This window comes from Petromyzon marinus, chromosome 75 (genome assembly GCF_048934315.1).
Source record: "Petromyzon marinus isolate PM22_M1 ecotype Great Lakes invasive population chromosome 75, UKy_Petmar_22M1.pri1.0, whole genome shotgun sequence".
Lineage (NCBI taxonomy): Eukaryota > Metazoa > Chordata > Hyperoartia > Petromyzontiformes > Petromyzontidae > Petromyzon > Petromyzon marinus.
Genome location: NC_133741.1, coordinates 2,615,979 through 2,740,766, shown reverse-complemented (window position 1 = coordinate 2,740,766; position 124,788 = coordinate 2,615,979). Strand labels below are relative to the sequence as shown.

General features: G+C 47.0%; 2 protein-coding genes and 2 long non-coding RNA genes across 10 annotated transcripts; 1 reads left to right on the top strand and 3 right to left on the bottom strand.

Annotated features, from left to right (window-relative positions):
- Positions 1 to 16,676: 16,676 nt before the first annotated feature.
- On the bottom strand, positions 16,677 to 24,571 carry LOC142907134 (uncharacterized). Its single transcript, XR_012930825.1, has 3 exons — positions 24,454 to 24,571; positions 18,928 to 19,155; positions 16,677 to 17,993 (listed from the first exon to the last, which is right to left on the bottom strand). It is a non-coding gene; the product is annotated as an uncharacterized LOC142907134 (long non-coding RNA).
- A 360-nt stretch (positions 24,572 to 24,931) lies between these two features.
- Positions 24,932 to 41,654, bottom strand: LOC142907133 (uncharacterized). Of its 2 annotated transcripts, none has more exons than XR_012930824.1 (4): positions 41,466 to 41,654; positions 31,860 to 31,973; positions 26,263 to 26,490; positions 24,932 to 25,315 (listed from the first exon to the last, which is right to left on the bottom strand). It is a non-coding gene; the product is annotated as an uncharacterized LOC142907133 (long non-coding RNA). The 2 variants fall into 2 exon arrangements; XR_012930823.1 differs by lacking the exon at positions 41,466 to 41,654 and adding an exon at positions 39,300 to 39,504.
- Positions 41,655 to 61,944: 20,290 nt separating this feature from the next.
- On the bottom strand, positions 61,945 to 77,756 carry TTC33 (tetratricopeptide repeat domain 33). 5 transcript variants are annotated; one of them, XR_012930822.1, is made up of 6 exons: positions 77,488 to 77,756; positions 72,759 to 72,909; positions 70,646 to 70,753; positions 67,615 to 67,696; positions 66,075 to 66,206; positions 61,945 to 62,560 (listed from the first exon to the last, which is right to left on the bottom strand). XR_012930822.1 is itself a non-coding variant. In XM_032979646.2 (6 exons), exons 2-6 carry the CDS (start codon positions 72,899 to 72,901, stop codon positions 62,411 to 62,413), a joined length of 615 nt encoding a protein of 204 aa, XP_032835537.2. In that variant the 5' UTR covers positions 72,902 to 72,909; positions 77,504 to 77,756; the 3' UTR covers positions 61,945 to 62,410. The 5 variants fall into 5 exon arrangements, 4 of the variants coding, with proteins under 4 accessions (XP_032835537.2, XP_032835539.2, XP_075912380.1 ...); XM_032979646.2 differs by having other exon boundaries at positions 77,504 to 77,756; XM_032979648.2 differs by having other exon boundaries at positions 77,561 to 77,756.
- A 6,128-nt stretch (positions 77,757 to 83,884) lies between these two features.
- Positions 83,885 to 107,701, top strand: LOC116957493 (uncharacterized). 2 transcript variants are annotated; one of them, XM_032979673.2, is made up of 7 exons: positions 83,885 to 84,674; positions 85,640 to 85,717; positions 94,199 to 94,275; positions 98,193 to 98,475; positions 99,578 to 99,738; positions 101,586 to 101,865; positions 104,094 to 107,701. In XM_032979673.2, coding segments are annotated over exons 2-7 (975 nt in total). In that variant the 5' UTR covers positions 83,885 to 84,674; positions 85,640 to 85,715; the 3' UTR covers positions 104,266 to 107,701. The 2 variants fall into 2 exon arrangements, with proteins under 2 accessions (XP_032835564.2, XP_032835565.2); XM_032979674.2 differs by lacking the exons at positions 83,885 to 84,674; positions 85,640 to 85,717 and adding an exon at positions 89,619 to 89,930.
- Positions 107,702 to 124,788: the final 17,087 nt, after the last annotated feature.

Sequence of the window (124,788 nt, the reverse complement as noted above, 5' to 3'; positions counted from 1 at the left end):
ACTATCTCACCTGGTATGCAGGAGGTCGTGATTTCGATCCCGGCTCCTGCTCTATATTTGGAGTTTGCGTCTCTCTTCTCTCATCATCGCAGAGGCTACAGTGAGGGAAAAAAGTATTTGATTCCCTGCTGATTTTGTACGTTTTCCCACTGACAAAGAAATTATCAGTCTATAATTTTAATGGTAGGATTATTTGAAGAGTGAGAGACAGAATAACAACAAAAAATCCAGAAAAACGTATGTCAAAAATGCTATGAATTGATTTGCATTTGAATGAGGGAAATAAGTATTTGACCCTTCTGCAAAACATGACTTAGTACTTGGTGGCAAAACCCTTATTGACAATCACAGAGGTCAGACGTTTCTTGTAGTTGGCCACCAGGTTTGCACACATCTCAGGAGGGATTTTGTCCCACTCCTCTTTGCAGATCTTCTCCAAGTCATTAAGGTTTCGAGGCTGACGTTTGGCAACTCGAACCTTCAGCTCCCTCCATAGATTTTCTATGGGATTAAGGTCTGGAGACTTGCTAGGCCACTCCAGTACCTTAATGTGCTTCTTCTTGAGCCACTCCTTTGTTGCCTTGGCCGTGTGTTTTGGGTCATTGTCATGCTGGAATACCCATCCACGACCCATTTTCAATGCCCTGGCTGAGGGAAGTAGGTTCTCACCCAAGATTTGACGGTACATGGCCCCGTCTATCGTCCCTTTGATGCGGTGAAGTTGTCCTGTCCCCTTAGCAGAAAAACACCCCCAAAGCATAATGTTTCCACCTCCATGTTTGACGGTGGGGATGGTGTTCTTGGGGTCATAGGCAGCATTCCTCCTCCAAACACGACGAGTTGAGTTGATGCTAAAGAGCTCCATTTTGGTCTCATCTGACCACAACACTTTCACCCAGTTTTCCTCTGAATCATTCAGATGTTCATTGGCAAACTTCAGACGGGCATGTATATGTGCTTTCTTGAGCAGGGAGACCTTGCGGGCGCTGCAAGATTTCAGTCCTTCACGGCGTAGTGTGTTACCAATTGTTTTCTTGGTGACTATGGCCCCAGCTGCCTTGAGATCATTGACAAGATCCTCCCGTGCAGTTCTGGGCTGATTCCTCACCGTTCTCATGATAATTGCAACTCCACGAGGTGAGATCTTGCATGGAGCCCCAGGCCGAGGGATATTGACAGTTATTTTGTGTTTCTTCCATTTGCGAATAATCGCACCAACTGTTGTCACCTTCTCACTAAGCTGCTTGGCAATGGTCTTATAGCCCATTCCAGCCTTGTGTAGGTCTACAATCTTGTCCCTGACATCCTTGGAGAGCTCTTTGGTCTTGGCCATGGTGGAGAGTTTGGAATCTGATTGATTGATTGATTCTGTGGACAGGTGTCTTCTATACAGGTAACAAGCTGAGATTAGGAGCACTTCCTTTAAGAGTGTGCTCCTAATCTCAGCTCATTACCTGTATTAAAGACACCTGGGAGCCAGAAATCCTTCTGATTGAGAGGGGATCAAATACTTATTTCCCTCATTAAAATGCAAATCAATTTATAACATTTTTGACATGCGTTTTTCTGGATTTTTTTGTTATTCTCTCTCACTGTTCAAATAAACCTACCATTAAAATTATAGGCTGATCATTTCTTTGTCAGTGGGCAAACGTACAAAATCAGCAGGGGATCAAATACTTTTTTTCCCTCACTGTAGGTGATGTTGACTACCTCGCCTGGTATTGCAGGAGGTCGTGGGTTCGATCCCGACCCCGATGGCTGTTGTATATTTGGAGTCTGCGTCTCTCTTCTGTCATCATCACAGTGGCTAGGTGATGTTGACTACCTCGCCTGATATTGCAGGAGGTAGTGGATTCGATCCCGACCCTGACCCCTGCTGTATATTTGGAGTTTGCTTGTCTCTCGCCATGGTCGCGTGGATTTCTCTCGGGGCCCTCTGGGTTTTCCCTCCACGTTTCGAATCAACGTGACGCGTTTAGAGTATTCGGCTGCTATCAATGTCCACGTGATGAGAGGCCACTTCGTTGAGCTATCATTTGTGATGGCCAGGTCGCTTCTGAAAACGTAGCTAATAGCTTAGTGCGCCTTACCTGGCAATATAAAATAAAATAGAAATTAAAAATGAAAGCAAAAAATATCCACGACGTTTCGATCGCAATGCAAGTGGTCTTCATCAGGCAGAGAGAAAAGAGGGGGCAAACCTCTAAATCCAACTGCTTATAAGGGCTTTCAAAGTGAGCAAAGTTGTGCTTTGTAAACAGCATGGGTGGGGCAGCCAGTGCCAATGTAGGAGCAAAGCACCACAAAAACAAGGAGTGCGTTAGACAATGGGGGGAGGAAGGGGGCAGAGACAGGGAGGAGATAGAGGGTGGGGTAGAAATAGAGGTGGAGCTGAAGGCGAGGGCGCAGTCCAATGTGTTAGACAATGGGGGGAAGAAGAGGGTAGATATGGGGGGTAGAGATAGGTTGGAGAGAGGGGGGTAGAGATGGGGGGGGGGGGGGGCATTGCACCTCGATACACCCATCCACACTGCTGACGGTAGAGCTTGACAAGAAAACACAAATCAAGTCATGACCCAAAGTGGTTGATGACATCTTTCCAATGATTGCTGAGTTTAAAACCGTCGTCTCAGTTGAAATTGTGTTTTTGGGTCTGTATATATGGATGGCTTCGTGAACGAATCTTTGTTGATAGCCAGTCGGATTGCAAAGTTCCATCGTCTTCAAGAAATCTATTTCATGTGACTCAGCCGCATTTAAATAATAATCAGCCACGCAGAAGTATTGGCCCTGCTGTGTTTCAGATCTGCCTTATGTTCATGAAGACGGTCCGAGACATGTTTAGTTTCCCCAATGTTACTGCTGTCACAGATACAGCTTAGTTTGTAGACGCCGGGATATTGCATGTCAGGAATCTTGTCCTTCACAGATTGGATCAGATCATGAATTTTTGCAGTGTTAAATCGGACCTAGGTCTTGTGTTTGTTCAAGATATTGGAAATATTTTTGGTTATCCCTGCTATGTAAGGCAAGGTGATGGTTTTGATTGGATCTTCAGATGGCTCTTTCCTCATGGTTGGGGTGATGGCTTTTCAGATTGTGTAGTCAGAATATACATTCGCCTTGAGAGCTTGGTGTACGTGTTTGAGTTCACTGGTTAGGTGTTCATGGTCGGAGATACATTGAGAGGGAAGATATCATCATCCTCTCAGCCGACAAGGGCAATGCCACGGTCATCATGGATAAAAACGTGTAAAATAACAAAATTCAGGACCTACTTAATGATGGTAGCTACACTAAAATTACAAGAGATCTCCCCAAAAACTGCCTCGTTACAAAAACGAACAGCATCATCACTGATTTAAAGCTTTCATGACTGCAGTGATTCATATTCTTGGTTCTTTCGGTAAAGTCACGTTGAAGGGAAACAATAAAATAATCAAATATATATAAAACAATACAATTCTCACGACGTTTCGATTGCAACACAAGCAGTCATCATCAGGTGATGACTGCTTGTGTTGCAGTCGAAACGTCGTGAGAATTTTATTGTTTTATATATATATTTTATTGTTTCCCTTCAACGTGACTTTACCGAAAGAACCAAGAATATATAAGTATCATCACTGGTTCAGCTTCATTAATTGAACAGATCAAACGGTTTTCCTTAACACCCTCTGCTGCAAGACCACCCAGACTATATGGCTTACCAAAAATCCATAAAGAAGGTTCACCCCATCGTCTCTACCATTGGCTCACCCACCTACAAACTGGCCCGATATCTGTCGAAGACCTTGCAGCCATTCACTGGTAAGACCACCTCTTCTGTTCTCAACTCAGCTCACCTGGTAGCATCAATTAAAGACATCTCACTTTCCCCAGGTGATTTGCTCCTTAGTCACGATGTAGTTTCTCTGTTCACCAAAGTTCATGTGCCCGCAACCATTGCAATAATGGAAGATTTGGTCGAACAAGGATTGAATGGTAGTGTACCAGCCCTGGTGAGACACTGCCTCACCAATATGAGATGGCGGCGGCGTGTGAGTGAGCTGTGTGAGTGTTAGCTGTGCGTGAGAATGAGTGAGAATGAGCTGCGTGTTAGCTGCATGTGAGTGAGCTGTGTGTGTGAGTGAGCTGTGCGTGTGCTTAAATTAAGATTGGCGGGTGCAGGCGGATTTAATCGTTTAGTCTGGTTTAATCGTGTGTTCTTTCTCCATCTCTCCGTCCTCATCACTTTACTTCAGCTCTCTCGTGAGTGTAAATATATATTTACGTGTCTGGATTCATTACAGTATTCATTACAATACAATTGTACATTTATTTATTCTAATTTAAGGTTTATTAACTTCGTTTATTGAGTTGTATTGAGTTTAAATGTGATTAAGGCCTAGTCTGTTAGCGCCTTGCCTAAAGCCCATGGCTTTTTATAAATTATTTTAAAGATTGCAACACAAGCAATCATCATCAGGTGTGAAAACTACATCAAGAAAATTTTAGCTGAAGCAGAAGAGATGCTGTGGTAAGGGGTTATATAAGTTAGAGAGGGGGAAGGAGCAAGGGAGGGGGAGGGAGTAGGGGGAGGGTAGCGTTGCGTGGAATGCTACTGGACGGGGGGAAAGTGGGCGGAGCTATAAAGGTGCAGAAAACCAATGCCACTGCAGCAAAGCCAATGAAAGACACGAAAGCAACAGTAACAGACGTTGGAGTAGTGCAAAAAAGCCAACACCACTACAGCAACGCTACCCCCCCTCCCTTGCTCCTCCCCCCTCTCTAACTTATATAACCCCTTACCACAGCATCTCTCCCACTTCAGGTAAAATTTTCTTGCTGTAGTTTTCACACCTGATGATGATTGCTTATGTTGCAATCGAAACATCGTGATAATTTTATTATTTTATTATTTTCCTTCTACGTGACTTTACCGAAAGAACCAAGAATATGAATCCCTTTAGTCACAAAAGCTTTAAATCGACATTAATTTTAAAGAGTTTGTTAATTTGTGTAAATTTATGCACTTTCAGATATAAGTGTACGTGTCTGCATTTATTACAAATACATCAAACTCTGGTCACCAGGTTCATAATGCAACAAGATACAAATACACGTATATTTATTCTAATTTAAGATTTATTCACTTTGTTTATTGAGTTTAAATGTGATAAAGGCCTAGTCCATCACCACCTCGCCTAAAGTCCTCAGCTTTTTGTATTTTTTTATTTTCTGTTAATTTGTGTACATTTATGCACTTTCAAATATAAATGTACGTGTCTATATTTATTATAATACAAATGCACGGATATTTATTCAAATTTAAGGTTTATTTACTTTGTTTATTGAGTTAGAATGTATCAAGGCCTAGTTCGCCAGCACCTGGTCTAAAGCTCTAGGCTTCAGGCTTTTCGTATTGTGTATTTATTATTCTTTAAGGTTTATAAATGAATATGAGGAAGCCACTGGGGCAGATTAAAACCTCCTTTTTTTAGAACAGTTTTTTTGCGTGCTTAGTTTGTTGTCCTTCCCCCGCACCTCCGATTATCGCGGTCGGCTGTGTACGGTGCAAAAGAAGTTCAACGTAGGTCTGTGAGCTGCTCACACGAGACGGCCTGGTGACACCCAGGAGGGGTCATAGACAGGACTCCCGGGACATTTAAAACCGTGCAGATATTACAACTCAACACTCACAAACACCCACACACAAACACACAAACGGTGACAACAACAACAACCGCAATTTGCCGCTAAGTGGCGGTGACGTCACCACGACGCTTGTGCCTTGCTATGTGCATGACCCAGGTGCCACGGGTCGACTGACACACAAACACACTCAGACGAAGACCCACATTTAGCCTTAACGTGCTTTTGGGGCATGTGCTGTTCCCGAGCAGCATAAATGGAGGCCGGCATGGCGCATGAGGAGGTGTGTGGGTAGCACCAGGCCCGGCCGCCTTTGTCTCCCGAAGTCACAGGGAGCAGCACCCAGGGCCCTGCGGACCGCTGTGGTCGTGGTGGTGAGGAGTGACGCGTCGCTCATGTTCGTGTGAAGTGCTCGGAGAGTCTGTGGCGGAGTGCTTGAGCAGACCGAGAGAGCCACGGCAGAAGAACTACGAAGCCATGGCAGAGGTAACGGTGGTGAAGGAGGGCTGGCTCTATGAGGGTGCTGCAAGAATATGACTCAGACGATAGGAAATCAGGCGCACAGGCCGACAAGAAGGAACTGCAGACCACGCTCCGCTCGCTGTCCTACAAACTCGAGGATATGAGCACATGCAACGATCTGATCGGCAAGCACAGAGCCACCCTCCAGCGCTCGCTCAACAACCTGGAAACCCTTAAGCTGCCGCCCGAGTGCAACGAGAAGCTAAAGGCCGTCAATGAGCGCGCCACCCACTTCCGCTTCACCTCCAATGCTGTGACCAATAGTGATCTCTTGCTCCGATGTCACATTGAGGGCGGTGCTCATCTCCAAAAACTCAAGCACACGGGCGAGAAGCCGTGCATGTGTGACGAGTGTGGCAAGACGTTTCTCGCGCTCGGCCTACAAGTATTTTTTCGCTTGTGTGTTAAACTGTGTGTACCCTTGATATTTTAAAGATGGCAGTTCTCATGCCGTCTATCCTACTGCTGTCCCTCCCGGCCATATCTAGTGCCACACTCAACTCTACAAACGGCAACCCTCGTTATTTCTCATCCATACTTGTTGCTCAATTTGCCACTGCATCTGCTAATGAAACAGCTTATAGATACTTCTACACTCCATCATTGTATCCTTTTAAACCCTATCTCTGTCCCATTATTTCACCAGCACTCCTTCCAAACTTAATTCTGCTCTTAGAAATGTCGCCATCTGTGAGCTGCTGCTATTCGTCCAAGGTTCTTCATCCTTTCACAGAAAATACCTGTGCAAACTATTAATTCTACTTTTCTTATTTCTGGGAGGTATTGAGCTTAATCCTGGCCCAAATGTAAAAAAAACTCATGTAATTCTGTAGATTTTTCTGGCAGAAAAGGTGTTGGTGTTCTACATATCAACATCAGAGGGCTTGTGATTAAATTAAGTCAACAAAAACTAGAAGTGGCAAATCTGGGACCAGACATTCTTTGCTTTACAGAAACATTTCTCACTCCTGCCGTAAATGACTTGCAGATTATGATTGACAACTGCAACCTTTTTCGGCTTGACCGAGGGTCTAAAGGTGGTGGAATTGCCATCTATGTTCGTAATGCTATTGCATATTCACCAGCTCATTCCTTGTAAAAAATGTTGCTTTGAAGGTCTGGCTCTCAGAATAACTCTCCCAAATAATCAACAGATATTGGTAGTGTGCTGCTATAGACCGCCTAGTGGTAAGGATGTTGAAGCTGTGTATTGCACTGAGAGAGCTTCTTTGGGGCCTCCCTAAAGGTGAAATAGTTTTAGTGGGTGATCTGAATTGGAATTGGCTAAACCCGCCAGCCGTGGCCACGAATTATGCAGATTAATTTAACCTATTTCAATTAATAAATGTCCCCACAAGACCCAACCTAAAAAATCTGGGACAGTCATCTCTGCTTGACGTCCTATTGACTAATGCTCCTCACAATTTAACACTTACTGGTGTTCTAGGTAACAACCTTAGTGATCACTCCTTTATATTTGGGGTGAGATCATCAGCCAGACCCAAAGCCCCCCCTAAATTGATTGATAAGCACTCCATGAGACACTTCAGCATACAGGCATTTACTAATGATGTACTTCACTCGGATATTGACAAGGTCTGTGATATCCCCAACCTCACTAAGGCTTGGGAGACCGTCAGGGACACGTTTCTCCAAATTCTTAACAAACATGCTCGATTGGTTAGATTTAAAATCAAAGGCAACCGCCCACCATGGTTTGATCCTTTGATTTCTAAGCTCATGAAAACTAGGGACAAGGCTTAGGCATGTGCTCAGAAAAGTTATTTGGTCAATGACTGGCTAGAATACAGGATTTTAAGGACTATATGCGTCAAAAAAATACATCATGCAAAAAATGCTTACTTTTCCTCCACTCTCCTGGAATCACATGGCAATGCCAGGATCTTCTGGAAAACAATGAAATGTATCGAAAAGGCATCTAACACAGACAATCTGCCCGTTGCGCTTAATTGAAATGTGGTCTATTTTTCAGAGCCCCAAATAATAGTCCACAATTTTAACCTCCATTTTCCTGAAGCTGGTGACCTTTTTGATAATGAATTGGGAGTCACCCCTGGTCATGCAATTTCCTACACCACTGTCCAAACATTAAACGAATTTAGTTTCCAGCCTATCCACGAAAGTAATGTTCTGAAACAACTGTCCTACCTCAAAGGGTCCTCCTCTACTGGAGTGGATAGTATTCCCGTCTTTGCTCTGCTAACTGTTGGTCACCTAATATACAAACCTATAGCCCATATTTTCAACCTGTCCATCAAAGAAGCATCAGTACCTCTAGAATGGAAACATTCCTATATTCGTCCACTTCGCAAAGGGGGCCCTAAAGATGATCCAAATAACTGCCGATCTATCTCAATTTTGTCCCCGTTGATGAAAATTTTAGAAAAATGATTGAACTACCAAATTAGCAGTTTCCTGTCCGACAACAATCTATTACATCGAAACCAATCTGGGTTCATAAAAAATACAACACCACATCTGCTGCATTAGACTCTCTGATATCATATTTACAGTAGCCTTGATAATAAGCAGTACTGCGCCAGTCTTTTGCTTGACTTGTCCAAAGCATGTGATAGTCGACCACAACACCCTGCTTAGTAAACTAAGTTGTCTCGGTTTCTCCAAACACGCAGTAGAATGGTTAAAAATGTACCTCTCTTCTCGCACCCAAACTGTATTCATAGATGGTTGGAGGTCAAACAGTGTTAAGATAACAAAAGGGGTTCCACAGGGTTCCATCCTCGGCCCCCTCTTGTTCTCTCTTTATGTTAATGACTTGGGCACTGACCTGGATCATTCCAGGGTAAATCTGTTTGCAGATGACACGATACTGATTACTGCTGGCCGCTCCCCAGATGACGCGATTGCTAAGCTCCAGGGTGATTTCTACAAACTACAACATCAGCTAGTTGCTCTTAAACTAGTCCCAAATACCTTCAAAACCAAGGTGCTATGCTTCTCACCAGGATTAAAGCAGGAAGTTATTTTTCCCCAATTATATTCCTTAAATTATCATAAAATAGAGCATGTCAAGATCTATAAGTATCTTGGGGTCATCTTTGATTCAAAACTGAATTTTCAACATCACATTGATTGCATTTGCAAAAAGACAATTAAAAATTGGGTTTCTGTATCGACACAAGCCTGTTTCCCCCTTATGTTCCGTTTGGAATTGAATACCGCTACCATACTGCCTCTACTTGATTACTGTGACATCGTATATAAATCAGCCCCCAGTCCTATACTGAAGAAGCTTGACTCAAGTTATCACTCGACCTTAAGATTTGCATTGAACTGCCCATATAGGACCCACCACTGCAATCTTTACATTGGGTCAAACTTTACTTCTCTTAATGATCGACGGCTTGTGCATCAGATCTTATTTATTCACGATGTACTTACAAAAAAATAAGCAGACTAACCTGCTGGATCTCCTCAGTGTTTCAAAGAAAAAATGTGACCTAAGGTCTTCGCTCATTTACCAGCTTCACATTCCTTATTGCTGTACAAATACTGGAGGAAGGGCCTTTTCTATTGATGCCCCCAGGGTCTGGAATGCTATCGCCAATAAACTGCAATTTGGATCACTACCTGTGAGATCTTCACTCAAAACTGCTCTAGAGGAGTTGTACACCCATAGCTGCCACTGCTATTCAGAATGGCCTAAAATCAAATGTATCGTTCCGGATGACCGCTGCAAAGTATGATCTTGAGTTTTTATTATAGAGTGCTGATCTTTAAATGTGTATTGGAAATTTTAGATACTGCTACTGAAACTCCTGCTGTTATGGAATGACTCATGCAGCCAGCTATGGCTTAAAAGTTTGTTCGTACATGTTATGTATATCGTTTATTGTTAAATTTTATTCACAGTTCCTATGATCACTGCGACATTGTTTTATAGCTTATTTTGGTGATTTTGAAAACGTTTTGGTTTAGCCATGTTTGTTTTTTTTGTAGTACAGAGTTAGCCTGATAACTTTAATCTAAATTGTCTTATGGTTGTTATTGTTTGACTTGCATCCCACTGGGATTTTTGCATACAGCGTTGAAATACGGTGTTTTTTCTAGAAGACTTTGCTGTTTTTTCCTGGATTTTTCTGTTGTGCGTAGTCACTTTAAGATGTTTCTTGTTTATGTTTTTATTTGTTGCGGTTGCATCCGAGTCAAGAGCCGCATGGCTTACAGGGTTATACCTAGTAAATAAAACTGAAATGAAACTGAAATACATACTTCATCTTGGGTGGAACATTCTACAAACAAACTGAAGGCACCCCAATGGGTTCTCCCTTATCTCCGGTTGTGGCCAACATTTTAATGGAAAATTTTGAGACGGACGCCATCCAGGCATCCACTCTATGCTCGTCCTTGTGGAAGAGGTACGTGGATGGCACGTTTGTCATCTGGCCACATGGCCGACCGGCTCTGAAACAATTTCTCAACCACATAAATTCCATTCACCCAGCAATCAAATTCACCAAGGAGGTAGAAAAGGTAGGCATGCTACCTTTGTTGGATGTCTTAATCAAAAAGAGACCAGATGGCTCAATGAGCCACTCTGTCTACAGGAAAGTAACCCATAGTGACGCCTACCTAAAACCTGATTCCCACCACCATCCATCCCAGAATAATTCCCTCATCAAAACCCTACACCATAGAGCTCAATGTATCTCCGACCATGAACACTTAACCAGTGAACTCAAACACGTACACCAAGCTCTCAAGGCGAATGGATATTCTGACTACACAATCTGCAAAGCCATCACCCTAACCGTGAGGAAGGAGCCATCTGAAGATCCAATCAAAACCATCACCTTGCCTTACATAGCAGGGATAACCAAAAAGATTTCCAAAAACTTGAACAAACACAAGATCCAGGTCCGAATTAACACTGCATAAAATTAATGATCTTATCCCATCTGTGAAGGACAAGATTCCTAACATTCAATATCCCGGCGTTTACAAACTAAGCTGTATTTGCGTCAGCAGTTACATTGGGGAAACTAAACGACATGTCTCGGACCGTGTTCGTGAACATAAGGCACCCTCGCCTTCAGCTCCACCTCTATCTCTACCCCCCCCTCTCTCCCCCTGTCTTTGCCCCCTCCCTCCTCCCATTGTCTAACGCACTACTTGTAGACATCTCTCTCCCCCTATCTCTACCCCTCCCTCTCCCTCCCCCCTATCTCTACTCTCTTCCTTCCCCCATTGTCTAACACACTTGGACTGCGCCCTCACCTTCAGCTCCACCTCTACCCCCCCTCTCTCCCGCTGTCTCTGCCCCCTCACTCCCCCCATTGTCTAACGCACTCCTTGTTCTTGTGGTGCTTTGCTCCTACATTGGCGCTGGCTGCCCCGCCCATGCTGTTTACGCCACACAGCTTTGGTCACTTTGAAAGCCCTTATAAGCAGTTGCATTTAGAGGCTTGCCCCCTCTTTTCTCGCCACCTGATGAAGACTGCTTGTGTTGCGATCAAAACGTCGTGTTTTTTTTGCTTTTATTTAGTATTTATTTTATTTATTTTTATTTTCTACCTACGTGACTTTACCGAAAGAACCAAGAATATGAATTCCTGCGATCACGAAAGTTTTAAGTCAAAATTTAGATTTTTTTACAGTTTGTAAAGGCGGTATGGAAAAGTACAACTTCAGCTTATTTAGTTAGGAAAGGCAACACGGGTGACGATATTGTGACACCAGTCTTCGAACCTCCCCCCTGGGTCAACTCAGCCTCAAATGAGTACATGGTGCGGTGTAAACGTCGCCACTGGAGAGACAAAGGCGGCCGGGCGTGGTGCTCGCTAACGGCACTTGCCCTACACAAGTCCGTTAAGGCTGAAGGCAGCGATGGGACTGCGACTAAAACATCGGGCCCAGGCATTTGTAAACACCCGCCCAAATTCGGCCTATGGGCAATTGCTTTATTTTTGTATTGTTTAAACGATTCTAGATTTAAAGCTTTCGTGACTAAACGAGTTGCTGTGCGATGACAAACTGTGTTAGTACTAGTAGTAGCTAGTGATGTTGCGATTTATTTAGCGAATTGCTATTTCACGCGACTTCCCGCAGTAAAAACACCAGATACATTTACAACATGGAGATGAATAAATAAATGCATGCTCTTTGAGTGGACGTCAGCCCACATTGCCACAGAGCCACTTTGCAGCCTTCTCCTCCATTACTTGCAGGGCAATAAACGACCCCAGGTCCGCCCGTGAACGCCCTGACGGGACTTCAACAGCCGAAGACGATGTGAGCGCCGTGGTTTCCTGCGAAGTGATGAAGTCTTCTTAAGCGTGATTTTTCAGTGCAATCCTCATTGCTACCATGTGCGGTTGGGTCCAAAAACACAAATGGGGAGCCGGTGAAGGAAGAATCTGGGGAAGTCGAATTTAGGACTTAATGCCAAACTGGGAGCGTATATAATGAACGAAGCATACACATTCGAGGTAATAAAATAACTATTTTCATAATAAAAAAACATATACAAAAAACATATATGAATGCAGAGTATGGTGTGTGTGTCAGTGGTAAGTCTGAGTATTGAGTGTGCGTTAGTGGTGAATCTGGTGAGTGTGTGCTAGTGGTGAGTCAGTGGTTAGTGGTGAGTCTGTATGAATGAAGAGTATGGTGAGTGTGTGTTAGTGGTATCAGTTTAACACATAGGATTTATAAATGTGTCGTTAAACCCACCACCACCCAACACAGCTAATTGGTAAGATTTGTCACGTAAACAGAACATGCCAATTCGTTCCAAGTACAGCACACCAGTGTGTTGGAGAGCAAATCCACACCATTTACAATGAGTACGAAGTTTCGCCAGTAATTTCAATTTGTGGAGAAATCCTCCTTTTTCGATCCTTAAATAGAGGGATAGATGTGATGACGTCACTTGTGAGCCCGTCACGTGCGCTGGGGGGCGGGGCGTATTATTAATGAATGCGTATAAATGTCAAAAGGTAATCCATTACCGGATGGGTTATTTATATGGTTAATCAATGTACATTATGCATGCACATTGTTCTTGTACCTGCAGTCGTTTGCGTGCATTAAAATAGCAGTACAGTACCTGTTATTGTTTGCCTACAGGTAATCCCCATTGACGTATGGTGAACCTGGAAAGGCATGCGTTTAAACAATGTATTACTTGATGATTCGCTTCCATACAGCACTAAGCCTGTAGCTGTCTGAACGGTTACAAATATTTAGTTTTTTTCTCCAGGATATTTCCATAAATCTAGCTGTCCGCCTGGTGATGCTAGTTGTAATACTGGCGAAATGTCGTACTCAAGATTATAAATGTTGTGGATTTGCTCTCCAACACACCGATGTGCTGTACTAGTAATGAATTGACATGTTCTGTTTACGTGACAAACCGTACTAATTGGCTGTGTCGGGTGGTGGCAGGTTTAACAATACATCTATAACACATCCATAGATATGCGCTCTAACCCAAAAAACCTGTATTATGGATGTTGAGTGTGTGTTCGTGGTGAGTCTGTATGAATGAAGAGTATGGTGAGTGTGTGTCGGTGGTGTGTGTTAATGGCGAGTTTGGTGAGTGTGTGCTCGTGATGAGTGTGTTAGTGGTGAGTGTTTGTGTTAGTGGTGCATTTGGTGAGTGTGTGCTAGTGGTGAGCCTGGTAAATATGTGCTAGTGGTGTGTGCAATGGTGTGTATGTGTTGGTGGTGAGTGTGATCAGTGAGTGTGTATTCGTGGCGAATGTGTGAGTGATGAGTAAAGCGAAGGGAAAATGAAAAAAATACAATTATCACAAGATGCCAGAATTAAATCAGAAGGCTAAATGCGATTAATACTAAACTTTTTAAGCTTTGATTTAGCATCACACTCTCAGTGCAGAATCATGAAAAATACCGAGTTTTAAAACAAATATTACGTCAAAATTGGATTCAAATTCCTTCAGAATCCCCAATTTTCACAAATATCGCAAAGAATCAGTGATATTCGTGCTAATTATCATCTATAGCCCTCCAAAATTATAAACGCATTTTCATTGTATATCTCTCATAGTTTTTCACTTGAATGCACTGCATACTTGTATTCTTCCTCACTAAAAGTACACATGTTCTTCATATTGTAAATTGTTTTAATTATGCCACGTGCTTTGAAGAACTAAACCCAGGCAAAATTACGTTATCGCTTAACTTTGCCCTTTAGAAAGAATGGGATGGGGGCTTAGGGGGATTTGGGTCGTCCTCCGCAAAAGGCCAACAACTGACGGGGTGAACTCGAGGGAGTGTCAGACGGACGCACACATTGACAGGGGGGGGAACTAAAGGGAGTGTCAGACGGACGCAGAAGCTGACAGGGAGAGAACTAGAGGGAGTGTTAGATGGATGCACACATTTACAAGGGGGAACTAAAGGGAGTGTCAGACGGACGCACACATTGACAGGGGGGGCTATAAGGAATATCAGACGGACGCACACACTGAGGGGGGGGGGGGGGCATAGGGACTGTCAGACGGACGCACACACTGACAGGGGGAGTATGAAAGGGAATTTCCGTGAAAAGCACTTGACGCAATTTTATCCCACTCACCAGAAATTCGCCTGATCTCGTTAGACTCTGGAATCTAAGCAGGGTGAGCCTGGATAGCGCTTGCATTATCCATAAGAGGTTTTTGTTGTGTTATAGCGCATACATATAAATGTGTCGTTAAACCCGCCACCACCAGACACAGCCAATTAGTAAGGTTTGTCATGTAAACAAAACATGCAAAACAATCACAACCTATTATTGGCTATACTCTTTGGTTCTTTCGGTAAAGTCACGTAGGTATAAAATAAAATAAATCACGTTTTGGGCGCAACACAAGCGTCCATCATCAGGTGGGACAACCACAGCAAGAAACAATTGCTAAAGTGGGCAAAAGGGCTGCTGTGACAAGAGGCTATATGGGTAAGAGAGGGGGGAGGAGCCAGGGAGGAGAGATAGAGAGGGGGGTGTGGGGTAGGGGGAGTGGAGCGCTGCTAGAGGGATTAGGAAACGAGCAAGGCAAAAGTGAGAGGGGGGAGGAGCCAGGGAGGAGAGATAGAGAGGGGGGTGTGGGGTAGGGGGAGTGGGAGTGGAGTGCTGCTAGAGGGATTAGGAAACAGGCAAGGCAAAAGTGAGAGGGGGGGAGGAGCCAGGGAGAGATAGAGAGGGGGGTGTGGGGTAGGGGGAGTGGAGCGCTGCTAAAGGGATTAGGAAATGGGCAAGGCAAAAGTGAGAGGGGGGAGGAGCCAGGGAGGAGAGATAGAGAGGGGGGTGTGGGGTAGGGGGAGTGGGAGTGGAGTGCTGCTAGAGGGATTAGGAAACGGGCAAGGCAAAAGTGAGCGGGGCTGGGAGTGGGAGGCTGAAGAAACTGGAGAGGCGGATATAAAGGCAACACCATAAAGCAGTTAAGGTTTTACCTGGTTAATAACACCCTTCCAATGATTGCTAAATTTGTATCCATCTTCTCGGTTGAAGTTATTCCTATGTTTATATATCTGGATGGCTTCATGAACAAACCTTTGATAGTAGCCCGAAGGTTTGCAGAGTACCTTGGTCTCAGACAAAACAATATCATGAGAGCCCCCAGCATTATAGCAATGGTCAGCCACGGCTGAGGTATTGGTTCTGCCGTGTTTCAGATCTGACTTGTGCTTGCGAACACGGTCTGAGATATGTCATTTCGTTTCCCAAATGTAACACCCACCACAGGTGCAACTTAGTTTGTAGACAGCAGGATATTGCATGTCAGGCATGACATTCTTCACAGATGGGATTAGATCACAGATTTTGTGTACTGTACTGAATCGGACCTGGATCTTGTGTTTGTTTGAGATTTTGAAATCTTTTTGGTAACGTGATCGTTTTAATCGGCGTCTCAGGGGGTTGTTTCTCCATGGTTGGAGAAACAGCTTTGCGAATAATGCGGTCCGAGTACCCATTCATCTTGGGGGCCTGGTGTAAATGTACCAGTTCACTGGCTAGGTGGTGTTGGTCAGAAATTCAGTGGGCCCTATGGTGTAGTGTCTTGATGAGGGAATTCTTCTGTGCCAGATGGTGGTGGGAATCAGGTTTCAGATAGGGATCTGTGTGGGTGGCTTTCCTGTAGACAGTGTCCCAACGAGCCATCTGGTCTCTTCTCAAACAAAACATCCAAGAATGGTAGCTTACCATCCTTCTCCACTTCCATGGTGAATTTGATGGATGGGTGTATGGAATTAATGTGGTTGAGAAATTGGTTCAATGCTGGCAGGCCATGTGGACAAATGACGAAAGTGTCATCTACATATCTCTTCTACATAGAAGCACGTAGGGTGGATGTCTGCATGGCATGTCTCAATAAATGATGGCACGCGATTTTTGACGATTTTTGACCCCCCCCGTCATCACACGGCATCACAAAAAGTCAGCCCCCCCTCAAATATGACATCACAAAGCTCTGCCCCCCCCCTCCAAAATAAAACATGCTTCAAATCGCTTTAAACTATTGTCATTGTAGTGCGTATGTAATGTGGCGCTGCACTTTGATGTTGTAGGAGAAAACATTGATTAAAAAGTATATTTAATTAAGTAGAACGTATTCTTAGTTCTTTCGGTAAAGTCACGTTGAAGGTAAACAATAAAATAATAAAATATATATAAAACAATACAAATTCTCACGACGTTTCGACCATAACACAAACGGTCGTCTTCAGGTGTGTCGGTTTGCATAAATTTATTTATTTTTAAACGGTGTATTTATTTATTTAAAAAAAAATTCGTCTCCCCCCTCCTCTTTTCAGAACATAGATGGACTAGTCCTAAATAAACTGTCAAATCGCTGCGCGTGGCGCTAACGTTTTTTTTTAGAAATAAAGACACTGTTTAAAAATAAATACATTTATTTAAACCAACACACCTGAAGACGACCGTTTGTGTTATGGTCGAAACGTCGTGAGAATTTTTATTGTTTTATATATATTTTATTATTTTATTGTTTCCCTTCAACGTGACTTTACCGAAAGAACTAAGAATATGAATTACTGCAGTCACGAAAGCTTTACATCAAAATTTAAGTAGAACGTGTTGTCTATATTTATTTCAAGTTGCGCATTTTGATGTGACGTCACATTTCTCAAACACCCCCCCCCCTCGTCACGCATCGTCACAAATGTCTGACCCCCCCTAGGTGCGTGACGTCATTTATGGACGGCCTCAAAGACTAACAGCAGCGTTCAATCTGCTCTCTCTTAAGAGACACTTTGGCTTGTGTTGTCTTGTTTTCGAGTGACGTTGACCTTAGCTCAGTGCCTCAGTGTGACCAGTCATGTATGTTTGTGAAATACCGTACGCATTAGAAATTGCATTTGTATTATGAAACCACACCAAACATTAAATATCACACAGCCTCATTAAACCCCTTTTGTTTCAACAAATCATCCATGCGATCACATTCCATATTATCAACAGATTTATTGATGAATCATGATTAATTTTTTTTGGAGATTAGGTCACCTAATGATCTGACTAAATCTGTGCCATTATGAACTCTCCCTCTCCACCACCCGACACAGCCACAGAATTGAAGCTCTGCTGTGCCCGGCCCCCATCCTAGTTCTGCACGAGGTTGGTCATGGCCGCCAGCAGAGGTTGGTCATGGCCGCCAGCAGAGGTAGGCTCAGTCCCGTGAGGAGGAGGTGAGGAGCGGCTCTAACGCCACCGTTACCGAAGCTGGCTTTGTTGCACAGCTCTCCCTTGCAGCAGGAGCTCCTGTAGAAGTCAGAGGACACCTCGTAGCACGTATTGAGGCAGCCCAGGTTGACGTAAACACTATCAACTAAGGAAGGGGGTTGAGGGAGGAAGGATTAAGACAATGGTGGGGAGGCAATGATGTATTAATCATAGCAGCAGTAAGTAGCACCGTTAAACTTATGACATTGAGTTATGTAATTTGTTTAGTCTAGATTTTGGACAGGGTATTGGCATAGTGGTCTCACAGGAAGGACGTCCTGGGTTTGATTTCCCAGGACGTCCAGACATTTATCAAACGTGGCAATGCTGGCATATTACACGAAGACTACCTAATTGAGATTACACAGCGCCATCGCCCCCTGCTGTAATACACGCGGCAGGACCCTCCTGAATAAGAGTTGAGACTCAGACAGGCCTTTCTGGGTACACAAGTCCAAAAATAATTAAAATAATAAAGATAGCCTCTACAGCATAATGGCAAAATACTTTTAAAAAATCAAATCTTAGCCACTGGTGTGGAGAAATAATCGAATCATTGAGGGATATAATAGTTGCATTACTGACGTGTTAACTTTTTTTAAGTGCCTCCTTTACCCAGAGACTTTCTAAGCGCTTTACACACCATACACGGCTTCATCACACGTCATCGTAAATACCTAAAAGAGCAAACACCATTGGCAGCTGTTCCTCTGTGGCACAAGGTTACTCAGTACCTGGCCCGTGATCAGCCATTTGGGGGGGCGATGGTTGCTGCTGTGCGTAATTTCCCATTGGGTAATTTGCAGTGTAATTTATCAAATAAGGGTAAATGTTGACTGTGACACTGGCACACAATGGTATATTCATTTTGAATAGCATCAGAGCAAAATTTTAACATCCACTGTAAAACAGACGGCGCAAATTTTACATGACAATATTAAACGGTGCGACCTGGCAGAAGTGAATCGTGGACCTTTGAGAGAAGATGTAAACAGTGCACTACCGGGTTACGTGCACGGCTCTTTCTCCATAGACCTTACCACTTTGCTGCACAACCTTGAAGCAGTACGGATCGTTGTAGTTGCAATAGGACTCGATCGGTGTCTGGCAAAGATTATCGTGGATTGCACACGTGTAGCACTTGAGTGACGGGGCCTCTTTGTTGCAGCCGTTCACTGAGCAGCAGGCAGTGGTTATTCCTTCTTCTCTTCCTGCTCCGCCTCCCCCTCCGTAACAGTCAGTGCGGCAGCCTCTCCCTAACACCACGCCTGAATGCAGTCACGGGAATGCATTACGCATACTTGGTGGATTGTGTAGAAATCATCGTTAATCAACGTCTAGCCATTTCGGCTTCATTATTATGCATATTAATCCAGGAGAGCCTCACCATGTTTTGTGATTGTTGTTCAGGAGGATCCTGCCAAGTTTTCGTGTTTAAGGGGGTAACGTATTATGTGTATATGTCAGTTGAGCAATTTGCAGTGTCATCATCATCACGATCTATGGGAAGATAGTCCGTCGGTGTCCACTGTACATTTCGTAATTTATTTTAACTTTCTGTTTTATGCGAATATGTTCAAGTAGTGTGCATCTTCCTGGCAGCATTCTCTTATGTCGTCAAGCCATTGTGGTGTAATTGTTCCAATTTGGCAAATTTGGACCATGACACCAATACAACACGGCCAACTGTCCTTGCTAACGACGTCACAGATTCTTTAACGTACACTGTGAGTGAAGCATATGGTGCTTTTTTCGGTAACGCACACCGCAGTATTAACCAAGGTAGCCTGCAGGGTCGGAACCGTGAACTTCTGCAACAGCCAGTGAACGCTTGGCAATTTCAGCACTAATTTTGATTCCAAAGTAATATTTCGAGAATAGACTACATCATGATCTGACCAAATGTATGCAATTACGAACCCTCTACCACCCGACACAAACGAACAAATTAGTGGCTACGTGTACAAGTGTTTAACGTGGCAATTATCACGGTCACTGTATCGCGTGCTTTGAGATGCGCTTCTGTAGCCGTCTGGAATGCTCTTCCGATATCAGAAAGCCACTGGGGCTTGCACTTTTAAATCTACATTGAAAACGTATTTCTTTAGAACTGATGTGTTTAGTTTATTGTTCTTCCCCTGCAGCTCCGATTAGCACGTTTGACTACGTGTGGTGCAAAATAAGGAAAATATCAACATATATTATGTATTTTTTTAGCTCACCAGTAAGTTGAAGAAGAATCCACACAACCAAATATAACGTTTCACTTCAGACTACACGAAACATCGTCAGGACAAAGATCTCTAAACTGAAAAGCATAGAAGGCAGAGTCACTGTGTCACACTTGCTTTAAGTAGGTTATGTGTTAAGTTAAAATCACCATCGTTGCTTGGATGATGGTTCATTCCTGATTCAGCCTTCTCTGGTTAAGCGCTGTGCATTTACACCTTGGTTGGAGGGCGTAGTAATTCAGACACAGACTCTACTCCTTCCCTACAGAACTGCCCTGGCTATTGGTTGGCTACACTAATTCCGCACTCAAAATTGAGCCAAGAAAACTTCTACTCAAAGTTTCGACGATTGTTTTTTTGTTAGCAGAAGTTCCAGCACACGGCACTGTTCCACAACAGTGTGAAACCAACCACAAAGTTCCATGCATTAGGATAGACACCGATCCAGAATTTTGCGCAATTAAATAATGTATTACAGCGATTCCCTTGCCAACCGTGAATTTACCAAACGCGAGATTTGAGTATGCGCGGATCTACTTCTGTATACATGTGTAGTGAGCGACTCCCGAGACAAGTCGAGTAGAAGGTTTCTTACTTATTAAGAGCACACTGGGCGATACATTGTTTAACGCAGCTACACATAGGCGATCCTAACACGTATCCCCATCTCTGGCTTCGCTACGCAAGCTGTCCGACTAGCGCAGCGATGGCGACAGAGAGGGTCTTGCAGATGATCAGCCACGTGGTCAGAGACGAAGATATGACGACGAGCAGCAACGCAGCCAGGACCCAGGACCCGCAACATCACCAAACCTCTGGTTCGGTCCTCCTCATATCTGCCCCGGCGCGGCCAAGCTCCACTTATGGCCACGCCTCCTTTCCAGAACCCTCGAGCCGGTTCCCGGAGATTCTCGACTGACGCCGCCTTTGACCTTTACCCCAGATACGCCCGCCCCCCCCCCTCCCTAATAAGGCATTACGTAATGCACCCATAACCGCAATTACCACTCCAGGCCGACAGGTGTCACCCTGTCATTACACGTATATGGGACTGTGAAGAGAAATTGTTAAAAGTGTACATGTTGAGATAATTTTAAGACATCTCCCACAGTTGGGGTGGAGGGCACTGTCCAATTAGCGGCGGAGCCGAGAGGGTATAGATGGTACTTCAAAACAATGTTAACTTCTGAGAATTTGCAACAATACCATGAGAAATGTGGCTCTGGAGACCGCCGGGAGAAGATTCCGGCACGTGTTGACAATGATGGCGAACAAGTGGAGACGCTTTGACTTTTTGAAGCTATTAACATACATTTGTTATCACGTTATTTTTCCAATAAAAACGATAGTCCCATAGAAGTAAAAAAAAAACAATTTGAAGCACCCTGTATAAGCAGAGCGCGCAGTCGGGACACTTGCCCGGGGACCAACAAGCTACAAGGTGGACACCATCGTGGCTGACATGAAGCTAGTTGTAATTACTGGCGAAAAGTCGTACTCAGATTGTAATTGTCGTGGCTTTGCTCTCCAACACACCGGTGTGCTGTACTAGTGTAGTGTTGTAAGGACGAGCAGACTTCTTTAGGAGGCACACTCTGTTTATTGTATTATTTCCTTATACAACGCTTAACACACACAGAGGGATATTCGGTCCCCTCACCCGATACCCTAGGGAGGTACAGCCTCCGGACCTGGCGGGACTCACACGTCTACCGCTAACCTCCTTGATACCTAAGGAGGTACAACCTCCGGACTTGGCGGGACTCACACGGCTACCGCTATCCTAGTCCTCCGGCTAGGACCTAGGGGAGGCTATCTGACCCACCGCTGGCCCGGTGGGTCCTGACAACTGAGTATGCCGAGCCTTAGCCCTTAGAAGGGCTGAAAGGCTGGTCCAGGGTCCTAGCTAGGCTTCAGCCCAGTCTTCTATCTTCGTGCAGGGAGAGAACTCCCCGAGGTCCGTTGGGTCACCCATCTTATACCCCTTCGTGGCCAGGTAGAACCAATCATACATTCCCACGTGGAACCGTCTGATTGGTTCGCACCAAACCCTGGCCACGATCCGTTTCACCTCGACTGACCCCAACCGTTGTACCCATGGATAATACTGCACTGCCCTGGTGGCAATGCAGGTTACGCAACAGCGCGTAGTTAACACCTCTACATCAGTAACGAATTGGCAAGTTCTGTTTACATGACAAACCTCACTAATTGGCTGTGTTCGGTGGTGGCGGGCCTAACAACACATTTATATATTTACGAGATCCAACCCAAAAAAACCCTTTCTCATGGAGGAAATAAAGACTTCAACCATTTTGTAATGGACGTCTCCAGGGAGATTCTTTACACCTATTTACCAACCACGAGCATCTCGGTTCCAGTGATACGGCAAGTCATCGCGAATTCGCCGAGTCGTGTTATTTACGTAGTTTATTGTAAAATAATTCGGTCACAGTCCCTGTGATCATTGTTACTTTGCAATTATGGCTTTATTTTTTTATTTCGAAAAAGTTGTTTGGTTTGGACATGTTTGTTTTGTTGTAGTACGGAGTTCGGCTGATGGCCTTAATCTAAATTTTTGTGGTTGTTGTTTGATTGCATCCCACTGGGATTTTTTTGCACACAGCGTTGGTGTACGGTGCTTTTTTCAGGAATATTTTGCTGTTTTTTCATGGATTTTCTGTTTGCATAGTCACACAAAGTCACTTTAAGATGTTTTTCTTGTTCGTGTTTTTTTGTTTGTTGTGGTTGCACCTGATTCAAGAGCCGAATGGCTCATAGGGCTATACAAAAAAAATCAACTGAAACTGATATCAAAATTGGGCTTCCGTCGCATTGTCTCGCAGACTTCTGCGAGACGCGAGGCAACCACTTGGGGTCTGCAGGCTACCCAACAGAGCCTCTCGCTTCACGTTGCTTTACCTCCGCCCCTGATCGGTCACTAGATCTGTGCTCCGTCTCACGAAATAATTGGCACGTTATTCGCGGGTGTGAGCAACGGTCTCAAGGAAATCACGTGACGTGTGTTATTACATCATTTTATTACAGCACGACGTCATTGTAATTTCGTGACGTCATTGTTACAAATGTCGCGGGGCCGTGGTGCTGCTTAGCTTAATCAGCTTCCCGTTTGTATTGTTGTACATTCGCATACCTGTCAACAACTAATTATATATATTTTTTATTTAAAGCTTTCGTGACTGCAGTGATTCATATTATTGGTTCTTTCGGTAAAGTGACGTTGAAGGGAAACAATAAAGTAATAAAATATATATAAAAAATAAAATTCTCACGACGTTTCTAATTAACTAATGATATTATCAGTGCCTCCCTTATTATAGACCAGTTCAGATATAATTGGTCACCCCGTGCCCTTTAAATCTCAACGTTCATCCAACAAAATCCCATCACAAGGGAGAAACACAAAGACAAATTATGTTACTTTAACAAAAACTGTTTTATCACGCGCCTGCCTGTGATCTTGCATGCATGATGCTGCTTGCTTGATATGTGGATGCACACTCATGTTGTAAATTCACAGCAATAAACGGGGATCGCTACTCTCCAGAGTAAAAACGACTTTGTTTTATTTGGCCGTATGATTTTTGCGCCCGTATTGAAACGGCTGTATGCCATATGGACCTGAAAACGAATTTTCCCTGTACAAGAATACGGGGTGTCTCGTATGGGTTGACAGTTATACATACTGTACAGTGCACATTAATTTTGCCCTTTAATCGTAGACCCGAAGCGAGTGGTGAAGGTGAGAGTGTCTTGCATCTGTGGCCCGGAGGAAGGTGGCCTGAGCCCCTACTCCTTCTAACCAGCCCTTTCCCCATCATTTCATTGCCATCGGCACCATCGTCGTGACTACTCAAGGCATTTAAAAGTTAACGTAATGTTTATTTATCATGTTATTGTGTAATGTACTCTATTTTATTAGGAACTACGACTGCAGTTCACCTAACCCCCTATTTCCTATAGGCCCCTGTACTTTACCAACCGTGGATTTTCGAACCCCGAGGGTTTTCGGGAACCGAACCCTCGCGGATGGCAAGGGGTTACAGTATTATCATTAATATCACGGCATGTAAAATTCCGTAGTACTGGTCCGTGCACTAGTTCGCATGTTTTGGCCAATACCAGTTACATACAGACCCACACAGGTGCCAATCGGGAATCAAAACTAGGCTCTTCTTGCTTTGAGAAAAGTGTTACCGTGGCACGATGCATTCACCCTTAGTCGAGATTCTGGAATACATCGGTATATGAGCAGATTGAGCTTGGTAAGACAGACCCTTGTTTTATTGCTTCTTTCACGTGTAATGTACTTACTTTTATTTGTGATCGTCATGTAGCACGCGTTCAACCCAGTGCCGCAGTCAATAGGATCTGTTGGTTGTTTGCACGCCTGAACACTGGCACACTTGTGGCAGTGTTCACATCAAAATGCGCAAGTTGCGCATTTTGATGTGACGTCACATTTCTCAAACACCCCCCCCCCCTCGTCACACATCGTCACAAATGTCTGACGCCCCCCCCCCGCCAGGTGCGTGACGTCATTTACGGACGGCCTCAAAGACTAACAGAAGCGTTCAATCTGCTCTCTCTTAAGAGACACTTTGGCTTGTGTTGTCTTGTTTTCGAGTGACGTTGACCTTAGCTCAGTGCCTCAGTGTGACCGGTCATGTATGTTTGTGAAATACCGTACGCATTAGAAATTGCATTTGTATTATGAAACCACACCAAACATTAAATATCACACAGCCTCATTAAACCCCTTTTGTTTCAACAAATCATCCATGCGATCACATTCCATATTATCAACAGATTTATTGATGAATCATGATTTATTTTTTTTGGAGATTAGGTCACCTAATGATTTGACTAAATCTGTGTCATTATGAACTCTCTCTCTCCACCACCCGACACAGCCACAGAATTGAAGCTCTGCTGTGCCCGGCCCCCATCCTAGTTCTGCACGAGGTTGGTCATGGCCGCCAGCAGAGGTTGGTCATGGCCGCCAGCAGAGGTAGGCTCAGTCCCGTGAGGAGGAGGTGAGGAGCTCCTCTAACGCCACCGTTACCGAAGCTGGCTTTGTTGCACAGCTCTCCCTTGCAGCAGGAGCTCCTGTAGAAGTCAGAGGACACCTCGTAGCACGTATTGAGGCAGCCCAGGTTGACGTAAACACTATCAACTAAGGAAGGGGGTTGAGGGAGGAAGGATTAAGACAATGGTGGGGAGGCAATGATGTATTAATCATAGCAGCAGTAAGTGGCACCGTTAAACTTATGACATTGAGTTATGTAATTTGTTTAGTCTAGATTTTGGACAGGGTATTGGCATAGTGGTCTCACAGGAAGGACGTCCTGGGTTTGATTTCCCAGGACGTCCAGACATTTATCAAACGTGGCAATGCTGGCATATTACACGCCGAGTACCTAATTGAGATTATACAGCGCCATCGCCCCCTGCTGTAATACACGCGGCACGACCCTCCTGAATAAGAGTCTTTGAGACTCAAGAGAGACCTTTCTGGGTACACAAGTCAAAAAAAAATTAAAATAATAAAGATAGCCTCTACAGTCTACAGCATAATGGCAAAATACTTTAAAAAAATCAAATCTTAGCCACTGGTGTGGAGAAATAATCGAACCATTGAGGGATATAATAGTTGCATCACTGACGTGTTAACTTTTTTTAAGTGCCTCCTTTACCCAGGGACTTTCTAAGCGCTTTACACACCATACACAACTTCATCACACGTCATCGTAAATACCTAAAAGAGCAAACACCATTGGCAGCTGTTCCTCTGTGGCACAAGGTTACTCAGTACCTAGCCCGTGATCAGCCATTTGGGGGGGGGCGATGGTTGCTGCTGTGCGTAATTTCCCATTGAGTAATTTGCAGTGTAATTTATCAAATAAGGGTAAATGTTGACTGTGACACTGGCACACAATGGTATATTCATTTTGAATAGCATCAGAGCAAAATTTTAACATCCACTGTAAAACAGACGGCGCAAAATTTACATCACAATATTAAACGGTGCGGCCTGGCAGAAGTGAATCGTGGACCTTTGAGAGAAGATGTAAACAGTGCGCTACCGGGTTACGTGCACGGCTCTTTCTCCATAGACCTTACCACTTTGCTGCACAACCTTGAAGCAGTACGGATCGTTGTAGTTGCAATAGGACTCGATCGGTGTCTGGCAAAGATTATCGTGGATTGCACACGTGTAGCACTTGAGTGACGGGGCCTCTTTGTTGCAGCCGTTCACTGAGCAGCAGGCAGTGGTTATTCCTTCTTCTCTTCCTGCTCCGCCTCCCCCTCCGTAACAGTCAGTGCGGCAGCCTCTCCCTAACACCACGCCTGAATGCAGTCACGGGAATGCATTACGCATACTTGGTGGATTGTGTAGAAATCATCGTTAATCAACGTCTAGCCATTTCGGCTTCATTATTATGCATATTAATCCAGGAGAGCCTCACCATGTTTTGTGATTGTTGTTCAGGAGGATCCTGCCAAGTTTTCGTGTTTAAGGGGGAAACGTATTATGTGTATATGTCAGTTGAGCAATTTGCAGTGTCATCATCATCACGATCTATGGGAAGATAGTCCGTCGGTGTCCACTGTACATTTCGTAATTTATTTTAACTTTCTGTTTTATGCGAATATGTTCAAGTAGTGTGCATCTTCCTGGCAGCATTCTCTTATGTCGTCAAGCCATTGTGGTGTAATTGTTCCAATTTGGCAAATTTGGACCATGACACCAATACAACACGGCCAACTGTCCTTGCTAACGACGTCACAGATTCTTTAACGTACACTGTGAGTGAAGCATATGGTGCTTTTTTCGGTAACGCACACCGCAGTATTAACCAAGGTAGCCTGCAGGGTCGGAACCGTGAACTTCTGCAACAGCCAGTGAACGCTTGGCAATTTCAGCACTAATTTTGATTCCAAAGTAATATTTCGAGAATAGACTACATCATGATCTGACCAAATGTATGCAATTACGAACCCTCTACCACCCGACACAAACGAACAAATTAGTGGCTACGTGTACAAGTGTTTAACGTGGCAATTATCACGGTCACTGTATCGCGTGCTTTGAGATGCGCTTCTGTAGCCGTCTGGAATGCTCTTCCTTCCGATATCAGAAAGCCACTGGGGCTTGCACTTTTAAATCTACATTGAAAACGTATTTCTTTAGAACTGATGTGTTTAGTTTATTGTTCTTCCCCTGCAGCTCCGATTAGCACGTTTGACTACGTGTGGTGCAAAATAAGGAAAATATCAACATATATTATGTATTTTTTTAGCTCACCAGTAAGTTGAAGAAGAATCCACACAACCAAATATAACGTTTCACTTCAGACTACACGAAACATCGTCAGGACAAAGATCTCTAAACTGAAAAGCATAGAAGGCAGAGTCACTGTGTCACACTTGCTTTAAGTAGGTTATGTGTTAAGTTAAAATCACCATCGTTGCTTGGATGATGGTTCATTCCTGATTCAGCCTTCTCTGGTTAAGCGCTGTGCATTTACACCTTGGTTGGAGGGCGTAGTAATTCAGACACAGACTCTACTCCTTCCCTACAGAACTGCCCTGGCTATTGGTTGGCTACACTAATTCCGCACTCAAAATTGAGCCAAGAAAACTTCTACTCAAAGTTTCGACGATTGTTTTTTTGTTAGCAGAAGTTCCAGCACACGGCACTGTTCCACAACAGTGTGAAACCAACCACAAAGTTCCATGCATTAGGATAGACACCGATCCAGAATTTTGCGCAATTAAATAATGTATTACAGCGATTCCCTTGCCAACCGTGAATTTACCAAACGCGAGATTTGAGTATGCGCGGATCTACTTCTGTATACATGTGTAGTGAGCGACTCCCGAGACAAGTCGAGTAGAAGGTTTCTTACTTATTAAGAGCACACTGGGCGATACATTGTTTAACGCAGCTACACATAGGCGATCCTAACACGTATATCCCCATCTCTGGCTTCGCTACGCAAGCTGTCCGACTAGCGCAGCGATGGCGACAGAGAGGGTCTTGCAGATGATCAGCCACGTGGTCAGAGACGAAGATATGACGACGAGCAGCAACGCAGCCAGGACCCAGGACCCGCAACATCACCGAACCTCTGGTTCGGTCCTCCTCATATCTGCCCCGGCGCGGCCAAGCTCCACTTCTGGCCACGCCTCCTTTCCAGAACCCTCGAGCCGGTTCCCGGAGATTCTCGACTGACGCCGCCTTTGACCTTTACCCCAGATACGCCCGCCCCCCCCCCCTCCCTAATAAGGCATTACGTAATGCACCCATAACCGCAATTACCACTCCAGGCCGACAGGTGTCACCCTGTCATTACACGTATATGGGACTGTGAAGAGAAATTGTTAAAAGTGTACATGTTGAGATAATTTTAAGACATCTCCCACAGTTGGGGTGGAGGGCACTGTCCAATTAGCGGCGGAGCCGAGAGGGTATAGATGGTACTTCAAAACAATGTTAACTTCTGAGAATTTGCAACAATACCATGAGAAATGTGGCTCTGGAGACCGCCGGGAGAAGATTCCGGCACGTGTTGACAATGATGGCGAACAAGTGGAGACGCTTTGACTTTTTGAAGCTATTAACATACATTTGTTATCACGTTATTTTTCCAATAAAAACGATAGTCCCATAGAAGTAAAAAAAAACAATTTGAAGCACCCTGTATAAGCAGAGCGCGCAGTCGGGACACTTGCCCGGGGACCAACAAGCTACAAGGTGGACACCATCGTGGCTGACATGAAGCTAGTTGTAATTACTGGCGAAAAGTCGTACTCAGATTGTAATTGTCGTGGCTTTGCTCTCCAACACACCGGTGTGCTGTACTAGTGTAGTGTTGTAAGGACGAGCAGACTTCTTTAGGAGGCACACTCTGTTTATTGTATTATTTCCTTATACAACGCTTAACACACACAGAGGGATATTCGGTCCCCTCACCCGATACCCTAGGGAGGTACAGCCTCCGGACCTGGCGGGACTCACACGTCTACCGCTAACCTCCTTGATACCTAAGGAGGTACAGCCTACGGACCTGGCGGGACTCACACATCTACCGCTAACCTCCTTGATACCTAAGGAGGTACAACCTCCGGACTTGGCGGGACTCACACGTCTACCGCTATCCTAGTCCTCCGGCTAGGACCTAGGGGAGGCTATCTGACCCACCGCTGGCCCGGTGGGTCCTGACAACTGAGTATGCCGAGCCTTAGCCCTTAGAAGGGCTGAAAGGCTGGTCCAGGGTCCTAGCTAGGCTTCAGCCCAGTCTTCTATCTTCGTGCAGGGAGAGAACTCCCCGAGGTCCGTTGGGTCACCCATCTTATACCCCTTCGTGGCCAGGTAGAACCAATCATACATTCCCACGTGGAACCGTCTGATTGGTTCGCACCAAACCCTGGCCACGATCCGTTTCACCTCGACTGACCCCAACCGTTGTACCCAGGGGTAATGCTGCACTGCCCTGGTGGCAATGCAGGTTACGCAACAGCGCGTAGTTAACACCTCTACATCAGTAACGAATTGGCAAGTTCTGTTTACATGACAAACCTCACTAATTGGCTGTGTTCGGTGGTGGCGGGCCTAACAACACATTTATATATTTACGAGATCCAACCCAAAAAAACCCTTTCTCATGGAGGAAATAAAGACTTCAACCATTTTGTAATGGACATCTCCAGGGAGATTCTTTACACCTATTTACCAACCACGAGCATCTCGGTTCCAGTGATACGGCAAGTCATCGCGAATTCGCCGAGTCGTGTTATTTACGTAGTTTATTGTAAAATAATTCGGTCACAGTCCCTGTGATCATTGTTACTTTGCAATTATGGCTTTATTTTTTTATTTCGAAAAAGTTGTTTGGTTTGGACATGTTTGTTTTGTTGTAGTACGGAGTTCGGCTGATGGCCTTAATCTAAATTTTTGTGGTTGTTGTTTGATTGCATCCCACTGGGATTTTTTTGCACACAGCGTTGGTGTACGGTGCTTTTTTCAGGAATATTTTGCTGTTTTTTCATGGATTTTCTGTTTGCATAGTCACACAAAGTCACTTTAAGATGTTTTTCTTGTTCGTGTTTTTTTGTTTGTTGTGGTTGCACCTGATTCAAGAGCCGAATGGCTCATAGGGCTATACAAAAAAAATCAACTGAAACTGATATCAAAATTGGGCTTCCGTCGCATTGTCTCGCAGACTTCTGCGAGACGCGAGGCAACCACTTGGGGTCTGCAGGCTACCCAACAGAGCCTCTCGCTTCACGTTGCTTTACCTCCGCCCCTGATCGGTCACTAGATCTGTGCTCCGTCTCACGAAATAATTGGCACGTTATTCGCGGGTGTGAGCAACGGTCTCAAGGAAATCACGTGACGTGTGTTATTACATCATTTTATTACAGCACGACGTCATTGTAATTTCGTGACGGCATTGTTACAAATGTCGCGGGGCCGTGGTGCTGCTTAGCTTAATCAGCTTCCCGTTTGTATTGTTGTACATTCGCATACCTGTCAACAACTAATTATATATATTTTTTTTATTTAAAGCTTTCGTGACTGCAGTGATTCATATTATTGGTTCTTTCGGTAAAGTCACGTTGAAGGGAAACAATAAAGTAATAAAATATATATAAAAATAAAATTCTCACGACGTTTCTAATTAACTAATGATATTATCAGTGCCTCCCTTATTATAGACCAGTTCAGATATAATTGGTCACCCCGTGCCCTTTAAATCTCAACGTTCATCCAACAAAATCCCATCACAAGGGAGAAACACAAAGACAAATTATGTTACTTTAACAAAAACTGTTTTATCACGCGCCTGCCTGTGATCTTGCATGCATGATGCTGCTTGCTTGATATGTGGATGCACACACTCATGTTGTAAATTCACAGCAATAAACGGGGATCGCTACTCTCCAGAGTAAAAACGACTTTGTTTTATTTGGCCGTATGATTTTTGCGCCCGTATTGAAACGGCTGTATGCCATATGGACCTGAAAACGAATTTTCCCTGTACAAGAATACGGGGTGTCTCGTATGGGTTGACAGTTATACATACTGTACAGTGCACATTAATTTTGCCCTTTAATCGTAGACCCGAAGCGAGTGGTGAAGGTGAGAGTGTCTTGCATCTGTGGCCCGGAGGAAGAAGGTGGCCTGAGCTCCTACTCCTTCTAACCAGCCCTTTCCCCATCATTTCATTGCCATCGGCACCATCGTCGTGACTACTCAAGGCATTTAAAAGTTAACGTAATGTTTATTTATCATGTTATTGTGTAATGTACTCTATTTTATTAGGAACTACGACTGCAGTTCACCTAACCCCCTATTTCCTATAGGCCCCTGTACTTTACCAACCGTGGATTTTCGAACCCCGAGGGTTTTCGGGAACCGAACCCTCGCGGATGGCAAGGGGTTACAGTATTATCATTAATATCACGGCATGTAAAATTCCGTAGTACTGGTCCGTGCACTAGTTCGCATGTTTTGGCCAATACCAGTTACAGACCCACACAGGTGCCAATCGGGAATCAAAACTAGGCTCTTCTTGCTTTGAGAAAAGTGTTACCGTGGCACGATGCATTCACCCTTAGTCGAGATTCTGGAATACATCGGTATATGAGCAGATTGAGCTTGGTAAGACAGACCCTTGTTTTATTGCTTCTTTCACGTGTAATGTACTTACTTTTATTTGTGATCGTCATGTAGCACGCGTTCAACCCAGTGCCGCAGTCAATAGGATCTGTTGGTTGTTTGCACGCCTGAACACTGGCACACTTGTGGCACTGCAAGGCATGGCCTAAAGAAAACAAATATCGTTACATTCACCACGAGCTCTTATTATTACAAGTGACCTTTTTTTTTTCCAAAGCAGTATTTTATTAAAGATTGAAATGCACATCACAATTTACGGGCACAATCGGAGAAAGATGCAAATTCCAAAAACATTAATTCAAATTGGGTCAGTTTTAAAAGTAAGATAAAAATAGAGGTTGTGTGTGTACGTGTGGTTGGTATTTGTGTGATAATGGAAGCATGACCATTGTAAATTATATGAATAAAATTGAGCAAATTTATGAAAGAAAAATAGCATAACCCTTTATAAAACATTGTACCCATTTATCCACTTATTAAATAAGCCGGGGAAAGGTGTGTGGGGGGGGGGGGTTAGACGGGGAGGTTCCAGCAATCTTGACAAAAATATCCTTCTTCCCTCTTAGTTTAGCACTCAGATGTGCTAAGGTGGCCTGCTTTTCCAACAAATGGGTCCATGACTGTAACCTGTTGGACAAAGGAATGAACGCTTTCTTGGCTGTTGCGTTAAACTTGATATACACAATTTACGTATTTGAGTAGGACGGGGGGTTAGTCCTATTAAAAACATAGCAGGGTTGATTACCAGTGTGTGGATGCAATGTCACATGATCATTTGGTAGAAGCAGTGAATGTCCAAACAATAAGCGGACACGTGTTTGTATGCCTGCAGTGCATCCAGAGGACATCTCGGACAGTTAGCCGTTGCAGATACGTTTAATTTAGTCAGTGAACTGTTAAATCATATCCGTGAAGAAATTTGTACCTCGTCTCTCTCAACATGGCTGTATGAAGAGTTTTGAGAGGATTTTTCCACATCTTTTCTGTCCCTTCCTCTTCTGGAGAATGCTTTAAGAAGGAGAACCAGATATGTTCTGTCTTCTTCTGAGGGGTAACGGTTAATGCTAACAGATGTTGATAAAAATCAGATAATATGTTATGTAAAGGTGGACAGAGTTGCCACTTAATAATAATGTTAGGATGAGGGGAGATAGAAGGCACTTTTTAGTTACGATGGCTCTAAGCTAAGAAAATCTCATCAATTAGGAGGTAGGGAGCCAAAATATGAGTTTTAATTTGCATAAGGTAAGCAGGAATCTTTTGTGGCCAAGCGGATCCATAATGATGTAAATAATTTTTCCTGCCAATCTGGCCAGGAAAGTGGTTTGACTTTAAGCCAAATGCCTCTTTGAATATCGCCTCCGTCTTCCAACCTGAACAACAGCCAAGCGAGACGAACACATTAAATGTCAACTTCTATGGAACACCACCCCTAGTACCTAGGAGTTACTCTTGACCCGACGCTTACAGACCGCCACCACCTCGAAAAGCCAAAAGGAAAACAAAAACACGAGTGAACATTCAGAAACTTGATTCAAGCTCTCGTCCACTCCACCGCAGAGCAATACTTAACTAAAAGAAGTTTTTATTTATTTATTTTACCAGATAAGGCCCACTGAGCTATATAGTTATTTTTCAGAAGCAACTTAGCCACAAATGGTAGGTCAACGAAGTGGCTTATCTCGTGCAAATTTATAGCAACCAATATTCTAAATGCATGTTTGTAAATGTGGAGGGAAAAACCGTAGGACCCAGAGAAAAATACACACGACCACTTGGAGATAGAGACATGCAAACTCCAAATATACTACAGACGCCAGGGTCTGGGATCCAACCCACGAACTTCTGTATACCAGGCGAGGTAGTTGACATCTAGCAATCGTGGCGCACTCCAGTGTGGAGCACCAGCTAACACATAAACCTGGTCGATACCGAAATTAACGCCACGTGGCATCCTGCACCTACTCCACTCCCGTGGCTTCCTGTGCTGGCGAACTTTTGCACCAGATAACATCCGATGGGACGCCACGATGGCCCGGAAGTTCCGCAATATTATGTACAAATTCAACAAGACATAAAATAACCCACACGCCATAGGTTTAAACGCAGGAATACTTTTCAAGTGCCTCTGCTCTAGCAGATTAAAAATAAAAACATTGGCACTCACTGGATGGAGTCGTGCGTGGCTATGGGTGTGGCAATAAACACGAACCTTATTGAGGACCCAACTGTGGAAGCACCGGGCTTCTCTCTCCCACGCAACAACCTTGAACCTCGCTAAACCATGCTCGAAAGCAACATGGGATATGCTTTGGCACCTTAACACAAATTAAAATGATCGTCCAGCTGCCAACTGTCGTGAAGTCCAAACCATCAAACAAATCGCCAACGAAAGCACCATCCATGCACATCCTGGGGGTACCGCTGCAGTCCACACAGCATCTACTTCCTCCTTAGATCGGTTGAAAAAACTCAGCATTCAACTGTAACATGTTTCAAAACAGTAGCTTTTTCCCCTTAAACCCATATACGAAAAAGATAGTGGTTTATTATCTATCAGAAGAGATGGAGTGCCCCATAATGGGGATGATAGACACAGCCTTGGTAAAGGTGGGCATACTCACATTTGCCCGGCCAAATGTTGGTGATTTGAAAAACATGCTCATTGCCAGTGGCGATTTATGGATTCAAAATACAGTACGCTGATTATTGCACCACTAGCGGCAGCATTAGATCATCAAAATGTAACGTTCAGGGTGCCATTTATCCATATGGCTATGGGAAAAGTGGTGTTGAATTTTTCTATGTTCACACCCTCTCAATTTGTCACGTAATTTGTAAAAGTCATCTGGCGAAAATCTCATTCTAATCTCTTCATATTTACAAGTCCTCAGGACCCCTTCTCGTCTTCTCTGCGTCTATGCCTTTACTATTGTAAGGGTTGCGTGGAGACACGCTGAGGTTATGTTGGGGGACACGAGACCACACCCAATGTGATGTACGGATCACTCGAGGAACGCGGGACCATAGGCAAGAGAAATAAACAGTGGCGGTAACGAATCCGCGAAAAATTAAATAGGGGATTGGAGGAACCCTGAAAAGGGAAATTCGGTGGAATAGAAGAAGAAGAATGGGGTTTGGGGGTGAGAGAAACTTCTTGGCCGTCCGTGAGAGTTTGCGGAGAGAAGGCTTACTATAGGAGTGCATGGTGTCGTGGTTTATGTGGATGTGAATGCGAGAGTAAAAGCTTTGCCAGAGGCCTTCCGTCGTTTTGGCTCCCTCTCATTACGACTTTCAACTAACCTCCTCACTCACCTCACCCACCTATTCACCTCCTCTTCTTATCTGCGTCTATGCTGATACTCTGACTCTTATGTCCATTGACTGTGATCCACGACTCAACTGCATCGAGCAGCCGGTAAATACTTGTATTACCTCTAAAGTCATGGTGGCTTCAGCTTAACACAGGGGTCGGGAACCTTTTTGACTAAGAGAGCCATGAAAGCAAAAAATTTGGAAATTTATTTCAGTGAGAGCCATATAATATATTTTAAAAGTGAATTCAACTAAATGTCAGTATAATAAGCCTCTGAATGTATTCTTTTAAATAATGTTGTTATAACACTCACCATTAATGCGACTTCTGGTGCTGCATGGATTTGCTGATGTCTTTGTAGTCGGGTTGGTACTTGGTGAGGTTAAGCTTCATGCAAGCGTTGAGGCTTTCATCCGTTAAACGTGATCGTAGGTTGGACTTGATGTTTTTAAGATGTGAGAATGACTGCTCACATGCATACGTAGATCCAAACATGGTCAATACAGCAATACTCACACGCTGCAGTGTGTGGTATGTGACAGGAAGCGCGTTCCAAGTTTTGAGAATCAGCTGGTCTTCGGGTTGGAGTTTTTTTCATTTCTGTCCACATGTGCTTGCTCGCCAACTCCGCTTTCTGTCGTGTGATTCTTTCCAAATCTTCATTCAGTGACTTGAACTTATTCACCCACATGTCTGAGGCCTTCAGGTCAGCCACTTCTGCTTCAAAATCTCTGACGGAGACACCAGGGATGTAATTCAGGTCGGCTGTGTTCAGTGAACACTCGTTTGGATGGGTGATGAACTTAAAAAGACGAGTGTGCTCACGAAATTCTCCAAAGCGTGCTTTGAAGGACTGTAGGAGACTGGATGTGCAGCCAGCTAGCTGGTGGAGATCAAGGTTTTGAATGGGCTCACTTGCTGTGCATGCATCTTTAAATTGGCTCAGTTTTTCAAAATGTAGTAAACGACCTGTTTCAAGATCCGTGATGAAAAGCTCCAGCTTGTTTTCAAAAGCAAATACAGCTTGTTGAAGGGATAACACTGTATTTCCAATGCCTTGCATTTTCACGTTGAGCTGGTTCAGATGTTCAGTCAGATCTACGAGATAGTAAAACTTGAGGAGCCACTCGGTGTCAGCTAGCTCAGGATGCCCGACGCCTTTCATTTCAAGGAAAGTCCGGATTTCGTTCAGGCAAGCCGCAAAACGGCTAAGCACCTTCCCTCTTGACAACCAACGCACATTGCTGTGCAAAAGCAGACCAGGATAGTTATTTACAACTTCATCCAGCAGTGTTTTAAACTGGCGATAATTTAAGGCTCGGGCAACAATAAAGTTGATCACACGAATGACCAGCGACATCACTTCGCCAAACTGCCTGTCACACATCTGAGCACAAAGTGCCTCCTGGTGTATAATGCAATGGAAACTTAGGATGGGTCTATTTTCATGTTCACGGAGAAGCGCCACAAATGCTTTGTTTTTCCCCACCATACACGGAGCACCATCAGTACACACTGAGAGAAGTTTATCCATAGGTAGACTTTTTTCTTGAGCAAACTCCATGAAAGACTTGAATAAATCCTCACCTCTTGTGGACCCTTTTAATGGCAGAACAGCAAGACTTTCTTCGCGCAGTGTGTCACCAACAGCATATCTTGCAATCACGCTGAACTGCGACAAATGGCTCACGTCTGTTGACTCATCCAAAGCCAGAGAAAAGAACGGCGCTGCATTTATGTCCTTCACTTGCGTTTCCTCCACTTTGTTTGCCATCACGATGGTACGATCATGAACAGTTCTTGCCGACAGAGGCATGTCTTGTATCCGTTTGATTATCTTGTCTTTGTTCGGAAGATCATCAAAAAGTTCATTGGCTACATCCAGCATGAACGTTTTAGCATACTCGCCATCTGTGAATGGTTTTCCGTTCCTCACTATTGCTAAAGAACCAGCAAAGCTAGCCGAATTATAGTCACCTTGCCGGGTCCATACGCGGAGTTGCTGCTGGCTAGCTTGCACCCTGCTCAGAAGCTCTTGGCACGCTTTCTTTCTGCTGTCTCCCTCAGGGTATTTTGATGCAAAGGTAGCGTGGCGCGTGTCGAAGTGCCGCTTTACATTCGACCGTTTCAACGATGTAATTTTGTCATTGCAAATTAGACACACCGCAGAACCCGCTCTCTCCACAAAGGCGAATTCTTCGGTCCATTCGTCCTGAAATGTACGATACTCGTCGTCTTTTTTTCTTTTCGCCATCTTCTTCGTCGAAGGGTTAGCTTTGAGCTAATGACCGAGCAGACGCAGTCTCAGACTGATTCAAAAGGGGGCGTTTACCTGTTTTACCCAGCAACGGCAAACGTAGGCCAGTATCATCCAATTAAAATAATGGACAATTGCTCCTGCAGCCCTGAACAGGACATGCGCAGTGAAAAATCGATGGATGGATTAAAACAAGTGAGAATATTTTGTTTTATCTGCGAGCCATATGCAATCATCAAAAGAGCCACATCTGGCTCGCGAGCCATAGGTTCCCGACCCCTGGCTTAACAGGTAAACGATTACAAGCAGGAATGACCTGCACCCTCATTATTGATTATTACGTGATGTTGATTTTGTATGTTAAACAGCATCTGTTAAATACAATAGCTGGAATATGAATATCTTCTCAAAATAAAACTGTTTTCAGTCAATTTGAATTCCCGCGTTGGAGTTGTGGACAACAGTTCAGTAAACAAAATGTGTACACAGCTTGAGAGGTTTAGTTTTCACCGTTGCGGGGCACAGCATTTTCTAAACAAGTCACCTATGTAACTGAGCTGAAATCCGCAAAAAAAACGGAGGAACCCGAGAAAAAGCCACACGACCACGGAGAGAACATGAAAATTCTGCATATACAGCAGTCTCCAGGGATGAGATCGAACCCATGTCCTCCTGTATACCAGGCTAGGAAGTTAACGTCTCGCCACCGCCGTGCCAAACTTGGAGATGCCGATGGGGTAGTGTTCTCTGAGTAAATTGTTATTTAAAGCATCTACCACGGCAATATTGATCATCATCCAACTTGCAACAACAAAAATGGCATAATTTCATAGCACTAGATAAGATCTTGGTGGTGAGATGTTATTTCCCACGCCTGGTATGCAGGATGTCGTGTGTTCAATCCCGACCTGAGGCTTGTATATTTGGAATTTGAATGCTCTCTCCGGGTCTCTCCACATTTAGAAACACGCGTTTAGATGATATTGTTGCAATAAATTACCACATGATAAGCCACTACTTTGAGACATAATTTGTGGCCAGGTCGCTTCTGAAAAAGAGCTAATAACTCAGTGGTCCTAAAAAGGTAAAATACAATATTTTGGTTAGTTTATTTCCAGAATCCAAGCACAGACAATGAAGTTGAGATGCGTGGACCACTTCAAATCACAGGAAGAAAGGTGAATAAGTTCCAGAGCGTCCAGTCTCTCCAGCAAACATTCAACCAGCTTATGTCACAAAGAAGAATCCAAATCCACCTGGATCCCAAACCTCAATTTTGTCTATGCAATGTACTAGGTTACGAAGATCATATCATATGAATGGCTTGAGAAAGTGCACACCACTGAGAATGTGGATGATGCTCTAAGTATATCGTGGTCAGCTCACCATGCATATTAAAATATATGCCAGAAATGTTAATTCAGCATCGTATCAATATTGCCTTTCTTCCGAAATAAGGCACGTCCTCTTGTCACCATAAAGCACGTTTTTATCCAGTGGCATTGGGCTCAGTGCTATGGTGATGACAAGTTTGTCCTCTTGTGTGGAAGATTACATATGGAGATGGCTGCGCTGCAGTCAATTGGAACTCTGGTTCAAGACAGTGTATGGACAAGTGTCCTTTTTGAGACAGTAGTAGCCTCATCTGGTACTGAAGATTCTTCCTGTCAGCTTCAAGCATCACAGGAACACGCCAATCTCATCAAATAACAAGATGCAGTCTCCCGTGGTGCTGGCCATTCACCCCCACATGTGCCGTGCCGACCTTCATAGGTGCTTGCTAACAACACTTGCCTCCACAGTCTGTTAAAGGCTATTTGCAATATATTTGTCCGTGTATATGTGTGATTTTCTATGTGTCCGTTTCTCTCTATGAAATAAATACACATCACACTCACCTTTAGTCACAAAGGATGCCACCAGACAGGTGAGGATGAGCAGGTGAACTGCGACCTCCATTACAGAGATGGAGAGAGGTAATGATGTGAAGGAGAAGGGAGAAGATGAGTGAGGAAAATCGACGAGGAGGGGAGATGTAGACCAGAGTCTCAGAAAATCCGTTGGTGTCTGTAAATCTAGGGAGACCATATATATAGTGTATCCTAGAACAAAGGTCTGCTTGGTGTTGGGATTAATTAAACCCCTCGGTGTGACCTGATATCAGTGCTTATCTACTCGACCTTTACCACTTACAGTGAGGTATGTGGCCGTAACTTTAGTTTTGCAAAACATATTTTCAAGGTTGGTTTTCGTTCAGACTGTACAGGAAATGTCAGAGGTATCAGTAATGTATTATTGCATGTGACCAATTTATCGAGCTCCTGGCGAGTTTGGTGGTAGCACCTGCCGGAGTGGACATTTTTGCTGCCTTTGGCATTTTTGCTGCATTGATCACCATGTCCGCCTGTCGACATATTTGAACTGAGTGGTGGTGAAACCGAATGTGACTGATGGCTATGCCGATATTAGAAAAACGAGGCGAATCAGGAATTGAGTGGGACATAACACAATGATTATTAGCGAGAGTGTCAGAGGCGACAGACTGAGGACCAGATGCAGCATGTTTGAAGGGTTTCTGAGTGCATGGTTGGTCATTGCAAATATCCGACTTGGCAACCAGCGTCACAGTCCTGCCATGGCCCGACTCATGGTGATGGCGTGGAGGAGGCCGCGATGGCGTGGAGGAGGCAGCGATGGCGGGGAGGATGCCGTGATACATTCACTCATCTTACACTGACTCACTCACACATCATACACTGGCTCACTCACACATCATACACTACGAGTGTCATGTTGCCAGCTGTGGCTGCAAGTTTGGTCGTACATGTTATGTATATCATTTATTGTTAAATTTTAATCACACGTCCTATGATTACTGTTGTTACATTGTTTTTATAGCTTTATTTTGGTGATTTCAAAAACGTATGGTTAATCCATGTTGGCCTGATAACTTGAATCTAAATTGTCTTATGGTTGTTATTGTTTGACTTGCATCACACTGGGATTTTTGCACACAGCGTTGTAATACGGTGTTTTTTTTTTCTGGAAGATTTGCTGGTTTATCCAGGATGCTTCTGTTGCGCATCGTCGCTTTAAGATGTTTTATGTTGATATTTTGCTTGTTGCGTTGCACCCAACTCGAGAGCCGCATGGCTCACAGGGCTATAACTAATAAATGAAACTTGAAACACAATGGTGCCTGGGCGAGGATGTCAAGGTGCTGACATAAAATCTGAACATTTCCATCTAAGCGTTGGAAAACAGAGTGCAAACCCAGCATGGTGATACGAGGTAGGTAGATGACGGACTCGGCCGGCTACCCAGGGGACCCTACAGGGGCAGCAGGAGGCCTACATGGGCGGTGGGATTCTATTGGGGTTATTGATGGTGTGATGCTAGTGATTATAGTCATTCTAGTGTGTTGGAAGTGATGTTGGTGATACTATTGATGGTAATGATGGTAGATATCCTAGTGATGATAGTGATTTTAAAGATGGTAGAGATGGAGGTGGTCGAGAGGCCAGCAAGTCGGTAGGGGAAACGAATCAACGGCTGGGTGGGCACAGGACCAGGCAACACGCGCATCAGAGAACACACAAACGGTAAACGGAAACAGAAAGGAAAGCAAATATCAATAAATCAAGCTTTTAAAGACCAGAAAATATGAAAGGCAAGATAGATCAAAATAAAAGTTAATTAGATAGATACAAAAAACATAATTGCTGTAAGGTTGGAGCGGCAAAACGTCAGCATTCCCTGCCGATACCATTTGCACTGGGTGTGTGGTTTAGCTATGGGACCAAACTAGAGACATCGGAAAAAAGCTCTCACGGAGCAGAGGAAAATCATACAAACTTCACTCACTCTACAGAACAGGGAGAGATCATACAAACTCCACTTAATCTCACTCGACAGAACAGGAGGAGAACATACAAACGCCATTCACTTTCACTCTACAGAAAAGGGGGATAAAATAAAACTCCACTCACTTAATAGAACAGGGAGAGAACATAAAACTCGACTCAATCTGCAGAACAGAGAAAGAACATACAAACTACACTCACCTCATTCGATAGAACAAGTGGAGAACATACTGTACTAACACACCAGGATGGTTCTCATATTCAACAGCGATTATCATTCATATGGAGTTGAAAAAACGACTACCATATAATGGTGGTTGTCCCCTCGATCGACTCGTCCACCATAGGAATGTGGAATTTTCACCACTGCCTCTGTAGGGTTGTAAACAGGATATAAGCACCAATGTCTCAACTCTATTTTAAGCAGGAAACCACCTTTGACTTCTTCTTTGGTTATTTCGGTAAAGTCACGTAGAATGAGAATAAAGAATAAATTGATAAAATAAAATAAAGCAATAATTTTTTTTAAAGCTTGGCTTTGAATTGGTAGTTTGTGATATGTTCAATAGGAGGGGGTTTAGCACTGTACACTGCAAATGATGATGTACTGTAGTTGATACTGGTAATTATTTAACCTTAATACTCTTTATTCTATAACCATGCCCATGCACCCAGAGTATGACTATTTGTAACGATATTAAGAATAGAACACCTGTACAGTAGAAGGATATACAATGGTGACAAGTACATTACGTATACATTACATATACAGTACAGATAATTGGTGTAAGATATCAATATAAGTGGATGGTATAGATAGACATACAGCTTAGGATTAAAGTAATATTCTAATAGTAAAGTGTAAAGGTTATGATTAAAGTCAAAGATGGTTTATCAGTAGTGGAATTGGGTTTAAGGGAAAAAGTTAATGAGTAACCTGACCAGTACCCCAGTCACGTGGTTAATGGCGACTCGATTGAAAATTGCTGTGTGTGACATACGTGCTGTTGCATTTTACAGATTACCACATTAAATGTGTTTGCCCTCGATTTGGAGCACCTGCCCACGTCCTTCATTTCGAGTGTGCAACAGTTACTACAGTCAGCAACCTTTACCTGATTAAAAATCCATTAAATGCAAAGTTTGATCTATACCCACCTAAGTTACAGCAGCCTCCTCATCTTTAATTGATTATAGGCAACAATATATTACTCATGCCTCAGACATTTCCTCTTTGGTCTTAGGGAAAACAGCCCTTGTGCAGACCCTATGCAAAACTAAAGGTACGGCCACATAACTCACTCTAGGTGGTATAGGCTGAGTAGATAAGCACCACTATCAGGACCCACGGAGGCGGTATATTGATCCTGACATTGAGCAGACGTTTCCTTTAAAGAGGTGAAGTGATCTAGCACTTATTCCGAATGGATCGCAAAGTGCAGGACCTGAAAGATAGGTTCGACAGGCGTGAGGTCGTAATGGACATACTCTCTTGTTCTTTCGGTAAAGTCACGTAGGTATAAAATAAAATAAAGAACCAGAGAGTATGGATTCTTGCAGTCATGAAAGCTTCAAATCTAGGTCATAATGGACAGTTCCTCTTTGCAGGCATTTAGTAGCGTGTTCCGAAATATATCAAGGAGAGGTTTTCATCGGCAGTGCTTTGATGATTTTCCGGACCTATTGCTCTCACAAACAGCAACGTTGCCTCCTGAAAACGAATCTCGAGACTTGGTGGGACTTTCCTGGTCAAAGAAGCCCAATAATTACGATTACAATTTCTCCCAGAACAAAGTCTCCGGACTGAGAGTCCAAAACGAGGCATTCAGAGACTAAGCTGTTTAATCCGGTGAGTATGTTTACCATCACTGTCGTTCTCACCCTGCAGCCCATAGAGCCAGCCCTTATCTTGACACCAACTCACTAGGCGTTCTCACCCTTGTTAAACACATTCCTGCGGAGGGAGCTGATAGGAACGTTGGGTTGCTTGGTCAATGGCCAGGGTCAACGGCGGCGTGGTGTATTGCGCAAATATGCCCGACTGTGAGGGCGGGTACAAGCCGGCGTGAGTAGATTAAACGTTGAGTTTTACCACGGGGTGACCAGTCCCTCCCCACCCCGCCCCACCCCTCCCACCCCCCACCCAACCCCACCCTCCCCACCCAGCCCCTCCCCACCCTCCCCACCCAGATCCTCCCCACCCTCCCCACCTCACCCACTAGGCGTTCTCTTTCATAGAGAACGCCTAGTGAGTTGGTGTCAAGATAAGGGCTGGCTCTATGGGCTGCAGGGTGAGAACGACAGTGACGGTAAACATACTCACCGGGTTAAACAGCTTAGTCTCTGAATGCCTCGTTTTGGACTCTCAGTCCGGAGACTTTGTTCTGGGAGAAATTGTAATCGTAATTATTGGGCTTCTTTGACCAGGAAAGTCCCACCAAGTCTCGAGATTCGTTTTCAGGAGGCAACGTTGCTGTTTGTGAGAGCAATAGGTCCGGAAAATCATCAAAGCACTGCCGTTGAAAACCTCTCCTTGATATATTTCCGAACACGCTACTAAATGCCTGCAAAGAGGAACTGTCCATTATGACCTGGATTTGAAGCTTTCATGACTGCAAGAATCCATACTCTCTGGTTCTTTATTTTATTTTATACCTACGTGACTTTACCGAAAGAACCAGAGAGTATGTCCATTACGACCTCACACCTGTCGAAGCTATCTTTCAGGTCCTGCACTTTGCGATCCATTCGGAAGAAGTGCCAGATCACTTCACCTCTTTAAAGGAAACGTCTGCTCAATGTCAGGGTCAATATAACGCCTCCGTGGGGCCTGATAGTGGTGCTTATCTACCCAGCCTATACGACCTAGAGTGAGTTATGTGGCCGTAACTTTAGTTTTGCATATGGTCTGCACAAGGGCTGTTTTCCCTAAGACCAAAGAGGAAATGTCTGAGGCATGAGTAATATATAGTTGCCTATAATCAATTAAAGATGAGGAGGCTGCTGTAACTTAGGTGGGTATAGATCAAACTTTGCATTTAATGGATTTTTAATCAGGTAAAGGTTGCTGACTGTAGTAACTGTTGCACACTCGAAATGAAGGACGTGGGCAGGTGCTCCAAATCAAGGGCAAACACATTTACTGTGGTAATCTGTAAAATGCAACAGCACGTATGTCACACACATCAATTTTCAATCGAGTCGCCATTAACCACGTGACTGGGGTACTGGTCAGGTTACTCATTAACTTTTTCCCTTAAACCCAATTCCACTACTGATAAACCATCTTTGACTTTAATCATAACCTTTACACTTCACTATTCGAATATTACTTTAATCCTAAGCTGTATGTCTATCTATACCATCCACTTATATTGATATCTTACACCAATTATCTGTACTGTATATGTAATGTATACGTAATGTACTTGTCACCATTGTATATCCTTCTACTGTACAGGTGTTCTATTCTTAATATCATTACAAATAGTCATACTCTGGGTGCATGGGCATGGTTATAGAATAAAGAGTATTAAAGTTAAATAATTACCAGTATCAACTACAGTACATCATCATTTGCAGTGTACAGTGCTAAACCCCCTCCTTTTGAACATATCACAAACTACCAATTCAAAGCCAAGCTTAAAAACTATAACATTTCTATGACTATCAAAAATAACTTTTTGGTCCTTTACCTGTTTAGTGGGTTGTACAGAGGCACACACTTGAACTTGGAGGCAACACGTTAATTCTCACACCCCAACTGGGTAACTACTAAATCTCACTAGAAGGTTATCGGCCCCTCATTACATGTCCCTCAAGCCCCCATTGGGCCCCCTCGCTACCCTGTCCTGGTCACGTGCCCTCTCGGGTTCACCCAGACTATCATGGCCTTACTTGTCCTCTCTCTGACCGTCACCAGAATCATGGCCCCTAGGGCCCGCTTCCATGCCATACCTACTCTGGTGCCAGATAGAGGCTCAAGATGCACAGTTTCACTCTTGTGACAGCAGCTGGCACTAAACGCCATAATGACTCCATTTATGTCACTACATCACCCACTCTCCCTTTATAAACCACAGCTATCCCGGCTGATCACTATCCCTCTATTAACAAGAACAGCAGCAATAACTAACAAAAATAATACCTCTCCGAAAAATGTTCAGTGCAACAATAAACCCAACAACAACCATCGACCAAACAATATATACAGTTACTGTTCTGCCCCACAGCAGATATGGGGGAGTGTTTACACAGGAACTTCCTGCTTTGGTGTTGAGTTTAGTCACGTGACCAGGAAATTACGATTTAAGGTTCTCTAAGCCACAAGGCAGGGGTGTCAGCCATTACACAGAGAACAAAATGGAGGCACAATTAGAGTCTCAGTGAAGGCAAGTGCATCTGTTCATTGTGGGACTATTGTTGAGATTCATGTTATCTAGCACAATGTTATGATGCTCCAGTGTTCATTCATTGTATTGATATTGCAAGTATTAACAGATGCTGTATTTTGTGATGTGTTTTTTTCATTAGTTTTACCTCGTTCTATTCATTAAATACATTGGAGTCGGATGTTCATCCTGGCTCTGAAGGTTTATTGAGTGCGAGGTTAACTACTCGGATAGTGGTGCAATGCAGCGCACAGCGAGGCTGAGACAGTTACAGAAAATGACCTCCGAGAAAAAAAACAACCAACAACAACAAAGCAAGAAGCAACCATCGCCCAGACAATATGTACATCAACCGAGGAGCACTAAAAAAAAAGTATTTTCCGCGGACAAATGACCAACACAACCCCCAGACAATGTAAATGACCCAACACCCGTAAACATGTCACGACCCATGATCACATGAAGGACCAAGTCCAACCGGCAGCACAATCCGGCTCGTGTGTGCGATCTCCAACGGCGTACGGTTTAAATAATATGGTGGGGAAGGGTAATTTCAACGGGCGGACTTGAAGAAGGCCGAACGGGTGCGGCCCCTGCCGGGAAGAAGGACGTGAGAAGAAGTGGGTGACGGCTGCTCCACTCTCCCCAATCCACATCCAACCGGTGCAACCTGCAACTCCAAGGGTGCCAGGGGCTGCGATCCTGTGGGCAAAAAAAACAAAAACTCATGAGGCACGACCTCCGCGGACACACGCCCCAGCTCGTCGGACGCGACAGCCACCCGGCCCTTGGGTGGTGGAGATGAAGGGATCCCGCCCGGCGGGAAAAAAAAACGGTTTCAGTCATGACGGATGCACAACAAACGGCGGCGATCATACTGGATACGCACACACCGCTCGACACAACATGGACATCAGGGTCCCCTGCCACCGTGCAACCATCCCATCAAATCACACACCTCTTAAGTACAATTTGGATGTCTTCCGACATCCCTGGTCAAATAAGTCGTGATTCAAGGTCGACTCATGTCCCGGGTCAAGGAAGTTGCGCTTCAAGGTTGACTCAGTATGCTGCACCCTGAATTTGGCGGGAATCCCGTCCTGCTCGTGCACAAAATGGCGGCCGCGCGTGCGGACTGCATCCCAGCGGTTTCCCACGCCTGTAAAAAAATGGCGGCCACATGCATGGACCGCATCTCAGTGGTTTCCTGCGCTCTTGAACAAAATTATGGCCCCGCATGCGGACCGCATCTCAGCGGTTACCCCCGCGCGAGGGTAGCAGCCGCTAGCACGAAGCCCGTACAACTTTGCCCCACAGAACAGTGGGCACCACAAAGTCCCAGCGTTGCAATTTTCCCATCCCACGCATCAGCAGCCCTCCTTTGAGGAGCACTAGGTACATTTCTTGTCACAATTTACTACCCCCCGCATTTCCGACACGGCGTCTTTGCACCCGTCGGCCATATCGTGGGGTTGTTTTCAACTTTCACCCTCACCAAGGCTCACATTGCCGCGTTGAACTACACACAATCGAATGGAGAGAACAAAACGCAATTTGACAGCCAGATGACAGCCCAACGCACCCTCGATCCACCAAGATCTTAAGGGGAATTCTCGCACGAAAAAAAATAAATTCGTGCAACAACAGACAGGATGTAGCCAGTGACTTTGAACAACACTGACCTGCCATTTGGATATCCCCATTAACATCAAAACATTTTTGACATTCGTTTTTCTGGATTTTGTTGTTGCTATTCTGTCTCTCACTGTTCAAATAAACCTATTATAAAAATTATAGACTGATAATTTCATTGTCAGTGGGCAAACGAACAAAGTCAGCAGGGGATTATATACTTTTTTCCCTCACTGTATTGTTTTCAATTGCTTTATGTGACCAATAGCAGTGAATAATGGCAAGCAATTAGCGCTCATGAGAAATGTAAATACATCGGTCAGGACTAACGTTTCCCTATCATTAGGTTGTACCCATTTCTGCCATGATCCGTGTACTAATGGGAAAGTTTTGGGAAATACCAGTTACATTGTGTATATTATATTAGCTATGGGAAGAAATCAAAGAACCCTGGAGACAAACATTCAGACCAGGGGGACAAGATACATACTCCAGACAAAAAGGTGCTAGTCGGGGATCAAATCTAGGGCCTTCCTGCTTGAGGCAAGTGTTATTGTGAACCACCCATCTCTGTAAGACATTGACTACTTTAATGAGCCAAGAATGTCTGTGTCCCGCGCGTGACGTCACTCCACGTCGGCCAGCCCCCCTCATGAATACTCATGAACAGGTGACTTCCTCCACATGGACCACCCCCTCATTCATAATCATGAGCGGGGACGTCACTCCACATGTAGCACCCCCCCTCATTAATACTCATGAGCAGGTTACGTCACTCCACATCGAACATCCCCCCACATAATCATGAAGAGGTGACGTCTTCCAAATTGACACCCTTCGGGTGACGTCACTCCACAGGAGGGGGCGAGGCGCCTCCTCCCCCCTCCTCAGCATCAACTTACAACCCTCACTACAAAGGCAGAATTTTTACTTAAAACTTTCATGATGGCAGGAATTCATATTCTTAGTCCTTTCGGTAAAGTCACGTAAATAGATAAATAATAATAAAAATTAAGTGAATAAAAATAAAAGTAATAAAAATAAAATAAAAAATAAAAACCTAAACCGATTTGTATTACTTTTATATTTATTCACTTTATTCTTTATTATTTTTTTCCCATCTCCGTGACTTTACCTAAAGAACCAAAGAATTTGTCACGCCATCTCCGTAACGCTATTGAGACATAGAAGTAAAAAGGACGTCCTAATGAACAAGGGATTATGACCTTTAAATGAAATAAGTCTGTGTCACCGCGGCCTTACATATGTAGGGGTGCTATGGGGAATAAACACATGGCACGGGAAGGTGTGGTTCACCCACACCTTGGTGGCTACAACAACGTCCGCTAAGGCTCCAGTGGGTATAAAGTGCGGGGAGCCAGGGAGCTCGGGGCAAAGTGTGGGGCCCGAGGCTGAAGCAACCAGTGAAGAAAGAAGGCTAGCTAGGTGAGACCCTGGAACTCCTGTGACCGCTGCCCTTTTCAGGGCCGGCACAGCAAGCCAGTGGTGCGGCCCCAGAGCCCCAGAGTCAGAGTCCTTCTAAGGGCCGGTCTGGTCGGCGGGGTGCCGAGATCTGTGCCTAACCAGGGCCAGATCTGATAGCCTCCCTTAAAGCCCTACCAGGAGGAACTGGGAGCCTAGAGCTTAGGCTAGAGAGCCTGGGGTGTGTTCCTGAGTTATACGGGTGGAGGGGCCGCTACCACTTCTAGTGTAACCCTTGTTAAAGTTTAAATAAATAGTGCTGCTTCTATTCTGCCGTCTCCGTGTCCTGGAACCCACTACAACTGGTGTCAGAAGTGGTCTTAAAATGGACACAAGGAGTACTAACCGATCACAGGAACCCCAGGAGGAGGACGGCTCGCCTGGGATTGCGCCAGAGGCCGCGGCCGACGATCCTGGGATGCCCCCGACGCCCCAACAGCAGCCGCCGCTGGAGGAGTGGCCGCGGATGGAGGACGGGTTGCAGGCGGCTCACTCTCGACTGGCTGAGCTGCTGTATGCCGCGGCTTCCACGCTGGAGGAAATCAACCGCGCGGGGCTGCGGGTGCAAAGGCGGCAGAGAGACGAACGCCGTTCAACGGCCATTCCCGCCGAAACACAGCCACCAGATTTCGGATTTGCCGCCATGACAGTGTCCACCACGGCAATTGGAGGGTCGCAGCCCCATGTGGACGCTGTGGGCCAATCAGCGGTGGTGACGTCATCACCAACGGACGCCTGCTGTCAGGACCAATCGGCGGGCGCTTCGTCATCACCTGCGCGACCGCCGATGGGTGTCCCCAGCCCCTCCAACACTGGCGGAGAGGCCGGAAATGGCGCGCGGCACCTCTCAGAGACGAAGACATCGTTTCAACAACGCCTGCCGGTGTTGAAGGAGTTCGTTTCAGACGGCGGCGACTGGGGGGCCTTTCAACGCCCCTTTCTCGCTCATCAAGAGATGGCCGGCTGGACGGACAACGAGGTGTTGAGTGCGCTACCGGCCATGCTGGACGATGACGCCCTTGCTACGCTCATCACAGCTCCCAGATCAACGCAATCTACGCTACAGTCGGCGCTCCAGGTCCTCACCATAGTCTACGGGCCATCGTCGGACTGCCGCAAACTCTTCCACGAGCGGTGCAGGGGCCAGAAGGAGCCACCGCTGGCGTATCGCACGGCTCTCCTGGCCCTCGCAAAAGCGGCTTTCCCGCGGATGGACGGCGAAGGGGTGGACGCGATGGTGACGGAGAAGCTCCTGGCGTTGGCCCAGGAGCTACAGATCGTCATCGTCGCAGAGGATGACGCGGACATGTGCTCCTTGCGGGCAGCAAGACACATCCACGCGCACCTGATAGCGCAGCTTCGATCACCTCTCGTCCCCAAGGGCGCAGCTGCGGTGTGCGCTGGGACGCCGACCATCCCCCCCTCCGAGGAGGTCTTCGCGGCGGGTCGCCCGGTGGAGTGGAGATCCGGAGGGAGGCCGGCTCGGACAACACTGGATCGCCAGGAGCACCCCAAGGCGCTCATCACGTGCTACAACTGTGGCCGCAAGGGCCACGTGGCTGCGGAATGCCGGGCGCCTCGTCAACGACAGCCGGGACGGTCGGACAGCGCTCCAGCCTACAGGCCTCCGCATCGCAACCCGGCAAGTCGCGGCACCCCACATGCTCGGCCTGTGCACACACCTGTCCCCACCTCGCGCGTTTCGGTGTACGGGCCTCGGGGTACGCCCATTGGTTTGTTGGGTGGCGGCGGGGTCGAGAGGGTGCTCGGGCCGGGGCAGTGGACGGAATTGGCCCACCGCATTGTTGCTGCGTCGGCAGGCTCGTCCGTGGTCGCGGGTCGCATTGACGGGGTCGAGGTGCGTATCCTCGTCGATACGGGAGCTTCGGCGACCATTGTGTCAGACTTGATTTATAATATTCTTCCCGTTCAAAGCCGCCCCTTGCTCCCAGTCACCGTTCCGTGTTACGCAGCGAACGGGGGTTCGCTGGGTATCATAGGCCAAATTCGAGCACAAATTTGCATTGGCGATATCAAACTCTCCGGGCTGATATTAGTCTCGTCCTCGCTGGCGGTTCCGTGCTTGTTGGGGACGGACTTTTTGGGCAAAATGCCGATTAAAATTCTAATTGATCAGGGTTGCATCGAGCTTCCCTCGGGCCGACGGGTAACATTCCTGCCTTCCCCTGTCACCTCAAGGGCAGCGTGCGCGTCGATACAAGCGTTCGTCACTCGGACGGTGCGTGTACCTCCCGGGGCGCAAATGCTCGTGCCCCTTCGCTTGCGTCGGCCTTTCGTGCCCGGTGTTCTGGACCAGGGAATTCTGTTAGGGCCCTCGAGGGCTGGGGAAAACGGGCTGGATCTGGTGGCCGCTCACATGCTCGTTAAGGGGAGCGATGATCCGTTTATCCTCGTCCTTAACGTTGGCGTACAGACGGCCGTCGTTCCTCAGGAAACTGTGCTCGCGCACGCGACGCCAGTCCCCGTGGTAGACACGGTTATGGGTAATGTGGGGACCGATCCTCTGGCTCAACCGCATTCTGAGGGGGACGATAGTTGGGTGGACGCACTATGTTCGGGCACAAGTGATCTGTCCGACTCCCAGCGTGCCGGCCTACGCACCCTTCTGACGGAATTTTCCGATGTCTTTAGTAAACACAAATATGACATTGGGTGCACGAAATTGTTGCATCACCACATTGACATGGGTGACAATGCCCCGGTACGCCAGAATCCTTTTCGGTTAAGTCCGGCCGAAAAAGATCATGTCAAATCGGCAGTGGATGACATGCTGGCTGCAGACATTATAGCCCCTTCCACCAGTCCATGGGGAGCACCCATAGTGCTTGTCAAAAAGCACGATGGGTCCTTGCGATTCTGTGTGGATTTTCGCCGCCTTAATAAGATCTCCGTGGCCGACACGTATCCACTTCCCCAGATGGACGAATCTCTGGATGCTCTGGCTGGCGCACGTTTTTTTTCTACGTTGGACTTGTTATCCGGATTCTGGCAACTCCCATTGGATGATGAGTCCAAGCCAAAGACTGCGTTTCGCACACCACACGGCCTATTCCAATTTAACCGGTTACCTATGGGATTACACTCCGCTCCGGCGACATTTCAGCGCCTTATGGAACTGGTTTTGGCTGGCTTACAGTGGAACGTCTGTTTGATCTATCTGGATGACGTCATCGTGTTCAGCAAGACATTTGACGAACACCTTTTGCGCTTGCGCGCCGTGTTCCTCAAAATGTGTGCTGCGAATTTGAAATTTAAGCCGCAAAAGTGCCACCTGCTACGGGAATCCGTACGCTATTTGGGGCACATCGTCAGTCGCTCGGGCATATCCACCGATCCCGCAAAGACGCAGTGTGTCAGCTCCTGGCCAACCCCCACCTCGGTGGCTGAGGTCAGGAGTTTCATTGGATTTGCGTCTTATTACCGGCGGTTCGTCACGGATTTCGCGACCATTGCTAAGCCCTTACACGCTCTGACGGCGAAGGGAGTGAAATTTCACTGGGGCCAGGAGGAGGAGGTCGCTTTTTGTTCCCTTCGCGACGCTCTCGTGCGGGCCCCTCCATTGAGCTACCCCGATTTTTCGGAACCCTTCCTGCTCGATACAGATGCCAGCAATACGGGCATTGGGGGTGTGCTCTCACAGGTGATCTGTGGTGTGGAATGCGTCGTGGCTTATGGCAGTAGGGTTTTGTCTCCGGCGGAACAGAGATACTGCGTCACGCGTCGGGAACTCTTGGCTATTGTATTTTTTATGCTACAGTATCGCCCATACCTGTACGGTCGGCATTTCACTGTCCGTACGGACCATGCGGCATTACAATATGCCTTGCGGGTGACGCAGCCTTCGGGGCAATTGTCCCGATGGCTCGAAATCCTTCAGGATTATGATTTCACGACCACATATCGGAAGGGTGCTCGGCACACTAATGCGGATGCGCTGTCTCGCCTGCCGCCCGCCTCAGATTGCGCTTGTCTCAGGGGATCGGGGCGTTGTAAGCCGCCAGAGGATAGCCCCCCCTTAGATATCCCGGTTCTCGCTGCTGCCACTGAGAACCCCTTGCCTGAGGGTCCTGTCGGGGAGGGAGGTGCGGACTCCTTGCTGGGGTTGTCCATTGCGGAATGGGGGCGCCTCCAGATGGAGGATGCATCCCTCCTCGCGTTGCGTCGTCGCGCAGGGGGTTCCGTGCGGGGGGTCGCGGGGATTGATTCGTACGGGCTGCTCCAGGGGCTCCTAATGCATTGGGATGGGAGGGCCTGTTGTCACAGGCTTGTGGTGCCATCCGCTTTGCGGGGTAAGGCCGTTTGGGCCGCACACGAGCGGCTTTTGCACCTGGGGACCCACAAGACCCTTGCCGTGCTCCAGCTGGATATCTTCTGGCCGGGTATGGCAAGGGATGTGGATGACCTCCTGGGTGCATGCACTCAGTGCGCCCAACGAAAACCACCAGCGAAAGGCGCCTGCCCACCGCTACAATCTATCACGGTCTCTCGGGTTAACGAACTCGTCGCACTCGATATATTGGGGCCCTTCCCTGCGACCCCTAGGGGTAACAAGTACCTGCTGGTTGGCGTGGAATATTTCACCCGATGGCCTATGGCATGGCCTCTCGCTAACCAGTCAGCAGCAGCCGTTGCCGAGGCCTTTGTCCAGGGCTATGTCCTCGACAAGGGTGCTCCCGAACGGCTGCTGACTGACCAAGGGAATAACTTCTCTGGCGTCCTTCTGCACGAGGTGTGTGCGCTTCTTGGTACAAAAAAGATTCGCACTTCCCCCTATCACCCACAAACCGATGGCATGGTGGAGCGGCTGCATAGGACGCTCACATCTATGTTGTGTCACCAGGTGTGTGACTCCCAGACCGATTGGGACCTTCACATTCCGGGGGTTTTGGCCGCCTATAGAATGGCTCCTCACGCGGCAACCGGCTTCTCGCCGTTCTTTTTGATGTACGGTCGTGACGTTGATCCACCAATTGCGACTCAGCTCCGCGTCTCGGAAACCAGCAGAAAATCGAAATTGGCCGACGACGTTAAATTTAATATCCTGAGGTTGACCGAGGCGTGGGAGGCAGCGACCCAAAACTCTTCCTCTCGGCAGAAGGCCAACGAGAGGTTGTGATCGCGCCAATCACGCACACATGCGTGGAAGCCAGGCGACCAAGCCTGGCTGCACTGCCCTCAGGTGCCGTTGGCGACCTCGGCGAAATTGTTGTGGCCTTGGAGGGGCCCTGTAGTTATTGTGAAGGTCATGCGGCCGCAGTGCGTTCGTATCCAGTGGGGGAAACGCTGCTGGTACGTACACCCCTCGCGTCTGAAGCCGTTTGTGGCACCGCGCGTCCCTCCACCACATTACACGGGCCGAGCATGTGATGTGTCCGCTGACTCCCGGACGGCGTCTTCGTCACCTGCCCTTGATGCTTCGCTAACGGTTCCACCTTCAGGCGCCTCAAGAATGACGGCTTCCAGCGCGCCTGCGCCACCCGGTGGGGACAGAGTTTGCCCTTCCGGGGTGACGGAAGACGGTGCACCTGCACAGCCGGTGCCCACTGCCGGGCCGACCGGACCCTCCCCCTACGATGGACCCGCAAAACGGACTCGCGCCAAAACGCGCCACTTGTTGTAATAATGGTTCTTGTTACTCTTGTTGTTCACCGTTAAGTTTTATTTCTGCGTTGATGGGGGGGGGTACAATGTATATGTGTATATAGTGTAATTTTGTATAGGTGGGTTGGGTTATTTATTGGGGTGTTCGTTCTTATGAGGCACGCACGGGTGGGGGTTTGTTGTGTTTATTGTTCGAGTATTGTTGTAGCCGGGACGGCTGCGGGTTACACGGGAGGGGGTGATGTAGGGGTGCTATGGGGAATAAACACATGGCACGGGAAGGTGTGGTTCACCCACACCTTGGTGGCTACAACAACGTCCGCTAAGGCTCCAGTGGGTATAAAGTGCGGGGAGCCAGGGAGCTCGGGGCAGAGTGTGGGGCCCGAGGCTGAAGCAACCAGTGAAGAAAGAAGGCCAGCTAGGTGAGACCCTGGAACTCCTGTGACCGCTGCCCTTTTCAGGGCCGGCACAGCAAGCCAGTGGTGCGGCCCCAGAGCCCCAGAGTCAGAGTCCTTCTAAGGGCCGGTCTGGTCGGCGGGGTGCCAAGATCTGTGCCTAACCAGGGCCAGATCTGATAGTCTCCCTTAGAGCCCTACCAGGAGGAACTGGGAGCCTAGAGCTTAGGCTAGAGAGCCTGGGGTGTGTTCCTGAGTTATACGGGTGGAGGGGCCGCTACCCCTTCTAGTGTAACCCTTGTTAAGGTTTAAATAAATAGTGCTGCTTCTATTCTGCCGTCTCCGTGTCCTGGAACCCACTACACATATTTCACACGAATTGATGCAATGAATATCACTACCATTCCTGGATGTTTTGATTTGAGAAGAGACCTAATGGCTCATTGGAACACTGTCTACAGGAAAGCCACCCATACTGATTCCTATCTAAAGCCTGATTCCCACCACCATCCAGCCCAGAAGAATTCCCTCATCAAAACACTACATCATAGACCCCGTTGCATCTCCGACCAGCACCACCTAGCCAGTGAGCTTGATCACGTACACCAAGCCCTAAAGATGAATGGATATTCAGACCGCACAATCTGCAAAGCTATATCCCCAACCATAGGGAGAGAACCATCTGAAGACCCATTCAAAACCATCACCTTCTCATACATAGCAGGGGTTACCAAAAAGATTTTCAAAATCTTGAGCAGGCACAATATCCGGGTTAGGTTCAACATAGTACACAAAATCTGTGATTTGATCCCATCTGTGAAGGATGTCATTCCTGACATACAATACCCTGGTGTCTTCAAATTAAGTTGTATCTGCGGCAGCAGTTACATTGGGGAAACGAAACGACATGTCTCGGACCGTGTTCACAAACAAAAGGCAGACTTAAAACACGGCAGAACCAATACCTCTGCCGTAGCTAATCACTCTTTTAACGCGGTGGGCTCACACGATATTGTGCAAACCTTTGGGTTACCATCGAAGATTTGTACATGAAACCATCCACATATATAAACACAGACACAATTTCCACCGAGAAGATGGGTACATACTGAGCAATCTTTGGAAGGACGTTATTAACCAGGTAAAGTCTTAACGGGCTGTGATGTTTCCTTCCGACCTGCCAGTTTTTGCAGTTATATCCGACTCTCTGAGTTGCATTGCCAGGTTGAATGTCTTTGCATTGGCGGGCTGGATGTCTCACCGGCTTTGCCACCGCTGCTCCTTTCCCTCGATGTGGCGATGACGCTCGTGTTGTGACGGACTGTGACTTGCTGTGGTATTTCTGTGTGTGCCTCTCACGATCACTTGTGTTGCGGTCAGTGCACTTCTCTCGCTTCCGTGCTTTTAGGGGCCGTCCATAAATGACGTCACGCGATTTTGGACGATTTTTTTACCCCCCCCCCCCCTCGTCACACGGCGTCACAAAAAGTCAGACCCCCCTCAAATATTACGTCACAAAGCTCTGCCCCCCACTCAAAAAAAATAAAACATGCTTCAAAATCTCTTTAAACTATTGTCATTGCAGTGCGTATTTAATGTGGCGCTGCACTCTGATGTTGTAGGAGAAAACATTTATGAAAAAGTATATTTAATTAAGTAGAACGTGTTGTCTATTTTTATTTAACGTTGCGCATTTTGATGTGACATCACATTTCTCAAACCCCCCCCCCCCCCCCGCTCGTCACACATCGTCACAAATGTCTGACCACCTCCCCCCCCCCAGGTGCGTGACGTCATTTTTGGACGGCCCCTTATGTGGGTCTCTGGCCCCCACCCTCTTGCCCGGTGCGGCGGCTCCCCCCCCCCACCCCTCGCGGGTCTATATAATGCCGTGTCTCGCAGCCGGTTTTCTCTCTCACCTGAAGATGGTCGCTTGTGTTGTGATCGAACCGTCGTGGGTTTTTATTATTTTTCTATCTCCACGACTTTACCGAAAGCCCCAAAGAGTATGAATTCCTGCAGTCACGAAAGCTTTTTGTCTAGATTTTATCACAGGATCGGTGAAAACAGTTCCAGAGCTTCCAGACTCTCCAGCAAACATTCAACCAGCTTACGTCACGAAGAATACTCCAAATCCACCTCCATCCCAAACCTCATTTTTACATATGAAATGTAATGGGTTACGAAAACCACATATTACACTGGATTATGAATGGCACTTGCCTCCACAGTCTGGTAAATACTATATAGGCGATTGTTGTTTGCGTCTATGTGATTGTCTATGTCTGTTTGTATCTCTATGGAGTAAATATGCACGACACTCACCTGGAGTGATGAAGGATGCCGCCATACAGTTGAAGATGAGCAGGTGAGCTATAGCCTCCATTACAGTGGCCGGGAGAGACAATGATGCGAAGGAAAACAGGGGGAGGTAGAGTGAGGATAGGAGACGAGCAGGAAAGATGTAGACCAGGAGACTCGGGTCTTGGAAAGCCAGTAACGTTGTGAGTCCAGGGAGACTCAATATAGAGGTGCCTCCGGAAATAAATGTCTGCTCAATGTCAGGTTCAATTTATCGCCTCCGTGTCACTGGATAGCGGCACTTATCTACCCTCCAATAACACCTATAATGCGTAACGTGGCCATAACTTAAGTTTTGTCTAAAGTCTGTACAGGGGATGTTTTCCCAGCGACTGAAGAGGAAATGTGTCCGTAACATATTACTAGCTATGACTCTGCGACCGTGCAACACTATAAACGTAGCAGCCTGATAGCCACACATCCTCTGATTCCACAACTGTGAGCCACCTGGGCAGATGCACCCCCCCCCCCCACCCACCGTCCCCCACATTTCATACAACCTTAGACCACTTCACTCACAAAATGATATCTGCATGCAAAAGCCGAGTTGGGTGCCTCCCATATTCCATGCCTGATATCGTGCATTTATTATATAAACAGCTGGATGATGTCGAACCGTCTGAAGCTGAACACTGACAAGACTAACTTCGTCACTTAGAACCTGCCACCAGTTTGCTAGTCAACTGTAAGTCAATTCTTCTGAATGGCTGTGACATCTCAGTATCCAATGACGTAGCGCGTATCGGTGCCTATGTCGACACCGAGCTGACGTTCACCGCTAACGCAAGGTGTTTGGCTGGACAGTGCTTCTGTAGTGGAGTACTAAGGTGCGTGGTGGAGGCGGTGTGATTGCATGATCACACAGACAGTACGGGTTATCTTGGGTCAGCCTGTAGGGAAGGCAAAAACAGTATGGGTCATGTTAGGACAGCCAGGTGCAAGGGCTGGGATGATGAGGTAACGGTTGGGCCAATTAAGCCAGAGGACCAGCAACGGCGGTGATTGGCTGGGGCTGTTGTCAAGGGCGAGGAGGCGTCGAGATGTCTGGAGAAAGACAGGTGTTTTAGGACGCGAAGCGTGGGGAGGCACGCGGGCCAATTAATTAGCGATAATGAGAATGGGGATAAATTGGGGGGAGACACACAGAGAGCGGGGAGTTGGAATTGGGAGCTAGACGAGGCAAGACGTGGAGTTGGGAGAGCTTGGAGTCTACAGGGGGAATTGAAGTGTGGAGAGTTGAGAGACAGAGTTGGAGAGACAGAGTTGGAAGGAGAGAGCATAGCGATAGCGAAGCTGAACAAAGACGAAGTAGTTAGCAGTGGAGTGAGCGTTGCGATAGCGAAGCTAAACAAAGACGAAGTAGTTAGCAGTGGAGTGAGCATAGCGATAGCGCAGCTGAAGAAGAGAATAGCCAGCAGTGGAGTGAGCATAGCGATAGTGGAGCTGAAGAGAATAGCCAGCAGTGGAGTGAGCGTAGTGATAGCGGAGCTGAAGTCGCTGCGTGCGAAGACGCTGTGTGCGGAGTTGCTGAGTGCGGAGTTGCTGAGTGCGGAGTTGCTGAGCGCGGAGTCGCTGAGTACGGAGTCGCTGAGTGCGAAGCAAGCAAAGTAATCGTGGGGAGTGGAGAGACAAAGGTGGCGAGCGAGTCGAGTGAAGCACGGCGAGCGAGCCGTGGCGACCTGGATATTGTGGAATGTGGAGGACATAATGAGAATTGTAAATAAAGCGGCGTTCGAAGAAAGACTGAAGTTGTCTGAGTGAAATCGAACACTACACTTCTATAAGTTGACAATTGTGCACCATCCTTCGTGCCCGGACTGTCGAGTCAGCTCCTATTATGTGTCTTGAACTTCTTTCACACTGTACACAGCCAACCATTCTGATCGGAGGTGCAGGGGAAGGACAACAAACGAAATACAAAAAGCAGTTCTTAAGACATTAGTTTTCAATTTAGATTTAAAAGTGCATAGCTCCAGTGGCTTACTAATATCGGACGAGTGTTCCAGACAGCCACAGAAGTGGCATCTGAAGTGCACGATGCGGCGACCATCTTTGTTTGATGGTTAGCCAAAAGCCACTGTCAGGATGACCGGAGTTTGTGTGCTGGTATATGCTCCTTGACGAGATCAGCAAGGTATAATAATACTTTTATTTTATACAGCGTAATTCATGCTGATAGCATCCCATAATGCTGTACATTAATTATATATGAAGGCCAAATCTCATTTACATCCATTTCCAAGCGAATGAAATGGTACCAGTTCTTAATTGGTGGCAAGCACTTTGTGTGTAGTGAGCGCGACCTTCTAATGTATTCGTTCAGTAACCGGAAGCCAATGCAGCTCAGCGAGCACTGGACGAACATGGTTGGATCTTTCAGTACCCGTCACGACACGTGCCAAATAATGTTTTTTCACGCTGCAGCTTGCTAATGTTTTTGCCAGATGTCCCATCGAGTAGTGATTTGCAATAATTGAGCCTTGTCGATACTACGCTACAGGTATGGAAATTGCAGGATCTGACTATTTTGCACGTGGTGGTCAAACGACATATTTTGGTCTTGTATGGTGCCGAGTAGAACACTTAATCTTGGGAGTCTGCGATCGCCACACCTGAACCTCTGACGTTTTTTTTCGCCTGAGTCCGAGTGCCAACTAACCTCCGATTTTCCTGGACTAAGCAGCATTTCGTTTCGTGCAAACCAAATGAGCATTGCTCGCGTGCAATTTTCGAGTTTACTGAGGGTCTCCATATCAAACTTTGACTTCACTGCATGTATAATTGTTGTATCATCAGCATTTTGATGGAACTTTATATCATGCGATGAGAATGACATTGGGGATCGGAGAGATGTAAGTTGAAAATAGGAAGGGCCTGAGGACGGTACAGAAATTAGGCACGGCACAGGCAATGACTATTCATCACCCAACTTGATGAACTGTGATCGACCAAGTCGGTATGAGCTAATCCACCCCAGTGCCATACCCGATACACCAAACCTTGATCTTAGCCACCCAATGATGGTCGATGGTGTCGAAGGAGGCTGAGAGATCACAGCCAACCACTGCTGTGGCACACCGGTGATCCATGATCTTGTAGGTCATCCCTGGCTCCTCTCCTCTCTTACCTATATAGCCTCTTGTTACAGCAGCCCTTTTGGCCACTTGAGCAATTGTTTCTTGCTGTGGTTGTCCCACCTGATGACGGATGCTTGTGTTGCGCCCGAAACGTCGCGATTTAATTTATTTTATTTTATACCTACGTGACTTTACAGAAAGAACCAAAGAGTATGTCATCAATTATCTTTTGTAGAGCCGTCTCAGTGCAATGGGTTGAATCTACCCATTGCAGCAACGTGGAAAACAACTTCCTCAAAAGGTGAAATTTTAAATCGTACTCAAGATTGAGATCGGCCATACCAAGATGTTATCGGTTAGCCGCCTGGGTTAAATGACAGAGAGTGGCACCACTTATGTTTCTAACCATTTTTTCTTGCTGTTAGCCATCTGGTGCTATTGTTGCTGATGAGTTGCTGCTGCTGCTTCCAGTCGCCCAGGAGAGGGTTTCATTTCCTCCCATACCACGAGAACCAGTCGTGAACGAGTCCACTCAGCTCCAGATTCTCGTATTAGCGCATCAGGCCAGCTCTTCTGTAACTCCTGCTGCATCGGTTTAGCCCGCTCTATCTGGTCAAACCGAAGCTGCTTGAGAAAGCGGTGGCTGAGCATGAGGGCTACATGACTCGCCCAATGCAGTGTCGTTTTCTTAAGCTCACCGATATCCAGTATTTTCCAAGGATGTGCGAGTTCCTGACACTTGAATCCAAAACCCAGGATGGATCGTATGCAGGCCAGCCTGTATCTATTATAAATGCCTGGCAGGTCCGTGTCTGTTTGCCCGTCAACAAAATTATAAGAGCCTTTCAGAAGGCCTGATGAAAAAGAGTTATAGAAAGTGGACCCCCCCCACCCATATGTGGGGGTATAAAGTTGATCCAACATCTCCAAAAGTTAAGTTCCCCCTCACCTGCCAAAAAAATTCACCCACCCTGCAAAAAAAGTATTTTGTAGGCATATGTGCCTACACACCCTCCATACAATAGAGTCCAGATTTATTTTGTGGGCAGGAGAGAGAATAAGGCGGCTACGGGCCACCGACATTCTAGTGTTTCAAACCGGTGCAGATGTTTCTTCAGAGGGGTCCACGTGTTGCAAGTATAGAGGGCACAACTGTGGCCTTCAATACCTGGAGCTTCATATGACGCAATAGGAATGCATCTTGAACTTCTTTCGTACCCTACGTAATCAACCATGTTAATCGGAGGAGCGGGGGAAGGCTAACTAAACACAATGTAATTCTTGAACAATGAGTTTTCGATCTAGATTCAAAAGTGCATAGCTCCAGTGGATTCCTAATATCGAAAGAGCGTTCCAGACAACCGCAGAAGCGCATCTGAAGGCATGCAATGGAGTGACCATCTTTTTTAGATGGTTAGCCGACAGCTGATGCAAGGATGACTGGAGTTTGCGTGATGGTTTATGCACCTTGACAAGATCAGCAAGGTATTGTGATTCATTTGTGGCAAGCATCTGTGTGTGTAATGAGTGTGACCAAGGCGCCCAAACAGCACCTGCAAGAAAAGCTCACTGGTCGGATTATGTCCAGGTCCAGATTGGTCAAAGACCTGAGAGCTCCTCGAACAGAATTTCAATCCACATTTCCACAATGTGTTGTGGATTGCTCTCCAACACACCAGTGGTGTGTCTAAGCAGTCATAAATTGGCACATTTGTTCATAAAAAAAAACTTTATTGGCTGTTAGGTAAGGGAGGGTGTACAACACACATATTACTCATGCGATCCGAATAAAAAATCAATCATTAATTGGTTTCAAAAGCCCTAGACTGTTAAATTTAAGTCCCACATAGCACAACTTTAAACCTAATTTGTACTCCTAATGAATCATATATTCTACAGCGGTGGCGGTGTTTATGGTGTTGTTTTACAAATTGCAAATGGAATGTCAAGGGAAACACGGGTTTTAATAAAAAAACTGAATTTGCTTAAAGGACGAGGTAAGAGAGAGAACGCGGCACACGAGCGTTGTAAATATAATTCGGCAGGATGTAGAAAGATAGAGCAAGAAGCTTGGCAGCTGCAGTTTCCCAAGCTGCTGCAGTTGTGGTAGTTGACAATGCACTTGTTGTTATTGTGAATGCAGATGTGGTTGTTGCCGGTAGTGGTTGTAGCTGCTGTGGTGTTTGTCAATGAGGCTGTAGTGATTGTGGTAGGTGTGTATGTGGTGGTTGTTGTTGCAGTTGTTCCTGTAGTTGTTGAGCCCATCTCAACTCGGCCATTATGGGCTCAGACTCCCAGGGCTCCAGATGCAGACCAACAGAGAAACTCCGCACAGCCTGAGAGGAGAGTTTCTAATTACTGCACCAACTGCAACTCCGACTAAAACTACCCACAAACACATTTATTCACAGTCACAAAAAAACAAAGATCCCCTGTACAGCCGTCACAGACTGTAGGAGCAAGTGCTGTTCACGCGTAGAACCTATGAAGATCGCCACGGCACACGAGGGGGTGAGTGGCCAGCACCACGCCCGACTGACTGTCTCCCCAGTGGCGATGTTAACGCACCACACCAGGTACTCATTTAAGGCTGAGTCGACCTCGGGAAGGTCCAGGAATCAAACTCGTGTCGCTGGGTTCGTAGCACGTGCTAATCGCTGCGCCACCACTCCCCGCACAGTAACACAGTCACACAGACTTATTTACAATCTACACTCCTAGAGCAATGTGACAAGAAAGCTTTCAATCGGTGTAATGGCCACAATCAACACTAACCACAACTGAACAACCACAACAACAACCACTACATCAAACACAGCGTACTCATCGTCAGCAACCACCAAAATTACTAAATAAATGAGGTGCCGGTGACGTCGCCCAGCAGGTCGAATCCATCAGGCCGCCCTGGTTAATGCTGAGGGGTGTGTTAACTGTAACAATACGAGGCGTCTGCTTAGTTTCAAAGTGGATATTATATATCCAGTCTTTCTCGTCGTGTTCTTCCAATGTTCTGCACAGGCCACTGCTTCTGGTGTTGGCACTGCCAAATACTGAAGAGTGCACTGTGGTGCTACAGGGCATCTCAGGAGTTGATCCATGGTTTGCTTCTCCTGACAAGCACATTGGTCGGTTGTGTAGAAGCCCCCCCATGATTTCACGAGAGTTGCATTTGCCGAAACCCACTCTCAGTCTGTTTAGGCTCCACCATGTGAGACATTTGGAATTGAAGCCAGATGCGAGCTCCTAACTTGGGATGATTTTTCGCCAGCTCCAGTGAAGACATTTGCAAGAGTGGTAGGCGACTGTGTGTGCTGTGGTGTCAGAGTCCAAATTGAAAAATTACTCCCAATCACTCAATTCGAATTATACACCAAAAGTATCACTCACTACATACGAAAAAATTGCCAGCACACTCCTACAATATTCGTATGACTCGGCGAGGCTTTCCTGCGTAAAACAAAGCATTTAAGAATACTGATTATATTCTACTCTCGTGTATAATGGCAGCAATATGTTCAGGAACTTAGTGCCAATGCCGAGGTCTGCTGGCTATGAGTGGGCTTCAGGAGAGAGTTCGTATGGTTTTGCTGTTCCTCCTCCATTGAAGGAGCACAGACCATAGTGGTTTACTATATGGGTCATAGTTCGGGTTGCATGGCCACAAGAACACTATGGTTTGTCTTTATAATGTATTTCTGCGTCTCTATGTATCTCCGTGGGTCTCTATGAATTTACTATATGCTTCCAAAATTTGGGTTGCATGGCCACAATCACACTACCGCGACTTGTCTTAATGTTCCATTCACGAAGGAGATGTACGCATCAGCCTCGTGTAAAGTTGTATGTTAAAGGGGCCAGGAACATAATCTCCCTTGTACGCTATAATTCTGGAGTTTACTCTGCACGGATTAACTTTACATGATCTTTTTTCAGAGCAATGGTCATGTGTACGAATTATAATAAAATGTACTCAATCACTCCACACCCTAACAACAACCACTACACAGGGTGTGTCGATGGTCCTCAGCAAGCGGTGGAGGCTGTGGTGGTGACGTTGCAAGGGGATTCGGGCAGCGCTTTCAAAACCTGGGGTCTCGACCCCACCAAATGGTGTCATCTCAGAGGATGGGTCGCAAGAAATGCAGCCCAACCCCGCAAATCTCACACTCATGAATTTAAAGTTTTGGTTGTATAAAGCAATAGGGAGGCATAGAGAGACGTCCTAGACATTTTTTTACATTAAAACTGTGGGGGTAACACCAAAACATCTCCAACAAATCAGAAACCTGCGTATTGATTTGATTCAGATAATACAGCTTTCTGATTGATGAAGAGAGACGTCCATCTTTGAGCATTGTGGGAATTGCAGTTTGTTCCGTCTGAGTGAAAAACGTCTCCGTGCCTGCGTGTGCAACTTAAAAGCGGAGAGATGTTTGAAACAATCTGCCTCTAGTCGTCAGTCCACTGACTTCGGCGAGCGAGAAAAGTAACTTCAAGTCTTCGCAAATTCGAGGAGACACTTCTCGCGAATGGCTTCACAAGTGTGTTTGAGAAGAACTAAGAAAAGCCAACATGCCTTCTGCGTCTATTTGCTGTGCTCAGCAAAGCAAATAGCGAGTCCCTCGTTTCACGATGCCATCGATTAACAATATTTTGATTAATGATCTGCCTCCCATAGGGTCCCATTGTTTCTATTAACGATGCATTTTCGATTCAACGATAAGTTTTACAATATCACGTGGACCTGCCATTTTAGAGCAATAGGAGCACTCCTAAGCAAACTTGGCAGACCTCAGCCAATCAGCGACACCCTTTAATGAGCATTTTGAGAGCAACTGGCTGCTAGTTTTCAACGTTTTATGTGCGTTACTTATGGAAACAGCTCTCTTCAATACTTAAGTGCTTTTTTTACTTAAAAGTTAAATAAGATCAATAACAATGGCCCCTAAAATGAATGTGAAGAAAGCCAATAAAGTGAAGAAAACAGTGTGCCTTTAACTTGTATTTCCTATATTCAATTCACGATAATTTCAATTAATGGATCTGCCCACAGCTGAAATCAAACAGCTCATCGGCTTTTGTATGGAACACATTCCCAAACTCCTCTTCCAGAATTCTGGTTCACTGCGAATATCCTGAAATCTTAACGAGTGCCGTGAAAGCGATGGGTGTTCTTGGCAAACGCGTACATGTGTCTGTGTGTGTGCAGCCAGATTCAGTGTACTCGTTTGCATCAAGTCTAAGCTACAGATTGACTCTGGATGTCACAGCAGATGGTGGAAAGATGTTAACTACTTCGCCTGGTGTGCAGGATCCTGACGCCTGCATATTTTGAGTTTGCATGTTCACCCCATAGTCGTGTGGATTTTTCTCCAGCTCCTCCGATTTTTCCCTCCACATTTAGAAAACATGCATTGAGAGAATTTGGCTACTATAAATTTCCAAGTGATAAGCCACTTGGTTGAGCTATCATTTGTGGCCAGGTCGTTTCTGAAATATAGCTATATAGCTCAGTGGACCTTACCTGGTAAAATAAAAAATAGTTCAATGGATTAGTTTTTATAGCTATGCAATAGCAACCACACTGCCAGACTTCAGAAACTGTCGCATGTCTGAAGCTCACGTGTCTCAGCAGACCCTGATGAGTACGTCAAACCCTCACTTCCATAATTTCTTGATTAAAACGTATATTTTCAAATGTATTGTTCCACAATACCAAAACTCCAAACAAAATCAATGAGAAAATTGACGTGTGTTCTTAAATAATGGTCGGGATCATATGAATTTTACCCGTGTTAAAATGAGGTCTATTGAAAAATTGTTTGGAAAGCGCTGGGTTAGGGGTCTCACCATGGCAGGTTCCCCCAGGTTGAGCTGGGCACGGGCCAAGGTGAGCCAGGCCGGGGCCCAGCACGCACACATGGAGATGGAGCGGTGAGCGGATTGCACAGCCCGGAACCACTCCCCCAGCTCCATGAGAACCTACCACACTCACCAGTTACTCAACATCCTGACCAGACTTGACCAGTCACTCGCACTCACCAACTCGCTGCCTACCATGTTCACTCACCTCTGATTAACATGATTGGCTACATACGGTGTGAGAGAAGTTCAACATACATACTCCATCATTCATGAATGCACCCACTCACCACACTCTAAAATCAATCAGTTCTTTACTCATTCATTCACTCACGCATTCACTCAATTACACACTGATTTCCACACACACTCACCTACCCATTCCATCATTTACCCACACTCACTAACTCAATCACCCACTCACCTTCTCAATAGTCCACTCACCCTCTAACTCGTATATCCACTTTCCCACATACCCACTCACCCATGTTATCATACACTCACCCACTCACCCAGCCATTCATCCACTCACCTACTCAAATTCACCCAATGGCCAATAAACTCACTCACCAGCTACGTACAATCAAAAATCATTAGCCTACTCTTTGTATTGTTATTTTGTGTTGTTGTTGCTGTGCTCACAAGACCACGGATCTCCCTTGTAAAATAGCCATGTAACTGGCTAAATGGGACCATCCGTGTAACAAATCAAGTAATATAAAATTTACTCACCCACTCGCTCATCCTCTTAGAAATCCACTTACTCAACCCCCCACTCACCTCATCCACACAAACTCACCAGTTGCTTATAATCAATAAGCACCAAGGCCCGAGATGTTAACGCCCTCGCCTGGTATGCAGGAGGTACATGGGTTTAATCCCGACCCTGATGCCTGCTGTATATTTGGAGATTTTGTGTCTCTCACCCCATGGTCGCGTGGATTTTACTCCAGGTCCTCCGAGTTTCCTCCCACATTTAGAAACATGCGTTTAGATAATTTGGCTGTTATAAATTTCCACATGATAAGCCACTTCAATCTTGATTTGAAGTTTTCGTGACTGCAGGAATCCATACTCTTTGCTTCTTTCAGTAAAGTTCACGTAGTTAGATATAAAATAAATAAATAAACACATCACAACGTTTCGATTGCAGCACAAGAAATCTTCATCAGGTGGGACAACCACAGCAAGAAAAAAAATGCTCACTCACTCCATCACTCATAAACACATGCACTGATATACCCATGTATCAGTTACTTACAATAAGCAATCATTCACCTACTCAGCAACTCAAATATTCATCCACTAACTCACTCACCCACCCACTCACACACCTACTGACACTCAGTGGCCCATATACTCAAAAGTTACTTATAATCACCAATCAATTGCCCACCAAGTCAATCACTCATTAACTCATCCATCCATACATCCAGCCACCCACATACACACTCACTCACTGGCCAAATCACCCACATCCTCACTAGTTACTTACAACCACCAATCATTCACCTACTCACCCACCCACCTGTGCTTTCATTTCATGTATCTTGGCATCATTTGTTGTCATGGCGATGGCCATATCCCACAATCGTAAAGCCTCCCTCAGACTGGGTACCACAGGACACATGGGGCAGAGGAACACGAGGATTAGAGAACACACTCAGATCGAACTCGTCACATTGAGCTTCATCGAGCTGCGGATACACCACCACCATGATGACGATAATACTAATTGCAGAGAATTGAACGCAAAATAACATCAATTTGAACCTGTTTTAACTGGTTTTAACCAGTTAATGAGTGGGTGATTGAGTGGGTGGTGGGTGAATGAGTGCATAAGTAGGTGAGTGAGTTTGTGTGAAGGGGTATGTGGGTTAATAAGTGAATGAGTGGATGAGTGAGTGAGTGAGTGTATTAAGTGAGTGGATGAGTGAGTGAGTGGTGGGTGAATGAGTACATGAGTAGGTGAGTGAGTGGGTGAGTTAAGGGGTGGGCGAGTGGGTGATTAAGTGAGTAGGTGAATGAGTTATTTAGTGAATGGGTGAGTGTAGGAGTGAGTGTGAGTGAGAGTATAAGTGGGTGGGTGGATGAGTGAGTGAGCAGGTGAGTGAGTGTGTGTGTGGGTTGGTGGGCTAATTAGTAAATGAAGGAGTAGATGATTGAGTGAGTGGCTGAGTTATTGTGTGAGTGGGTGATTTAGTGAGTGGGTCGGTAGATAAATGAGTAAGTGGGTGGATGGGTGAGTTAGTCAGTGGATGAGTGAGTGTATTAAGTGGGTAGATGAGTGAGTGGGTGGATGAGTGATTAGGTGATTGAGTGGGTGGCTAAATGAGTGAGTGAGTAGGTGAGTGGGTGAGTTAATGGACGAGTGCATTGGTGAGTGAGTGGATTGGTTAGTGAGTGGGGGTGGATGGGTAACTGAATGAGTGAATAAGTGGGTGAATGAGTGGGCGAATGACGGAGTCGATGTTTGGGTGAGTTAGTGGGTCGATGAGTGGATCACTGATAGGATTCATGAGTGAGTGAATAAGTATATGAATGGATGGATGAGAGTGGGTGAGTGGGTGGGTGAGTGAGTGGGTGAATGAGTGTGTGGATGAGTGAAATGAGTGGGTCGATGAGTGAAAGAGTGAAAGGGTTGACGATTGAGTGGATCAGTCATGAATGGGTGGATGAGTGAGTGACTGTGTAAGTTAGTCGGTGGATGAAGTGAGTGGGTCAATGAGTGGATGTGTACGTGTGTAAGTGGGCGAGTGTGAGAGTGGATGAATGTACTGTATGAGTGAATGAGTGATTGAGGCAGTGAGTGAGTGGAGGAGTGAGTGTATGAGTGGGTGGATGAGTGAGCGGGTGGATGAGTTAGTGGGTGGATGAGTTAGTGGGTAGATGAGTGAGTGGGTGGGTGAGTGAGTGGGTGAATGAGTGGGCACAAACCCTAACCCACAGCCTTTACCCCAAAACCAACACTGCTACATACAGTGAGGTAAAAAAGTATTTGATCCCCTGCTGATTTTGTACGTTTGCCCACTGACAAAGAAATGATCAGTCTATAATTTTAATGGTAGGTTTATTTGAACAGCGAGAGACAGAATAAAAACAAAAAAATCCAGAAAAACGCATGTCAAAAATGTTATAAATTGATTTGCATTTTAATGAGGGAAATAAATATTTGACCCCTCTGCAAAACATGACTTAGTACTTGGTGGCAAAACCCAGACGTTTCTTGTAGTTTGCACACATCTCAGGAGGGATTTTGTCCCACTCCTCTTTGCAGATCTTCTCCAAGTCATTAAGGTTTCGAGGCTGACGTTTGGCAAACTCGAACCTTCAGCTCCCTCTACAGATTTTCTATGGGATTTAGGTCTGGAGACTGGCTAGGCCACTCCAGGACCTTATTATGCTTCTTCTTGAGCCACTCTTTTGTTGCCTTGGCCATGTGTTTTGGGTCTTTGTCATGCTGGAATACTCATCCACGACCCATTTTCAATGCCCTGGCTGAGGGAAGGAGGTCCTCACCCAAGATTTCACGGTACATGGCCCCATCCATTGTCCCTTTGATGCGGTGAAGTTGTCCTGTCCCCTTAGCAGAAAAACATCCCCAAAGCATAATGTTTCCACTTCCATGTTTGACGGTGGGGATGGTGTTCTTGGGGTCATAGGCAGCATTCCTCCTCCTCCAAACACGGCGAGTTGAGTTGATGCCAAAGAGCTCCATTTTGGTCTCATCTGACCACAACACTTTCACCCAGTTGTCCTCTGAATCATTCATATGTTCATTGGCTAACTTCAGACGGGCATGTATATGTGCTTTCTTGAGCAGGGGGACCTTGCGGTCGCTTTAGGATTTCAGTCCTTCACGGCGTAGTGTGTTACCAATTGTTTTCTTGGTGACTATGGTCCCAGCTGCCTTGAGATCATTGACAAGATCCTCCCATGTAGTTTTGGGTTAATTCCTCACGGTTCTCATGATCATTGCAACTCCACGAGACGAGATCTTGCGTGCAGCCCCAGGCCGAGGGAGATTGACAGTTCTTTTGTGTTTCTTCCATTTGCGAATAATCGCACCAACTGTTGTCACCTTCTCACCAAGCTGCTTGGCAATGGTCTTGTAGCCCATTCCAGCCTTGTGTAGGTCTACAATCTTGTCCCTGACATCCTTGGAGAGCTTTTTGGTCTTGGCCATGGTGGAGAGTTTGGAATCTGATTGATTAATTGCTTCTGTGGACAGGTGTATTTTATACAGGTAACAAGCTGAGATTAGGAGCACTCCCTTTAAGAGTGTGCTCCTAATCTTAGCTCGTTACCTGTATAAAAGACACCTGGGAGCCAGAAATCTTTCTGATTGAGAGGGGGTCAAATACTTATTTCCCTCATTAAAATGCAAATAATTTTTTTACATTTTTGACATGCGTTTTTCTGGATTTTTGTTGTTGTTATCCTGTCTCTCACTTTTCAAATAAACCTACCATTAAAATTATAGACTGATCATTTTTTTGTCAGTGGGGAAACGTACAAAATACTTTTTTCCCTCACTGTATGGGGCTTGCGTGACTCACCTCCCTGACTCAGCGAGTCTCGCTCCTTCGTCTCTGAGCTCGCAGCATCGCAACGTCACTGAAGTTCCATCATCACCATCGCTGCCAAGACCACCACCATCACCACTCCTATACCCAGCAACATCAATAAAATTTACATAATCGAAATGATCAGAAAGCGTTATCACACACCATCTCCATTACCCTTCCCATCCATGAAATGTTAACAAAAACGTGGATAACACACATCATTATCATATTCTTGGTTCTTTCGGTAAAGTCACGTAGAAGGGAAACAATAAAATAATTTATATATTTTTATTATTTTATTGTTTCCCTTCTACGTGACTTTACCGAAAGAACCAAGAATATGAATCCCTGCAGTCACGAAAGCTTTAAATCAAAACACATAATTATCATCAACATTACCAACAACACTCCTCTACACAACAATATTATCAATAATAATTTAAACGTGTACCGCACTACACAGTATTTGCTCATTCTCAAGGACAACTCAGAGGCGCAAGGAACTACAGACGAGCAGAAAGACAGAAGCCAAGCAGTGAGGAGCCTGGACTATCACAGTTTAACACGTAGGCTTTAATCCATAATAGTTTTTTTTGGGTTAGATCGCGTAAATATATGTGTCATTAAAACCCACCACCACCCGACACAGCCAACTAGTAAGGGTTGTCACGTAAAGAGAACGTGCCAATTCGTCACTAGTACAGCACACCGGTGTGTTGGAGAGCCAAGCCACAACATTTACAATCTGAGTACGGCATTCGCTTCCACGCAGCACTGCTGATACAACTGTCAGGAGCAGCAGCACACGCGTGCCAACAAGGACACTCAATTGATTTTGATAATGTTGAAGTTCTGTGCAAAACTAGCTACTACTGGCCAAGACTAATTAGAGAATCTATCGAAATTGAAAGAAATACAAATTATTTTAACCGTTCGGATAGCAACCGCCTTAGTGCTGTGTGGAAGTGAATCCTCAAATAAATTAATTAAATGCATGCCTATGAAGGGCACCATACTTCAATAGGGATTACTGTTGGTATGGCTACTTCAATACACACAATAGACAGGAACAACAAGATCAAAGGGCTCGCATAATGTACGTTGACTCATTAATTCACCCCCCCCCCACTTTGAGCAAGAGCGCAGAAGTGTGGTTACCACATCTAAGCCTCTATATAAGGAACGAAACAGTTAGACTTCTCCACAAATCTGGCTGTCGCCTGAAGCTAGCTGTAATTACTGGCGAAACGTCGTACTCAGATTGTAAATGTTGTGGCTTGGCTCTCCAACACACCGGTGTGCTGTACTAGTGACGAATTGGCATGTTCTGTTTGCGCGACAACCCTGCACTATCACAATTGCTCTAGCACTGTGGTCCCCTAGCTTTGGTTCTATCGGCCAATTAATGAGCGTTATACACGTAGGAGGAAACCGGAGCACCCCGAGCAAATCCTCGGATGTGAGGGGGCAAAACTTTATCCCATATAGATGGAACAGGTGAAGTCCACGCTTTGCTTTACTGCCTTCTCCTGGCGAGCCAGAGTATGGCTCCTCCTCGATATGCACAGGGAGTTTCACAGCGTGTGTGATCCACCAACCCTCACTGATGCCTCCAGTGCTTGATTAGAGGCCATAAGCATAGCAGCCACCACCACTGCCCGGGTTATATTAACTTCATGTTAGAGGGTTGCCATCACCACCACCCCCACCCCCACCATTATCACCCCCATCACCAGCGTCATCACCCCCACCAACATCATCACCACCACCACCATCATCACTCCCATCATCACTATTATCACTCCTACCACCACCATCATCATCACACCCACCATCAACACCATAGCAATCACCTTCATCATCATCACTCCCATCACCCCCTATTACAACCACCACCATAATCACCCCCATCACCATCATAGCCCCCACCAACATCATCACTATAATTACCCCCCATCATCATCACCACCCACCACCATCATTCCCACCAACATCACTATCATCACCACCAACATCACCACCACCAGCATTGTCATCATCACCATCATAATCAGCACCAACATTACCATCACCCCCAACCATCACCGCCATCACCACCTCTCACCCATCTTGGCTGTGTTTTCTCTTCTTGTCTATCGGGAGCGTCACCTCACCACCACCACTGTCGTCATCATCATCGTCCTCACCCAGGGAGACTCGAGGCTTCAACACGGACCCAGACCTCTTCACCCAGCCAAACGACGTCATCGCCTCCCCTATACATCAACAATAGCATGGAATTCAGCAATGACGTTAATTATTGTTGTTTATTTTTTTTAAATCGTTTGCCAACCCTCCAGAAAGCCTTAGTCTCAAGGCTCACTTTTTCTCAAATCACAATTGAGTCATTTTGAAAACCCGGAGGAATTCCACGCAAAACTGGGGGATAGCCTACAATCCGCTACGAACCTGGCGACCCGAGTTCGATTCCCGCCACTGACATTTTACTCTGAACAACCGGCCCTGTGCAACCCCTCGGTCCACTCAGCCACAAATGAGTACCTGGTTGCCAAGAGGGAGACAAAGGCGGCCGGGCGTGGTGCTGGCCACCTTCGTGCGCCGTGCCGGCCTTCATTGGTGCTGCTCGCTAACAGCATTTTCCACAACATACAAAGACTGTTGAGGAGAGTGCTGTTAGCGAGCACCCATTAAGACAGTGGCCCCCCAGCTTTCTGTCGCCCCCTCCCCAAAATACGACCAGGCCTATCCCAACCCCTCTTTATCAATCCATCTTGCCTGTCTGCATCAAAATTACACCACGTACAATAACCCAACTCTTTATTTCAAATTATTATCATGCTATGTACTTTTTTTAATAATTGCTGTAAAGTGCCTTGGTAAATCTAAGTTAGGAAAATCTGTTCTACTACGCACCGCACAAGCTAACTCGTTTGAGGCCGAGTCGACCCAGGGGAGACCCAGGACCGGTTCAGATAATCGTCAATGGTGTTGGCCGTGAGCGGGAATCACCGCTCCACGCAACACACTCCCCGCATGCACATACACCAACCCACACTCCTCGCATGCACACACACCAACCCACACACTCCTCGCATGCACATACACCAACCCACACTCCTCGCATGCACATACACCAACCCACACTCCTCGCATGCACACACACCAACCCACACACCAACCCACACACACACCAACTCACCCACACACACACCAACCCACACACACACCAACCCACACACTCACCCACACACACACCAACCCACACACACACCAACCTACACACTCACATGCACACACCAACTCACACACACACTCACCCACACACACTCACCAACCCACACACTCACCCACACACCAACCAACCCACACAGACACTCACCCATACTCCAACCCACACACACACTCACCCACACACCAATACACACACACACCAACCCACACACACACCAACCCACACACACACACTCACCCACACACCAACCCACACACACACACCAACACACACACTCACACCAACACACACACTCACACCAACACACACACTCACCCACATACCCACACACACACTCACCCACACACTCACCCACACACCCACACACACACTCACCAACACACACACCAACCCACACACACACACCAACCCACACACTCACCCACACACACTCACCCCCACACACACTCACCCACACACACAACCCACACACACAACCCACACACTCACCCACACACCAACCCACAAACACACAAACCCACACACTCACCCACACACACTCACCCACACACACACCAACCCACACACACACCAACACACACACCAACCCACACACACAACCCACACACTCACCCACACACCAACCCACACACACACAAACCCACACACTCACCCACACACACTCACCAACACACACTCACCCACACACACACCAACCCACACACACACCAACACACACACACCAACCCACACACACAACCCACACACTCACCCACACACACCAACCCACACACATCAACCCACACACACTCACCCACACACTCACCCACACACCAACCCACACACACTCACACACTCACCCACACACACACCCACACACCACCGCTCCCCACAGACAAAGCCACACACACACACCAAACACACACCACCAACCCACACACTCACCCACACACTCACACCAACCCACACACACCAACCCACACACTCACCCACTCACCCACACACACACACACACCAACCCACACACAGACACTCACCCACACACCAATCCACACACACACACACCCACACACTCACACACCAACCCACACACACACTCACCCACACACTCACTCACACACACACCAACCCATACCCACACTCACCAACCCACACCCACTCACACACCAACCCACCCACACACACACCAACCCACACACACACCAACCCACACACACCAACCCACACACACTCACTCACCAACACACACTCACACACACACACTCACCAACCCACTCACACACTCACACACACTCACCCACACACACACCAACACACACTCACCCACTCACACACCCACACACTCACCACCGCTCCCCACAGACAAAGCCACACACACACCCACACACTCACCAACCCACACACACACCCACACACACTCACACACACCACAACAACAACAACCGCCGTTCGCCACTAAGTGGCGGTGGCGTCACCACGACGCTTGTGCCAGGCTATGTGCACCCTGAGGCCACGTGAAGTGTCGAACGCCCGCTGGCAGGAGGTCACGGGGCAGACCCAGGTGCCACGGGTCGACTGACTGAGATGACTGAGATGAGTGGCTGGTGCACCACCTGTGCCCCCTACTGTGCCAACCTGCTGTGCTTCAGCCACCCGGTGCTCCGCTCGTTGTTGTGAGTGTCGCTCCTCCGCCCTCTGTTGTTGTTGGAGGGCGACTACCTCCAACTGCCCAATAGCGTCCTTCACGAGCCTCCTCCACAGAGGCCGATCTTGACACCGCTGGTACCAGTCATCGGCAAGTCCACTCAGCTCCACGTCCTCCTGTACCACATCACTCCACCTCTTCTCTAGCCCGTGCCGCGCCCGCTTAGCCCCCTCAATCCGCCCGAACAAAAGCTGTTTCGGCATGCGGTGGCTGGGCATGCGGGCTACATGACCCAGCCATCGCAGCCTTGCCCGCCGGAGGAGCTCACCGATGGGACCTTGCCCAGATCTTTCAAGGATTTGTGAGCTCCTCATACAATCCAGTCTGGTTAAACCCAGGATGGATCGTAGGCAGGCCAGCCTAAATGTTTCTAACCGGCGAAGATGTTCCATTAGGGGGGTCCACGTTTCGCAAGCATAGAGAAGGGAGGGAATGACCGTGGCCAAGAAGACCTGAAGCTTAGTGCGGAGCGACAGACCAGGTAGCTTCCACACAGCGTTACGCAACCGATGAAAAGATATTGCCGCTCGACTGATTCGGAGTGAGACCTCTGCTGTTAAACTGGAGCCAGTCATAAGCACACTGCCCAGGTATGGGAAACTCTCCACTCTCTCCACAACTGCCCCATCACCGATTGGGAGTTGTGGGGGTGGAGTGTCCGATGGTACAAAATACCCAGGCAGGTGCTTAGTTTTGGTGGGGCTGATGGTAAGGCCCCACCTCTTAGTGGCACGCTCCAGTCTCAGCAGCAGCGTCTCCAACTCCTCCTTTGACTGAGCAGCTATTACCAAATCATCAGCATACATAACACACCCACACACACACACCAACCCACACACCAACCCACTCACCACCGCTCCCCACAGACAAAGCCACACACACACCAACACACACTCACACACCAACTCACACACACACCAACACACTCATTCACCAACCCACACCCACACACTCACCCACACACACACTCACCCACACACACACCAACACACACACACTCACACACCAACCCACACCCCACAGCTCCCCACAGACAAAGCCACACACACACCCACACACTCACTCACACACACAACCACACACCAACACACACTCACCCACACACACACCAACCCACTCACCACCGCTCCCCACAGACAAAGCCACACACACACACACCAACACACACCAACCCATACACCAACCCACTCACCACCGCTCCCCACAGACAAAGCCACACACCCACACACACTCACCAACACACACTCACCCACACACCAACACACCAACACTCACCCACACACCAACACACTCACCACCGCTCCCCCAGACAAAGCCACACACCCACACACACTCACCAACACACACTCACCCACACACCAACACACACACACCAACACTCACCCACACACCCACACACTCACCACCGCTCCCCACAGACAAAGCCACACACACACACCCACACACACTCACCAACACACACACACCCACACACCAACCCACACACACACTCACCCACACACACCAACACACACTCACCAACCCACACACACTCACACCCACACAGTCACCACCGCTCCCCACAAAGCCACACACACACCCACACACACCCACACACTCACCCACACACCAACACACACTCACCAACCCACACACACCCACACACACCCACTCACACACACCCACACACACCAACACACACCCACACAGTCACCACCGCTCCCCACAGACAAAGCCACACACACACCAACACACACCCACACACTCACACACCCACACACACCCACACTCACACACACACACTCACCCACACTCACCCACACAGACACTCACCCACATACCAACCCACACAGTCACCACCGCTCCCCACAGACAAAGCCACACACACACCAACACACACCCACACTCACTCACCCACACACCCACACACACACTCACCAACCCACCCACTCACCACCGCTCCCCACAAAGCCAAGGGTCCCCGTAGGGGCCCAATGGGGGCGGCCCGCACCGATCGACGAAGTCCAATGCGCACCGCGCACCGCGCACTCATTTAACGCCGAGTCCACCCAGGTGAGGCCCACGACCGGTTTGGGATGCTCGCCGGGTACAGTACGGGCATGTACAGTACGTGTACAGTACGTGTACTGTACATGTACAGTAGAACTACAGCGAAGGGAAAGTCTCGCGCGCACGCGCGCTCCTCACTGTACCTCACTGTACGCCCTACCTACCCCCCCTCGCGCATTGTATGGGGGAGTCACGTGACGTGCACCGCCGGGGAGGGGCCAGCGAGGTCACGTGGGCGGATCGTGGTCATTATGCAAATGAGGTAAACAACCATCAGCGCGTGCTCTGTGTTAATAGGACGCGGTGGCGAGACGTTAACTACCTCGCCTGTTTGCATACCTTGTCAACCCCTTATCAGTGCCCTACATTATTGCAGACCAGTTCAGACCTTATTGGTTCATAGTTCCACAGTTTAATTTATTTTGGTATAGCCCTGTGAGCCATTCGGCTCTTGAATCGGGTGCAACCGCAACAAACAAAAACAACATGAACAAGAAAAACATCTTAAAGTGACTTTGTGTGACTGTGCAAACAGAAAATTCATGGAAAAAAACCATCAAGATATTCCTGAAATAGCACCGTACACCAACGCTGTGTGCAAAAATCCCAGTGGGATGCAAGTCAAACAACAACAACCACAAGACAACTAAGATTAAGGCCATCAGTCTAACTCCGTACTACAATAAACAAAAACATGGCCAAAACAAAAAAAAACGTTTTCGAAATCACCAAAATGAAAGCCATAAATGCAATGTAACAGTGATCATAGGGACTGCGACCGAATTTGTAACAATAAACTACATAAATAAATAAATAAATTTGGTCACCCCGTGCCCCTTGTAAATCTCCACGTTCTTCCTACAAAGTCCCATCACAAGGGAGAAACACAAACAAAGACAAAAAAATGGTTGCCCGTATTGAAACGGCTGTACGCCGTATGGAGCTGAAAACTAAATATCCCTGTACAAGAATACGGGTAGGGGGCCGTCCATAAATGACGTCACGCGATTTTGGACAATTTTTGACCCCCCCCCCTCATCGTCACACAGCGTCACAAAAAGTCAGACCCCCCCTCAAATATGACGTCACAAAGCTCTGCCCCTCCCCCCCCAAAAAAACATGCTTAAAAATCGCTTTAGACTATTGCCATTGTAGTGCGTATTTAATGTCGCTGCACTCTGATGTTGTAGGAGAAAGCATTTATTGAAACGTCTATTTAATTAAGTAGAACGTGTTGCCTATATTTATTTAAAGTTGTGCATTTTGATGTGACGTCACATTTCTCAACCCCCCCCCCTCGTCACACATCGTCACAAATGTCTGACCCCCCCCACTAGGTGCGTGACGTCATTTATGGACGGCCCCTAAACCGTAGGGGTTGACAGGTATGTGGTATACAGGAGGTCGTGGGTTTGAATACTGACGCATGATGTATATTTGGAGTTTGCATGTCTTCCCGTGATCGCGTGGATTTTTGTCCATGAACTCCGGTTTTTACCCTCCACATAATCAACGTCACTCGTTAAGACTATTTGGCTGCTATACATTTCCACGTGATGATAGGCCACTTTGTTGAGCTATCATTTGTGTTAGCCAGGTCGCTTCTGGAAAAGAGCTACATAGCAATGTAACAGTGATAACAAGTAACAATATTTTTTTAACAAAAAATATTTAATACGATTTGGAGAATGTGCACTTATCAACACTATGGCGGCCTGATAAGAAGTAACCATTACACGTGTTCTGGTGACCAGTTTTGTAAATCTGCGATGCGCATCGCGGATTGTGTGAGTCTATGGTTTTCTCTGAGTGTGGGTTTCTGTGTAAGTTTGTGGGTCTCTATGAGAGTCTGTGTGTGTCTGTGTGAGTCTTTGGCTCTCTGTGTGAGTCTGTGGTTCTCTGTGCGAGTCTGTGGTTATATGTGTGTTTATGGCTGTCTGTGTGAGTCTGTGGCTCTCTGTGTGAGTTTGTGGGTTTCTGTGTGAGTCTGTGGGTCTATGTGCCAGTCTAAGGTGTCTGTGTTAGTCTGCCTATTAACAGTTCCCACATTTCGCACACGATTTGAATCAAAAGCATTTAACGCAGCTGCTGCCCCAAAGTAAGTTTTCGAACCACCCAGTTTCGTGTCTTGGCATCTCCATTCTGCCATCTCTTTCCTCATTTAAAACGGACATTAAATGCGGTTGGTATTAAATGCGGTTGGTATTACCTTAGAGTCGCGGCATCTCTTCAGAAAGGTGAGAGACTCGATTAGTTGAGCCTTCTTGTCCCGGAGTCTGTTGAATGATCTTAAGGTTGTGTGGAGTGGCAGTCTGGATGGCGTCAGTTTCAAATTGTTCCATGAATACGTTGGCTACAACCGGATACAGGGGGGAGCCCATTGGGGTGCCCTCAGTCTGTTTGCAGAAAGTTCCATTCCAGGTGAAGTATGTGTTGGTTAAGCAATGTCTCACCAGAGGGGGTATATCAGTATGCAGTCCTTGATGAACCAAGTCTTCAACTCCCCCACCTACAAACTGGCACGTTTTCTGGCTGATATACTGCGACCTTTCACTGGCAAAACCACCTCTGCGATACTAAATTCTATTCACCTGGTATCAACAATCAAAGGTATTTCCCTGTCCCCAGACGACCTGCTTGTCAGTTTTAATGGGGTGTCCTTATTCACCAAAGTTCCGGTACCTGACACCATCGCAATCATTGAAGACTTGGTTCATCAAGGACTGCATACTGATGTACCCCCCTGGTGAGACATTGCTTAACCAACACATACTTCACCTGGAATGGAACTTTCTACAAACAGACTGAGGGCACCCCAATGGGCTCCCCCCTGTCTCCGGTTGTAGCCAACGTTTTCATGGAAAATTTTTAAACTGACGCCATCCAGACTGCCACTCTACGCCCGACCTTATGGAAGAGGTACGTGGATGACACTTTTGTCATCTGGCCACATGGCCAGCTTGCTCTAGACCAATTTCTCGACCACATCAATTCCATACACTCAGCCATCAGATTTACCATGGAAGTCGAAAAAGATGGCAAGCTACCCTTTTTGGATGTTTTAATTAAAAGGAGACCTGATGGTTCAATGAGCCACTCTGTATACAGAAAAGCTACCCATACAGATGCTTACTTGAAACCTGATTCCCACCACCATCCATCCCAGAAGAACTCCCTCATCAAGACTCTATACCATAGAGCCCAATGCATTTCTGACCAGGAACATATTGCCAGTGAACTCAAGCACGTACACCAGGCTCTCAGGGCTAATGGTTACTCCGACTACACAATCCGCAAAGCCATCACTCCAGTCATGAAGAAGGATCCTCTTGAGGAGCCACTCAAAACCATCACCTTACCCTACATTGCAGGGGTCACTAAAAAGATCTCCAAAATCCTGAATAAACACAAGATCCAGATCCGATTCAACACAGTACATAAAATCCGTGATCAGGTTCCATCTGTAAAAGATGCTGTTCCAGACATACAGTACCCAGGCGTTTACAAACTAAAGTGCTTCTGTGGTAGCAACTACATTGGAGAAACCAAACGACATATCTCAGACCGCATCCGCGAACATAAAGCAGACTTGAAACACAGTAGGACGAACTCTTCTGCCGTGGCAGATCACTGTTATAATTCAGTGGATTCACATGACATCGACTTCTCCTAGACGGAGGTTCTTTGCAAGCCAACCGGCTACCATGAGAGGTTCGTTCATGAGGCCATCTACATATACAAGCACAGAGACAATTTCAACCGAGAAGATGGATTCTGGCTTAGTAACCATTGGAAAGATGTTTTAAACCATTTCGGTTCTTAATTAATTGTATTTTACGGTGACCGGCAGACCGCAGCTCTTTCACTGGCATTACCTCTTAATACCTCTCACTCCACGGTTAATGGTATGGTTTTTAACATGGAGTATAACAGCGCATTGTGGCTGTTTCTCTCCTACCTCCTCCGTTCCGAGCATGGATTGACTCGTCCGTCTGAACGGGGCTCATTCGCTGTCCGTGGTGCTGGCGTTGAGGGAAGAAAACCGCCATTTTTCGCCATATGGCATTGTGATATATAACGACTTATTGTTGTGTGGCTCAGCTGATTGGAGAGTATATAGAGTTTTTTGATAACATTGAGGTAGTTTATATTTTAGTTTTTTATTGGTTTACTATGTTTTTCATTATATAGTGTAGTGTATACACAGTTGCTTTGTGATTAATAGCTCAGCTTCTTGAAGAATATATTAAGTACATTTATCATATTGATGTAATATAGACTTAGTTTTTTTCACATCGGTTTACTGTATGATAGTTGGGTAGTTGGAGGCCTTTAGCGTCCACATACTAAATGCCTCTGTTAATATGTAAACTTTGACTTTAACATAGCTATTTCTGTCACAAGCTAATCCCTCAGCTATTTCAATGCTAAATTCTCCTGCTTTGATATGTAAACTCCTTTTTCAAGGCGCTTCACGCCTCTCACCAAGCTTAAAAGACGCTACGAATCTTAGCAGCGCTCATTGAAGCACTGTCATCCCGACAGTTCTGTTCTTTCACCTGAAGAAGGCTACTTGTGTTGTGGCCGAAACGTCGTGAGAATTATTTTATTCTCATTCTACGTGACTTTACCAAAATAACCAAAGAAGATGAATCCTTGCAGTCACGAAAGCTTTAAATCGAAAAGATTCTGTTTTGGTCGATCAGCCGATTGGCTTTCCAGGCAAACGTTTATCAATCAGCATTAAATTTAGCAAGCGAAACCTGGAACTAGTTTCAACCATCTGTGTTTCATCAGCACTGTCAGACTGAGAGGCGGATCTAGAAACTAGGGGGAGTTGGGAAGGGGGCGGGAACAGGCTTGTTAAATAAACAGACGCCGCTGGATGATTTGCCAGATGCTATTTGCAATAGCTCTCCGTACGAAATAAGAGAATGTGTTTAACACAATAAACAAAGGATGCCCTATCGTGGAACCATAATTGCTAAAAGCACGCGTGAGATTACAAATGTAGTTTTGCTCCTTTGTATGCCGCGACTCATTCAATTGTTGTTTTGTATTTTAATCGGGATGATTGATCGAGGTACGTACAAAGACAATTTCCCCCGTATAGCCTTAACATACTATAGGGGCAAGTGCTGTGAGCGAGCACCTATTACGGCCGGAAAGGCACACGAGGGGGTGGGTGGCCAGCACCACGCTCGACCGCCTTTGTCTACCAAGCGGCGATGTTTACACATCGTAGTAGATATTGTATACTAATTTGAGGCGGTTTCGACCTAGGTGATGCCCAGAACCGGTTTAGATAATCGTCACTGGTGTTGGCCGTGAGCAGGAATCGAACTCGGGTGGCCGGGTTTATAGCGCAGCTGCTCTAACTGCTGCACTACCATTCTCCACGCGGTGCAGAAACACGGTGGTCATTCGCGAAAAATCCAGAACAATAACTGACCCGCGCGTAAATAAAGAAGCGTGGAAATGCACGCTGGGAATGTATGATGAGAGGCAGAGGAAAGGAGCACGTGACTTGGAGAATTATCGCAGGTTAACATCATGAGAGAGCTAATGAAACCGAGTGACATAATGAAACCGAGTTGGCTTGGTCAGGACGGGATGATGACCCAATGGTCAAGGCTAACAACCCAAAAGGAATATCACGCATCCGAGATTAAATCCGTTGGGCGCAGCTGCTAAAAATCCTGCAAGATGAGTTTCCAGAGGCTCTCATAGCAGGGCTGGCCAACCTGTAACAGACCAAGAGCCACAAAGTAGGCGTGAGTTCTGCAAAGAGCCAAGTTTTTTTATTATTATATTACGGATATCATACAACTTTAATTATTTTTGCGACTGTGATAGGAGTATCTTCTACTTCATGCTCCTTTGGTAGAGCCGCATGTGGTGGATTAAAGAGCCTCATGCGGCTTGTGAGACGCCAGTTAGCCACCGTTACTCGATTGTTATCAGTCGAGCTCCACATGACATCTAGCAACAGCATAGGGAGGCCTTCATACAGCAGTGGATCGACCATGGCTGACGACAACGGCGATCTTATGTTATGTTAATAAAGCGCCTTAGCTCAAGCCGCTTTACGCAGTTTCAAGCGGGCATAAAAACCAAGTGATTTAGATTATGGCATTTACATGCAAGGGCCGATGAATGAGTTCCCGTAACTGAGGTCCCGTGGTGGGTCACGAAAGGGCTATAGGGGAGGGACGGGACGGAGTGGAGGGGCGATGGGATGGAAGAGGAAGGGGATGGGCGATGGAGAAGAGGCGAGGCTTTAAGAGAGGAACGGACGGAGGTTATGCAAGTTGTAGGCGAAGCGTATGCATGTCAGTGAGTTCCTGAACCAGTCCGGGGCCTCTACCAGGTCGACTCGGCCTCAAAATGAATACCTGGTGAGGTGTATAAACATTGCCACTCGGGAGACAAAGGCGGCCGAGCATGGTACTGGTCACCCACCCCATCATAGGTGCTCGCTAACAGCATTTTGCTCCAACAGTCTAAGGACTATACAGGGAGTTAGTTCTGTGTCTTTGTGCAGGGAGTGCTCCTTTGCCCACTGTTCAGACGCCGTCACCACCACCACTACGAACAATACAATGTGACGTCTCCCGCGCGTGTATTCCTCCCCAAACAATGCACGCAAACGGCAGCTGCTGCTGCTTCTGCTGCGGCGTCGATTTGCAAAGTCAACAAATTCAACTATTTAATCGTCATGCCTCGTGCCAACCAGAAGGAAGATCATTCGATATCGGGGCTGAGCGGTGGCGTATTTATAACTGAACTGGTCATGCCCACCCCCCCACCTCAATCCATCCCCAAAGCACTCACAAATACTGGTGAATTATGGTCAAAGAAACCCCATGCCTGACACGGCGTGGGAAAGACCTTCATCCACCAGTGGATTGACAGAGGGGCTGAACCACTTGCCGTGGTGCTGTGTGGTACCCGTCAGCCCATCGTCATATTTCTTCACCCAGGTTGGGCTATCGGGGTCGTCATAAGAATACCTCTCCATGTGGGAATCTCGCGGAGTGCTGCACCAACTTCGTGTGAGTACAGTGGCCCACGCAAGCGGATCTTACAGAACTACCTTTGAGATCCCACCTTCAAGTAACCCAAAACCAATAACCGCCATTCGCCACAAAGTGATGATGACATCACCACGGCGCCTGTGCCAGGCAAGGTGCACTTTGAGGCCACCTGAAGCCTCGAAGGCTCTCTGATAGGAGGTCACGGGACAGATGCTGCCAGATGACTGGCAGATGCACCAGTTGCACCCCCTACTGTGCCAACGTGCTGCAATTTTGCCGCCCGGCGCTTCGCTCATTGTTGCGAGTGTCACTAATCTGCCCTCCGTTGTTGTTGGAGGGTAACTTCCTCCAATTGCCTAGTTGCGTGGTTCAAGTGACCCCACACTTGCCCATAGGTTCTGCCACAGAGAATAATGTTCATCACTTGATAGTCAAACACATAATTTTCTTTCTGACGTGCAGTCATTAGTTATTGGACTGAGACCATAGGTTTGCTACACAACTCAGAACTCTGAACCACCCGTTATCTCATTCTCATAAATCAATCACTCACCAGCGATTAGTTGCCTCCTGTGTCTCCGCCCGCTCACCCGCCCGCCCGCTTCCTCACCCGCCCGCCCGCGATAGCGGAGTTTGGCAGATCGCAAGCAGCAAACGAGCACATGCGAAAAAAGACAAACGCCAGTGCCATTTGAGCAGGGGAATCGGGCCTGGTTACACTGTCCCCAGGTCCGGGTGGGCACGTCAGCTAAGCTGCACCATCTCTGGCAGGGTCCTGTAGAGATTGTCCATGTTCACCAAATGGGACGCCAGCGATGGGTGGTGGTCCATCCGAGCCGTTTAAAACCATATAAGGAACCACCGACACAAGGTGTTATTTAGGTTCAGAAAGGCCACATCCAGGGGTGTCGTGATGAAAGTCAGAGAAAAAGGCATCCTCCTCTGGAAAATACTGCTCCCACACTGTCTTCCCCTCTTCTCAGGAACGATCACAATGAAGATCAGCAGGATGGAAGAGGCCGACGAGGTCATCCAAGAAAGCGCTGGGGAGGAGCGTAAATGTGAGAGTACCATTTGGTTGTGTATGGCTTTGTGTTGAAATGTCCCCCCTTAACAAGGTTAGCTTAGTTGACCATACATGCAGTATGCAGTGGTAAATTTTGGTCATAACACCTTCCCACCCTTGCTTCAAGGGTCTATGTTATGCGGTGACCTAGAAGTGAAAATGTTATTCATCCCATGTGCGCAGGGAAAATTCCCTTGTAGAGATCCCACAGCCCACATGTGTTCAATCCCCTATTGTATAGCCGAGATGGCTATGTTTTTCTTTTGGGGGTGGTGTAGGGGACTTTACAAATTGCACACGTTTAGACAATTGGAAGCAGGTGACCGGAAGGCACTATAATTATGATTCAATAAAGGACACACGTGTTATATTGATGTCGGGGGGCCACTGTCAGATCGGTGCGGGGCCGAGCGAGTATATAAGGGGGAGCGATGCCCGCAATCGGGGAGTTTGCTGGGGGACTAATCGACGATCATAGGTGGACGACATCGGGACCGACTGTTCGATATCAACTTGGTGGAAACCATCGGGGCTGACTGTTCGAGAACCAACTTGGTGGAAACCATTGGGGGGGGGGGGGGGAAGATAGCCGTAGTAATTACGAGTGTGGCGCTTGTTACACTCGGAACTTTAAGGACGTTAAGTTCGAAATGAAGCTCTATTTCTACAAAAATGGATGTCTCCAATAGGCTTTTTTACATGTGTAGTGACATCGCGGGATGTCACTGTGCTGTGCCGGCAATGTAACGACATCGCGGACACCACAATGATGTGGGTGTAGTATTGGCCCTAGAGGGGCTTGGTGAGTACTGGTTGATAGCGCTAGGTGGCAGCATGCTTGGCGTGCAGTGCCAGCCCTACATGATAGGATGTGGGTGTGCCGGGGTTACTAAATGCCATGGCACTCTGGTTGACCCAAGAGGACACATGACCGGTGAAGTCTTCAAAGGGGCCCCAAGTGGGGGCTAGGGGTGGTCACGTGGTCCGGGTCGAGATCCTGCTCGAGAATCTTAGAAGGTGGTCGTGGCCAAGGGCGGAGCCAGCAATGCTGCAGAGAATATAAGCCGGGTCCCCCAGAGGGACCGGCGTTGTTGTTCATCTTGAAGAATCCTTCGTCTACCTCCTATGTTCTCCCGAGTCTCCAACACGTGGAGCTGGACCCGAGCTGTGGTCCGGTCCATTGTAGCTAGTTACATTGTAATTCGTGTAGTTAGCCTGGTGGTCACCACCATAGATTGTTAATCTGTAAAGGGGCAGTTACCCCGTGTGTTGGTGTTGTGTTGCCTACAAGAGTACGTCTGTGACTCAGTTGAACTCACTACATGTGTGTTGAACAACTTTCGAACCGCACGTAGCCAACCGTGCTAATTGGAGGTGCGGGGTCTGTGTTTCCCAGTTGCGTGCCTCCGACTGGCATCTGCGGTTGTAAATTAAGTCCACTGAATGGAAATTTACCAAACATTACAATTCCGGACCCTCTTGTAAAATGAAATAACGAGACCCAATGACGCTTTCCTTGCCAATTCGTTTTGCCGTATTATTAACCCGACTCCTGTTATTTCCTCACATGGTTACTGGTGTCCCTTTACTCATGCGTGACTCAACGAACTGTTTGATGACATTCAATGGAAATGATCCGAGTGTTACATTTCGTACCTTGCACACCCCTCTTGGGTGAGCATTTCATAAAAGTGGCAGCCAATGCTAACATCTCCACTGGATGAACACAACTGAATACGCGTCTCGAGTTTCTATATAACAGTGAAGGCGCTCACGAAAGCTCGCAATTTCATCGGAGATCGGGACGGTTTTCACCTCCGAGATGTGAGCGAGCTTGTATGTATGTATGCGTGCGTGTGCTATGCATAGTGGGGAGTGGTAGTGTAGCCTCAAATGAATACTATATCTACTGCGATGTGTAAACATCGCCACTAAAGAGACAAAGACGGTCGAGCGTGGTGCTGGCCACTCACCCCCTCGTGTACCGTGTCGGCCTTCATCGGTGCTCGCTAACAGCACTTGCCCCAACTGTCTGGTCATCCGTTATGGGGGATCTTTGGTTTTTTTTTCTATGCATTGCACTTCATCGCTATGCTTGTCTATGTGTCTTCTTTGGTTCTTTCGGTAAAGTCACGTAGAATGAGAATAAAATAATAAATTGATAAAATAACACAATAATATTCTCACGACGTTTCGGCCACAACACAAGCGGCCTTCATCAGGTGAAGGGACGAGACTGTCTGGTAGGACAGCGCTGGAGTGAAAAAGCCACGTTCAGATCACGACCTTTAAGCTGTGTGAGAGGAAACAAAGCGCCCTCAACTATCCGTGTTGCTAAAGTTTAGGGCGCTTTGTTTCCTCTCACACAGCTTAAAGGTCGTGATCTGAACGTGGCTTTTTCACTCCAGCGCTGTCCTACCAGACAGTCTCGTCCCTTCACCTGATGAAGGCCGCTTGTGTTGTGGCCGAAACGTCGTGAGAATTTTATTGTGTTATTTATTATTTTATTCTCATTCTACGTGACTTTACCGAAAGAACCAAAGAAGATGAATCATTGCAGTCACGAAAGCTTTAAATCGAAATTTGTCTATGTGTTTTAAGCATTGTGTATAGGATCTATATACATCGTACGTTATGTATAGCACGTATGCTCTATACGTTATACGGGTCTGCTCCGTATCGTGTGTGCTATATATAGCATGCGTGTTCTAAAATATATTGTATATGTGGGCTATGTTATGTTTGGCCTTTCAGCAGTCTGCCAAATGGCACGTTTCGGGAGTAGTGGCCGTATGCTCTGTATACGGTAAAAATAAGAATAGATGTTACCCTTTCTGGCAATAAAACAGGAGGTGTTAAGATGTTCCAACATCAAATAGATACCTTTTGCAAGGAATAAAGTCTGCATGAACCACACATACTTGGGGCAAAACATGCAAATACACATGCTCTGATTGTAATGTATGCATTGTTCTTGAAACCGATTGACCTACACCAGAGACAGCCCTTTTCTGGCCTTGTCTCACCAGTTTTAGAACAGAGAACGCCAAAAGGCGAAAAATACAGTATACTTATTCTTGGTTCTTTCGGTAAAGTCAGGTAGAAACGTCGTGAGAATTTTATTGTTTTATATTTGTATTATTTTATTGTTTCCCTTCTACGTGACTTTACCGAAAGAACCAATAATATGAATCCCTGCAGTCACGAAAGCTTTCAATCAAAATACAGTATACTGAATTGCATGTTGTACACATTTTGTCATTGGAGCACAGGTGACGGACACCGATGCTAAATATGGTATTTTATTGTATGGACTATATACGTATTTTAAGCTTGTGTATGAGCTCTATGTATATTGCATATATATTACATTTATGTGCTGCATATTTTGTAATTATATGTTTGTAGGTTCTATATGTGTGTGTGTGTACGTATGGACTGTATCGTATCTATGGGGCCCCTTTTTCCGTTATCAAGATGAAAAACGAATAGGCTCTTTCCAGCAACAATAAAGGTGTTAAGATGCACAGTATATTGTATGTGTGTACGTTCTGTGTATTGTATTTCCCTCCAGCAACAACAGAGAGCAGAGGAGCGACGCTCATAAAAACGAGGGGAGCACTGGGCGGTTAAAACGCAGAAAGTTGGCATAGTGGGGAGCACAGTTGGTGCATTTGCCAGTCATCTCAATCAGTCAACCCGTGGCACCTGCAGGGTCTGTTCCATGACCCCCTGCCAGCGGGCTTCGAAACATCACGTGGCCTCAAAGTGCACCTATCCTGGCACAAGTGGTGTGGTGACGCCATCGCCTCTTATCACTGAACGGCAGTTGTATGCGTGTTCTGTGTGTTGTATGCACGGTGCTATGCAGCACAGTGTGTGTATGTGTGGCAGATTAGAGCGCGCTTAGAGGCGCTGATACGTCCAAATGGTAGTGGTGCTTGCGTCTTTTCTCGTAGATGTTCACAGATTTAATCCGCTAGGCCGCCCTGGTAACTACTGCGTTATGTCATAGACTAACGTGCGTTCACCATCAACTGGTGGTACACGCCAGCAATCCCGCACTGTGGGAGGCAGCCAGGGTTGGTGGATCACACATAGATTTTCCGAAACTCCCTTCCCGTGTGCGCCGAGCGGGTACCATACTCTGGCTCGCCAGGAGAAAGCAGTGCAGTGACTCCTCTACTCACGAACAAGCTTGGATTCAGGTCTGTTCGCAAGTCGATTCGTTACGTCCAACTTTACTCCTGTCGATTCCAAACATGTTGTATAGCATTTACACGAAACATAGGGAATGGCTTTACAAGTTGTATAATCTCCCGTAGACGCAGATTCCACTGGTTCTTCATGTTCTGCAAATGTTGATGCCACCACTGCCATCTATTGCACGGCGGTTGAACTTACGACTCTCGGTCTGAACATGCAATTGGACATACGGACAAGTGTGTTCGTATCTCTGAAAGTTTGTAAGTCGAATGTTCTTAAGTAGAAGAGTCCCTGTAGCTGTCTAAATAGGATGAAGTGTTTCCCCTTCACCCGCATGGGTTTTTGCTGGGTGCTTCGGTTTTCTCCCACATGTGAAGCACCCATTCATTGACCGATAACACCTTCACATATAGAGAAGACGGCAGAGCTCGGGCAATCTTTGGTGCTGGCTCACCGGGTGGCTGCTGCTGCTGCCTTCCGGCTCGTCTGTGGTTCCTCCCGGCGCCTCTGAGTCGTCCCCTCTCACTCTCTGTCTACGAGAGCGACCGCATGCTGTGTATCTGAGCCTATGCAGGGATAAACCTGGCGAGTTTCCGTATGGGTGACCGCCACAGGGCTGGCCAGGAGCCCTGGTGGGGGCTGATGAGCTTGGCTAGGTGATGGTGGCACTGAGTGTCAAACCTACCGCATGTGTAGTGGGTAGAAAGGGAGAGTGAGACTTCACTGGAGGCAACACGTATATTATAACAATAATAACCCTTAACACGAAGGGGTAACAGCCCCCTCCACCCGATACTCTAATGCTGTATATCCTCTGGGCTAACGTGCCCTAACACACTGGGGAGGCTAACTCCGACCCGACCCCAGCTCGGGTCCGGGTCCTGTCTTCGGGCTGCTCTTCAGGGTGACTGCTCCAGGTCTTTAGGTGGCAGCTTCGGGTCTTCAAGTGTACCACAGCAGCCGGACACGTTCAGGCTTATATAGTCAGTCCCGGCTCTCTCTGCCCCTAGACATGCCGTTCTTCTCGAACCTTCGAGAAAGACCTGGGCTGTGGACACGTCACCCCTCCAACCCCCTTTTGGGGGTCCTGGGGTCCATACCGCCGGTCACGAGTCTCCCCGGGATCAACCTGCGTGCCACAGTCCAACTCGATCCGGGCATTCTTCCGCCCCCTGTTATCCCGGGGCTGGCACTACATCCAGAAAGCAGTGGCATTCGTGCATCACACCCAGTAATGCAACTACACATGTGTAGTGGCCTTATTGACATCGGAGACTGTTCACTTGAGGCAACACGTATTTATTACAGACGCTTCAATTACAGTGGCGAATCTGATACTTTAAGAGGTAACGGCCTCTTCACCCTTACTCTATAGAGGGAACGTTCCCCGAGCTTTAGCCCATGCTAGCTCCCTGGTTCCCTCTATCCTGGTCCTCTCTCAGGAGGCTATCTGACCTGGCCCAGCTTCGGCGCAGGTCCCGACCACCAGCCACACGAGCCCGGCCCTCAGAAGGACATCGGCCCTCGCGGCTCTGGTGTCGCACCCTGGCTTGCTTTGCCCGGCCCTCAAAAGGACAGCGGGCCAAAGGAGTTCCAGGGTCTGGCTAGTCGATCTTCTTTCTTCACTGGCTCTTCATCTTGCTTGAGTCGAACTGCCTCTCAGCTCCCCGGGTCCCACCTTTTATACTGTCCCTCATTGAGGGGTGGGGCTGGGAGGGATCACAGCATCCCCCACAGCCCCCCAGGGTGGTGGCCGTTGCGGACGTGTTTGTGGCCACCGTTATATAACCGCGTGTCACCCTCCCGTAACACCTCTACACATGCAAAAGTTATTTCTCTGTCATAAACTTACAGCGAGAAGACAGATGGGATGGAGACCAGAGACAGAGATGGCATTGGATGAGAAGAGAGCTGCAGACAAGATAAACTTTTGCTTCATTTGATGTTCGTCATGACCAGCCATGGTCGATCCACTGCTAGACAAAGGGCTCCTCAAGCCGGCTTCATGCCGGCACACAAATGTATTTTGTCGCTCCATCTCCTTGGTAGACATACTCTGGGATGCATTCAGAATTTCAGATGTTAGTTAATGTTGAGGATAATTCACGTTTTATATTTATTCGGATTCGAATTGGAGATAAAATTCAGTTGACCAACTTTTTGTTTATTGATAATAGATTTTTCCCCTTTTTTACTGCAACAAAACAGATGTTAAGATGTTAAAACACCAAACTGAAACCTTTTACAAGGAATCATGTCTACATTAACCACAATGTTTGTGGTCAGAATGCAACCAAAATATACTCTGATAATATATGCATTGTCTTTGAAACTGATTGGTCCACACCAGAGTCAGCTTTCTTTTGAGCCTCGTCTCAAATGGTGTTAAACCAGAGGACGTCAAAGGCGTACAGCACAAAGACCGATCACTATCAGAGTAATAGAGCTCGGGGTGAGCATCTACATCATGGGACCTCCATTGCCAGTACCAAAATATGATAATAGGGTTTTCCCCTTTTACCTGGCAACAAAACAGGTGTTAAAATGTTAAAACACCAAACTGAAACCTTTTAGAAGGAATCATGTCCGCATTAACCACAATGCTTATGGTCAGAATGCAACCAAAATATACTCTGATAATATATGCATTGTCCTTGAAACTGATTGGTCCACACCAGAGACAGCTTTCTTTTGAGCCTCGTCTCAAACGGTGTGAGACCAGAGCATGCCAAAAGCGTCTTACTTGTCATGGAAGACATGAAGCCTCTCTCGAACTGGTGCCGATTTCTTGCTTCTGCTCAACAACTCTTCGTGAAAATCCTTCAGCATCTCGGCCATGAAAACCACAAGCTTCACTTGCAGTAGGCTCCTGGGCTTTTTCTGCACAGAGAACTCAGCCACCGCATCCAGGATGATAGCAGCAGCATTTCGAGGTGAAAGCCCATGCATGCCTGTTGATTAAATTATTATTAAATTATTATTTATGAATGCGGGGAAGTCTTGAGATGCTGGAGACCTTCAGCCCATGCTTAGTTTCTTCATGCCCAGCACCACCACTACTCCGGGATCCCACTTGAATGCATCAATGACATCGGTGGCCAAATATCTCTGATATAATATAATTTGTATTTATAGAGAGTGCCTTCACACAAAACGGTGACAGAATGGAATGGTTTAGTTTACAGGGGCGTGAAATTAGGATTGATAAAAATGAGTGACAGCGATAGAGGGGTACTCAGGGAACACGAAAGGGCTATAGGGGAGGGACGGTCACGAGTGGAGGGGCAAAGGAAAGGGAATGTGCGATTGAGAAGAGGTGGAGCTTTAAGACAGGAACACCGTACCAGGTACTCATTTGAAGCTGCATCGACCTAGGGGAGGCCCAGGACTGGTTTAAAAAAACACATTCCTGCGGAGGGAGCTGGTACGAACGTTGGGTTGCTCGGTCAATGGCCATGGTCAACGGCGGCGTGGTGTATTCCGCAAATATGCCCGACTGTGAGGGCGGGCACAAGCCGGCGTGAATAGGTTAAACGTTGAGTTTTATAAGAGCACCACGGGGTGACCAGCCCCTCCCCATCCAGCCCCACCCCACCCAGCCCCACCCCTCCCACCCCCCACCCAGCCCCACCCTCCCCACCCAGCCCCTCCCCACCCTCCCCTCCCCACCCAGCCCCTCCCCACCCAGCCCCCCCCCCCACCCTCCCCTCTCCACCCAGCCCCACCCCTCCCACGTGGACAGACATCCACAGACATACACGATTAATCCCCTGCCTCCTGTGAATTGATCCCGGTTGGGCTTCCAGTCCACGACGTTTCCTACCAGTAATATCGTCAGTGGTGTTGGCCATGAGCGAAAACGCACTTGGGTCACCCAGGATTCATAGCGCAGTACTCTAACACTCGGTGAGACTTCTCTGGGTAAATAAATGGCACAATAACGGCCTCATGCAGAGGAATGTCAGCGAGGTTTTTTAAAATGTATTGTTATATTCGATGTTAAGATAAGCGAGTGGGCTTGGGCAAGACAACGCTGATAGACAAGGCTAGAGATGGAAGAGCAGATTAAGAAGGAACACACTCGAGCGGACGTTGACCGCACAGATGGAGAGATGAAATCAGCTGGCTTGCAGTCGTTCAGATGGATCATTGCATTGCAAGACCTGTGAGAGACGGCGAACGACTTGGGGAAGCCATCATCCAGCAGTGGATAGATTTTGGCTGCTGATAGCGGTTCTGATTAACTTTAAATGATCCATGTATTCCACAGGGACATGCGGGCGATAGTTCTGATCACCTCCCTGGTTGCCTTCACAGCGTTGTACGTACAAGCCTACAATGTGATACGTGAGTATAGAGCACGACACAATGTGGATCTACATACAGTAATACCCCGATTGACGTTTTCCCCCTTTTAAAGTCGTTTTGCAAAATACGTCGTCACTTGATGAACACCACTACCCAATTAGCGTTGCTTCAACCCCACACTTACGTCACTGACTGCGCCCTCCAATTCTCGTAGCCTTCGCCTCCACCACCTAGTACCTGGTAAATCGCATTGATTTACTTAGTTTCGGTATTCGTCGTTGCACCTTTCAGGAACGCATCTCCGATGTAAACCAGGGTAATTGCTGTATCAATGTGACCAAATCCCAAGGCGCAATACAAAATGGCGCATGCTTCGTTTATATTCATAGGCACAGGAAGAGAGAACAGACTTGAGCCTGGATTTGAACCCAGACAGGGAATGCGTGTCTGCATTTAATTCCACTTATTTTCCCAGGAGAAGCCTCGCTGAGTCTCTTAGATTCTCTCAGGTTAGGACCTGCCAAGTTTTCACAGGCTGGGGCAATGTTGCTGTGTGTGAGCGCAAATGAACAATTTTTCAGAGTAATTTTTTCAAACATTGCAAATTTAGGCCATGACGCTGGCACAATAGCCTACTCAATGCGAATGAGGTCGCGGGATCTTTAACGTCCAGTGTGAAGCGTAGTATGTTTCACTTATTGCACACCGCAGTAATAACCAGGGGGGCCTGTTGGACACGAGCCGTTGGGCCAGGTAACAGGCCCCAATAGACAGCACGGAAGGCTGGGGGAGATGAATTCCACACCATAGGGGCTGCAGAGGAGAGTGAGCGATCTCCCACCGAGTGAAGGTTGACTGGGGGACTAGGCCAAAACAATCCTTGTTGTGTGCTTCACGTAGCACGGAGGTAGTGGCTCTGTATCCGTGGTGCGCAAGTGTGTAATCCAGCGATTTGGCACAGAGTGAGAGTCCGTGCATTACGGATGTGTGGTGGAATTTGAAAATCCACTGGGTTGCGATAGGTACACGAGATGGCAACACCTCAAGTGGGATGTGGCGCTATCAGAGTGGACCTTCGAGTGTTATCCCCTCTAATCCTCGGGGGGTGTGGGAGTCTCTCCAGGTATTTGTTTCCTTCCACATCATTGATATCAGTTCCATCCCCTAGTCAGCCTATTGTTTGATGAAGGTCATCTCACACAGTGCCAGTGTTGTACTTTACCACACTGGCTAGTGTGAGCTTGTGAAGATGTAGAGGAGTTAAATTGGAACGTGACGTCAGGTGTGCCGTCCAGTGCGATCGCGTCACGAAACGTGACGTCATGAGCGCTGGGCGGCTCGATGACGTCACGTATCCTCTAGTATAAAAAGGGGAATCCCGTGACATAGGCGGGGTCGTTGCTGGAGCCGGTGCTCGGAGTAGGGTGGAACGGGGGGAGCCAGGGGCAAGAGGGTAGGAGTAGGGGATAGCACAGAGTACAGGGCTGGAGGTGACCGCGCGCCTTGGTCGGCCGGGTTGGCTGAACCCACGGCTGGTGCAGAGGAGGCAGCACAGGGCAGCCGGCTGTGACTGGGGCTAATGGGACGTAGCCCGGGACCCCTAACCCCTGGGAAGTTGTTACACCCTCGTGTTATTGAATAGCTTGAATAAAAAAGGTAAGGTTAAGGGCAGAAGCCCTTAACCTTACCTTCGTCTCCGAATCGTCGGGAACTCTTCAACAAAGAGATGGGAGATCTTGGGCCAGTTCAGATGCAAGTCATTGCTGATACAGTATTATCCCTGGCCGAGAATCTAACGAGGATACTTAAAGCATAGCTGCGCAAGAACCATTGGGCTACGGCTTCGACCTTAGCTGGGTGGTGGTGGCGGCGGTTATACCACACGTGGTCTCATCTAGCACTGTATAGGAGGCAGCAATTGGTTGATGGATCGCGCAAAGGTTGTAAAACTCCCTTCCCGTGGACGTCGAGGACGAGCCATACCCTGGCTCGCCAGAAGGCAGTACAGCGAATATGTAGACTCCACTGGTTCCGTCTATATGGGATAGAGTGTTGCCCATTCGCTCTGATGATCCGGTTTCTTCCCACATGTAAAAATACTCATTGATTAGCAGATAACCACTTCATGTATAGAAGACCGCAGATATTGGGCTATTGTTGGCACTGACTCAATGGGTGACTATCTTCCCGCTCTTCTGTAGTTCTTCCTGGCGTCTGAGTCGCCCTCTCACTCTCTGCAAGAGTGAGCGAATACTATACAGCGCGTGATAATTAGACGTTATTTTATTGGTAAACAAAACACCCCTTAAAATACATTGGCCGCACATCCTGGTGCAGGAAGAGGGCTGAAATTCAAAGAACTTAACTCGCTCGTGGTGTCACAAATAACGATAACGTACCTCGCTAATGGTGTCAAAAAAGATCTTCACTCGCTAATGGTGTCAAATAGATGTGAAGGTTAAGTTGCAGCCCTGCTCATGCCACGGTTGGTGAAATGGCCTCCCCTTAGAGGAAGCTCAGGAGAGCCCCTTCAAATGGTATTTGATCTATTCTTCCACACTGGCCAAACGTCTTGGAGATGGGAACATCTACAATTTACGCCACCACACGCACCATGCTAATGTTACACTAACTGTGGTTAACCCATTGATACTGCTGTGTAGAGAGGGTGCGTAAATTGAGATTAGAGTGGAGAGCTAGCAGAGCACGTGTTGGGGGGGGGGGGTAGAATGAGAGAAGAGGTAGCAGAGTGCGTGGAGGAGAGTTGTGTTAGATGAGAGGTAGGCGTTAGGGCTGGTCCATCTGAGCCCTATAACTCTTCCCTCAAATGAGGGCCCGTGTGCTCACCAGGCTCATAAGATGAACCACCCCTCTCAGGAGAACCCCAAGCCCACAAAAGGGAGGCCACTCCTCACTTGCCAACCACAAACCAATTTAATAAACGCAACAAAAACCAATGAACCGAAACACGCAACAAAAAATTTAACTATCAGAAATCACAGATACTGAACGCTAATATGGTTCGCCCCCAGATGCCTATAGTACGACTGTCTTTTCGAAACCACTGATCTTGGTAACCTGAAAATGGGTCGCACATCGATCGCCACTGTGAACTCTGCTTGAGCAAAGTGCACGGCGCACTCTCTTTTTCAAGGGGTGTGATGTTGAACTTAGACTCATTAAGTTATATTTGGATCTCTGCCTGGGCAAAGCCCCAGTCTCACTCTCCAACACAGGTTGTGTCGAACTTGAAGCAGCATCGTTGAACTTAGAACTACAAAAAATAAAATTTATTTTATGGGAACTACCCCTATACGCTCGATAAAGATCAATGCCAAAAAGAGCGAGAAATAGAGTGGGCACGGGTTACATGGAGTAGCTACAGCCAATCTCCGTAGAGGCCCCCAGGCAGTTCTAGGCAAGTGCGAGGCTGACGACGAGGCACAAGGCATCACAGTCTACACCGGTCAAATTCATTAGGAGCGGCAAACTCAAATGGTTCACCGACATCTCCAAAGTTGTCAGTTTCTCCAGGCAGCAGGTCTCCTGGGTTTTTCTGACAACTTTCCAGGTTGGACTCACACACTAGCTGCCTCCCACAGCACATGGCCTCTCCCCTCCTACGATGGCATCTCCTCTTCTAAGATAGCATTACCTCGTAGTCCTTTCAAGAATATATATTCTCTTATCTCGAGGACTGGAGGCTACGACTTGCACCTGCTCATTTATAAATTTGTTTTGCTGGGTATTTCTGAAACCTCTGCCGACTGTTCCAGGAGAGCCTCCAGCCCCCCCCCCCCCCCCCCCCCCTCTGATGCAGGAACTGGACAGGCAGGGCGCCAGCGATATTGAAAAATTTAAAATGGAATAACCCATACAATGTTTGTAACAGGCCTTCGTCGCAGGCAGGCACGTATACCTCACTTCTTGCCTGTCCCTCGTGTCATCTTTTACAGGTGAAAATGTTGCTCAGTATGGAGTGGCCACGCAGTCGAGCACATACCCTTACCGGATTGCAAACGCATCCTTGGCCATTGATGGGAACATGTCGTCTTCTACTGAGATTTGCACGAGCACTATCTTCGAGGCGCATCCCTGGTGGAGCCTAGATCTCAAAGTTAAGATGCCCGTGTATGCTGTCACGATCACCTTCCGTGGCAACTACCTCTATCAATTCACGAACCAGTGCCAACTGCTCCTTGGGAATTTGAGTGACAGCAGTGCGGCCGACAACATTTTGTGAGTGCGTTCATAGTCGTTATCATCATCGTCGTCATCAGTCATTGTTTATCGACTACTGGATTAACTGTTAAGGGCAGTGGTTACACACTGCACAATAAACCTGTCGGCCTAAGTTTAATAATTAGTCAAGGTTAACACTAAGTGGAGAGTAATATCTTAACTGGTGTTGGTCCCTTAAACTCTGTCCCATCACCACCTCGCAATGAGTAGCGTAGTGAAATATGGTCAAACGACTGGCCACAAATGATCACTCAAAGAAGTGGCTTATCACGTGCAAAAGTATAGCAGCCAAATATTCTAAACACTTGTTTTCAAATAATGGAGGAAAAATCGGAGAATTCTGAGAAAAATCTATGCACCCACGGGGAGATAGAACACGCAAACTTCAAATATACAGCCGTCAGGGTCGGGATCAAATCCACGACCTCCTGCATACCAGGCAAGGAAATTAACATCTCGCCACCTTGGCGCCCCCTTAGGGCGTGGTGAGATCTCTATCCAGCAAAGGGTTCATAAAAAGGGCTGTACATTGGGGCTGTCCATGCAAACTCCAAATATACATCATGCGTCAGGATTCAAACCCACGACCTCCTGTATACCACATACCTGTCAACCCCTACGGTTTAGGGGCCGTCCATAAATGACGTCACGCACCTGGGGGGGGGGGGTGGTCAGACATTTGTGACGATGTGTGACGAGGGGGGGGGGTTGAGAAATGTGACGTCACGTAAAAATGCACAACTTTAAATAAATATAGACAACACGTTCTACTTAATTAAATAGATTTTTTAATACATGTTTTCTCCTGCAACATCAGAGTGCAGCGCCATATTAAATACGCACCACAATGACAATAGTTTAAAGCGATTTGAAGCATGTTTTATTTTGGGGGGGGGGGGGGGCAGAGCTTTGTGACGTCATATTTGAGGGGAGGTCTGACTTTTTGTGACGCCATGTGACGAAGGGGGGGGGGGGTTAATCGTCCAAAATCGCGTGACGTCATTTATGGACGGCCCTATTCACTAGCTACTGATAAGAACATTACAATAAATTATACAGAAACTGCTTGTCTTTTATTTTATGTTCGTGTGTTTGTCAGCTGTCAGACTCTGAGTAATGCCAAGATGAACACCACGACTACTTACAACTGCAGTGGGCAGGCAGCGCGCTTCATACACATAGTGTCCAAGGTGGACAACTTCCTCTACCTGCAGCTGTGTGAGATCCAGGTGTCAACAATTCCGCTCCAGCCAAATAATGGTAAATATCCACATTCCTCCACACGGAGACACGGCTAACAGAGAGGTTACCTAGTGAAGCAATCCCAGATTTCTTGCTCAATTGATAGATTCTCCTCGCACAGTTAATACATTCCCTGGAGTAAAAATCGGCTCGAGAAGATTATTTATAGACTGATCATAGCAAATTTACATTTAAGTTCCTTAAATATTAAACAACTGGTTATTGTACTAATATGGAAACAGTCAAGGATGTATGTCTAATTTAATTGTAAGTGAAGTTATCATAAAGGATGAGCAGCTTAGCATCAAATCGTGATGTATATGGGAGAGTAACAAGGACATTTGTGAATGCAGAAATTGGTGATGAGCTGAAACCGACGATTTCTTATGCTTGAAACCCCTTTTACTACAGGCAGCTGCTTACATTCGAGCCCAGTGCACAGACCTCTCGGCCACTTCACTCTCGCATTTTTTTTTACTTTTCACAGGACTGCCTGATAGTTTCTTTACACAATTTGCAGACCTGTATGAGTTATATCTATACAGTAGAGTATCGATTATCTGCATGCGGTTTATACGATTTTCAAATTTACCGCGCACCTAACATTTTGAAATACTTTAATAAGTCATGGATTTTCCGTTAAGCTCCAAATTAATGATCTAAAAACAGTTATACATTGTTATTCTTGGAAATGTGTGTTACAAGTCACGTGCTTAAACTGGACAAACATGTGATCCGGTGAATCCAAACCACATGATCGCCGTTACAGTACAGTACAGTCGTTGCATATCTTTATAACAGTGGGTGGAGTTTGATTGGTGTGCCTCTGCTATTCACTTAATGGACGTAATTTTCTGCGGAAAGTTGTTATCACGAAGCACGCACATCGATCGGCTGGTCGGTCATCAGTATTCGTTCTAAATCGAAAGAGTAATAATGGAAATCGTTAGTTGTGCTTCATCCTATAATTTTTACTTATATCAGTGGTTTTTGGCATAGATATTCGCGTAAAATTGATATTTTTGGATTATCCGCGATGTTGACTTATCCATAGCCGTCCTCCCCATCATTAGCGCAGATAATATTGAGTCTACAGTATTTATTGCACTCACAAGCTAAGTGCCAATGTCGACATCTGTTAGCCACGAGAGTTTCAAAATTGAGTTTGTGTAGTGTTCCTGTTCCTCCTCTGTTTCGGAGCGCATAGCACAGTGGGGTTTACTATACATGCCCATAGTTTGGATTGCACTGCCACAATCGTCCTACGTCACTTGTCTTTGATTTCCCTTTTATGAAGGAGATGCAAGCCGTTGATGTTCTCATGTGGTTGATGGTTCCCTCGACCACTTTGACAGGGGAGGGGGGAATAATGCCAGGAGATGTGTGATGTTGAGGCTTCGAATGAGGCATTCATTCTGGACTACTACAGTCCATTGTAATTTATATGGCTAGATTAATCCCCCCCCTTTCCCCCTTCTGGTCTTGGCACCCGATTGGCTCATAAGTGACGACATAAAATTTCCCCCGCTATTTAAGACCGAAACAGGAGGAGGATTTCTCCCCAATTCTGGCCGTCGCCTGATGAGGCTGTTGTAATTGCCGGCGAAACGTCACGGTAGCTAGAATTGTGAATGTTGTGGGTTTACTCTCCAACGCACAGGTGTGCTGAATTAATACGTTTATTGGTACTTTTGTTTACATGATAAACCTTACCAATTGGCTGTATGTCTGGTGGTGCCGTATTTAACTAAACATTTATATATTTACGCGATCTAACCCAAAGAAACCTCTATCACGGTTGCTCACTCTGCTCGCACAGCAGCAACATTCCCATCATCAGCTCTCCCCTCTACACATACACACAGGCCCCGTAATCTATGGAAGCGCGCAGCAGTCGAGCAACGCCAACACCCGTTCGGTGGCCTCGCTGGTCCTCGACTCATCGGACAATGTCAACTTCTGCCTGGGATCGTGCAGCCAGACGGCCAAGGAGTGGGAACCCTGGCTGAGGCTGCAACTCGACCGCCCATACATGGTCTCGAGCGTGGGCATCGTCAACCGCAATGACACTCAGGGGCTCCGTCTCTTCGGAGCCGAGATCCGTGTGGGCAACTCGAAGGCCAACGGGGGCAAGGGAAATGCACTGTGAGTTTTTGGATGTGGCCTAAGGGAGGCTCTTGGCGCACGCGTGCGACTTACCCACTTTTTACTTTTTAATATTTATTTTTTTACAATGTGAGGCAATGTGCGGACCCCGATACATCACGTTGTGACACGCGTACACGCCGTCAAAATAAGCGCAAACTGGTTATGAAAAGCAGGTTGAACGGGATCGCTGCCCCAAACTATACAAGGGGGTCCCACCGAAGGGAGAAATTGTAACTTTTTTTTGTTAAGGTGGAAGGGATTACAAGGAGATGAAGAGGGATATGACCAAAACCCACCTGACATAAAGAAAAAAAACAAAAGCGAGCATTGTTTTTCTTTTCACCCCTCCGAATCCAGCTCCCGTGTAATTGAAGTGGTTATGCCTGTCACGTTGCCTATCCACGGAGGGCTGACGGTTGGGGTGTATTGCATTGAGCTGGTGTTAAGACCACTCAGAGACCTGGCTGTTAGGGATGTCGGCTTGTATTTATACACGAGCTGAGACCAACCAACCCAAGCAGAGGAGTTGTAGCCTGGTAGCAGGCTACCACGAAGAAAAACAAAACCAATAAGAATAAGCAGAAACCACCACACACATTCAGTCACACCTTGTGTTCCTAATGCCTTCCCGAGACTCACACAGAAGCTTCGGGGGGCAGGGGGGGTTATACACCTCTTCTCTCCCACACGCAACTCTGCTTCACCGAGTGCCCCGTGCTCCTCCTCAGGGGTTTCCACCCCTCGCCTGCTAACCCCTCTTAGTGGGCAGCTCTGACCGCGAGCTTATCCCCTCATCGAGCAGTGGGAGATGTCCATAGCCAGCCAAGCAGCCACCCAGGTAACTAGATGGCAACAGTCTCCACGCTTGGCCAGTGCCAGGCTGCAGCCGGCTTGGTTCCCCACTACATGCCCTTGCTCCGTCCCCGAAGTCCCACCAGCCCTGGTTTAATCCCCAGGTCGGCCGCTGGAAACAGATAACAATAATAATACTTCCCTATAAAATATATATTCCGTGGAGTGGGAGACAACCCTCAACTGCTACTTACAGTGAAGATCCTCCTGGTCCTCACGTCGCTGCTTGGAGGTGGGAGCTCACTCAGCCACTACTGGGCGGCGGGTGGTGGTGGTGAAATGCTGCACTTCACCACCACTACTGCTTCTTCTGCGTAGAGTTCCCCCCTGCCGATTCGGGTGCTACTTTTATGGTGCTGCTCAGCCCATTGTTTAGCCCCTGGGCCAATCACGTGAGAGGTCCGACTATAAATGGTCTGAGATTCCCTTCCACTGGTTGGTGTGTTCCACTCAAAACTTGCCCCCACGTCAGTCTGACCACGCTGTGGTGGCTCCTGGCTCCACACAAAGGACCGCGCCAAAAAACACGAGCGTCTCTCTCCAGCTTAATGGGTATGCCTCACGCACTACGCCACAATACCCCTTACCCTGTCTGACCCACCCACTGTTACAAACTTCTCGAGGTCTCCACACTCGACCAGAGTCTCTGCTGTTCATAGAAAGCAGTGGTCTCCCTTTTGTTGACCTGTTTTGTTGAGTTTTATTACTACTACTACAACTATGACTACGTATTTATTTTATTATTCAAGACCCCATGAACACAACACAATCATTTGATAGGGAAACACAGGTTACAATCGCGTAATAGGGCACCCACTCGAAACGCTTGGGCTCAATGTCCTACCACCCTAGGGACAATGTATGGGGTACAGAATATTTTCAGGGGAGGGAGAGAAAGGAGAATGGGGTGGGGGGAGATAAATGTAGCCAAATGAAACCGATTCTAAAATAACATAAACGCGATTCCCGAGTATATCAATCTTGTTTTCCCCTAGGACCTTTTCCTGGTTTTATCATTTTACCCTGTCTACTTCCACCCTTCACTCTTGAGCTGTATGTCTTTTCTCCTCTCTCCATTTCTCTTTCCCCCATACCGGCTGTGGCAATCACTTGTATCCAGGTTCTGTTTTGTTGTTGTTTGCACTGTTGTAAATGCGATTAGATATTAATATTAATGGAGAGGATGTGCTGGGTGGAACTGGTAGGTGGGGTTCTCTGTGGGATGGGAGATCAAGTCGGTCGAGAGGTAAGAGGGGGCTGGGCGGGGGCGGAGATGGGAGTACATGAGAGTATACAGATCCGTTGTATCGCTTTCACTGTGTCTAACAGTTCTTCCTGTCCTGCGCCCATCTGCATCGTTACCATTCTCCTAGGTGCGCTGAAGACATATTTGTGCCTCTGGGGAGATCACGCGACTATCCGTGCCCCTTCCTAAAGGGCCGCTTCGTCTCCATCATCATCCCAGGCAGAGTCGACTCGTTGAGCCTCTGTGAAGTGAAAGTCAATCTCAACACCTATGCCATCAATTTCAACATCCTCTACTGAGACACCATCACCACAACCAACCACAATAACATTACAACAACCATCAATGCCACCAAACCCTCTACAGCAACAAGAATGCCATAACCAAAAGCATTTCTTCTAATACAACAACGCCAACAGAACCACAACTACCACAAAAGCCTCTACTTAGAAAACACCAGCACCCACTACTGAGATTGACGCAACCACCACAACCAACATCTGAGACTTCTAAATCTTAGACACTCCACAGCACTAAAGCAAATTGCACCAATGAGAAAGAGAACTCACACGGTTTTCACTCACTTTTAATGCCATAGACTACTGGAATTCCATCAATTCAAAAATATCAGTGGTTTACTCTTCTCTCTAAATTACGTTTATAATGCCAAACTGTCGATTCTTTATGACATATATGCATGTTTATATACATATTAGTACAATAGAGAACGTATATATCTGTTCATTATTACGTAACTTAAGCAGTGGATTGGTGGAAGGCTTATCACAATAGGTATAATTTGCATAAGTACCAGTACAAAACATTTGCTAAATTGATATCTGAATGATGGCCTCCTCACACCGTGTGAACGATGAGTATTTTCTGACAATACTTTACCACGTTTATTAGTATGGATTGATGATGATGGGAAGCATAGTATATCACAATTCATAAAGGTTTTTGGGTTAAATCACGTAAACATAGTGTGTCGTGAACCCACCACCACCCGACAGCCAATTATTGAGGGTTGTCACGTGAACAAAACGTGCTAATTATATAATTACTTCAGCGCATCGGTGGAATGGGAAGTAAATCCACAACATTTACACTATCCAAGCTCAAACCATTTCGGTTTCTGAAGGCTGACTTTGTCGGCACATTTTAGATAGTTGAGTGAAACAACTCGTGAGAGTAATGCTTGCCGCTTAAAGTTACGAATGCCGTCTGTTTGCCGTGCAATTTGTCGCCCTAAGGATTTACATTGACTGGGAGCTTAAATCTTAAAGCGCCTTAATATCACATGTCATATCAATCATTCAGATATCTCGCTGCAGTTTTCTTTAATGTTTATGTAAAGGACCCCGTTATTGACAGCTGTAGATGTGCGGTACAATGCGACCCAGAACTAGCCTCTATGTGGGCATAGGTATTTCAGCAGGAGCACGAGGTTATTAGGCATTCTAATGATCACTTTTGCATTTTTACAAAATATCTTTGAATCTATATCTATGTAACCTTTTGGAAAAATATCAAAAATATCTGCTCAACCCGAGCTATACGTGTTCTGATTCTTGCGTTGTCTTTGTACTGTTCACCTTTTGGTGGTCTCTGGTCTAACACTGGTGTAGAGACAAGGCCATAAAGAAGGCTGTCACTGGTGTAGGCCAATCATTTTCATAGACAATGCATTCATTATTATCAGAGCATGTTTGTTTGCATGCTTTGCCACAAGTACGTGTGGTTAATGCAGACGTGATGTCTTGCAAATTCTATCTAATTGGTGTTTGAACATCTTCACTCCTCATGTTGTATTGCCAGAAAGGGTAACACATTCCTAAGTTTAAATCATAAAACTTGGAAAAGACCAATGACAATATTTCATACAGGTCACACCCAAGAGCCTATGTAGGGAAATACATTGTGAGCAATGACAATATACTCGTCCCGTTTGCATTCAAAATACCGACCTATTCTTTCCACGATTACTCCATTTAGGCCATTTACAACTTGTAGTGCGATTCGTGTACTAAAATATTGGGCAATTCGTGTGATAAAAACATATAAAGTGAAATGAAAGTAAAAAAAACACTGATGAAACCATGGCGATTCACAAGTGCATTCTGGAATGCACGACTCAACGCTTGTTCCTGTGAAGGCAGGTAAGTGCTCATTTCACGTGGTGGATACAATCCTGAAAAGTGCCGAGTTAACTGAAAAAAGGCGTTAAGCGAAGATAAAATCCCCCACATACGATAAGCTTTGGAGAGATACAATGTACTACTTTGCACACCACATAGTAAGATGGCGGGACATAACTGAGAGTATACCACCGCATTACAGTATCATCCCATCTACAATATCACTCTTCCGCTCAGTCACGCAGCTCAAGAAAATGGTTTGGCTTTGATCGCTCAGAAATTGAATTTAAATGGTCCGCATTCCTCGTTATAACGGTGCTTTATTATGCGTGATTAAATGATTAAATTCGTAATGAAGTCACACCTGCATTGTTTACATCAGAAACTAGCATTCCGCCAATAGATGCATAGTTCGTTTATTTTGGGGGAGATTTTCGTGTAGGTATGATGTCAAATTTTGAAAACAATTATCCTCAAATCATCTTGCGTATGCTCTTCACGTTTTCGAAAATGTTGCTTGCTTTTCAATATTTCGGTTCAAAAATCCAAATCAATTGGCATATTTGCCCAGTGATAACTTTCATTGCTTTGGTGGAGGGTTATGATGAAACAAAACTACGTTATCTCTACACGAGTATCTAATCTAAAATAAATTCAATTTGAATAATATTAATCATGAAAGCTTACGAATATAATTATGCAGCCAACAGACTGGTCTTTTCTTAGCAATGTAAATTCAAGAAAATCCAGAAAGAAATGTCAAGCTAAAAGCTAAAGAATTGTAGCCTCAAATCCTAACGCACTAAATAACTTGCATTCCTTGCCAGCAGATATAAATAGATTATGATAAAGGCAAAGGTGCAGCCCTCATCAATGTTTCGCGAAAAACCAATAGAAACGAGGTCGATGCACTCACGCGAAGTCTAATCTCTGTTGGTGTTGTCAGTCGATGTTAAATGTCCAGCTGTACAAAAACAGATGAGTTGGTAATGGTGGTGGTTGGTGGTGAGCGGGAAAAAAAACCGTGCCACTATAAATAACCAAAATTATACCGTGTGTGTTTGGGTGGTGAGTGGGTTAGTGTGCTGTGCTCGGAACCCAGCGACCAGAGTTCGATTCCCGCTCACGGCCAACACCATTGACGATTATCTGAACCGGTCCTGGGCCTCCCCTAGGTCGACTCAGCCTCAAATGAGTACCTGGTGCGGTGTGTAAACATTGCCACTGAGGAGACAAAGGCGGCCGGACGTGGTGTTGGCCACCCCCTTGTGTGCCATGCCGGCCTTCATAGGTGGTCGCTAACAGCACTTGCCCCAACAATCTGGTGTAGGCTATACTGGGGATCTTTGTCTTTGGGTGGTGAAAGGGCGACGTAACTAGAAACCCCACCCATTCACTGAACGTAATATAATTCCCTTTGTGTGAACGCCTTCTTGTACAACTTGTGTGAAACATTAATCCTCTATGGAAAGTACTGGTGTGGTACCTTTGATTATTCTTATTATTTTCTAATATTTCTTGGCATATTGTTCGATTGTTTTGGTTTTCCTCGATATTGTTGGGTGCTTGGGTGATTAAACTCTTTTAAAATATTAAACCTGCAACTCGCGTGTGTTTGTCTCTCGTCCCATTCGTGATTTTATCAGCCAACAACTTTGGAAAATAATTCATTCCGGTTGTGACAACAGAATTATATGAGATTGTGATGCCGCCGCCACGGAGCCGATCGGCGGGTGGCCCACCTGCGATCTCGCCGCCCCGAGCGGCGAGGCCGACATTGCTCCACCCCACCACCTCCCCACCCCCCCCACCGGAACACACACGCACGCACTTCCCCCACCATTAGAGCGCGTGGGGAGACACCCTGGCCGACAGGTTTTCACCCAGAAGCCCTCGTAAAGGGATAATCTTCACGGTTTCCTGCGGCCAGGGAATTGGACGGTCTCCTCCGACGCTAACACACACCGTGGCGCCGCGACTTGAGTAGAAATGACATGTTCACGGCGGGGCTGCCCCGCCACCGCGGTTAGTACGCACCTCACGCACACGGGTCGGCAGGGCAGGTAGGGAGGAGGGCAGAGCCACGAGCGGCGGGAAAGCAGGGTCGCCCTCTGGCTGGAGGGTCGCTGAGCAGGTAAATTTAGATGCGGACGTCGCTGAAAGCAACGGCCCGGGGGATGCTGGGATACAGATGGGCCTACCGATTGGCGGGTGATCCCAGCGAGCTGATTGGTCCGCGAGTCGGCACCAGGTAGCCCCTTTGATGTAGAAAGAATAAAGCGGGTCAGGGCGAAGGAAAAAGCGTCTCTGGCTACTCGAGTCAACCCCAGGCCCGTCAACTCCCGAGTCCAGCCACGCGAACGTCCGTGGGACGTATCGACGCGCCGCGAGGACCAGCCGGCAGTGACGACGAACCGTGAGTAAGGGAGGGAGAGAAAGAGGGAGTTGGGACTTAGCTTAAGAAGAAAACCGGAGAGGGTAAAGGGGAGAAGGACAGGTAGAGTATAGTGCCGACTATCGAGAGATAGATTGGTCCTGCCCCGCCGATCCCGACTGACTCGGTTAAATAAGGGCTCGCCGACCCGGTGGAATAAATTGTCGGCGATTACATAACGGACTGGTGTGGTTTTTGCGAGGGTGTGGAAAGAGAGTGGAAGCGTGGGTGCGCTCGCTGTTCGCGGTGGTCGCCGCGTGTGTGGAGCGGCGCCGCGTGGGGTGTGGGCGCTACAAACCGTCGGCGGCGGACTCCCCCGTTGCGAGCGGATACCCATCTCGCACGCATGCCCATCGCATAGCCCTTTAAACCCGTTTAACCCAATCCCCCCAATCGCCGGAGTGGGTACGAACGACGTCGCTTACCCTCTGACCTCTAACCCCCAGTTACCCGCCTGTGATTGGTGCGTGGGACTGCGCGGGCGGGGAGCGTCGCGTTCGGGTGCCAGCGATGCGCTAGCGGGCCCCATGGCGGTCGAGGGCGATGCCTCACCGGCAGGAAACCCGGACTCAGGGGGGGACAGCACAGGGGGGGGAACAAGAGCGCGGCGACCTTTCCCCGCCCGGTGAGGAGTGCAGCGGCGGCAGCTCCCACACTAGTGGAGAGTCTGGGAGCGTCGGTACTTCGCGGACAGGGTCGCAGGCAGGAGAGATCCCGGGGGCCGGCGACCCTAACAAGATTAAAAAAAGGTATCTATGTTGGTGTTTGAACATCTTAACAACACTTAGGGTAAAACCTATAGTTGTTTTTTTAAATGCTATTTCTTATGTAATATATATATTCGGGTGTATTCGATGCACAGTACATCACGTTGATTTAGCACATGTATATCTATATTAAATGCATTGCTCGTCTCACCGACGTGCTAGGGCTACACCTCTATTAGCTGCTACGCCGTGCCGTCTTGTGTCTTATTAGTGGTAGGAACACCGTGCTGATTGCCTACGCTTTAACCACCGCTCGTGTGGGTCGCGCAATATGAGTTTAGATTTACAACATTTGTAAACCAATTAAAAATGGCAAATTACACGTGGCAATATAGTAAAACATGATAGAAGTGGTGTCATGGTTTTATGATGAAAAGATAAAATGGCTCCATTTGGTTCCCCATATTTGTCCTGGAAGCCTTTAACAAGTATTTTCATTTTTAATCTTTTAACCATTTCTGTCATTTCGTTTCTTGTTTCCACAATTGTATCAGGATCGCAGACCGATATTGTATCTTGATCATGAATGTGCTCAATGGGAATTATACACCGGGTGGCAGATGGTAGCCTTCTCGTGGTCCACCTGTTAAGTGCCTCACTGCACGACAAATACCATCACTTCAGCCTTTTTTCAAATTGTGTATATTTTAGATTTTAATTATGTGCAAATCCCATTTTAAAAAAAAACACAGCTATAAAGCTATTTTTGACAGGTTTCCAGTAGGGGCAAAAACATAATAGTAGTGCAAAGTACAATAATCACCCAAAACATACAAATACAACTAAACCATCCCGATCCTAACAGGCAAAGCCCACTGAGGTATTAACTTGTTTTTCAGAAGGGACCTGGCCACAAATGATAGCTCAACAAAGTGGCTTATTATTTGTACATTTGTAATGAGTTCAACTGAGTCACAAACGTACTCTTTGGAGGCAACACATTTATTAACACCAACACACAGGGTAACTGCTCCTTTACAGGATAACAACCTATGGTGGTGGACCACCAGGCTAACTAAACTAATTACACCATAATTAGCTATGTACAACAGACCGGACCACAGCTTGGGTTAATCCAAGATGTGTTGGAGACTCTGTAGTACGTAGAATGTAGAATGTAGATTCTTCAGGATGAACAACAGCAGCCGGTCCCTCTGGGGGACCCGGCTTATATCCTCTGTGGCGTGGCTGGCTCCGCCCTTAGCGACGACCACCTTCTAGAATCCTTGAGCAGGATCTCGACCCTGACATGTGACCACCCCTAGCCCCCACTTCGGGGCCCTGTGTAGACTTAACGGGTCACGAGTCCTCTGGGGTCAACCAGAGTGCCATGGCCCTTAGTAACCCCATTTCTATGGCCGGCACTCCCGCACCCTATCCTGTAGGGGCCGGCACTGTACGCAGAGCGTGGTGCCATCCAGCACTGTCAGTCAGCACTCACCGAGCCCCTCTAGGGCCGGTACTACACCCAGATCCAAGTGGTGTCCGCGATGTCAATACATCGCACGCCGTGCCTCTCTAGGGCCGGCATCACACAGTGACATCCCGCGATGTCACTACACATTTGTAGTGAGTCCAACTGAGTTGCAGACGTTAACTTGGGAGCAGCACTATTTATTTAACACAACAGCACCAACATAACATAACCTACGCTTGGGTCTCAAATGCCCATCTAGCCACGCTACAGCAGAACTAGACACGGTTCGCAATTCCGGTCCGGACCACAAGGTGGGTCCCGGATCGTGTGGCTAGAGGCTTCTTTTCCCTGACGTGGATCTTTGAACACCAATACTCATTTTATGCCCCCGGGCTGGGGCTGGCTTTGCCCTTAGCCCCGCCCACCTTACAGGATCTTCAGGCCCCTTCTCGAACGTTCCCGAGAGCTCTCTGGGACCACGTGACCGACTCTCGGCCCCCGTCCACCGGTAGCCCCCGTCCAGCATCGTCCGATCACGTGACAACACGTCAGCCAGAGTATCACGCCCCAGAGTAACCCTGGCTGGCTGACGCTCGCTCTCACTCCCTCACTGGGAGCCAGCACCACACGCTGCTCGTGGTGGCTTCGCACTCACTCGCGCTCACCCAACCACCACTAGTGTTGGTACTGCAGCCCGCAACCCGGGCTGCCAGCAATGACAACATCACCGGCCGTGACTTTGCAAGTCCCAGCACAGTCACTACATCACCCCCCCACCCCCCACCCCCCCATGTAGCTTCCAGCCATCCCAGCTGCTAACTCTCCCCAAAGCAAGCAACCGACATAACAACCAACAATTGTGGTCCAACAACATAACAGGGCAACAATAAATAACCCAACTCAACTGTACAATATATACACATGAAAAAAATAACAACCGGTCAACCCAACAACCCCGGTGCACGAAATCCCCACAATCAATATCTCCCACCCTCAATGTGTAACAACGCTCGTGAGCTCAATGGCGAGCAGGATCAGCCAAATACTGGCCATGACTCACGCGAGCACTACAGTCCATGACGGTGTGGGAGTGTGCAATGAGCGGGATCATGCAAATCGAGTCTTTGAACGAGTCCGTGACGCCGGTCCTCCAGACGAGTTGGGCTCAACCCGACGAAGCCGGCTCCTCACGCTGGGGGAGCAAGGGATTGACCTGACCAAGCCGGCTCCTCATGCAGAGTAGTAGGCCGGGTCGTCGGGTCCTTGGCCTTCCGAGCACGCGAGGCCGACACGAGTGGCCGCGTGCGAGGCATCAGACATGCGGCGCCTGGGCGCGGAACAGAGACTCTACTGAGGACTCGCATCAGCAGACGCACTCCCCAGTTTGTCGGGCATGGCGTGACAAAAGGCTTCAGGCGAGAAGGGTGCACAAACCAGCTCCACTTACCAAACCGTACTTGGACACATTGGGCCCTCACGACCCGACCGACATCAACCGGCCCTCTCCAAGGTTGCAGCAATTTAGGTGATGTGCCCACTGGCACCTGCGGACAGTGCAACCAGGCCTTGTTGCCCGGCGACCAATCGTGCAAGGAAACGCGGCCACCCTTGAGCCGCTCGTTGGCCAGCTGACTGGCGCAGGAGTTAACACTGGCGGCTTCCCGCGCTTCAGAAAGTTAGCCCATTGTGAATTGAATCGAATCGGAAAATTTGGATACGTTTGGGGCTGGCGCGGCCTGCAACTGCACATCGATGGGAGGGTCATACTCTCTACCATACATCAAAAAGAAGGGAGAGTAGCCGGTGGACGTGTGTGGGGTCATCCTGTAAGCAGCAAGACAATCCAATCAATCCAGTGTAAGCGCTCGACCATGCCATCGGTTTGCGGGTGGTACAAGGATGTGCTTTCCTTTTTTGTACCCAGCAAGTCGCAAACCTCACGCAGCAGCATGGCAGTAGGGACAACAACAGCAGAATGGCGAAATCCCCCATCCCAATGCATGAGCAATCCTCCCGGCAGCACGAACGGGTTCACATCTTGTGGTGTCTCATCATTGGCGGTCACCCTGACATGCCGGCGCAGCTTAAGGAGGGATGAATCCTCCACCTGTCAACGTCCCCATACCTCATAATCAAGACCCAAGGTAGCATCACGCGTGACGGGGACATTGCCCCCCCCCCCCCCCTCAATGGCGTTCATGGCAGACGCAACGAGAAGGGAGGGGGAACATCGAGCCGCATGGCCGACAGCGACCCAAACCAGAAAAACATGCACACTCCCCGGGCTCTGGCAATCGCGGGAGGGCATCGGCGTTCGATTGGCGAGTAACCTTATGATATGTGACATTGAACGAAAAATCCTGGAGGATTTCAAGCCAGCGCGACAATTGGCCTGAGGGTTGGTCCACACGCAACGTATACTGGAGCGCTGCGTGGTCCGAGCGCCCGTACAAATACGGCCGATACTGCTCCACGAACACGACAATGGCCAACAGTTCCCGGCACGTAACACAGTACCGCTGCTCCACCAGAGACAGCACACTGCTGCCATAGGCAATCACGTGCTCCACGCCATTAACGACCTGAGATAACACGGCACCAATGCTGGTATTACTGGCATCCGTGTCCAAGACGAATGGCAGCGAAAAGTCAGGATAACGTAGGGGAGGAGCGTTAGCAAGGCCATCGCGAATGGAGCAGAACGCAGCCTCATCCGCCTCCCCCCAATTAAATTTCTTGCCCTTGGCCGTCAGGGCTTAGAGAAGTTTAGCAATGGACACGAACCCCGCAACAAACTGGCGATATTAAGAGGCAAAGCCTATAAAATGCGCACCTCGGTGGACGAGATAGGTGTCAGCCACATCCGAACACAAGCAGTTTTCTCGGGGTCTGTCGTGATGCCCGATTCGCTGACTATAGGGCCCAAGTCACGGACAGATTTTTGGAGCAGATGACATTTTTGGGGCTTGAATTTCAAGTCGGTGGTGCGCATCTTAACAAAAACAGCCCGCGAGCTATCCAAATGCTCATCAAACGTGCGGCTAAAAACGATTACGTCATTTAAATATATCAGGCACGAATCCCACTGTAGGCCCGCCAAAACCAATTTGATCAGTCTCTGAAAGTGGCAGGTGTGGAATGGAGCCCCATCGGAAGACGGTTGAACTCAAACAGCCCTTGGGGCATCCGAAAAGCCGTCTTGGCCCTCAGGCCTCGTCAAGCGGCAATTGCCAAAACCTGGACAAAAGGTCGAGGGTCGAAAAATACCGCGCGCCTGCCATAGCATCAAAAGAATCGTCCATGCGAGGCAGGGGGTAGGCATCTGCACCTGACACCTTGTTAAGTTTTCTGAAATCGACGCAAAACCGCAGACTGCCGTCGTGTTTCTTAACAAGGACAATCGGAGCCCCCCATGGACTGGTGGATGGCAAAATGATATCCGCGGCCAACATTTCATCCGCCGCCACACAAACATGGTCTTTCCCAGCCAGACTCAGGTGATAAGGATTCGGGCAAATGGGGGCAGCATTACCCCTGTCAATATGATGGCTCAATAGACATGTCCAACCGATATCAAATTTAGACTTAAAATGTCGGAAAATTCCAGCAGGAGCGCCCTCAGCTTCCACGTTTGGCTCGCGGTCAAATCGCCACATTCCAAACATAGTTTGTCGATCCATGCCTCATCGACCACCGGAGGTCCGTGAGATCGAACGCCGACTCCGACGTTTCCCACAATATCCACTTTTGGACACGCCGGGGACGCGTGAGCGATCACGGAACCCTCTTGAATAATCGTAGTGTCAGACCCAGTGTTAAGGACCTGTATAAATGGCAGCTGGTCCTGGGCACCAAGCATCTGCGCCGCAACCAGCAACATCCCTCGACTGATTTTATTCGAGGGACCAAACACAATGCCATCACTCTCGTTACGCGCATCGAGCGGTTTCCACAAATGAAGAGGCACAAGCATTTGCACAACAGGGGGAATCCGCACCGTGCGGCATGCAAGTGCCTGTACTGTAGCATTAGCAACATTAATGTGAGTCGGGGATGGAAGAAAAGCCATACGCCGTCCCGACAGCAACTCCAAATATCCCTGATCAATCCGAATTTTCAGGGTCATCTTGCCGAGAAAGTTAGTCCCCAGTAAACACGGGACAGCCAGGGCCGTGGAAACCAACACGTGGCCTGACAATTCGACATCGGCAATGCACAACGCAACAGAGATGCGGCCAATAATTCCCAACGAACCGCCATTAGCGGCGAAACACGGAGCATCAACAGACTCTAAACCGCGACACCGGTGTGGCAAAATATTCTAAATCAATTCGGAAATAATGGTCGAGGTCGCACCAGTATCCACAAGCACACATACCTCAACTTCCTCGACAAAACCGAGCATGGCCGACGACCCCACGGTTGCAGAGACCACACGACCCACCAGCTCCGACCCCGACATGCACCGGACCCCCCCGATGAATGAAGGGAACCCCGGGGCCGAGTGTGAAGTGCACCGTGACTCGCCTTGGGCGGGATGGAGTCGTAGGAAGCCGGACGTCCCAACGCCCACTGTCGAGGAATCCGGCAGCCCGACTGGACATGTCCCGGCAGGCCGCAGTTGTAGCAAGTGACCGATCCGTCGCTGGGGCGGGACGAAGCAGACCTCGCCCGCCGCCAATCGTTCTGCCGCCGATCACCATCACCTCGTCGATTGGCGCCCCGCTGATGCAGCGAGCACGTGAACGTGACCTCACTGACCATGTGACCCTCGGGCTCCGCGGAAGACGTGGAGCATGCCACCAACACCCTTTCACATTGCAGGGTCTGCTGCGCCTGGATACACCTGGCGATCTTGAGTGAAGACACGTCCCCGCAGTCGGCGGAAAGGACAGTGCGAAGTTCCTTGGGGAGCTCCAACAGTTTCTCAAGCACCAGCGCATCATGGCCATCTTGACCCATGAGTGGATACACGGCCTTCGCCCGCACCAAAAGCGCACTCCTGTACGCGAGGGCCAACTCAGCATCACCTCTCCGCCGCACTGCAAACTTCTGGCGGGTGTCCAATGGCGGTTCAAAAGTGGCGGCCATCTGGTCAAACGCCTGCGTTAGGGTCGACCTCTCAGATGGTGGGATGGCGAGGAACGCCGGCAGAGCATCATCATCGGTGCCACCTTTCAGCAGACGCGCTGAAGGTGCCACCCAATCTCTGCTGGCAAAATGGCGCCGGCGAGTGCGGGCAGTGGCGATGGCGTTCCCGCCTTTCGCGAAATGGCGGCCAAGTTGCCTTATTCGGACAGCTCTGCTGCTCCTTCCTTCGCAGTCGAGGGGAAGGACTGCATCTCGACAAGGATGGAGGACACTGCTTGGAGGAGGTCAGCGAGACAGCCATGCGCGTCCCTGACGAGCTCCTCAACAGAAGACGAGGTGCCCCGTGCCCCAACTGTGCCCTGCTCCATGGCTAGCATCTCTGCTCCGTCCTCGGTGGCTGTGGGCGGAATCAGATCCTCATCGTCTTCATCGTCTGACACTCGCACACGAACTCTGCAAAGTGTAGACATCTTCCGCCTACCGCTAGCTATAGCCTAGCAAGTTGGCCACTTCTGACACCAGTTGTAGTGAGTTCAACTGAGTCGCAGATGTTAACTTGGGAGCAACACTATTTATTTAACAAAACAGCGCCAACATAACATACCCTACGCTCGGGTCTCGAATGCCCATCTTGCCAGGCTACAGCAGAACTAGACACGGTTTGCTATCCCAGTCCGGACCACAAGGTGGGTCCTGCACCATGTGGCTAGTGGCTTCTTCTCTCCGACGTGGATCTTCAAACACCAACACTTGAAGAACCCCGAGCTCCCCGGGCTGGGGCTGGATCCGCCCTTAGCCCCGCCCACCTTCCAGGCTCTTTGGGCCCCTTCTCGAAGGTTCCCGAGAGCTCTCCGGGACCACGTGACTGCCCCTCGGCCCCCGTCCATTGGTGGCCCCCCTCCATTATCGTCCGGTCACGTGACAACAGGTCAGACAGAGTATCATACCCCAGCATAACCCTGACTGGCTGAAGCTCGCTCTCACTCCCTCACTGGGAGCCAGCACCACACGCTGCTCGTGGTACCTTCGCGCTCACTCGCGCTCACCCAACCATCGCTAGAGTTGGTACTGCAGCCCACAACCCGGGCTGCCCGTAATGACAACATCACCGGCCATGACTTCACAAAGCCCCGGCACCATACAGTGACAAGTACAGTCACTACACATTTATAGCACCAAAATAATCTAAATTATCTCAATGCATGCTTCTAAATGTGGAGGGCAAAACCGAAAGACCCAGGGTAAAAAAAAAAATGCAAACGACCATGGGGAGAACATGCAAACCCCAAATATGCACTTGGTAGGGGAAAACTTGATTATACACAAATACCAACACATACACATCCCTGGTGTGTCAATCAATAGTTCAACTCGGCCACAAACACGTGATGACCCAGTCCATCCCATTCTGTACCTGGCATAGCACCATGCCCAGTCCACAGTCACAGGTGTCTGTGTCTATAATTAATTGAAATGGGTAATCGGGGGAAACCAGAAAGGGGGTATAAGTCAGGTGGGCCTTCAGCACATTGAAGGCCACTTTGCAGGACTATATCCACCTGAAAGTAGATTAGTTGGGTTAGACGGTGGGCAATGTCACAAATTAGTGGTCGCAAAAACGAAGGACTGAATCTCAGTCACACATTTACTTCTCTGACTCAGTTCAAAGCCCTTGTTTGCTCACCAGGTACCGCAAATACACTACCTTTCAAGGTTTGAGCTTGAGATGAGCTACCCACAGTTTTTATAACCTGGATAAGTGCTTGAACATAGACTTCCAACATAATTAAGGTAGGGCTCGCAGTGGAGGGAATCCAGGAAGGGGGAGGCATGGAGAACCGAGATTATTCTGGGTAAGGGGGGTGTGGAGCTAGAGAGAGGACGCATGTTGTTGGTGGGGCTCAAAGCGTTTAGTTCCATGAGAATGCACGCCTTTCGAGTTTCAGTGCCACTGCATCGTGGTTACAGGTTCGAATAACCCCGCTATGCTCCAGAAAGCCCAATCAAGTCCAAGATGAGCTAATAAAGCTTAAGATGTCTGGGCCATTTGTTGTCTTGCTGATATAGTTTGTGCATTGTGTGTATACGACTGAGTATTGGTGCTAGATAGATAATTAATTCTAGGGGATTTGTACTAAGATGAACATGCCTGCCTTTGCTGTACGAAGGATGTATAGCCTTGGGTAGAAGGGGTATTGTAGGGGTTGGTAAATGATGCAAAGTGCCTATTTTCGGCTGCGATAGAGCAGCTGTTAGAACAGACATCGCAAAATAATTTGCACCACGTGTAGAGCAGTTTCCCCCGTCTCAGGCACAATGCTTCCACTGAGGTTGTACAAAAGGGATTTTTTTTATGATGGATACTATTTTATGCATTAACCTCAAGTCGCCCGAGTTGATATCGCGGTCATTTTACGCATCGAGTATTTGGCACTTCGTGAAAAAGCGGTAACTTCAATATACTGTGACTCACGTGAGAGGCTTAGTCTGATAATTGTGTTAAGACGTTTTCCTGCCCCTACGCACAGAAATTAAGGACAGGGAGAAGACACAGCTAGGGTGGGGGTGGGCGAAGGAAAGTTGTTTGCATGTATGATGTTAGTTTGACATGCACAACAAAAGAAATAGTGTGGTTCAATACTTTCGTTGCAAACGTCAAACAACAAATATCAAATGTCCAACCAACTTTCAATCGTAATACAGGTTCTTTTGGGTTAGATTGTGTGAATACATTTACCTGTATAATTTTTCTATTGGTCGTGAAAGCCATCGTGTTAAAGTTTCATTCGGTTAATCATGGCAGCATTTAGGATGCTATAATCTCACGGAGTACAAAAAATAAGCAGTGATGTCACAACGCAGAGGATGCATTGATATTAAAGTGAAAAGCCAGCCAATATGTAATGCTGTTAAATATGTCTTGCTGGTATGGGCTGAATGTAATTAATCACACGTATAATTCTCAATGGAGTTAATGATGACCATGGATTGGACCCATAGACTCACGTGACGGCACAGTAGGCCACGCCCAGCAGTGGCGTAATCAATTCAGGGTACAGGGCATCTATTCAGATTCAGATGGACGCTGTACAAGTGTAACGACTCCAGCAGACACTGCCTTTTGATGCTTCTTTATTTGAAGACACGTTCACTTGACAGCGAAGATCCCGACTCCAGCAGCAGCCCTGAGCCTCTCCTCTTGATCCCATTTATCCCCAGCATGGCCATCCCTTGACCCTTGGCCACGCCCCTACTCTCGAACCCTCTGGACTGTCTTTACATAGGTGTGGTGGGTTCACTGAGTGACACACACTAACTCAGGAGGCAACACGTTCATTCTATGGACCACAACTGGATCACTACATAAACCGGGTCAGGACAGTCAGCACTCTGCCTGACCCACTATGCTGAGCCTGAAGACTGAAGACTGAAGACCCAGGGGAAGGCGTAGCATGGAGGACTCCATTCCAGCAGACAGCCCTGACCCACCCTCGGGACCTCCCTTTCATGCCCCCCCACCATGGCCTGGCTCTGCCCTCGGCCACGCCCCCTTCTGGAACCTACCAGAAGGTGGTGGCCCATACCCCACGTGTCCCTTCTGTCACCTGTGGCCCACAGCCTCACTCTGGCCTATCATGTACCCTTGCCAGCCAACCGGGCTGCTACATCCTCAGATGCCCCCTCTGCAGCCACCAGAACTATGCCCCCTAGGGACCTTTTCCATGACATTGCATATCCTACCGGCAGAGAGGACTACTACACTCCCAGTTCCCCTCTCTATCAGTAACTGGCGCTAGGCGCCGTAGTGACCCATTTTATGTCACTACATAGGTAACGTAGATTTACAGCTCCGTTAAAACGTAGCTATGTATAATTGTATGATCATTACTATTATTGTTATTCTTAAATTAATTAACTGATAGGGATTAAGTAATGTTGATTATCTGCTGGCTGATTAATGATAGTAAATATATTCACAGTTACTATTTTGATAATTAAGATTATTTTAATAATTTAATAAATAAATAAAGTGGTTCAGGCGTGAGTGCAGAATATTAACACTTGCACTCAATCCCAACTATAGGGATTGAGCAGTGAGGTGTTGTGTGACGTGGGATCGATTGGTGTGCATCTGTCATAATATGTTAATTTATTTAGAGTTTTAGTTTATTTTTCCGTTTTTGCATGGGAAAGTTGAAGGACAAGATGGTCTGGTGCCATGACCGCGGAGCAACTCCGCAAACGCCGCGGTCCCCTCCCGGCCCCCGCACTAAACACACACCCGCATGCAGTGCACACACGTAGTGTCCTGACGGGGGGTTGCCTGGCACATCGGGTTTTAATCCAAAGGGCCCCTAGAGGGAGAGTCCCACGGTTTCCCAGTACCAGGAGATTGGCCAACCCTCACAGGACATGTTACATTGTGGTGCCCCTAAATTGGCTTAAAATTGTATGGGCACAGAAACTCACCGGGCTAACTGCAATGAGAATGTTCACAGCACGGGGGGGGGGGGGGGGGGCAGGGGGGAAATAGCATGCGAGCGGCGCAGACGGGGAGGGGGGAAAGAAAGCCCTGGACCCCCCGCGGAACCCATAACTCAGGACCGACCTGCCTGGAGAAGAAAAGTACAGGACGGTGCAGTCCTGTGAGAGTAGGATAAACTTCTGTGCTATCTTGAAGAGGCAGCAGCACAAATCTACCAAGGAAGGACTTGTGGCTACACATCAGAGCTCTACATCCTCCCTGACCTGTCCAGTGTGCCACAGAGAATTCCGGGCTCGGATTGGCCTGTTCAGCCATGTGCGCACTCATCAAAACCCAACAAAATGACAAACGTGCCATGGTCATCATCAACTTGATGGACGAACAAGAAAGAGAGAGAGGTTCACACCCCAAATTCCTAAAATTCCATCGCTTCAAAAATGTGCTTGGTTACTCTCCCATACAAACCACAATTTTATGCTAAGCTGTCTATTATTTATGATAATGTCACTTGAAATTGTATTTTACGTATGTCATTGTTCACATTAGAGATTCCATATACTTGTTAACTGTTTCTGTAATTTCATTTTAACTGAGCTGTCATTTAGCTAACAAATATTTATGATATATGTTTTTGTTCGTTAGGTACTTTCTATCTCTCATATGACACATTGTTTTGTTTGCTCTGGTTTCTATTTGATTTGTTGCCGTACTTTAATTAATTCGTTCTTTGCTTTTGTCATTTTGGTTAACCAGGTAATTCCTCCAAATGAAACGTTATCCTGGCATCTTGAGCTCTCAACTGGTGAGACAAAATAAACTTTTAATTGCAATGGGGGAGTTGCAAAGCACCTTGAGTAGCTGAAAGGGACGGTGGATAGTCGCAAGTGTGCTGGGTAGGTCACACTTAGGGGTCAAGGTTACAATGTCCTGCTGGCCACCACTTTGCGGGCTGGGACATTGTGCTCAGAGAGATGATTGCAAAAAGTAATCGCACTCTGTACAATTTCGAAAATTAGGACAGGTAGACCCGCAGGGAGAAATATAATCTACGTGGAGTTTTAGTGGATTGGAGAGGTTATCTCAGCCTCTCCTACCTACATGCTATTGCTTGGAACAGCAAACGCCAGTAGTCGCCTGCTATGAGCAATGCAACTCAACATCCCTGGCCGGTCCTGTATTACCACTCATGCGGCGACTTGGCCACAGAGGTTGAGCGCGTTGTCTGCCTCTTCCTTCCCCTCTGGTGGTGAGTGCGGGCTTCTCGTTAGAATTATTTGGGGACTGTCCTCCCAAGGCTCCTTTGCCGTTTTCACTTTAACTCAAAATTGTACGACATAAGCTTTGATTTACAATACACAGAGGGTGCCATAATGTTACACAGTACAGAAATACGCAGTTAAATCACCGAAGAGAGAGAACACTCTGATTTCATAGCAAAAATAAGTTGTGCAATTAACAGTTCACAGTGTAAGCTTTGATGTTACGATTCACAAAGCGTTCCTATGATTTCACAGAGTGCACAGCATGCTGTGAAATCATAGCGAACTGCATGCTGCGAATACTGATGACTGTTCTGATGAGTCCCAATGAGGATGAAACTGGTCTAAAGTGGTGCCTTTGCTCATTGTTGCCTGTTGGCGGTTCTAAACGAGGCCACACATTCAGTTATTTTGAGCCGGTGGTCTGGATGGGGGTGTGTTGTATATGTGAGTGTTGTGAAAATTGATGCAAAATAATGAAAATTAAATGAAATTTGAAATTTGCATAATATATTCGAAATAATGTTAATTTGTGTAATTATGCGTATGAATTATGCTAAATCGAGAGATAATCGTATTAATTATACGATTGGGTGTGGTTATGTCAATGACAGCCTTTATGATAATCAGGCCTCGCCTCGTTGACAAGGGTCTGTTATCATAAAGTATTAAAGCTTTCGTGACTGCATAAAATTACTCATTGTTTTTTTCGGTAAAGTCACGTATGTAGAAATTAAAACAAAAAACAATCACGACGTTTCGATCACAAGGCAAGCGATCTTCATCAGGTGTCAAGAACAAATCACGGAGGTAAATACAACAAAAAGATGAGAGACGAGAAATCAACAAACCTGAAAAAACATTATGTGAAGCACATCCAGTCAGGCCAACAATACAGTTAGAAACTTCCTGGCGGACCACGAATTTCAGAAGAGTGTTAAATTCCGTGTTCAACCTTAGGATCGCACATACCAGCATAGATAGAATGAAAAATATGAGGTACTCGGTCACTAGAAATACATATACAAGTCCACCAAGAGGTAAGGAGGGAGGAAAGACGGCCAGGGAGGCAGAGAGAGAGGGGGGGGGGGGCGGAGGGATGAACAGAAGCTTAAATAGGAAATACAGTTGGAGGGGGGAAGGGGCCAGAGCGAGAGCGGCAGCTCAAACACGCACATCTTACACATATAAAACGGCAGCTCAAAAACAGTACCACCTCTTGTAAATACAAAACGGCAGCTCAAAAAATTACCACCTCTTGTAAATACAAAACGGCAGCTCAAAAAAGGACACATCTTACACATAATTACAACGGTAACTTCCCCGTAGAAGTGTGATAAAAAGTATTAAAGTTTTCGTGACTGCATAAAATTACTCATTGGTTTTTTGGGTAAAGTCACGTATGTAGAAATACAATAAAATTATATTAAAACAAAAACAATCACGACGTTTCGATCACAACGCAAAACCAATGAGTAATTTTATGCAGTCACGAAAGCTTTAATACTTTATTATCACACATCTACGGGGAAGTTACCGTTGTAATCATGTGTAAGATGTGCCCTTTTTTGAGCTGCCGTTTTGTATTTACAAGAGGTGGTCATTTTTTGAGCTGCCGTTTTGTATTTACAACCGTATTTCCTATTTAAGCTTCTGTTCATCTCTCCGCCCCCCCCCCCTCTCTCTGCCTCCCTGTCCGTCTTTCCTCCCTCCTTACCTCTTGGTGGACTTGTATATGTATTTATACTGACCGTGTACCTCGAATTTTTCATTCTATCTATGCTGGTATGTGCAATCCAAAGGTTGAACACGAAATTTAACACTCTTCTGATATTCGTGGTCCGCCAGGAAGTGTCTAACTGTGTTGTTGGCCTGACTGGATGTGCTTCACATAATGTTTTTACAGGTTTGTTGAATTCTCGTCTCTCATCTTTTTGTTGTATTTACTTCCGTGATTTGTTCTTGACACCTGATGCAGATCGCTTGCGTTGTGATCGAAATGTCGTGATTGTTTTTTGTTTTAATATCATTTTATTGTATTTCTACATACGTGACTTTACCGAAAAAACCAATGAGTCATTTTATGCAGTCACGAAAGCTTTAATACTTTATTATCACACCTCTACAGGGAAGTTACCATTGTAATTATGTGTAAGATGTGCCTTTTTGAGGTGCCGTTTTGTATTTACAAGAGGTGGTCATTCTTTGAGCTGCCATTTTGTATTTACAAGAGGTGGTACTTTTTTGAGCTGCCGTTTTGTATATGTAAGATGTGTGTGTTTGAGCTGCCGCTCTCGCTCTGGCCCCTCCCCCCCTCCAACCGTATTTCCTATTTAAGCTTCTGTTCATCCCTCCGCCCCCCCCCCCTCTCTCTCTGCCTCCCTGTCCGTCTTTCCTCCCTCCTTACCTCTTGGTGGACTTGTATATGTATTTCTACTGACCGTGGTCCTCGTATTTTTCATTCTATCTATGCTGGTATGTGCAATCCATAGGTTGAACACAGAATTTAACACTCTTCTGAAATTCGTGGTCCGCCAGGAAGTGTCTAACTGTGTTGTTGGCCTGACTGGATGTGCTTCACATAATGTTTTTACAGGTTTGTTGAATTCTTGTCTCTCATCTTTTAAGCTGTATTTACCTCCGTGATTTGTTCTTGACACCTGATGAAGATCGCTTGCGTTGTGATCGAAACGTCGTGATTGTTTTTTGTTTTAACATAATTTTTATTGTATTTCTACATACGTAACTTTACCGAAAAAAACAATGAGTGATTTTATGCAGTAACGAAAGCTTTAATTCGTTATTATCACACTTCTACGGGGAAGTTACCGTTGTAATTACGTGTAAGATGTGCCCTTTTTTGAGCTGCCGTCTTGTATTTACAAGAGGTGGTACTTTTTTGAGCTGCCGTTTTGTAAGTGTAAGATGTGCGTGTTTGGGCTGCCGCTCTCGCTCTGGCCCCTCCCCCCCTCCAACCGTATTTCCTATTTAAGCTTATGTTCATCCCTCCGCCCCCCCCCCCCTCTCTCTCTGCCTCCCTGTCCGTCTTGCCTCCCTCTTTACCTCTTGGTGGACTTGTATATGTATTTCTACTGACCGTGTACCTCGTATTTTTCATTCTATCTATGCTGGTATGTGCAATCCAAAGGTTGAACACGGAATTTAACACTCCTCTGAAATTCGTGGTCCGCCAGGAAGTGTTTAACTGTGTTGTTGGCCTGACTGGATGT

Coding starts and splice junctions, on each gene's coding strand:
- TTC33 (XM_032979646.2), bottom strand. CDS start 72,901: ATGACGTCGTTTGGCTGGGTGAAGAGGTCTGGGTCCGTGTTGAAGCCT. Junction 67,697..70,645: donor AGACTCGCTGAGTCAGGGAG/GTGAGTCACGCA, acceptor TGTGGTACCCAG/TCTGAGGGAGGCTTTACGAT. Junction 62,561..66,074: donor ACCTGGGGGAACCTGCCATG/GTGAGACCCCTA, acceptor CTCTCCTCTCAG/GCTGTGCGGAGTTTCTCTGT.
- LOC116957493 (XM_032979673.2), top strand. Junction 94,276..98,192: donor ACAAGCCTACAATGTGATAC/GTGAGTATAGAG, acceptor CATCTTTTACAG/GTGAAAATGTTGCTCAGTAT. Junction 101,866..104,093: donor GGGGGCAAGGGAAATGCACT/GTGAGTTTTTGG, acceptor CCATTCTCCTAG/GTGCGCTGAAGACATATTTG.